At 28.8% G+C, this 140,219-nt stretch overlaps 17 protein-coding genes, 1 non-coding gene and 3 pseudogenes across 37 annotated transcripts in view; 13 read left to right on the top strand and 8 right to left on the bottom strand.

Moving 5' to 3' along the window:
- The window catches only part of LOC145189639 (polyglutamylase complex subunit TTLL1-like), a 17,788-nt gene extending 5,110 nt beyond the window's left edge, over positions 1–12,678 (top strand). For 3 of the 9 annotated variants that reach the window (XM_090089500.1, XM_090089498.1, XM_090089499.1), the window contains 14 exons: positions 3,038–3,176; positions 3,310–3,375; positions 3,499–3,641; positions 3,802–3,906; positions 4,088–4,163; positions 4,327–4,464; positions 7,246–7,354; positions 10,410–10,490; positions 10,612–10,674; positions 10,892–10,932; positions 11,214–11,259; positions 11,453–11,562; positions 11,781–11,834; positions 12,170–12,678. In XM_090089500.1, coding sequence (XP_089945626.1) covers positions 3,064–3,176; positions 3,310–3,375; positions 3,499–3,641; positions 3,802–3,906; positions 4,088–4,163; positions 4,327–4,464; positions 7,246–7,354; positions 10,410–10,490; positions 10,612–10,674; positions 10,892–10,932; positions 11,214–11,259; positions 11,453–11,562; positions 11,781–11,834; positions 12,170–12,263 — 1,239 coding nt within the window. In that variant the 5' untranslated portion in view covers positions 3,038–3,063 and the 3' untranslated portion in view covers positions 12,264–12,678. Of the gene's footprint in view, positions 1–3,006; positions 3,177–3,309; positions 3,376–3,498; positions 3,688–3,801; positions 3,907–4,087; positions 4,164–4,326; positions 4,465–7,245; positions 7,355–10,381; positions 10,491–10,611; positions 10,675–10,891; positions 10,933–11,213; positions 11,260–11,452; positions 11,563–11,780; positions 11,835–12,169 lie in introns of those variants that run through there. The other 6 variants (XM_090089502.1, XM_090089503.1, XM_090089505.1 and 3 more) reach the window with 4 other exon arrangements.
- Positions 1,326–1,944, top strand: LOC149886759 (uncharacterized). The gene is made up of 2 exons (XM_090089507.1): positions 1,326–1,514; positions 1,672–1,944. Exons 1-2 carry the CDS (start codon positions 1,326–1,328, stop codon positions 1,918–1,920), a joined length of 438 nt encoding a protein of 145 aa, XP_089945633.1. The 3' UTR covers positions 1,921–1,944.
- Positions 12,679–13,631: 953 nt separating the features above from the next.
- On the top strand, positions 13,632–16,024 carry LOC145189229 (E3 SUMO-protein ligase ZBED1-like; annotated as a pseudogene).
- A 6,301-nt stretch (positions 16,025–22,325) lies between these two features.
- Positions 22,326–42,451, bottom strand: LOC145189833 (uncharacterized). 3 transcript variants are annotated; one of them, XM_090090457.1, is made up of 22 exons: positions 42,327–42,451; positions 39,446–39,545; positions 38,273–38,343; positions 37,340–37,407; positions 36,965–37,145; positions 36,550–36,734; positions 30,620–30,755; positions 30,158–30,278; positions 29,887–29,983; positions 29,170–29,313; positions 28,757–28,838; positions 28,396–28,538; positions 28,216–28,262; positions 27,676–27,772; positions 27,298–27,376; positions 27,160–27,205; positions 27,008–27,067; positions 25,868–26,883; positions 25,694–25,734; positions 25,520–25,582; positions 23,689–24,309; positions 22,326–23,602 (listed from the first exon to the last, which is right to left on the bottom strand). In XM_090090457.1, exons 5-22 carry the CDS (start codon positions 37,131–37,133, stop codon positions 22,913–22,915), a joined length of 3,837 nt encoding a protein of 1,278 aa, XP_089946583.1. In that variant the 5' UTR covers positions 37,134–37,145; positions 37,340–37,407; positions 38,273–38,343; positions 39,446–39,545; positions 42,327–42,451; the 3' UTR covers positions 22,326–22,912. The 3 variants fall into 3 exon arrangements, with proteins under 3 accessions (XP_089946583.1, XP_089946582.1, XP_089946584.1); XM_090090456.1 differs by having other exon boundaries at positions 39,457–39,545; positions 42,327–42,447; XM_090090458.1 differs by lacking the exons at positions 39,446–39,545; positions 42,327–42,451 and adding an exon at positions 39,192–39,209.
- LOC149886758 (large subunit ribosomal RNA) lies at positions 24,523–25,447 on the bottom strand (annotated as a pseudogene; the record flags this gene model as incomplete).
- Positions 42,452–44,262: 1,811 nt separating the features above from the next.
- Positions 44,263–48,176, top strand: LOC145190422 (uncharacterized). 4 transcript variants are annotated; one of them, XM_090090795.1, is made up of 6 exons: positions 44,266–44,583; positions 45,013–45,130; positions 45,872–46,086; positions 46,498–46,896; positions 47,174–47,745; positions 47,850–48,176. In XM_090090795.1, the coding sequence occupies exons 1-6, from the start codon at positions 44,402–44,404 to the stop codon at positions 48,062–48,064; spliced, it is 1,701 nt and encodes a 566-aa protein (XP_089946921.1). In that variant the 5' UTR covers positions 44,266–44,401; the 3' UTR covers positions 48,065–48,176. The 4 variants fall into 4 exon arrangements, with proteins under 4 accessions (XP_089946923.1, XP_089946921.1, XP_089946922.1 ...); XM_090090796.1 differs by having other exon boundaries at positions 44,379–44,640; XM_090090797.1 differs by lacking the exon at positions 46,498–46,896 and having other exon boundaries at positions 44,263–44,583.
- Positions 48,177–50,637: 2,461 nt separating this feature from the next.
- LOC145190166 (uncharacterized) lies at positions 50,638–52,391 on the top strand. The gene is made up of 2 exons (XM_080066953.2): positions 50,638–51,258; positions 51,544–52,391. The coding sequence occupies exons 1-2, from the start codon at positions 50,694–50,696 to the stop codon at positions 52,179–52,181; spliced, it is 1,203 nt and encodes a 400-aa protein (XP_079923079.2). The 5' UTR covers positions 50,638–50,693; the 3' UTR covers positions 52,182–52,391.
- A 4,718-nt stretch (positions 52,392–57,109) lies between these two features.
- Positions 57,110–59,970, bottom strand: LOC145189846 (protein saal1-like). The gene has a single exon (XM_080066530.2). It carries the CDS (start codon positions 59,621–59,623, stop codon positions 58,244–58,246), a length of 1,380 nt encoding a protein of 459 aa, XP_079922656.2. The 5' UTR covers positions 59,624–59,970; the 3' UTR covers positions 57,110–58,243.
- Positions 59,971–60,006: 36 nt separating this feature from the next.
- On the top strand, positions 60,007–62,837 carry LOC145189848 (uncharacterized). The gene is made up of 4 exons (XM_080066531.2): positions 60,007–60,181; positions 61,202–61,264; positions 61,954–62,059; positions 62,599–62,837. Exons 1-4 carry the CDS (start codon positions 60,137–60,139, stop codon positions 62,766–62,768), a joined length of 384 nt encoding a protein of 127 aa, XP_079922657.2. The 5' UTR covers positions 60,007–60,136; the 3' UTR covers positions 62,769–62,837.
- An 8,401-nt stretch (positions 62,838–71,238) lies between these two features.
- Positions 71,239–76,902, top strand: LOC145190469 (disks large-associated protein 1-like; annotated as a pseudogene). The gene is made up of 6 exons (XR_016453633.1): positions 71,239–71,393; positions 74,018–74,253; positions 74,839–74,930; positions 75,179–75,250; positions 75,373–75,468; positions 75,839–76,902. The product of XR_016453633.1 is annotated as a disks large-associated protein 1-like (transcript).
- A 3,288-nt stretch (positions 76,903–80,190) lies between these two features.
- LOC145190136 (aprataxin-like) lies at positions 80,191–81,247 on the top strand. Its single transcript, XM_080066914.2, has one exon. It carries the CDS (start codon positions 80,466–80,468, stop codon positions 81,081–81,083), a length of 618 nt encoding a protein of 205 aa, XP_079923040.2. The 5' UTR covers positions 80,191–80,465; the 3' UTR covers positions 81,084–81,247.
- Positions 81,248–81,770: 523 nt separating this feature from the next.
- LOC145190328 (vacuolar protein sorting-associated protein 16 homolog) lies at positions 81,771–95,225 on the top strand. The gene is made up of 21 exons (XM_090091881.1): positions 81,771–81,925; positions 82,082–82,170; positions 86,495–86,589; positions 86,845–86,973; positions 87,580–87,724; positions 88,030–88,148; positions 88,436–88,555; positions 88,712–88,842; positions 89,267–89,361; positions 89,438–89,514; positions 89,587–89,712; positions 90,148–90,275; positions 90,518–90,553; positions 90,901–91,009; positions 91,095–91,229; positions 91,686–91,794; positions 93,058–93,155; positions 93,357–93,539; positions 93,687–93,953; positions 94,563–94,669; positions 94,818–95,225. Exons 1-21 carry the CDS (start codon positions 81,846–81,848, stop codon positions 94,957–94,959), a joined length of 2,520 nt encoding a protein of 839 aa, XP_089948007.1. The 5' UTR covers positions 81,771–81,845; the 3' UTR covers positions 94,960–95,225.
- On the top strand, positions 95,111–100,809 carry LOC145190324 (non-homologous end-joining factor 1-like). 3 transcript variants are annotated; one of them, XM_090091882.1, is made up of 9 exons: positions 95,111–95,183; positions 95,604–95,827; positions 96,090–96,185; positions 98,312–98,416; positions 98,835–98,973; positions 99,074–99,132; positions 99,365–99,467; positions 100,020–100,117; positions 100,443–100,809. In XM_090091882.1, exons 2-9 carry the CDS (start codon positions 95,618–95,620, stop codon positions 100,533–100,535), a joined length of 903 nt encoding a protein of 300 aa, XP_089948008.1. In that variant the 5' UTR covers positions 95,111–95,183; positions 95,604–95,617; the 3' UTR covers positions 100,536–100,809. The 3 variants fall into 3 exon arrangements, with proteins under 3 accessions (XP_089948008.1, XP_089948009.1, XP_089948010.1); XM_090091884.1 differs by lacking the exon at positions 95,111–95,183 and having other exon boundaries at positions 95,649–95,822; XM_090091883.1 differs by lacking the exons at positions 95,111–95,183; positions 98,312–98,416 and having other exon boundaries at positions 95,464–95,827.
- LOC145190409 (INO80 complex subunit C-like) lies at positions 100,794–104,038 on the top strand. Of its 2 annotated transcripts, none has more exons than XM_090091885.1 (5): positions 100,794–101,092; positions 101,273–101,326; positions 101,457–101,556; positions 101,760–101,827; positions 103,822–104,038. In XM_090091885.1, the coding sequence occupies exons 1-5, from the start codon at positions 101,021–101,023 to the stop codon at positions 103,948–103,950; spliced, it is 423 nt and encodes a 140-aa protein (XP_089948011.1). In that variant the 5' UTR covers positions 100,794–101,020; the 3' UTR covers positions 103,951–104,038. The 2 variants fall into 2 exon arrangements, 1 of the variants encoding a protein (XP_089948011.1); XR_016453786.1 differs by having other exon boundaries at positions 100,944–101,092; positions 101,760–102,398; positions 102,526–104,038.
- A 344-nt stretch (positions 104,039–104,382) lies between these two features.
- LOC145190408 (uncharacterized) lies at positions 104,383–106,685 on the top strand. Its single transcript, XM_080067259.2, has 3 exons — positions 104,383–104,606; positions 105,102–105,227; positions 105,555–106,685. Exons 1-3 carry the CDS (start codon positions 104,474–104,476, stop codon positions 106,619–106,621), a joined length of 1,326 nt encoding a protein of 441 aa, XP_079923385.2. The 5' UTR covers positions 104,383–104,473; the 3' UTR covers positions 106,622–106,685.
- Positions 106,686–107,246: 561 nt separating this feature from the next.
- LOC145189675 (sorting nexin-13-like) lies at positions 107,247–116,369 on the top strand. 2 transcript variants are annotated; one of them, XR_016453785.1, is made up of 30 exons: positions 107,247–107,372; positions 107,597–107,712; positions 108,025–108,223; positions 108,322–108,443; positions 108,761–108,873; positions 109,211–109,515; positions 109,726–109,775; positions 109,974–110,065; positions 110,193–110,317; positions 110,537–110,645; positions 110,768–110,823; positions 111,099–111,179; positions 111,278–111,349; positions 111,445–111,549; positions 111,715–111,779; positions 111,974–112,008; positions 112,116–112,240; positions 113,328–113,362; positions 113,449–113,539; positions 113,813–113,952; positions 114,046–114,150; positions 114,259–114,369; positions 114,502–114,606; positions 114,700–114,753; positions 115,085–115,152; positions 115,431–115,508; positions 115,590–115,658; positions 115,732–115,844; positions 115,976–116,027; positions 116,116–116,369. XR_016453785.1 is itself a non-coding variant. In XM_090091880.1 (30 exons), the coding sequence occupies exons 1-30, from the start codon at positions 107,334–107,336 to the stop codon at positions 116,258–116,260; spliced, it is 2,877 nt and encodes a 958-aa protein (XP_089948006.1). In that variant the 5' UTR covers positions 107,247–107,333; the 3' UTR covers positions 116,261–116,369. The 2 variants fall into 2 exon arrangements, 1 of the variants encoding a protein (XP_089948006.1); XM_090091880.1 differs by having other exon boundaries at positions 112,116–112,142.
- Trnav-aac (transfer RNA valine (anticodon AAC)) lies at positions 113,116–113,188 on the bottom strand. The gene has a single exon. It is a non-coding gene; the product is annotated as a tRNA-Val (tRNA).
- A 2,476-nt stretch (positions 116,370–118,845) lies between the features above and the next one.
- LOC145190066 (E3 ubiquitin-protein ligase TRIM45-like) lies at positions 118,846–124,817 on the bottom strand. Of its 2 annotated transcripts, none has more exons than XM_080066821.2 (11): positions 124,267–124,817; positions 123,854–124,063; positions 123,655–123,749; positions 121,705–122,105; positions 121,268–121,541; positions 121,056–121,143; positions 120,907–120,972; positions 120,107–120,817; positions 119,636–119,777; positions 119,288–119,409; positions 118,846–119,164 (listed from the first exon to the last, which is right to left on the bottom strand). In XM_080066821.2, exons 1-11 carry the CDS (start codon positions 124,621–124,623, stop codon positions 118,865–118,867), a joined length of 2,766 nt encoding a protein of 921 aa, XP_079922947.2. In that variant the 5' UTR covers positions 124,624–124,817; the 3' UTR covers positions 118,846–118,864. The 2 variants fall into 2 exon arrangements, with proteins under 2 accessions (XP_079922947.2, XP_079922948.2); XM_080066822.2 differs by having other exon boundaries at positions 119,655–119,777.
- A 4,000-nt stretch (positions 124,818–128,817) lies between these two features.
- On the bottom strand, positions 128,818–130,107 carry LOC145189687 (CDGSH iron-sulfur domain-containing protein 3, mitochondrial-like). The gene is made up of 3 exons (XM_090091940.1): positions 129,983–130,107; positions 129,754–129,894; positions 128,818–129,300 (listed from the first exon to the last, which is right to left on the bottom strand). Exons 1-3 carry the CDS (start codon positions 130,034–130,036, stop codon positions 129,124–129,126), a joined length of 372 nt encoding a protein of 123 aa, XP_089948066.1. The 5' UTR covers positions 130,037–130,107; the 3' UTR covers positions 128,818–129,123.
- Positions 130,108–130,312: 205 nt separating this feature from the next.
- On the bottom strand, positions 130,313–130,658 carry LOC145189688 (SOSS complex subunit C-like). Its single transcript, XM_080066340.2, has one exon. It carries the CDS (start codon positions 130,586–130,588, stop codon positions 130,313–130,315), a length of 276 nt encoding a protein of 91 aa, XP_079922466.2. The 5' UTR covers positions 130,589–130,658.
- A 3,437-nt stretch (positions 130,659–134,095) lies between these two features.
- On the bottom strand, positions 134,096–138,947 carry LOC145189993 (ankyrin repeat domain-containing protein 16-like). The gene is made up of 4 exons (XM_080066735.2): positions 138,691–138,947; positions 136,239–136,403; positions 135,363–135,879; positions 134,096–135,177 (listed from the first exon to the last, which is right to left on the bottom strand). The coding sequence occupies exons 1-4, from the start codon at positions 138,692–138,694 to the stop codon at positions 134,439–134,441; spliced, it is 1,425 nt and encodes a 474-aa protein (XP_079922861.2). The 5' UTR covers positions 138,695–138,947; the 3' UTR covers positions 134,096–134,438.
- Between the last annotated feature and the right edge of the window lie 1,272 nt (positions 138,948–140,219).

Raw genomic sequence — 140,219 nt, 5'->3', positions numbered from 1 at the left:
ATGTTGAACACATTAAAAGAAACTTGTTTGCTTTGCAAAGATAGTGACCTTGCTAATCAAACGATTAATGTTGGAAGGAAAGGTATTAATACCTTAATTCATTATTCACAAGTACGCAACGATAAAAACCTTGAAGAAGAACTTAAGGAAAGGGACACGGTTGCTGTTCATGTGGCATGCAGGCGTGATTTTACAAATCCGAAAAGAAAAGTATTAAAATGTCAAATGGAAAGCCCTAACATTAAAAAATTGCGTTCAGTAAGATCTTGAATAATGAATCGAATATGAATTAACACCGGAGCCCACATCTCTCTTCAAAGATGGATTAATGAGGAAACCAAACAAAGCAGAGCTTGGTAGAGAACTCATTAAGGATTCAACAATTTTACCAGTGAATAATGACACAACCTATATTCTTGACGGCGGAGCTTTGCTGCATCGAGTTTTTTGGAGTCTCCCAGCTACATATTCAGACATTATTGAACAATATTGTACATATATTACAAAAAAGTATGGTAATCATACTTTAATTATTTTTGATGGTTACAAATCATCCATCAAAGATCAAGAACATCAAAGGAGAGCAAGAAAGTCTATCAACATTGTATTCCAACCAAAAAACCAAGTGAACTGCAAACAATCTGAATTTCTGTCAAACAGCAATAACAAAACTGCTTTGATCAAAGCATTGGTAATAAAGCTAAGAGAAAAAGGTCATATAGTAGCGGAATGCGAAGGAGACGCTGACAGAACCATTGCTACAAAAGGAATTGAGCTTTTACAAAATGGAAAATGTGTTACTATCATAGCTGATGATACAGACACTCTTGTTATGTTGGTTCACATGTGGGATCAAACCATGTGTGAAATTTTTTTGCGCCGCAAAGCTAAAAAAAGTATGAAAAAAAATACGGAAACAATCAGCATAAAGAATCTTACATTAAGTTTATCATATCACGTGAAAAAATGTTTGTTGTTTATCCATGCATGGAGTGGATGTGATACTACCTCTGCGTTTTTTGGTCAAGGAAAGATAGCTGTACTGAAGTTTATTGAATCGAATAGTGAGTTTGCTCAATCTTTATGTGCAGTATTCCAAGATCCCTTTGCAACACAAGATCAGGTAGCTAATGTTGGAATACAAGTGGTTTTGAACATGTATGGTATGCAAGACAATGATCATATTTTTTTTATTGATTTACAATATTGTTTATTTTATAATTATACGTCCATATTGATTTGCAGAGGTTTGATTTAGCTCAACTATTACTATTGGTGAAAAAAATAAACAAGTCTCGCTAGCACAACTTAGGAAACAAAAATATATGAGAATGGTGGCAACTTCCAAAAAAGGAATTCAGCCAGAACGACTACCACCAACTGAAAGCGCGATCAAGTACCACTCATTTCGAGTGTATTTACAAATTCAGCAATGGTTGGGAGTCAATATGGATGAAACAAAGTGGGGATGGAGAAGGGAAAATGACGTTTTAGTACCTATAAAGACAGACAAAGTACGTATACTGGAGCAGCAAAATAAACCACAAAAGCTGATTTACTTTCAAAACGGATTTCTTGAAAATACTCATTTTTCAATAAACAATCTAAGTTTAAACCAGCTCCCAACTAAAATTTTAATTAACTTTTCAACTTAAGTATTTTTTTATTCAGGATCCTGCACCAATTCACATTCTTAATATCATAAGATGCAACTGCGGCACTAATACTAAAACACCATGTGGAAAACAGTGCCAATGTCGACGTCATGGAATAAATTGCATGACAGCCTGCGGACAGTGTCAAGGTTTGGAGTGCACAAATGCACCAAAAAATAACGTCAATATTGATGACAGCGAAAATGAATATGAAAGTAGTGAAGATGGAGATGGAAACATTTTTGAAAAAATGTTTGATTTTTGATATTATTTCTAATTATATTGGTCGAGTGTAAAAAGCACTAATATTTAAACCTTAAATGAAAAATTATTCAAAAGTAGTTAAAAATATATTTATTATGAAAGAAAAAATTTCAAAAAAATATTGTAAAAAAACTGCTGACATCAGCATTTAAAAGATTTCTGAAGCACATTTCATTTTTTTAAATTTTTACACATTAGGCTATATCTGCGCAAAATTTCATAAAGGCTAAGCAACTTTATAATAAGTTATTACAACTTATTGATAGTAGACACAACGGTTTTTTTTTGTATTTTCAATAAATTTGAATAAAAATGAGGTGAGCTAAAATAATCATAACTTTTTTTGCCCAATATGGACTTTGGTGGATTTTGGATATGTTAAAGTAGATAAAATTACGCTTCGAATGATACCAAATTCATCTTTATCCAAATTTTGTCCAGGTTGGACCCTAATTTGACTAGACTAACTATGTTGAAACGAAAATCAAATGCGAACTTTATTTAGAATTTTGAATAGTGCAACAACGAGAAACAAAACATTACAACGGGCTTTAGAGAGACCAACTTTTCTGCATCTCTTTTTTTCAAGTACTAAATCACATTTGTAGAAAGAAAAAGAGCTAAAGGCCTAGAGAACATGGACAAACAAAGGAAAATCGAATGCGTTTTCTTTGAGTGTTTGGATTTTTCATTTTTATACCAAGTCTTTTAATACACATTTAGATATATAAAATTGTATTTTTATTTCATTTTCTAACTTATACGGTTAACAACAGGCATAGACGTTTTTCGCACCCCTTCTTCAGTTGGCGCCAATAACACCTGGCATATCTGCCGTACCTAAGTTATGACAACAGACGATTAAATTGAATGTCAAACTGAGTTTACTTATCAGAAAACTTGCATTTGTTAATATTATAGTTTAAGTTTAGATATTTTTAAGTTAGTGTAGTTTGTTTGCTTAAAAAAATGTCTTGACAATAGCTAGTCATTCCTTTCTGCCCTCTCCAGTTTTTTAATATCCGACAGAAAATTCGTAAAATAAACAGCAAAATCGCAAAATCTCCAAGCTAATCGGTTTACGGACGGGTATATGTTGTGAATTCTTTGTTCGTTAGGTATTGCTCTGATTTGCGATTTCTTAATGAATCCAAGTATCATATATGCAACTGACTTTGAAAAGTCAGTATTGATAGACAATTTTAAAAAAAGAGGATGGGTTAAAAGTTCTTCTGAAGTTACATGGAACTTTTACTGGCAAGTAAAGTCTTACGTTCCCTACGTGGTTTTTTAAAATATATTTTAAGATAAAACACCAATTTCCAAATCTAAGCTTTAATTTTCGATTTTGTTAAAATATATTTGATTATTACTAGTTGGTTTTTTCTAGGGCATGTGTTTCCAACGTGCATAAAATATTTAGTGTTGATTCAGGTTACCGTCTCAATGATGACCAGTAAGTTGCCAAAGATTTTCCTTTAAATATATGTAATTCTTTATCAAACTCTAATTTGGTTGTAAGCATATTTTCACAATGTTTTCTAAATGCAATTTCTAACATTTTTGGTTGCTTTTATAGATTAATTAATCATTTTCCAAACCATTATGAGCTGACACGTAAAGATATGATGTTAAAAAATGTCAAACGTTATCGAAAGGATTTGGAAAAAGAAGGCAGTATATTTGCAGAGAAAGATGGGACTGGCAAATATCTTTACCTCGGCAAGTTTCACTAAACTCTTACCTTGCAATTATGCTGAACAAAGTGGTTATAATAATTTGAGTGATATGGATATTTAATTTTTAAAAAAGTTGTTTACATTCAATAAACCTTTAACAATGACAATAATCATAGTATTGTTTTGTTAAATGATTTTTGTAGAGTTTGTTCCAACAACCTTTTTGCTGCCTGCTGATTATAATTTGTTTGTTGAGGAATTTCGAAAAAATCCATCTTCTCCATGGATTATGAAACCAGCTGGTCGATGTATGTGTAACTTTAAATACAGACTCAAAATTTTTAAAATTAAATTAAGCTTCAAATTTTTCCTTTATATTACAATTTTATCTTTCACTTAGAGTTTTGGTATATTTTAACCTTTTTGATATGTTCTTAAATCATTTTGGCAAAAATTTGATATAAACATTACCATTTTTATTTGTTCAAGCTCAAGGAGTTGGAATATTTCTAATTAACAGACTTTCACAACTGAAAAAATGGTCTCGGGATGGAAGCTATACACTGTAATTTCAAGTTATAGAATTTTGCTAGTTTATTAGTCAAAATTTTTTTTTTTTTGCTTTACTTTTTTTTTTTTTGTTTAAAAAGAAACTAATGCTGCATGAAATATTAAATTTGTTATATTTATCCTAATATTTTTTCTTAAAATTATATTTTTTTAATTAGATTAAACAATCAATCAGCCAGCAAAGAGACGTATGTAATATCTCGTTACATTGAGAATCCTCTTTTGATTGGTGGCAAAAAGTTTGATTTGCGTCTCTATGTATTGGTAACATCATTCAAACCATTAAAGTGTTACATGTGTGATTTATTTTACTTTGATATTATTAGTTTATTAAGTCCTAAGTTAATTGCACAACCTAGACATTAACTCCTGTTAAAGAAAAATAAATTAAAGATTGAATTCAACTGATTAAGATCTGCTTAGTAAAAAAAGTAATTTAAAATAAAATAATTTCAGGTGTTTAAAAAATAACTTGCAGTGTAGTTAAGTGTCTAATTGCATTTATTATGCTATTACTTATTGACTATTATTTATTGACTGTTAGCTAGAAGTTTTATTATTCAAAATAAAATTTCTAGTAAAGAGTCAAAATCCTTCACATGAGGTAAAATGAGCCAGCAGGTCATCTTACCCTTACTTACCATCTTATCCTTAGCTGGTCATCTTATCTTATCATCATGCTATTTACCTGTTTTGCTCCACAACAATTTTTGCTTGGTTAAATAATTCATAGTAATTATTTTTAAAACTAATTTTAATTTTTGGGTTAACAAATTTTTACTATGTATGGTATATTTTTTTAGGTCTACATAAATTTGATTTAATATAATTCATTTTATACCCAACATGTGGAATTTTACTTTAACAAGTTAAAAAATTTTACCCATTAGCTTATTTTAACTCAGTTTTCCCTCTTATAAAACTGACTTGAAAAAAGCAGCAATGCATTTATGTGGTGAGACATTATTGCTTGCATTGGTTGTATTTGGCTTGATCTAATCCTACTAATTCTTCACTTAGGTACCAAAGGAAAACTTTGTGATTGCTACTTTTGACAGCGTCAGATTTTCTATTTCATATTCAACTAAAATCTTTATTAGAATTAGCTCATTCATTGAACAATTCATGGGAAATAGTGCTGTAAACCACCTCTTAACATATACTCAAGCAATATAAGTGCAGATATCACAGAGTCCTTTTTCCTCTCAGTTTGTAAGCCTAAACTGTTCATGGAACATTCATGTTTTGAAACTGTAAATAGCTTAAATCACAAGATAGATTTGTGTTAAACACAAGATAGATTTGTGTGATGCATGTTGCACCTGGTTTTTTAAATTTCAATCCTCTTGATAGAAACCTCCCAAGAAAGATTACTACTAATTTGAGAAATCCCATGTAATTAGCCCTGGTTGGGATCTTAAAACAAGTCTGGCAAAATTGATATCATCTTCTACATGCTTCAGTGCATTAATAACTGCTTCATGTGACATACCAGTATCATACTTAGTCAACTCAAACAATGTTGCTGGAAGCATTTCAAGGTTTAAACACATTGCATTCACTCAATCTACAAGATCCAAATTTGTAGTATATTTGCAACAGCTATTGCCTGAGCCTCCCCTGTGCTTGCTGATATCTTTGGGACACCTAAAAGTTGATTTACTTCTGCCCGAGACATAATTACTAGCAATCAGTTGAATAGTTCTGTGCTAGCTATATCTGGAAGAAATTTTCTGTTTCTATGCACAACAAGAGATACATTAACAGAAAAATCTTCCTTCAATTTGTTAGCAATTTCTTTGCATAGGCATTTTCTCTCTCTCTCTGAATTGTTCTTTGAAATGCAGCAGATAATGCATAAATGGCTCTTTTATCACTCAATTGCATCCTGTCTACTGCAGCAACAACATCATGTGTTACCAATTTCTTTCTTAGTGTTTTTTGATGTTTTAAAGGTTGTGAATAGTCTTTACCTACTCAGTGGTATTGTTGTTGCTGCTTGAAGACTCTGTACAAATAATTGAAGTTTTAGCAATCACCTTGTCTGATCAAGAGCAATCTAGGTTGTCAAAAAATGGTTTTTTTTCTTTTAGTAATCCTTCCTTCTTTCTGAATTAGAACATTATTAATGCAAATGTGATGACCTGGTTCATGTTGGGCAATCATGAAGTCTTGATCTTTTTGAATTGTAATTAGCTTCAAAATCATCCTGATTTGTTTAGTTGATGTCAAACAAATTTGTCGAGATTGTCAAAAAATCTCATGTCTATCTCTTGTCTCTGAGTGTTTACCTTAACTTTTTTTCTAAGTGCGTTTATAAAATTTTTTAAACTTTTTTATGACATTTTGTTCTTGATGAATCAGTATTCTAGCCTTCGCCCAAAACACATTTGCCTCTCTGCAGTTATATCAGTATGCAGTTATATCATATATATGCAGCAATATCTTTGCAGTTGTCACGCTGTCTTTTTCACAGATTTGTGGTGTTTGAAGAAAACACTAAGTATTTATCTATTGGAAGATAAAGTTTGCTACAAAGTTCAAGCACAAGTTCAATCAATTATTAGCTGTTGAGCTAAGGAAACACACTTGATACTGAACTTTGCAATTTCAAAGGCCAAAAGTTGTTTAAATAAATATTAGTGCAAGTGTAGCTGAGCATTTAAATGTCATTCAATATTCAATATTTGTATTGTTTGGGAAATAAATGTAAATAACACTTTAATTAGTGATATTGGTCTGTAAAAAAAAAAAAATATGTATTTAATAAAACTTGTAAAGTTGACGAGCCACTCCTAATTATTAAAGCAATAGTCATGAATTATACATAGTTATATGTATGTATGTATGTATGTATGTATGTATGTATGTATGTATGTATGTATGTATGTATGTATGTATGTATGTATGTATGTATGTATGTATGTATGTATGTATGTATGTATGTATGTATTTATGTAGCATATATAGGATGCACAATTTAAGCAATATTTGTACACTGTTTAGTTCCCTTTTAATTAAGTTTGATTTTTATTAAGAATGGATGTGATATCTTTTTCAAAATCCTTTTTTTTTAGTTATAAACTTGGATTTTGTCGCTTCTGTACAGTGAAGTATAATGCTGATGTCAGGGAACTAGATAACATGTTTGTTCATCTAACAAATGTTTCAATACAAAAGCAAGGAGTAAGTTTTAGAATTATTTGTTTTTGGTATTTTAATATTTATACTATAAGTTAAATTTGGTTTAATGAAATATAAATATAAGTTACCATTTTCAAAGTGTTTTATATTTTCAATTCACTAGTAGTTAGGAAACAACTTTTTTCGGAGTTAATTTTGTTTCTTTAATTGTTTTTTTTTTTTTGCCGTTCTTTGTTTTGTCATTAGTTAAAAATGTGATAATAAATTCTTGATTGTGTACAATAAGTTTTTCAAAAAAAATTAATACGTTATTGTATACACTTAAGAGTTTTAGAAATCTTCTCTAAATATAATGCATAATATTTCCCATTTGATATCATATTTCCAATTGAAAATTTTAGTGCTAAAAGTACTTAAGTCAAATTTTTGTAAAAATCAAATCAAACAGTCATTGCAACTTTTACAGTTAAGCTGTATTACTGTATAAATATGGAATCTTAAAAACCGAAGTCCCCATTCTAAACAAACCAAAAAATAGAAACACTAACTTTTGTTAACAAAAAGTAATTAAGTCCAGATTAACTTTGCTAATCTAATCATTTTGCTCAATTTGGTCACCTGTTTTTATCTTCTAAACCTAAAATAATGACAGTAGGTAAAATGTACAAATTGATGAAAATCAACCTTAGGCAAAAAAAAAAGAAGGCTAACACCAACAAAATGGAAAAGAAATGAAGGCAATTTGGCTTAAGTTAGAGGTAATATTTTCATTAATAATTTTAGTTTTAAACACTATTTAAGTTCAGAAAAAATCACAAGTGTGATCAGAAGAAGAATTAAATTTTGACATCATTGGTGCTTGGGCTATTAGATCAGTTAGGTAGTTACTGTAAGACTGCTATTAGACTGTTAGTAACAATGTTATGTATTTTAAGATTTAGATCTTTAGATCTTGCTACTTAATTAGTATTAAGCCTCTTGTTAATTACAAGTATTTAAGTGGTATATTAGATCTAGTTATAGATAGATCTAGTGGTAATAATGTTAAATTTAATCAAATCAAAATCTTATCACAGCTATCCTAACTCAACATGACTAACAATATTATGATTTTATATTATAATATTGCACTTTTGTCTTGTTTTTATTGGTTATTTTTTATTATTTTGTATTAACATTTTTTAACACCTAGTTCAATATAATAAAATTAATAGTAACAAAAAATTATATCTTTTCAGGAGAAGCACACACATCTCATGGTAACAAGCTCAAGCCATCAAAGGACCCTTTAATTGTGGAATGTTGTTGTAAATGCTTGACAAAACTTGCTGATGATGAGAAACAAAGAGTTTTTACAGCCTTTACTTCTCTAAAGGACCATGAGGCTCAAAATGTGTACCTTTGTTGATGCATAAGTGTAAAACCTGACACTGGCATAATTTGAAGGCCAAGAAAAGGTGCGAAGGAGCAAAACAGTTTTTCTTATTTTGTAACCACTCAGAAACAAACTGTTTTCATATGCAAAGCAGTATTTCTTAATACAAGTGGTATAAAAGAATCAAGACTAAAAAGAAAAGTACTTAATTTTTCTGTTAGCCTTGCAGATGGGCGATGAAAATAATTCAACCATAAAAAGATTATCAAATATAACCAAAAATGTTTGTAACCACATAAGAATGTGAAGGTCACTACAAAAGATCAAAGAATCTACATAAGAAATACCTTGATGCCTCTCTGACTGTTACTGTAATGCATTGTTTATTTATACATGATAGTCCTGATCTGCAAGAGACATTAATACTGGCTATACCATAAGATTTTTAACTTTGAGTTCACTATTTAATTTGATTTCCTTGCTCTGACATTTACGATAGATCTGAGAGATTTATAGCCAAAGTTTATTTCTGACAACAGTGTATGTCAACTATCCACTTTGAGGATATAGCAGAATGCCATATGATTAGGATTTTGGATATATCAAAAACTACAGACAAAAAAAAGACTGAGTCATCTGTTTGCAGTGGGTTTCCCTTATTAAGAGGACTAATCTATCAAGCTCTTTTGATGTTGTGCATGTTTAACATCCCCTTCCAGTAAAACATGATGGACAATGGGGCTTCTGCTGATAAAGTCTTTGTCTTTAAAAAGGGATTTGATATACTCTTAAACCTCATCACTACTAGTGATGGCTAGCTAAACCTGAACAGTCATATTTCATCAAGTTTCTCAGCAAAAATTTGATGACATCTGACAGTTCAGGTTTAATGCCTACATTTAAATTGGGGGAAAAACTATCTATCCTTTTTATCCATCAAGCCAAATAGGGAATATGCCAATTTCCTGCCTGTAAAGACTGTAAAAGTTAGTGACATAAGGGAACTTGTAAATTATGTAATTATTCCAGCTAAAGCCAAATTTTATGGTAACATCAGAGAGAAAGACATATATGAGGATAGCAGTGACACAGAAATTGTTGAGTAGTTGTTTTTTATTTATCTGTATTCAGAATTTTAATAAAGTAATATAAAAATTCAGTGTTTTGTTTTATTTTTAATGTTTTTGTGATACTAATTTATAATAAAACATTAAAGATTATAAAACATGTTGTTAGTAACCTCATCCTGTAAAAGAAAAACAAACTAATCATACCTAAAAGAAAAATAAATTAATCACTACCAACATGTCAAAGAATAAAAATGTTATTGAAAATGTACTGAAATCCAGTGTTAAATTTTGGTGCAAAAATTACTTAAGTCTGAATTAGGACAAAAAGTACTAAAGTCAAAAAACAAAATAGTTATTATTTTAAAATAATTCATGGCTTTATAGTTAAAATATGCTCATATATATTTATTAGGCTTCTGTATGTAAAACTAAGTCACCAGAAATGGCTTCATCTTTATTGCCTGATTTCTGTTTCAGTTTGAAATTTCAAACTCCATTTTCTCAAAATAGGTATTTTGTGACTTAAGTACTTTTAGCACTGAGGTCTTCAATTGCTTCTTGGAATTATTAATCTTAACTTACATTTAATAATCATGTGATAAACTTATTTTTGAACCTTAATAGTTATTGCGGTTGAATGGTTTTATTAAAGGCAGAATACAATCCTGTACATGGAGGGAAATGGACGATTAATAATTTAAGGCTATACTTGGAAGGAACAAGAGGAAAAGAGGTAAGTGCTTCTTATTTTGTTTTGTGAAAAGTTTTGTCTTGTATCCTTTGTGCTAATGATTTAATTTGCATCATGGTTCAATTTTTTTTCTCATTACAAAATTATATATTAAAATTTGTAGGTTGCAGACAAACTCTTTGGCGACATTAATTGGCTGATAGTCCATTCACTAAAAGCTGTCCAAGTATAAATTGCCTTATATGTTGCTTTTTCTTTGTTTATTTACATTATCTATCCTTTCATAGCGGTAATTTTGGTAACTATGGAAGTTATGTATATGAGGAAGTTATCAATAACCTGGTTTGAAAGTGTTATATTTTCTTTGTAATTTTTTAATATATTGGGTTCATACTCTGAAATTTAAAATGTTAGGGTATTTGAAATGTTGTACTCACTTTTAGAATGTTATTCATAATGACCGACATTGCTTTGAATGCTATGGGTGAGAACTTTTTCCTCAACATTCATATTCTCTTTCATTTCGTTGAGTTAAAGAGAAAAAAAATCTTCTTTGAGTGATCATTGTGCTATCGTGATGTTTTTTTAAGATTGTGATTGTGTTTCATGATCTGTTGACATACTGTTACTTGGTTATAAATAACAAATTGGTTACAGAAAAATGGTATTCAAGATTATTAGTTATGGCAGTGATTATAAGTAGAATAATTTTCAGACAATATTATATAACTTTCTTTTTTTCTTGTTCATGCTTTACTTTCCCAGCTATGACGTTATAATTGATAGCGAACTAAAGCCGTGGCTTATCGAGGTAATTGCTTTTAAAAGTGTTTTTAGTTTGAAATTAATTTATAAACTTCGTTTACTAAACTCAAATGACGAAGTTGGTTGACATAAGTCAATGATGGGAAAGAAAACTTGTTCAATATTCAGAATTTGTTTGTCTTTTTAAAACTCAATATCGTTGTTTTTTTATGAGGGTTATTCCTCTCATTTATCCTTAGATCAATGCATCACCTTCTTTATCGGCGACAACTTATTCCGATCGCATATTAAAGTTTTCGCTAATAAACGATATAATCAATATTGTTGTTCCCTGTGGTGAAATGCCAGAGTAAATCTTTTTTTTTTTTTTTGCACTTTGTAGCTTTGTTTCTTAAAAAATGATGTCTTGAATTAAATTTTTAGTTTGTACTGTGGATATTATTTTTCTCTTTCCTTTAAAATGTGCAGAACTTATCATCTATTAAAGAATAACACTAAATCACGTTTTTTAAAGAAAAATTCCAATTAGTTTGTTTAAAACAACAAAAAATGCTAATTTTGTTTTAGCGCAAAACGCGAGAAATCGGCGACTAAAGAATTACGAGGAAACTTCGACTTACTGTAAGTGTTTTGTCACGCGTTCTTTATTATCATTTTAACTCTTATTACCAAGTTAAAATTTTTCGCTCTTTAGTGTGTAACAAATTAAAAAAGCTGGAAACATTTCTTTTGTAGATAAATACAGAGATACCTAGAGATAATTAGTTGATATTTTGGTTCTTTGAAAGCTTTTACACATTCCTGTTTAAAACTATTTTTTTTTTTTCTGCGCTTCAAATTTTTGGAGTTATATATAAATACGTAAATTTTAAGAAGTTTGGCTCGAAGAGGTTTATTGTGAAAAGTTATGAGCTATTCTGTTTTATATTAACTTTTTTTTTTTTTTTCTTTTTAAGGTATGACGAAAAAGTTTCCACCCAAATTAATCTATCAACTGCTCCAACAAAAAGAACTTCATCTAGAAAATCACACCGTGCAATTTGGAAGTGAAATCCAAAAAATTCTAATACTGCAAACTTCATATCCGCGATTTGGGACACTTCAAAATAAAATCTTGCTTGCGTTAGATAAAAAGCAATTGCATAGTTAGAGAACACCTAAGTACTTCGTTGCTAAGGTGACGTATGCAAATTAGTAGCCGCGTTTTGTTAAAATACAGAAAACCAAAATGTTTTATACATTCAACTTTATTATTAATTTATCAAGTCGTTTTGATGTCAACAACATCTCGATTCCTTTACTCATGCAGCTTTATTATTTATAAAAACATAAAGACAAGTTTCGTCAGGTTCGGATGAAAATTCGGTCTTCGATTCACTTAAGTTTACATAAGTGATATTTTTTATGTTTTGTTTAAAGTTGTACAAATGATAAAAACTTAATTCAAAAAAGTGAACTAAATAAAGTTAAACTGTTTTTGGGTGACTTTATACAGTTTTTTCCGTTTTTACTGAATATTTAAGCAGTGAGTGATTGAAATACTTCCAAACTGACACAAATTTTCCTTATGGTACATGGAAATAGTCAACTTTAAAAAAAGAAATAAAACATTAAATAATAATAATTTTTTTTTGTTTACCGTTTTAAAACTGCAAAGTTACATAGTTATTTTACATTTAAAATAAACAAGATATAAACACATTTTGGTATGGAAAAAGTTCGTTTAGGACAATTTTTTTACTTATACAAGTATTAAAAATATTCTAATAATTGTTATTATTTGTATATTTTATCATGTCTTTATTTTAGTGTTGAAAACGTTTTCATTTTGTTTTTTTTTTTTTTGTTTTTTTTTTTCGTTTTTTTCGGACATCAGCATCACTTGAAACTAAAAAAATCTTTTAGACCAAGATTACACCATGAGTCCCACATGTTCTGCCTTAAGCAATATTTATAAAGGTAATACTTTTTCTATGGCAGTTCCAGTGATATTTTCATTAACGTGAAGTAAAATTAGAAGTAAAAATAATTGATTTCGTTAATGTGAATAAAAATTTAAAATTAGGATATATCTGAAGAACGAAAACTGAAATAGAATTGAATATAAGCATCAAAAAACGAAAATAGGAATAGAATTAGGAATTATTACCGAACGAAAATTATTGAATATTAAAAGAAATTTCGATACACTAATTAGTTTTTTTTGACAATTAATTTACAAATTTTGCATACTTGCTTTAAAATTGGCGCACATGTTTGACCATAACGATGATATTTGGAATGATTATAGAATGTATCAATGAACCACAAAACGTGCTTGTCATTACGTTAAGTATAAATTCAATACGTTCAATCTTTTGTTGTAAAATAAAATAAACATCTAAAGATTCTTAAGAGTTGCAAATTACTAATAGAATAATGAGTTTATCAAGGTTGTTGGCTGGTAGGAAGCGTGACAGTCCTGTATGGAAATTCTTCGTTTACGATGAAAAAAATGACAAATCCACGTGTCTAGTACAGGACATAAATAATGAGAGCGTATGTGGCGCATCTCTTGCCGGAAAAAATTCCATTAACTTGGTGGCGCACATTCAGAGAATACATAAAGACACACACAAATGTTACGCGGATGAAAAGAAAAAACGAAATGCAGAAAAAATATTTTTGAAACGTAAAATTGATGACACCAATTCTATATCTTCCCGAAATAGTGGAAAGAAAAAACTCAGACAATAAGAGAGTGCTTTGAACACCGAATCACCGCGTGGCCAACGGAATCAAGTGAATATCAATTGCGTCAGGATAGCGTGATTGAAATGATTGTTAATACCAGCTATCCTATGGTATTGCTAGATCAGCCGTCGTTTTGAAAGATGATAAAAACGCTTGACCCAAAATTTAAATTGCCAGGTTATAATTAACACAACTAAATTTTTAAATTATTGTTTTAAATTCATTCAATGCTAAACAATTTTAATGTTTGCCTGTAAATATAGTATCATTAATGTAACACTATAGTAACTAAAAACACAAACTGATGTGCATTAAATTTTAACTGATTTAAATTTTATATTGCAGGGTCTGCAACACTGAACAAGCGGATAAACGAGCGTTTTCTTCTACAATCTGCACAACTGAAAGACTTGATAAAACGTACACGCAAAGTAACAATTTGTCTTGATGGTTGGACGAAGAAGCGTCTCACAGCATCGTTCCTTGGAATATCTGCTTGTTTCTATGGCACCACCATTGATAAACCACGACATGCTTTCCTAAATTTGATGGAACTCCAACATCCCCACACAGGTGAGATGCTTGCTGAATGTTTAAAGAAATGTCTTAACCAGTGGGGTATTAGAGAAAATCAAGTTATGTTGATTGTTTTAGACAACGGGTCTAATATGATTAAAGCCATCAGGCTCTTACAGGAAGTGCATGCAGCTAAAAAATCTGACGAATCTGAATCTTATGAGTTTAAATCTGACGAGTCTGAACATGAAACTGATGAGGAAGAGACCCAGTCTCAGTCAGAACAAACTGATTTATTTCTGCCAGATCATATTCCATATCGTCGAATGCCCTGTATGGCTCACACTCCAGCTTCTCATAAAACCAGTTTATGAACATTATAGTGCAACCATCTTAGAAACGAGACAAGTTGAATCAAGAATTAGGAAATCAAGTGTGGCAATTGAGAAACTTATTGACAAGTGTGGGAAGTCTGTGATAACTGACTGCACCTCAAGATAGAACAGTACATATCAGATGGTTGACCGGCTGTTTAAAATAAAGACATGGGTGAATGAATTTCTTACAAAAATTGGTACATATTATTTTATTATTTATGTTATTAGTGTGTATAAATTATTTTCGGAATTTTATTAAGTCTACAAAATTGCGTCTTACCTTATTTAAACTAAAAAAACGAAAATAGTAATAAATTGTAAGAAGTTCATTAGTCATTATCATTAAAAAACAAGACAGGGTATATAGTCTTTAAATTAGGTTTACTAATAACACGGAAATACTTTACCCTGCCTTTTAAATCACATTACAACAGTATGGAAAAAAGAGACGTATATCAATGATAATTATTAGTTGTTACAATTGTTATTAGTAAACTTTAATTTCAGACGGTTTACTTAAATTTAGGAATCGACACATTCAAAGCAAGTGAATGGGTTCGTCTTCAAAACATTTCTTCACTTTTGGAACCCTTTGCAGTACAAACAGATATACTTCAGACCGATGCCCAGTCTCTTTCACAGGTTCTACCATCTATGCTCAATTTGGAATGCCATTTACAAGAATATCCTACCAACAAGTCTTTGACAACGAATCTTCTTGGAGATCTACGTCAACGGTTTCAATCAATTCTGCAGCCGGACTCAGATTCGTTTAATCCTCTTCCGTCTGCTGCATGTTTGTTAGATCCAACCGTTGCTGTCTTTATCCTCACACCGGAAATGGGCACCTTGCTCCATGCAGCAAAGATGTATATAATAAATGTTTGTGGAGTAGAACAAGAATTACAAGCTGCTGCTGAGTCAAATGGATCTGAATGTGAATTTGCTGCCATAAAACGCTTTAAGTTCTTGTCAAATAAAATCTTTACAAAAGAAAGAAAAATTTATAACCAAGACAACCTCACTGTTGCAAGTCAGCTGTCAAGGTATTTGGTAGACATAAGCGGTGATGAAGCGCTGCCAAGTAACGGCCTGCTCTTTTGGAAACAAAACAAAAGCAAGTATAGCAAGATTGAAATTTTGGCTGAAGTTTACTGTCCGCCCCAGCATCACAGGCGTTTGTAGAAAGGATATTTTCACTTTAAGGAATTTTAACTGTTGGTCGCCGCAATCGAATGAAAAAATCACTAAGGTGGTTGCTATGGTTACTAAGTTAAAAAGTTGTTTAAATATTTTTCTTGAAATTTATGTATTACATTATTTCTTGAAATAATGATAGGGGAGACCGGGACTAGTTGTCAGCAGGAGTAAGTTGACGAATTGCGTTTTTCTGCAGAGTTTTTTTATCAAAAAGTATCAGAAATCTCAGGGAACTTTCCTAATTGACCATTTCATCTTGGGTCCTATGAATAAAACTGCTATAAACCTTCCAGTCACAATTGATTTACTATTATCAGTCAGGCTGTTTTAGTAGTTGTCGTTTTTCAGGATCTTTAGGCAGTTTATTGAAAAGCTTTTGGGGTTTATTGGCAAAATTTTCACAGGGGAAGCTGGAAAACAAAAAATATCTTTACAAAATTAATTTTTTTTTAAATTTTTATTTCTAACAATATTGAAAAAATTTATTTTTACAAAAAAAATATTTTTGAATTTTTTTACAAAAAAATTTTTTTAGGGGATTTTGTTACCAGGAACAAAGGTGGGGTGTTGTTTTGTTACCAGGAATAAAGGTGGGGTGTTGTTTTGTTACCAGGAACAAAGGTGGGATGTTGTTTTGGCTTCATATTCAAACTACTAACTGCTACTAGCTCATAGAAATAATAAATAATTTTTATACATTTTTACTCACTAATACGTTAATAATCTTTTTTATAGTTTGCGCCAACTTACCCCGGGGTGGGGCAAGTTTTTCTTTTTTTAAGGCCCAGGAAGGAGCCATAAGATTTTTTTTTTAAATGAATGTAACTAGTACAAGTTACCCAAATTCATAGACTTCAAGACTACACTTTAATTTTTTCAAAGAAATATGTCGTTAGCAGTGTTATTCTCGTTAACGAAAACGAAAACGAAAATGTGTCGTTAACGAACTGTTTTTCTAAAACTAAAACTAAAACGAAAAAAAAATTTTTTAATTAAAACTAAACTAAAACTAAAACGAAAATAAATTTGAAAACTAAAACTAAACTAAAACTAAAAAAATTTTATAAAAAACGAAATAAAAACTAAAACGAAAGAATTTCAATCAATTTCAAAGAAAATCAAAAGAAACTTATGAAAACGAGAATCATAAAAGTGCGGTTTTCATTTCCAGCCGTCAATGGTCAAATCACGCACCGTTTACGATTCCAGGGACCTTACGTATATGCTAAATACTCGATCAGAATTCCAATTTTTTTTTTTTTTTTAACAACGTCAAAAAAAACTTTCCGTTCTAAAAATTTATCGAATCTCATCTTAAAAACTCGAATATTTTTTTTCATTACTGTTACCATTGACAACAACAAAAAAACAACCTAATTATTTTATATTTCCATTATTATTACATTAGATAATTATCATTTTATTATATTTCCGTGATTTTTTGCAGTATTTAAAAAACTTCCTTAAGTTTTAACAAACATCAAATATTCGCAAAAAATACTTTGTTAAGTATATCTAAACTGTTACACTAACTTACACACATTACAAAATATAGGCTAGCTTATATAAAATTACATTGATCAAAAAAGAACGAACAAAATGTTTAAAAAAACAATACTGAAAAGTTTTAAAAACGAAAACTGAAGCAAAATTGGTTTTTTAAAACTAAAACTAAACTAAAACTAAAAAATTTCAATAAAAACGAAAACTAAAACTAAAATGATTTTAAAAACTAAAACTAAAACTGGAACTAAAAAGAATAAACAAAACGAAATAAAAACTAATACTAAAATGAGTTCTAAAACGAAAACTAAAACTGAAACTAAAAAATTAAATAAAAACGAAATAAAAACTAAAACTAAAAAGATTTTTAAAACTAGAATAACACTGGTCGTTAGGACAACTAATTGCTGTAAAATTTGATAGAAGTAAAATATGAACTGATTTAGTAACTGAAATAAGAATTAAAATGATTAAAATCATAAGAACTGAACTGAAATTAATTTCATCAGAACTGATTCAAAAGAAGTAAAATTAAAATTAGAAATTAAATCAATGCTACAAGAACGAAGTAAAAATGGAAATTGAAATTATATTTAGAACTTAAATATCACTGGGCAGTTCCTGCAAATATAACGGATGTTGAGCTTTTCTGTCTGATTCATGATCTACTCAGGATGTTTTATGCCTTTTTTAAATAGCAATTTTACCTGGAACATCAGAAAATATTGCCTTATCGTAATTTATGTATGTCAGCAAGTCTAATAATACTTTCTTTAAAATTATCAAAATTTATGTTAATTTAATCGAAATGCTTTGCTTGCTTTAACATTCTGTTCTTGTTTAACTGATAAATTTTCTATTTGTGTTTTCAAAAATCTTATAACCCTATTTAAACCAGGAAGATTCTCCATAAAACAGTTCGTCCTTTTTCATTTAAGATTCGTTTTGCTATCATTCTAATGTTTTGATAATGGACAAATCCAGTCTCCACATGTATCAATTTTATGAGAGATCTTTCCTGCAATACAGTAACATTGCCCACCATATGTAGAAACAGTTGTTTTCAGCTCTTTTTTTTGAACTTTGCTAAATGGAACACCATGCTTTTCTTCACATTTTCTAAGATATAATTACAATAAAATTTTCCTCCCTGTAATCATGGTATCTCTGAGCTCCCCATCTTCTTGGGATGTTTAGCCTAATATATAAAATCCTAATTTATAAATGTGTCTTAAAAGTATTCACGTGGTACATACATTTCTTTTTTGTTTAATACACATAAAAATTTACCATTATTGTTAAATACATATTACATATGCATTTCAAAATACCACAAAAGTGAAATATATTATACAACAAAATACTCCAAAAGTAATCATTTTTCTCATGTTGTTGTGTAAACTAACACCCGCACTTCGAGGTTTTTTCAAAAATAACCAAAAAAACGCACCAAACATTCCATATAAAATAATTTGGAAAGCCAAGATAATGGTTAATAAGATTTGGCTATTGCATTGTTGAAAAATATACTTACAGTATGAGAGTCATAAAGAAGTTTAACAGCATGTCGACAAATCTCTTTTTTAGGCTCTTGAAATCGTCTGTCTACTTGGTATTTAAATATTGTAGTAAGTATACAGTGGTGGAAAAGATAATAAATGCATGACCTACACATTCAAAAAAATACATTTTATTCTCAGCAATTGATAATAATTTGTATTTGTTTTTTATTTTTATGATGTTTAGTGTCAATAGACGATATATCTTTAAAAAAATTACTAAGCTCTCTTTAATTTTTCTTATGTGACTAACAATTATGTTTAAAGCAGCTGAAAATTTAGTGCAAAAAAATAAATACAGAACTAGTCAATTGCTATTTTTCTTTAATCTTCTACTTTTATTACTTTTAGAATATTTGTTTGACTCCGTAATATCATAGGCATTGGAGAACGGAGCGGAGGGGGTGATAACCCTAATATTTAGTCAAAATGAAGAGTCACTGATACCTCTCCCCATCAAAACCCCTCGCCCTCCGATGATGAGAACTATGACTTTCCAACACCACTGAGTAATATTATGAATAGTATTTTATAATATTATGAAACGAAGCATGTTCAATAAGTGTTCTGTATCATTCAGAGAACAAGTTTGTCATAAATATTATGCATGGACAAATAAGATATGGGACTTAGTTTAGTGGACAGACGAATCTAAAATTAACATTTTTGGATCAGATGTAAGCAGTTTGTCCGCAGACCACTAAATAAAAAGTTTGACCAAATTACACTAAAAAAACAGTAAAATTTGGTCGTGGAAACATTATGGTGTGGGGATGTTTCTAGTCATCTGGTATTGGTCCAATATATTTAATAACAGACACAATGACAGCTGACATTTATGTTAACACGCTTCAAGAAATAATACTTCCATCTTATTTGTTATCTTCTTGAAACATTCAAGGAGAGGATAACATGTTGTTGTTTTGAATGTTTCAAGAAGATAACGATCCAGAACATATGGCTTCAATCGCAAAGAGATGGTTCTAAAATAATGGTATAAAACAATTGGATTGGCCAACATAATTGCCGGATTTAAATCCAAAAGAAATTTTATGGAAAATTGTAAGATACGGTAGTAAAACAAGTCTATAAACAATCATGAATTGCTGAGAATAAAAATTATTTTTTTTCTAAATGTGTAGGTTATGTAATAAATGTGTAGGTTATTATTTTTTTCGCCACTATATGCATACTTTTTTATTTCAGATAAATAAATGATAACCAAAATGTAAAAAAACTTCAAAAAAGTTACTACGAAAGCACCATACATTTCTGGGAAAACCCCATCGCTGTGTAAAGCCACCCCAAATCATGTTACTACTAAAAAAATGGAGGTTAGAATAAATGGGGTATTACCCATATATACCATTTATTTTAAAAAGAAAGCATTATTGCTCTTAAAATTTTCATCCATATATTTTATGATCTTCGGACCAACAAATTCTGTGAAGTGAACTTATGATATGCACAGTGAACGATGATGTTGATAAATATAACCTAATAATAACCCCGTTTTGTGTAGAGAAAATGTATGCTGTAAATTAAGGTAATAGTTGAGGAGACGCAGTTAATCTCAGATTTAAAAAGAAAGCAATCAAAGCATGAGAAAACAACTTCGAGTTTACTGTTGTGCAGCGTAGTGACATTTTTATTATCATCCAACCTAAATATTAATTGCGTTCTTTATATTAAAAAAAATGTTAAAAACAGAATTCCAAAAAACAAATTCATTGGAAGAGCTGCACATTGCACACACAAAATATTCTCATTTTAAACGAACCGGGATACCGCTGCATACCAAGGCACGCTTGAAGAATTATCAAAGGTGTAGTGCATCTTTTCTGTTAATTCCTCTTTGTTTTACCTTCTGCAACACAACTTTTGTCATTTAAAGCCAGTAATATCTACTTGATAAATCATATCCAATGATACATTCTTTCACTGCAGCATCTTCTGTTATACGCATAAAAAACCGGAACTACACTTAGTTTCTGTGTTTTCATAGAAGGATATGGTATAACTTGGTTTTCCAATATTATTGAACAAACGTTGTGAGGCTCACTTTTCTTATACTTTCTTTTGCTTGAACTCCATGATTCTAGTCTCGAAAAGCACGCTTAGTTTATATAAGATGGGTTAAAAAAAAAATCAGTAAATAAGCCACTCAATTATTCTGATTCTTCTATTTTAAAATTTGAATGTAAAGTAACCAACAATGCATGATTTTGTATACTTAGCTTTTATTTTGTAGCGTTAAAATAAAACCATCAAACAGCTGACATTTAGTTCTAGAACTTGCTTGTGGGATTTTTTTCCCCCGTTTATTTTATGGCCATGAAACAGCAGTCTAAAGTTTCAAGATATACTTTTATACGAGTTATTAAATATGACTTACGAAACTCGCTTTCTTTTCGATTGTAATTGAGGAAACTTACTGTTGTGAATATATATTATATAATATTCATAAATTTTCTGAAAGTCGTTTATCTTTTTTGAAAAGAAAAAAAAAATCTCTTTTTAATTATATAAAACAATCTTAAATTTACAAAAATTTTTATAAAATAAACAATAGTCTTGTTGTGACTTTCCGGAACAACTTTTTTGTTTCTGATGATGAAACATCACGTAACCTTTTTTTTGTTTGTTTTTTTATTTTCTGATTCGTGTCGTTCACACGTCTTTTATCCCTGGCATTAAACCTGATAATGGTTTCACGTTTGATTTTTTACGCTGTTTGTGCAGAATATTCTTTTTCTATACAGATCTATCTTTAGTTTATTAGTTCTGTTAGATGAAAACTACAAGGATGAAATTCAGACTCTCATAAAGAATTACACTTATATAGAATGCAGAATGTCTCCTAAAATCCATATCCTCTATGCTCAACTTATTAAATTCAAGAAGAACAAGAAGATTAACTCAGAAGGACTAGACGAGCGATTTACTGGAATTTGAAAATCGTTACCAAAGACAGTATAATGAAAACATTACGTAAGACTGTTGAAAGCTTTTCGAAGTGGCGATTGCAGTATGGCTAAAAATTCTGACTCCTACTGAGTGGTGACTTTGTATAAATGAAAAAGATACTTTTGGAGGTTTTGTTCACAAAACCCAAACTTTTTGTTAACATGGCTATTTTTCCATGAAATAGGCACTTAAAATGTATAACACTCAGTAACCAAAAACAAAAATTGTGTTTTATATGTAATTTTTAATACACGTTGTTAATTCCATAATACTAATGATTTAATCTTAGTAATAATTTTCATACACCAGGTATATAATTCATTTTTACAAAAACACACCATACCTTACATTTAAACTATTTATATGCTTTACACATATGCGTCATTTCTCCTTAACATATCACATAAATCATATTTTATTTACAAAGTGATCAAGAAGTAAAGGTGTCTTTGGTAAATGCACTTAACTTTGAGCTGCAATACAAATTTGATGGATGCCATCAGAGTAATTTTTCTTAAAAATTTTAAAGCAATTTATAAGGTTCTTTTATGAATGTTTGATTGATTGATACGATTCTTATAAAAATTGCAAATGGTAAATCCACCAAAGGTTTTATATTAACAAAAATACAAATTCTTCACACCGCTACAAAATTCCTGTTTGCAACCAGCATGGCATTCAGTTTACATTCAACTACTGCAAAACATCATGGTTAAAAAAAAAAAAAAAAAAACACTTACAAAATTATTAACCAATCAAAGCAAAGATACGCAAGTAAAAAAGTTTAACGATAACAGCAACGCTGAAAATTTTATAGAAGAGAAATAAAGATACGATTTAAGAATCATTTGTTTTTGGCCATCATTTTACCACGAAATGTTGCAGCCACTTTATGCGTGGCGCGAGAGAACGAGTTTCGTTTATTTTCGCCTCGACTAATTTGAGAGGGCAAGTCTTTAGACTTATTCTTTAAAGAAGAGTCAGAGCTTTTATTTTCCATAGCTTTGTTTTGAGTTAAAAGTACAACCGGATAAATTGATTCTTGAAGTTTTTGCGGCGCTATTTGCGTATTTTTTATGCTCGTTGACGCAACACTACGAGTTAATCGTGGAGGAGGTTTGATTGTTTTTGCAGGTTCGACAGAAATCTCAAAAGACATGGATTGAGGATGAGGTTTTTCTAATAGTTTATCTGCAAATGTATTTGATGTTTTTTCTGATTTATTTGTCATGCGAGCATTGGTGCAAACATTGGATTCAGATTTAACTGCACGAGTAAAATTTGAAAGATCAGTGCTGCTTAACAACTGTTGCTCTGTCTTCCATTTCTTGTATGTAGCACGTGGTGCATCCTCTTCAATGTCATTTTTTCGTTTACCTAATGTTTTCATTTGTTCGTCTTGATCATTCGCTCCCTTTACACTTAGCTCGATAGGATAAGACGATTTTAAATGAGGCAAGCATAGTGTATTGCGTCTATGCAATTCTTCAAGGCGAGTTTTCTCTTCAGCGTCACTAAATGTCTCTTTTGATACCTAAAGTAGCAGAATTAATATTTACTTAGCATTACAGAAGGAAGCCTTTAGAAATGAATTTCAGATAACATATACGAAAAAATTACATCTTTTAATTTTGCAATTCTTCCCCATTCCATATCATCCATTACTTCAGGTTCTTGCTCCACATCAACACTAAAATTACACATTTGTGCCTGAGCAGGCACACCCATTAACGTTCTCCGACTAGGAGGAGTCCGCCCCCCTAAATACCTACGTGGTTGAAGAGAGCGACGACGCTCCGCAGTCCGCCTTAATGAATAACTTCCTATTGTAACATTTTCGTCAGTCTCCGATACATCCTCCTCGTGTGTAACAGATAAAAGTGTTTGGCGACGAGCTACGCGTTTAGAACGAGATCTCTGAAAGATTTCATCAGCACGATTACTTCTTGACTCGATCTCTAAGTCACTTATTTTCAACACATCGTCACTTCCTGAACTACTTTCGTCACCGTAAACATCCCTTGACCGTTTTTTTTGCACTTCCGCCGAGCAACTTTTTGAAGAACTCAACGCTTGAATTTCTTTTTTAAGATTTTGTATGATATTTTCAGCGCTAGCAAGTTGAGTTTCTAGAGAACGATTATTGGATGTTAAGTTACGGCAAGCGATATCTTGTTCAACACAGCGATTTTCTAAGCGATTTATACTCTCTTGTTTCAATTCCACTTCACTCGCCAATTCCTGAGTAAAAGGATACAGGATTACTATGCTATTTATATATTAAGATTCAATTTATATTTTAAAACGCAAATAAAATGGAATAAAAAATTTAAAGTAAAAATTCTATTACAGTTTTGGATTATGATACTTTAAGATAATAGATTATTTTGAAAATTGGTTAAATGTAAAACGTAAATTACATTTTAACCCTCTGAGGCCCACTGGGTCACCCGTGACCCATCACAAAAAATCCGTTTAAGAAAAGTCTAATGACACACACACACACACACACACACACACGATAATTCGGTCTTTCAAGTTCTCATTTGAATATTTGCTACTACCACCAAGATCTGCAATAGAGGCCGTTTCACTCAGGCTCACGCAAAAGGCTACGTCTCAACCCTCACGCCCTCCTATTCGTCAAAGCTTCGCCATTTGCTTTGACGGCCGAGTATAGGCACGACGCTTGAGTGCCATCCATTTTCAGGGCTATTTGATTTGGCAGGTGTGTTGCTACACACTCCTTAGCGGTTTCCAACTTCCATGGCCACCGCCCTGCTGTCTGGATCGATCAACACCTTTTGTGGGGTCTGATGAGCGTCGATTTAAGCGACTTAACTCAGCGTTCGGTTCATTCAACATCGCCAGTTTTGCTTACCGAAATTGGCCCACTAAGAACTCTCATTCTGTGCCCTACTTCAATCAAGCAAGTCGGGCTTCTTACCAATTAAAAGTTTGAGAATAGGTTAAGGTTGATTCAACCATAAGGCCTCTAATCATTTGCTTTACCTGATAAAACTGTTCCGAGTTCCAGCTTTCCTAAGGGAAACTTCGGAGGAAACCAGCTACTAGATGGTTCAATTAGTCTTTCATCCCTATACTCAAGTTTAACAATCGATTTGCACGTCAGAATCGCTACGAGCCCCCACCAGAGTTTCCGCTGGCTTCGCCCTACTCAAGAATATTTAACCATCTATTCGGGTCCCAACAGATATGCTCTTACTCAAACCTTTTGTAAGAGTAGAATAGGTCGGTCAATGATGCGCTCTCCCCGCAAAGGGGAAAGATCTCACTTCAGCTCTTGCGAGCCTTTACTTTCATTGTGTCCGAGGGTTTCAGCCACCCGAAGAATCGCACACATGTTAGACTCCTTGGTCCGTGTTTCAGAGGGTTAAGACTTTAAAGTTTAGGATTTTGATGAAAATTGATTAGAAAAAACTGAACTTACCTTGCATTTTTCTTCTAAATTTAAGATAGACTTCTTTTTTGCATCAACTTCTCTGCAAAGTTTCTAAAAAAGTAACTGTAATGAATGGAAAAGAGAAAACATAATAAAAACAAAAAAGCAATCCCGCAAATAAAAGTAACCAAACGAAACAAAAACTGATGATAAAGTGCTGACCTTATTATCAGACCTTAACTTTAAAAAATTCGCTTTTTCATCTGGAAGGAAAGTTAATATGAAAATTAATAATGATAAATCAAGTAGGAAAAAAAACAAAAAAAAACAACAACAAAAAAAAAAAACATGAAACATAATAAAAAGTTACATATTGAATAATTAGTGCCGACTTACTTTCGAATGTCAAAACGTTGTCTTGATATTCTAAAATTGCATTATCAACATGTTCATTGACCTCATTTCTTTCTATATCAAACAGCTCACACTGGCGTTTTATTTCCTTTTCTAACGAATCTTTCTCATGAAGAATGGCATCACATTTTTTCTCCATCAGCATCTCGCTTCTTTTCATCGAAACATTCAGTTGTTTTTCGCATTCAAGCAAGGAAAGCAAATCTGATTTTTCTTTCAATAAGTCATTCACTCTCATTTTTAAATCTGCCACTTCACTGACGTTGTTTTTGCAACCATTCAAGCTTTTTTGTAGCTCGTTTAGCTTATTTTGTTGATTTTCTTGAGTGATGCGAGCAAGTTCAGAACTGCTTGCCGAGAATTGGGAGGTCATTTGAAGCAACTCTGCTTTCAATTTTAGATTTTCTTCTTCCAACTTCGGACATGCGTTAACAAACACTTGCAAACTAAGATTTTCTGCTTGCAATTTTTCGTTGGCACTTTCAATGGCAACAAATTGACTTTTAAACTCTTCCAATTCCTTATTTTTAACTTTGAGAATTGAATTCTGTTCCTGATACGATTTTATTTCCACTTCACTATTATTTTTAACCGAGAGTAACTCATCATAGAGTAATCTGGAGGATTTTAATTCTTTTTCAAAATTCATTTCTTTTAAACGAATATCTTCATTTAAGCTCATCAGTTTTTCATCTAAAACAATGCACTTTTGTTCGTACTGTTTACTAAGTTGGACGTTTTCTTTTAGCTCGCTGCATCTTTCAACGCTGGACTTCAACTCTAATTCTAGACGCACAGTTTTCTCTCTAAGAACTCTGCATTCTTCTTCGAGAGATTTTAGTTTTTCCATTTCAGTTTTTAATAGTTCATACTTTTCTTGTGTGTGTTTAAGATGTAAGTTTTCTACAAGTAGGCTTTGGTATTGTTTTTCAGTCTCAATTCGATTTTGCTTTTCAAATTTGAGTACCTCCAGTTTGGCTTCTAATTGGGCATTTAACCTAATCAAATAAACTTGTCAGTCAAACGAAAAAAATTTGTCATTTTGCAAGTACTTAATAGCAAAAACATAAAAATAAAAAGTTGAAAAAAAAGTAACTCCAAATGCACTTAAAGAAAACATACATATTCTGCTGCATTAGTTTTGCTTTTGTATCATCTAACTCATGCTGCAATGCCGTTACCCTAGGATGAAGGTAACATTATCAAGTACCTTAAAATTTACTTTGAATTTTTTTTTTTTTTTTCATCTTAACTAGGATTATCTGAAAACTTACCCAAAGGTTTTAGCTTTCAAATCGCTTCCCTGGAGCTGGATTTGTTCTAAAGAAAAGGCAAGACACTTTTTTCTTTTTATCAGCTCAAAAGTAAGCATGTTTCTGAAACAATGAAAAATTTTTTAATCTTAAAAATACCGTTTATCTTCTTTTCATTTTGTTCATAACTCTCAATTTGTCTTTCTAGCAGCTTACTTCTCTCTTCAGCGCTTTGTATCTAAATGTATGTGACAATACAACTCACCTTTTGAACCAGAAAAAAAATAGTAAAAAATATTGTACTTATGTTATAATCATAAAATAAATGGAAAAATTCAGTGATTTTTCAACAAATAGTTATAATTACTTTTTTGATTGAAAATTCAATAGATACTGCAAAGTGTAATGTTTTTTTTTTTGGATTAATTTATTAGAAAAAAAGAGATTTTTGAGAAAATTTTAACCAAAACAAAAACCAAACACCCAGAACAAACAAAGAGATGCACAAAAATTTAAGACAAAAGATTTATATCTGACCTTCACAGTGAGTTGTTCATGGTTGAATTTCTGCTCTTCTGTTTGTTTCAATAAACTACTTATTTGATCCATAAACTGACTGCTTTGCTTCTTAAAACTAAATATAAAGTATTGGTAAACACCAGAACTCAAAAAAAAAAAAAAAAAAAAAAAAAAAGGGAAATTTCTTTGCTATTTATTTTATGATTTTAATTTAGTTAGCATCCCCTTATAGGAAATTTATAATAAAGAAGAATGATTGCAAGACATTAAGTGAAATGTTTTTAACCAGATTATTTCAACTGAGTTTTAGTTAAATAAATTAATTTGTAAAAAAAAATTTTTTTGAAAAAATTTTCTAAAACATTTTCTCATTTAACTGAGTTGTCAGTCAAGATGTCTACCACTCAATATAAAACTATAAAGAATTACAAACACAAGTTGAGTGTTTCAGTTGACAACAGAAAAACTACAATTCCAAGTAATAACAACCAATGTAATATAAATTCCATTCTTATATTAATAAAAAGTTGGCAGTAGAACAGTTTAGCTCCATATTACCTTTCACTTTCCTCATCATACTTCTGGCGAATTGTTTCCAGTTCAGTCTTAAGGAAGAAAATTGTTTACTATATTGCCATTTTGTTTAAAACATCAAAAACAGTTTTAGAAACAAATTCCTTTAAAAATATTTTTCATCAAGCATGCAAACTTCAGATTTTAAGAAAAGAAATTTACTACCATCAAATCGTTTAACTTAGCATCTTTTCTTTGCGAGTCGATTCCCATGTTAACGATTGTGTGCTCTTGAATGTTTAACGAGTTTCTCAACTTTGTGATTTCGCTCTCTCTTTTCAAAGTTTCTCCCAGACTTTCCTGACATGCTATAGAAGAAAAAAAAAACTCTTTACTAAATATTTATTTATTTTTGTATTTATAGCATCAGTGTCAGTTTACAATATTAAGTTATTGGATAAAAAATAATGAAGCATAATGAAAGTATAAACTATAAAAAAAGGTGAAGAGAACACAGTTACTAATTTATCTCAACATGAATACTCGATTTAATGTTATTTTCAACAGTTAATACCAAGCATCATACCTTGGCTGTTTGATAGTTCATTTTCTAACCGCTTCACTTCATTTTCTAGATGCTTAGTTTGATCAACATAATCAGCTTGTTTCTAGGTGAAAGAATAATTTTTACAACTGCTTCTTATTTTTCATACAAATTGATAATTAGTAGTAATTATTTATAATTTGTAATAATTAATTCGTAGTAATTCAATTTCAATAAAAACTTTTTGGATTGTTTACCTTAAATATCCAACAAATAAAAATAACTGCTTTAAATTTAAACATTTATAAAATGCAATTACTGCAATTTTTTAAATCTAAGGTATGATTTTAGGGTTGACACTTCAAAAATAGGGACTCAACAACAACAACAAAATTACGGTTTGACTATACAAAAGAAAAAATTAATGCTTCATGCATGTTATCTATAATGGTTACCTTAAACAAGTCACTTGTTAATTTATTAACAGTCTCTTTAGCTTTTAACAGCTCTGATTTAAGGGTACATTTCTCTTCTTCCAATTGATTAATTTTTAATGAGAGGTTGGTATTTTTTGACACCTGTTCTGCATTAACTGATTGCTACAACAAATAAAGAAAAATAAAATTTGTTTAACACTTTCTTATGTATATTTATGGACCAAGTGTTTTCTATTTATACAAAAACCATGTTGAAAATTGTGACCATAACAAAAACTACTAAACTTGTTTCTTTTTTTTTTTTCTCTTTCAAAAAATTGTTTGAACTTTTACAAAAACTTTTACACATTAAGTAAATTTACATTCAAACTTTCACAACTTAAGAGCTTAAAGTCAGCTGCAAAAAAATAACTAAAAGTATAAGTGTTTCCAAAACAAAGACCAACCAAGGGATTGAAATAACAGATTTTTATAAAAATCTACTTCAATTTATTTTACTTGTGCATGAACTTTATTATTTTTACTATAAATATTTTTAACACAAACTTATATCTAATAAAATAATAATAACAACAATAATAATAACAATAATAATAATAACAATAATTATAATAATAACCTATAAATAGAACATATAGCATATGTGATAATAGAAATATAACCTATAAATAGAGCATATAACGAAAAAAGGTTTCAGAAACTTTATACCTGGAAAACAAAATCATTTGCAAATACCTGCAGTTGTAATTTTGCATCTATGTCCGAGTAATGCTCTAAGCTTTCTTGCAAAGATTTGACTACTTCCTTTAACTCTTTTGCTATTGCAGTTTGCCTAAACATAAGCTGAAAGATTTCTGCCTTGCTAACAACAAAGAAATAAACTTTCCTTTATTTTCGTTTTTTTATTTTTATTCTCATTTTTATTCTCATTTTTATTCTCATTTTTATTCTCTTTTCTCCTTTTTTATTCTTCAAATAATAATCAATTTAAACATAAATCAATTACTCTATGACTTCTTTCTCTTTAGAATGCACTTCAAGTTGCAAGAACTCAATTTCTTCTTTGATCTTTGATAAAGAAGATTCAGAGTCATAAAACTTCTGTAATAATGCATCATGTTCTTTTACTAAAAAAAAATGCAGATGTTAATTTTTATTGAAAGAAATAAAAGCATAAATACTTTGATGCATTCTTAGTCATGAACTATAACTTGGCTTTTTTAATCTATAATTTGTTTCTTAGAAAATTTAATCTATTACATTCGCATGATTAAAAATTTTGCAGAAAGATCAAAAATATGTCTTACTAGTAGTTTTAAAATGTACTTATAAAGTAGCACAACTTAATTATTCTACAATTTTTATATTAGAACCCCCGCCCCCCCACGTACAGCAAAAAATTAAACTAAACTTTATCAAACTTATCATAAATTAAAAATAGTAAAAATGTAACAATTTTTACAAAGACCTAATTTCATATGTTGGTTAAATAATTCTTTTTTCTCTGCCTCAGCATCAACATCCAGCTGCTCAATAAATTGTGACTGTTGTTTCAAGAACAACTCAGAGTGGCGGACTTTTTGCTTTAATTTCTTGTTTTCAACCTGTATTTCAATCATTAAGAATAGTTAACTATTGTAAATAATGCTTTACTTATAAATGCAATCACCTAAATAAGATAAATAATGTTCAAAAATAACATAAAAAACATAAACATCTTTAAAAAAAAAAAAAAAAACACAAATATTTGATAAAATTTAGCATAAAATAGACTTTTAAAAGAGATCAGAGCGCCAATGAATAAAGGACAAGGGAATTAATTTTTGCATATATGTAAATTAATTTACATGCATACAAAAATCTTTAAGTGAAAAAAAGTTTTCTACTTTCTATTTAAGAAGATTCAAAGTGATGAAGACTTCCCCATTAAAAATGAGATGGGTAGACCGTACATGAGGAAGTAAAAGGAAAGTAGATGCTTTTCTAGATTTCTATTAAAGCGATATCGAGCATGAATTTACAGCATGTTTATCCTTTGCCTTAAATTCTAATAGTACCAGTAATTCCATTTGCAAGAAAGTCAGTGACTTTGGTGATTATCCAAGTAACACAACTTCACATTCGTATCAAATAATGTGATAAACAAAAGATTGTAACTGTCAACAATTTAGAATTTTTGCCACACAATTAAAAAATTTATATTTTACATCTTTAAATCATAATTGAATTGCTTTATTTTGAAGTGAAATGATTTTAGAAGAATAAGTTGAGTGATATACCCAAATAATTTTTCAAAGTTAAACTTTAGCTAACATTTGATTGAACAGCTTAGTTTATAAGTAAGGTCTTTTATGTGTTTCTTTGAATGAAAGTTTCTCATCTACCACAGCAAAACAGAATTAATAGCACAAGATAGGCAGTTCAAATTAGGAAGATTATTAACAGTTCTCCTAGAATTGTTAGTACCTTGGGTCTTAACACTATTTCTATTTTTTAGCATTCAACAGGATTTTATTTGCTTAAAGACTGGGCATATCCTGATTAATATATTTATTTAGTTTTTTGAAAGTGTATGTTGATAATTAAAGATTAGTATCATCAGCAAAATGATATGTACTTGAATGTTAAGATTTAGATCATTAATATAGAAAACAAAGGGAAGAGGACATAATATAGATCCTTGAGGGATAAACAAACACTTTTAATTTGTAAGTGGTGTTTAAAGCAAAAAACTTTTGATGATCATTATGATTTAAACAACTGTAAGAGAAAATTGTGTATACCATAATAATCAAACTTTGGAGAATGTTAAGGTGTAGATTGTCAAAAGCTTTTTCAAAATAAATTAAGACTCTGCAAGCAAAATGTCCATGATTAAGTATCAAAGTATCTACTACTCTCATACTTTCTGTTATATTACAAGAACCAAACTTATGTTTAGATGAACATTATATTTAGGCAGTTCTAGAGCATTATGCCTAATATTTTGAAAGATTAGAAAGAAAAGAAATTAGACAATACATGGTTCAGTCAGTCTATGGATCCTTTCTTGCGGACTGGGATAACTTAGGCCAGCTGAAAGACATAAGGAAATTTTTCCTTCAGAAAGTGGATTATTTAAAACTTGTGATTTACAAAGGTTTGAGTAATTCCACGTGAAAACATCTCGGGAATGCAACCCAAAGTCTCAGATTTTGCTGACTTTTACAACATTGTAGGATTGCAATAAAACATGAATATCCAAGCAGTTTCAAAGATATGAATATTTTAATTTTATCTGGATTTTTACAGCACCATTTTCTACCACTTTCAATGATTGTTTACTCCTGGTTGCTTTTCAGTAGACAATAGAAAGTTGAATATTGGTACTCTTATAGATTTTGGGACAAGGAATCCAATGAAACTAGTAACTTATTTCATATATGTGTGATATATAAATATTGATGAAGAAGAGATTCAATTAAATCAAAGTACTGAAATGTCCCAGTAATTACTCATTATGCACCCTCCTGGTCCATCTCAAAAGATCTTATAGCCACCCAGAGATAACATCTGTTGGATACTATTGGTAAATGTGATCACAACAGTAAATATGCTAACAAGAAGATCAGGACAGATTTAAAACATTGAGATTGATTATTTAAACACTATAATCAGTAAATTTTAATGTCTTGAGTTTTACAAGGAGACAAGAAATAATGGAGACTCACTTTTTTTAACATTTTACAACAGAAAAAGGTATCAGTGAAAGAAAAACAAAACAAAAAATTAAAGTTTTACACATGCAGAAATTCCTCACAAAAGGTGTTTAAAATGTACACCTTTAGATTTGATACAGAGCTTCAAACAATTACAGAAATGAAGGGCTGCAGGCCAAAGTACTTCTTCCCTATTTTATCCCACTGACGCAACAAAGATTGCTTTAAGGACTCCAAATTTTGATGGGGTTTAGAACGACAGTTCTTTTCTAAAATTGACAAGATTGAATAGTCAAGGGGGTTAAGATCAGCTTTTATAAGGTTCATTTATTAAGAATCTCATCCATTGAATTTGTAGCCAAGAGACAGATTCGCCCGCGGTATTTTTACTCTTCTAGTTATTGATTCTTTTAGTGATTGCGTTGAAATAAAATCCGACTGTGACATTCATTTTATTGAAAATCTATTTCTTCTTCTGCACTTTTCTATTAATTCATAATAATGCTCAGGGTTGTATAATTAATTTTTTTTTTTATTTTCATTTCTAACAACCCAAAATCACAGTCATTCGGTAGAAAGGAATGACCCAATACCAAAAATTTGTGGTCTACAGTTTCAATACTATTATTTAATGACTGAGCAATTTTCATCTACGTTAATGCTACTTTAATGTTCCGATTTTGGCCTGAACAAGCATCACTGTAAGCTATTACATGTTTTTGAGCAGTTATGTCCTGCATATGCGCTAAAATGCATGATGCTACTTCCTGTGCACCTCTTGAAGCTGTAGTTTCATCCCATATGTACATCTTCACATTATCATCATGGAAATTATAGAAACCCAAGTTGTATATATACATATTTCGCTTATAATAGGCTAACGAAACAGACAGTTTAGGGTATGGAAGAGCCTTTTGCAAATCAAATGAGAATCCATAATATTCCCTGGAATTTTCTTTTGCTTTTTTCTGGTTCTCTGCAAGACAGTTCCTATCTCATTTGGCATTTTGTAAATGTATATCATGACTTTCTCTAAGGTGGTATTTCTCTTCCTCATTGCATGCTCCGATTTTTTCCTTCAGTAAATCGCATTTTTAGCATGTGTCTTTTTGATGAGCATGGAAATTTAAGTTAAATTCTGTATTAAATATTTTCCTGTAGATCCATTCCTTAACAAAGGGTTGGTTATTTTCCTTGCATTTCTCTAGATATAGACTATACATTTTACAAATATCCAAATCAGGACTCAAATATTTTTGACTAGGAGCATGATGAGCTCTGGTGTAGTGGCTCTCACATGCTTGAAAGCTTAAAATATGTTCTTATACAGCTTTTATCTTAATTTCATCAGCTTTTCGCGAAGATCCAGGCATTTTCCCACAACAATCAGTTTCATGTGTTTCAGCATTCAGAGCACCAGATAACCGCCCTACAGAAATTTTATAGGTGTTTAAAAAAAAGTTCCTGCAAACCGACACGCCTGACTTGTTATTTTTTGACAGAAAATACTTGTAGCTGCATTTTCTCATAGGTCTTTCAAACGTTCTGGGCCGCCTTTGTTTTATTAATTGTTGGTGAACTGTAGTACACAGATACAGATTCTATGTTTCAAAATCTTTTAGTTTCCAGAAAGTATCAAAATTAAATTTTCTTTCATTAAATTCTACGCGATCTAAACATTTTTTTGAGCAAAAGCAATCCTTATTTTCAAAAATTTTAGCACTCACAAGTTTTGATTTTTTTATTGTGTATTCTTCGCCACTATTTCTCTTAATGTTTCTAATATTTTGTGCGTAACTGCCTTCATTTCTTGCCCGTTTTCTTGTCTTATCTTTTTCTCTCTGCACCATTTCTGGGGTTTCTAAATTTACAAACAAAACTTCATAATATGGTTCATTTGAAAATGATAACTGCCTCACTCTTTTCCATTTCTTGGAAGTATTACATGGTCGTATATCTGCAGATCACATCGTATTCGAATAATAATTAACATATTCACATAGTAAGTACGTTATTATTAACTTACCTGAACCGCTATCTGACGACATAGTGTTAAAATATATAAACTATTTGCCACCAGTAATTTTATTAATTCCAAAGCGCTAAACTGAATTATATTTTATGGTTAGATAAGCCAGAATGAAATTGTCATTATTATTAAAATTTGATTGTCATTTGTTTTATTATGCAGTACAGAAACACGTCAAAGAAGGCCCCATGCCATTTTCAAGTTGTTTATATAATTTCTTTAGATTTTTGACTTAGACCACTTTTATAATTAACACTAAATGAATTCCGTATAAAATTGTAGTTACAACTACTTTTTAAAGGTTCATTTTTGACGATATTGTAAAAATTACATTGAATATATTTAGTTTAAAATCATGTCGTGTGAATAATTGTGATAAATTCATTTTTTTTTTAAATTTTGACTTAGACCACTTTCATAATTATGGGCACATTTAAGCTCAAGAAAGGATCCGCTCTTTTAAATGCTCCTGAAATTCATTTGATTCAGTTTAATCCCTTGATCAACAAAAACAAGAGGAGTTTTCCCAGTGGCACAAATTCCACCCCAAACAAGAGTGATGATGTATTTTGGCGGTGTTCAACCTGTTTCCACCTTCTGAGGGACTTCAGACCAAATCCAGCCCTGTTCAAGAGCATCTGACATCTTTCCTTCCTTACAGCTTTGTTAGCATTCCTCAGCAGCTGCATTTTACACATTTTTTCAAGGTTTTAATCCCACATCTACCTTAGTAATCAATCGTACCATTTCAAGATTCACACAGATGTCACAAGCAATCTTTCTCATTGATCTCTTCAGATTCTGTAGAACTCTCTTTTTGATGATTTTCCATAAATGAGATGTACAGATGGAGGGTTTGCTACCTCTTCTTGGTCTGTCACCTTCATAACCCAATTCCTTGTATCACTGAATTGTTTTCGATTGGTTTTTTTCAAATTGTTTGCTTGGCAATCTTCAAAGCTCTAACAATATCACTTTAATGCTTGCCTGCCTTATAAAAAGAAATTATGAAATGTCTGTTTTAATATAATCCTAACTAAATAACTTGAATATTGAAGTAGTTTAATTAGATTCCTTGCCCCAAAATATAAAAGGGTACCAATATTCAGCTTTCTATTGCACACTGAACCTTTTGGAATCATCCAGAGGTAAAAAACTCACCATAAAGTGAGACTTTTGGTTGCTTTTTTTTCAAAAAAAAATTGCAAGCTTTTACATGGAATTACCTGTTTAAGAAATTTTGTTTGATAATTGTGAACCAGTTGAATGGGACAGGTTTCTTTTATTAGTTTAATATAATGCCATTAATATTATGACAAAAACAAAATTTGTGAGATATTTCTAAGCTTTAGGAGATTATTCTGACAACTTTATTTAAAATTTTTAAAATTCTACAGCTTGTTGATTTAACTTTTTTTTACAAAGTTTATTTTTAATTGTTATTGATTTAGAGAATGGTAAGTGAAAGTGTTTGTCTAAATCAACATTAGTTACAGACACATCTTTATCAAGTAGATTAGATTCACTAAAAATGGCTATGAATGATAATAAGAGTATGGTAAATAGTAAGAAGAGAAATATCAGAGAAATGAAAACAATAAATAACATAACAAATGAACAAAACACAAATAACAAAAACTTTTTACAATTTTAGCATCAAAAACAAAATACCATCACTCTTCTGTACAGAGCCTGTGGAGATGCAGAGAAAACCTGTAATGGTGATGAATTCCCTGACAAATCTCCAATAGTGGAGTGCAATTTTGGAGATTCAAATATTGTTGATGACGCAATGGGGATAACGGCTGTAGATACAATAGGAGACATACCACTACTTGTAGATATATCTTCAAAAGCTATTTTATACAGAAAAAAAAAGTAATACAATTCACTTTTTAAAACAGAAATATTTAGAAAATGCAGCCAATGAAACTTAGCTGCTGCATCAAAAAAACTATTTTAAAGCAAAAAAACTGCAGATGTAATCATTCAAATATCTGGATTTAAATATTCAACCAGTAATCTCCTACAATATGTATAACTTTTCACCATGCACACAGATAAATGTTAAAAAGGAGTAACAAACCATTTTGAATCAACCAATTGTTTAGTATCTGTGATAAATTTGAACTCTGACTATTTTCACCAACCAAATTTGTCACAGCCATTATACCAGTTTGAACAGACTTTGGAAGATTTTGCACTTTTTCTATAGTTTCCATGTTGTTTTCTGACGTCAACGTCAGCTCCAACATTAAGCAAAGTAACTTTAAATTAAAAATATTTTTATTAGATAGGCATGAAACCTAAGAAAACTTTTTCAAATAAGAAAATTTTATGTATTGAAAAATGTATTGAAAAAACAAATCAAAAAAAAAAAATTAGGTTGACAAAGCAAAAGATTAAATTTTTTTAATTTTAGTTAAAAATATGTTTAAAAATAACGTAATAAAATTTTAACCTTTCCTATTTCTAACTCATTTCCAAGTAAAATTTCTTTCTCATCAACAATATCAATACTGAAAAATCCTGAATATAAACATATAAATAAAATAAACATTACTTTTTTCACTTGCTGTTGCTATTACTACTATTAATAAACCTTGTTTAACTATAAAAAAAAAAAAAAAAAAAAAATAATTAAAAAAAAAAAAGATAAACTATCAAACAATTAAAAAAAAAAAAGATTATTAAAAACCTAAAAACAACTTTTTTTTAAATTAAAATTTTTTTGTAATAGTAATAGGTTAGTTAACCAATTTAGTGTATGTTAATAAAATGGCTAATGGAGCAACAGCTCACTGCTATCAGATATTTGAGAATGAAAATCTTAATTTTCACTAAGAAAATGCAGAATCATGAACATTATGAACAATCTAATATCTTAGCTAAAAAAAAAGAGTTCAAAAAAATATGATATATCTATGAGAGCTTAAATGTATTAGGTGTGTAACTTTGCTTCTGTTATTTTTCAATTACAAAACACTTTAAAATATTAGTGCAATTTTTTGCCAAAATCTTAAAGTTAAACAGGTCATTGTATAGTTCTTTTGGTTTAATAAGGAATTACAGACTTAATGCTGACCATTAATACATGGTATTAAGTCAAATTGATAAAATGTGCCAGTTTTTTAATTCTCAACTTTCTTTTTGTTTTGATTAAATATACTTTTAAATATACAAACATGGTTCTCAATAATATTACAAAATTAAATAAAAGTTTGATGCACAAACTTCATCTAAGTCTTGAGCTTTTTTTTTTTTTTTTCTTTTTCAATCTGAAATTATGAAAAAATTTTTAATATGATATCATGGCTGAAATTATGGCTGTAGTAGGAAATTTTTTAACATGTTACAGGATACTATTTAAAGTAATGAAATTTTCAAAGCTAACCTTTAATATGACAAACAATGAAGGAAACACACTCGCTGTTACCAACATTTGGGACTACAACATCTGGATCTCTACATCAGAAAAAGAAGGTATAAAACTTCCAATAAATACATTCTCTCTAATTTCATACATAGATAATACATAGATAATACATAGATATATAATATAATAGATAATAACAGATACATAGATACATAGATACATTACATTACATTAAATACATACATACATACATACATACATACATACATACATACATACATACATACATACATACATACATACATACATACATACATACATACATACATACATACATACATACTTACATACATACATACATACATACATACATACATACATACATACATACATACATACATACATACATACATACATACATACATACATACATACATACATACATGCATACATACATAACCCAGCATGCATTGAATTCAAAAAAATATATCAAAATATATTTAAAACTCTATGATTTCTTATGGCTAAATCCAGTGTGTGGATTTTGAAAACATCATAAACACTATCATTGGACTTATTTCCAAAAACATTTTTAACTGTTGTACTTTTTAAATAAATGGTCTCGATTTTAGAGTTCATCATTTTTAACCAGAGAATTTTTTTTTTTTTTTGATAGATGCAAATTCTGAGTTGTTGCTAGGTAAGGAAAAGATTTTACCTAAAAAAATACTATGCTAAACAGTAGAATAAACCTGTTATTTACATGAAGTAAAATATTGACACCAAAGGTTTTTTGCAAACTTTCTAAACCATTTTGTTGGGAGTAAATAGTTTGTAAATAAATTACCTGACAAGATAAACATCAAAAAATTAAATAAAATAATTATTTAAATTAAAAGTTAGAAAACCATTAAAATTGTTTGAAAGAAAAAATCACCAGTTAAAATTTTAACATGATCTGACTACATCATATATAAGGTAAGTATGGGTATTAAGGCCCACCTTTGTCGAATGCGCGGTAAAGAAATGCTGATTTTTTTTTGCTGCCAGTGATAAAACCAGATAACTCTAATATTTTAATGTCGAAAAAAAGTTTCACAATTTATTTTTTCCCTAACTTTGGATTAGTGGGCCTTATTTTCGCCGGGCCTTAATACCCATACTTACCTTACTCTTTTAGTAAATATATACATTAACTGTACATGTTATTCAGTAGCTTTGTAAGTAATTTAGCTGAATTTTTTAGTTCTTGCAAACTTGATATTGAGGCTTCATCAATAACACAATTTATCTAAACAAAATCATAAATCAAGCACTAATTTTAAAATAAATCAAAATCATAAATACTAAACTTTATTTAAAAAATATAAAAAATAAAAACCGTTCAACATAAGTATATGAAATTCAAAATAAGTGATATTAGAGAATATGATGTTAAAAAGAATAAAATTTTTTTTTTTTGATCCTTAATCTAAAAAACAATCTGAACTTTAGCAAATAGTAAAATTGTATTTATTAAGATATCTCAAAAAAGTCATTTCAAAATTTTGACATCCCCTTTCATAAGGTGTTGCACGTCATATATAACAATTCAAATTTTTTTTTTTGGACTGGAGCATGCTTTTAGTCCCCTTATATGACCTAAAATCCAACTTTAGGATCAATTTTTTCCATTTTTCAGGCCACTTGAAAGGATAATCCAAGCACTAATTTTGAAAAGACATTTCTCTTTAAAGTCTAAGGAATGAAATATATAATGGTGTCAATTTGAATTTGAATTTTGTTAGTCAGAAAATTTAATTGAAAAAAGTTCTAGATTTCATACAGATTACATGGGTATATAATTACATGAGTTGGTCAGTTACTTGTGGAGGATGATATAGGATACACAGCCTTTCATTAGGTAGCTTCCTCTTTTGGTACAGTCTTCAAAGTAAAAATAGAGCTAAGAATGATTTATACAATTAAATAAATAAAAAGTAACATTTTTGCTTTGCATTCTCTATATATCATATTTCTAGAATACTCTATTGGTAGAATGGAATTCAGATGAGAAAAAACAGAAAAGAGAGGAGATATTTCTTGTTAAGAGAATTATAGTCTTTCTTGCAACACATCAAATAAAACTCAACTCACAAGCTAAGGAAAAAACTAATCAAGCAATTATTACGTATTGAAGTAGAAAAATCAAGAAACATATATCTAGCATTAGCATCTTCTTCCCTTTTTTGAAAGCTGAAGCCAGTACAGAACTCTGTTAATCAAGAAATAAATGATATCAGTGCTGGAGTTTATGTTTTTGTAGTTTTTACAAAGCATTCTAGAGATGGCATATCATTAGCAAAATATCAAATATTGCTTTCCTATTAACAAAATTTTCAAAATTTTTGTTTATTGTGATATTTTCAGTGTTTTATTCTAATTTTGGGACTCAGGATTTAAGATTTGAAAATGTTATTGGTTTTTCTCTATCATTAACTGTTATGAAGTTAACTTTGTTATTCTCATTTTAAGAACATGTTTAGTTATTTACATTATTTTGAGTAGGCTATTCACTTGTACAGTTTAAAACATAGTTTTACAAGTCTAAAATCACATTTTCCTTAATTTCTAGCATAATAACTTTTTAGAATGTGAATAAACAGTAGAAAAAATTAATCAGATAATTTTGATATGTTAATGGATTTTGTCAGACTGAAGTAGATAGCACATAAAATTGTGACAGGTTCCAAATATGAGATGTTGTTATGATGGTAGGCTAAATATGATCCCTGGTTAGAAAAGATAAAAGTAGTCACTTAAGAAAAATGCAATATTTAAAGCAAATTTAATTTTTTACATTTTCCCGTATTTTCTGAGGTTAGTAAATATATTAGTTTATCAATTATATTTATTTGGAGAACTTTGAGCAAACAAAATATTTGATTAATTTTTTTCTTAACCTAAGTAAATAAATTAAACCCAAAATCTGAGCCTCACCATAAAGATTTGATATTAAGTGAAATTAAAAACAAAGATTATTTTGAAAAATATTAACTATATGCAAAAGTTAGGGTCATTTTTAAATTCATGACAAATGGAGTATGTTAAGATGTTCCTCACATTGGATGAGATTTCAACCTAAAAGCTGCTGAGGTTGTATTCTTATCCAAAAGGAGGAACAACTTAAAACCTATGGTAACTAAATGTCATTTTTTACAGCATTGAGTAGTTTCTAAGAGCTGAAATTCTAGTCACTGCTAAATCTTAGGTGGTTTTCAAGATAAATATGTTATTTATAATATGATATTACAATATTATAGGAAAAGAGGATAAGGTATTTAAGATTTTTTTTCTAGGACATGAAAAATTTAGATAATTGGACCACTTTCTCAATTCTCTCAAATGGTCATTTTAGGGAGAAGGGGGGAGGGAGCAGTACTATAAATTGAATAGATTATCAAAAACTTTTATTCAATCCCAAAGCCAGAAAAGTTATAATAAGAAAGGGGGTAGACTTACCCAGTTGTGCTAAAAAACTTCTCCAATGATGCTTTTCTGATTACAGTTTCTTTAATCACTAATCAGAGGTGGTTTATTCTAGTTTTTCTTGTAACTGATCAGAGGTATTTTATCAACTGAAACTGAATTACTCCTTAATGGGAATTTTTTTACTCAAATTTTTTATCTTAAATTCAACGTTTTTCTAAATGATATAAAATTCTCATTGATTTATTTCATTTTTAAATTGTAACAAAAAAGAAAACTATTTGTGGCCAGGAAAATCCCCTGAAATGACCTAAAAAAAGTCAAAAATTGACCTTAAAATTGGACTGTAGGCCATTTTAGAGGCTTGAAAATGTGGTCCAATATGAAAAAAAAAGAAAAAAAAAGTATAGTAATGTATGGGTTGAGCACCTTATGAAAAGGGGGTCAATTAAAACTTTTAAACATTTTTTTTTTTTTATATACCATTGAATATATAAATATTCTTATATATAGTTTTTATATTGGAAAAACAACCCATAATAGAATCTAAAAATAAAGTGTTTTTTCTTTAATCAATATTTTTAAAATTGCATAATGAACTTACCCATTCTATCAGGACTTTCTTTTTTTCAAAATTTATCTCCATGGTACATATATATATAAATATATACTTCAATGCTCCATTTCTATTTATACATATTGTAAAACCTAAAAAACATTCACAAAAATCTATACTCATTTGTATGCATGCATACATGCATGTATGCATGTATGTATGTATGTATGTATGTATGTATGTATGTATGTATGTATGTATGTATGTATGTATGTATGTATGTATGTATGTATGTATGTATGTATGTATGTATGTATGTATGTATGTGTTATTTTTCATTCTAGAGAATTTTATATATAATATTTATATATAATATTACAAAAATTATTATATATATAATATTACAAAAACTCCTAAATATGTAATTAACCTATTTAAGAACAGGTAAATTCATCTATATAGATGAATTTACTTTTTTTAGCTATCTTTAATTAGTTATTTGTAATATTTTAAAATAGTTTTGGTTATTTATAAAATTCCCGCTCAAGAATGTTTATCTGTCATGCGCATTGAATAAGTTGAAGACAAAGTTTACTTTTGCGAGGGACTTCGCTATCCATAAAGCTTTAGTTTTTAATATAGTATTGTTCAAAAGTATTTTTATTACTAGCTTCTGTTTAAAAAGATAACAATATTGACAGTAGGCGAAGATCATTCATTTATCTTAGTAGTATTCTTGTGTATGTTAGTGGTATTCTAGTACAGTATAAGAACTTTATAAGACTTTGCATTAATATATTTTAAATAATTAGCTTTCGATTTTGTTCAAAAGCATTTTTAATTTCAACTTTATTTCAAAAAAAGAAAAATACAAGAAATGAGAATATAACTATCAAAGTTCATGAAATTCAAAATTATATGTTAATCAAAATTTATTGGCATAGCCTTTTAAAGCAATCGCAGCGGTACATCTTTTAGAGATCGAGTTGACAAGCAAAGTTTTTCTATAGCTATATTGTTCCATTTTTGGTGTAAAACTGCAAATAAATTTTTTTTAGTACAATTTTATTCTTTAACTTAGGTCAGAACTTTGCCTAGGCCAGCCTTATTACTTGTTTGGGGGTGGGTGGGTGGGGGTAATATTTTACTTTGTTTTTCTTCACATCTAGTATACTTAATACCATGAGATGAAAACAAATTATATTTAACTTTATCACTCCACAACATTTTGCTATTATCTTGTTTATTCAACGGTTTTCGACAAGTTCGTCTTCCAAATAAATTATTGTCACGTAAACGTCTTTTCACAGTGCAGCATGGCAAACATCACATTTGACATTTGACATAGTGGACGATCGTCCCTTTCAGTAGCCTCTCTTAGTCAACCGAATTTGAAATTTGTTTCTAAAGTTCCCTACGTGCTGTTATCTTTATTCATGCATACGCAGGCTGTTTCGATATTCTAAATTGACAAGCAATTTTTCGCTTTTGTAAATCCACAAGTATTAACAATATTTGGTACTGAATTACATAAAGATCTTTACTCCTTGTGCATTCCCATTTTTGAATGTGATTATAAAAATTTTCAATCAAATTTGCTGGAAAAGTAGATACAAGAATTTTTAAAAAATATATATTGAAAAATTAAAAATAAAAATACTTTTCTCTTTATTTTCCCAGCATTTTTTTTTTTTATCGTTGTTATTATGTGACAATAACATAATAATAAAAAAAAAGCGCTGGAAGACTTCCAGTGGAAGTTCTTTTTATGTGGATTCCATTTCCAGATCTTGAAGCTAGAAAAATAAGTTTTTCTCTTTTTTACTCTACAAGAGCATTTTTTGTTTTTCTTTTTTTTTTTTCCATTTTCATTTTTATTTTATTTGAAACAACCTCGAACGTAAAAACTTTTTTATTTATTTTAGAATGCCTTATTATAAGTTTTTAATAAGTTTAGTATTTTTGAAACAAAAATGAGGTTTAATATTCATTACATTTCATGAAAGAATGGTAAATCAAAAACGTTTCTAGATTTTTCATAATATTTGATGACGTCAAATTTATCTTTTAATCTTGATGTGTTACGAATGCTATACTTTTATATATAATTTATCATTTTATACATGGTTGAACTATTATACTACGCTGCTCTTGGTCGAAATAAAAAAGTGAAGAAATGTTTAAACGATGGGGTTTTCGTTGACGCGATGAACTTTAGTCATGAAACTGCTTTATTTTGGGCAGCAAAGCACAATCACACTTCAACTGTGAAAATTCTTCTGCGTCATGGAGCTGATCCGAACAAGTTAGGGCTCACTCAATTGTAATTTACAAGATGAAACCTATTTAAAATCTGTTTCTAGTAACAACGTTTGATTTTAGATAGAACTTCATATACATACTAAATAAAATAATTAATGGCAAATTAAACTCTATTAACATTTTTCTAACATTCTCGTTTTCTTTTCTGATGGTAAGGTTGGAAGTTAAGGGGTTATTTAAAAACAATAGGACGCAAATTATGAGTAAAATTGAACGTCATATTTCGACTGTTTTGCTAAACCTGCATCAAGTTGTAAACATTCGTGTTAAAAAAAGTACTCAAATGTTCTTGTCAAAAACGTTGTTTGCTTGTCAAAATGTTTACCTAGTAGACCATGTTGTTTTGTGTTTAAAGTTTTTTTTATCTTTTAGAAGTAAAATTTCACTTCAAAACTTCTTTCGAATTTATTAGATTAACCATTAATCGACAAACACCAGTTACTGTAGCAGCAATGAAAAACAGTGCTTCTAGTTTAAAAGCACTTCTTAAAGGAGGAGGAATTGTAAAAGTAGCGCAGCAAAAAATATGTGTAAGCCTACAACTAATATATATATATATATATGTATGTATGTATGTATGTATGTATGTATGTATGTATGTATGTATGTATGTATGTATGTATGTATGTATGTATGTATGTATGTATGTATGTATGTATATATGTATGTATGTATGTATGTATGTATGTATGTATGTATGTATGTATGTATGTATGTATGTATGTATGTATGTATGTATGTATGTATGTATGTATGTATGTATGTATGTATGTATGTATGTATGTATGTATGTATGTATGTATGTATGTATGTATGTATGTATGTAATGTATGTATGTATGTATGTATGTATGTATACAACTATTTATCATGTTTGTTTGATTTAACAACGGCAGATATTAAGATCTTAGTCTTTTAACGAATCTATACTTTTAATATCGGAATTAGGCTCTGATCTTTAGCTAGATTTTCCTGAGTGCATACTTTTGTTGATATTGTTCAAGATAAGACCAAGTGCGTGATAATTTTGTTAGCAAGATGAATTGAGAGGAACCTCTGATTATCTGTGTTCAGGGGGACCGCTAAAAAATTGAGATAAAATGTTTATTAGTTTTACAAATAAATTTTTTTTTTAAAACTGATATATATTTTGCTTACTCATTTTTATTTTGTATTTCAAAGAAAAGTCTAAATTATCATTGAGCCATTGAGTCAAACCAATTTATGGAAGTTTAACAAATTAATTATATTATTTTGGTTTACTTATTTTAGACTGATACAATCAATTGCTTTGGAATTGGGAAAACTGTCCTAAATGAAGAAATATCACCTGATGATGTTTATCAGAATGATAATAGCGACATTTCTTATGATATTCTTGACCTATTTCAAATCAAAAACTGTTATGTAAACCATATTGATTACTCGGTCAAAGTTATTCAAAATAGCTGCTATAACTATTCGTTTCTTGAATTTCAGAAACTCAGGTATTTAGTAAGTTTTTCATATGCAATTTAATACTAAAAATCTCATTTTATGAGAAACGAGATTTTACCGAGTAAAATTTCTTATGTGCAAAGTTTATGCAATCAAGTAATTATCTTTTGTTACCATTATTTACCTTTAATTGCCATTTATAACTAGCTAAATATTACATTCTCTATAAAGCTAAAAAAACATTTGGCAATATGGCATTTTACGTGTTTGCATATCACACAAAAAATGTTATATACTAGGAATTTTATTTTTCTTTCTTTGTAACCTATTCTATAATAAGCTATGAACCCAGGTTAAATGCACCGTGAACATTCATACCAAACTTGATAAAAATATAATTATCAAAATTGTGTTAAAAATTCATTTTAAACTTTAGTTCTTCAAACTCATCTATCTCATAGAAATTTGCGTCATCCTAATGTTCTACAAGCTATGCACTACTCGAACAAGCCACCAAAAAACATGTTAATAATGGAGTCTGTTTTAAATGGGAACTTATACCATTTAATAAATATACGGCGTATGAAGATATCTATTCCAGTCAGCAAAATATTTTTGATGGATTTAGCACAAGCATGCTCATTTTTGCATAGTAAAAATATCACCCATAATTTTCTCAACTCAACGAGTCTCTTTTTCAATTATTATTGGAATTTAAAGCTTGGAAACTTCGAGTATGCTGAAATGCCAACGTTTTCTTCCCCGCCGATGCATAAAATGATTTACGATTTTCATTCACATTACATGGCACCGGAAGCAATTACTAATTTTGTAAAATCACCTCAAAGTGATGTATATAGGTAGATTACTTTATATGAATGTAAACGAATAAGCTAGTAGTGTATCTTAACAAAATTTAAGTTGTTTTTGATACACTCTGCTGAATAAACAGGTGAGTGGAGTAACAAGCATTAATTAGAAATCGATTAATTGCTTGTGAGTTCTTGAAAGAGCGTAAAAAAAATTTCCATTATTAAATATACAGTGTTATAGTTGTTACATTAAGTATAATACTAATATAGCAGTTTGAAAGTTTTACGGATAAAAGTATTCATTTTATAAAGTATTTTCATTTAGTTTTGGTTGCATAACTTGGGAAATTTATGGGCGCAGAGTTCCTTGGGGTTGGTTAAAAGAAGTGAAAATTGAAAAATTTGTTTCATTAAATTTTGACATCAATCTTCCTAGACACAAATTCTGGCCATCATTTGTTCATGATATTATAGAAAACTGTACAAAAAAAGAGCCAACGGGCCGTTTTACATTTATTGAAATTATCAACAAAATTCAAAATATCTTAGATACAGTAATAGAAGATTGTTCCGAAAGTTTGCAATGCCGTTCTCCTCCATTTTTGCGCAATGACTTAACAAAACAGAAGTTTTTTCCAAGAATTTTTAAAGATTTTCAATCGAAAAAGTGCAAAAAGCCAAGATTGGAAATTTCAGACACAGCTGCAATCGATAAAAAGATGCTGCAAACTATTTATGTGAATTCCAATTATTTGCAACTCAAAAAGATATCCGTTAGAAATTTGCATTGTGAAGAGATTAATTTGTGTGCTGTTCCTAAGAATACTTATGAAAATCAGCGTCAGGTTTCGCTGCTTCCGCAAAATCAAAAAGATCAATTATGGAGCATCCAAAAAGGTCTCAACAAATATTTGATTGATAAAATATGATAATGAAGTATTAAGATTTGATTATATGAGAAAAAATTTAATTGGGTAGAATATTATTTTTTATTTTTTTAGAAACGTTAAATCAGTGTAAAGGAATTGATTTACAGAAAAACCAAAAGCTTTCAACAGAGTCTCCTATCATTAATGAGCAACTATATATCTCAAAATCAGCTCCGGAAAGTGAAATTAAAAATCAGTCGTTTGTAAAAAAAAGAATAAAGAAAAAATGGGCAATATATGCCCATTTTGAAAGAGATATTCGAGGTCGTCGCTTGAAAAAGGAATAAAAAAGCACTAGTTATCAACCTCCAATGTCAATGTGTTATTTTTGTTTTTGTTTTTTTTATAATTACAAATTGTCAAAATTGAAGGTATTTACCCTGAGCCTTCTTCATTAAACATTCAGTTTGAAATTTACAGTAGGGTGGGGGTGAAAACTACATTTTTTAGAAACTCAATTATTCTCTCTGATTTCCATGGTGATTATAGAAAAATTTAAAAAGTAAGACTAAAATGAGCAAAATTGGACAAGAGTTACCCCCTGCAGCAGTTTTTGACTAATATTACCAACTATTATGACGACAATTTTACATTTTTTTAAATATTTTTCAGAAGAAGCTTTAACGTGATAACATATCAGGCATCATTTTATTTTATCCATAAGTATTATGACCAAAATAATTATAGTGACGTACATAACTTCAGGTTATCTACTCTTGTTAGATTGATTCTGTTTGAATTTAGCCAATAAAACTTTTCTGAAAAGAACTTGTTTTTTAAGTATTGTAAGTATTAAATTACTGTATTTCTTATAACATTTTTTATGTAATAAAATTGTTAAAACTATGAACCGTAGTAATGGAGGAGCACATATTTTTGATTCCGTAACCAGGAGGAGGCTACTTGGGACAATGCACTCTTCTTAGTAGCACAGCTGAAGCATTAAAATTTGCAATACTTCAGTATTCTAAAGAATACAACATCATTTTGGATGATTTGCAAGTGCTGGGCTGTGATGGAACTAATGTAAACACCGGAAACAAGGATGGTGTTTTTAGATTAAGTTAAAGCATAAACAACAAATTACAATGGATAATTTGTTTGCTACATGCAAATGAGCTTCCACTACGTCGTTTGTTTGAGGAGTTGGATGGACCAATATTTGGTCTTTGATGTCATTCAGACTCTATTGGAAAGTCTCTTGAAGCTAGTTAAATCTTGAAGGTTGTTGATTTTCAATATATAAACCATATGTAGAAATGCCAGAAGTGGACAGAAAAGTTCTTAGCACAGATCTGCTTTACCTTTTTAACATATACCAAGCTGTACTATGTGACACTTGTTCCATCAATCTGGAGAACCGCAGCCCTGGAAAATTAGCTCATTCTAGGTAGCTCACCACTGCCAACAGGATCCTCAGAATATATGTTTTTACCAGCAATCCCTCATCAAATTTGGTCACTATAACTACATTCATTATGCAGGTTTATATGGTTCGTTATCAAGAAGAAGACTTCTATCCTTCATGGCAGCAGGTATCTGTGCAGCACAATAGTCAAATCATAGTATTTGCCAGCTGCATGACGTAAGCTAGTAGACAAAGTTATTTAAACAAATGCATTCTTTGGTCATCAAGAAAATATCCTTCTGGCAATGATATCAGATGAGCAGTCAGAAATCTGAAAGCTAGGTGTTAGGCGTGTTACAGTTAGCAAGAGAAGAAAGAAGTATGAAAACTAGTTAAACCAGTGTACAACATTTCAAAGTTCCTACTCTCAATTTTATGGCAAAGTAGAGTTGAGAGTTTATTGATTAATTAGTAATTCTTGCTCATTAAATGTTTCAAAAGCTCTTTTGATTCTTCTGTCACTTCTTCTAACAAATGAACTTCCATGTGAAGCAAATCGTAATGTAGGGACATATTTTAGGAATTGACGTGATTTACCAATAGAATTTAAAGATCTTTACTGATGTCTCATACTTCGTCTTTGAATAGCATCATAATTAAAACTTTACAATAACTCATTAGATTTTTTACTATTTTGAGATTTATCCACTTCTAGTGGTAAAACCTCTTCTTTATCTATTTTTCTGTCAGCAATTTTAATGAAATTTCTATTAACACTTTTTACATCTTCATCTTAATGAGAAGTATTAATGGAATGTCTGGCATTAACCAATTTTTTGCTTAATACACAGTGATTTAGGAAAAATATGCATTTTTCTGGAATTCACAGCAGATGCAGCCACCACTGACAATGTAGCACTGATGAGCAACTGGAAGAGGCAAGGAAGAGTATACTAATATTTAACACCAAGGCACATTACAACACTACTTAATACAACCTATGAATGTTAAAATTATTTAGTGAATGCACTTGTTTAATTCTAAAACTCCTTTAAAATAACCTGTTAATAGACTAATAATAATGCATTCAAATGGAAGGATACAACAAATCATTATTTGGAATAAAAAAATTTCAAGTAAGGAAAATTTATTTCAAATTTGACCAAAAAATTGCTGCTGGTGGTAATTTTTGGCCAACTTGGCTCATCTTAGTCTCGTTTTTTTAATTTCACTCCACCCTAATACATAGTAATAAAATGTAACACATTAAGATTATCGAGAATTATATACCATGCATTGGTTTAATAGTTTTATTGTTTAAATTACAAAATAATTGTTAACATTTAAGGAAAAGATGTTCGGGCTAACACAATATACAAAAACCACGTTTTCTTGAACGCTTGCTTGTCTTTTTAACAGATTTTAATAGTTCTGTATAAAGTTTTTTTTTTATGTCAAAATGTTGATTCAAATCATGTTTAACTAACTGAGTAAACTTTTATAAAGTAAACTGCATTTAAAGTTTTTTGGTTTTTGATAACTCCTAAACTTGTGCGTGAATAAATAAAATGAGGTTGGTCTTAATATTGCTACTAACATTTTATAATTTTTTTCATGGATCATTCGGCGTGAACGTTTTAGTTTTCGGAGGCAATGGATTTATAGGGAGTCATGTTTTTGAAAAGTTGAAATACCTTGACTACCGCATAACGTTCGTAAACCGTGGAAACCTTTACTATAACACAAAAAACACGATGGAATCTTTCAGAACAATTTTGTGTGATAGAAACACGTTGCTTCGGAAAAGTTGCATGGACCTATTGTCTGACGAAATATACGATTTCGTTCTCGATTTCAGTTCTTATCAGGAGCAACAAATTGAACAAGTAATTGAAATTTTAAGAAATAGAGTTGGTCTATATGTATTTGTAAGTACAGATGCAGTTTATGACACAAAAACAAGAAAACATGACGGACCGGCGAGAGAGGTTGATGTTAGTGCTGATAGTGTCAACCAACCGAGGGATTTGAGCAAATATGCTTCTAATAAACTGGATTGTGAAAGAGCATTAATAAAACAAAGAAAGTTTTCCGGTTTTCCATACGTTATACTCCGCTTAGCGACTGTAATAGGTAAGTAGTTAAGAGAGTTACTAAGTCTAAAATAGCAATACCTGGGATGTATAAAGGTGTAATTGTGGGGAGGAGGGTCGTCAAATAGTTTAACTTCTCCTGTAAAAAGAGTTCACTTGAACTACTCCAAGTTAAATAAGTAAATTCGAATTATTATCTCAAAACTTTCTCTTCTACATTAACTCTATGTTTCTTAACGATATCAATACAATAGTAATGATACAATAGTAATGATTGCTATCGATATGCTATCGATACAATAGTAATAATTCAATTTTAATTTAGGTGAGCGTGACACAACATTACGTTGGTGGATTTACCAAGTACTTATGAAAGTGCACAGGGATATTAATGTTAAAGTTCCTTTGCCAAATGCAGTTAAGAAGATAAATCACAGCATGGTTTACGCCGGAGATGTTGCTAGCGCTATTATGAAAATTCTGGAAAGACCTGCTGTTTTTCATGATCAAGTAATAAACCTAGCTTTTAAAGAGCCAGAAAACTTAGAAAGTTTACTCGGCTCAATAGCTGATTGCTTAAAGCTGGTTAATGTTACTTATGATTACAACATTGATACTGCTTGGTTTAAATATCCAGCCGTTCAAATGGGACCGATTGATACAGCCAAAGCTGAATTGATTCTAGGGTGGTCACCCATCAAATTTTTGGATGCGTCAGAAAGAGTATGTAGGTTTTTTGAAAAGGCAATGATTGATTCTCGTTACATCAAGGATAAAGAGCTTATGCTTGCCGAACTATTAGAAGAAGGACTTCCAGAAGACTTTATAGATGAACTGCATTTTTTTGATGTTTTGAAAAAAGAATATGGAGCAGAGGTAATGAAAGGAATAGATTTAGGGTTTGACGAAATAGAAAACTTAATTGAAGCACAAAAAAAAGATGAAATAAAAAATGAATTGTAAAAGATGAAAAAAAGTTGTTACTTAGTTATCACCCAAGATGTCAAATTTGGATATTTTTGAAGTACTTTACTCCATTAATGGCTCATACAAGCATATTAGATATTTTTAATGGGTCATGCAAGCGTATTAGATATTTTTATAATGTTGGTAACTTTTAGAATTTTTGTAAATTGTTGAAAAAGCACAACAATACTTTCTGTTTTTGTTTCATGATATTGAACTTAGTTACTTGATGAGCGTTACAGAATAATCTAAACCCAAATGATTTTTTAGACATACGAAGTTCTAAAGAATTGCACTAATAAAACAGCTGATGGGAATGATTTAGTATGATGATGATGATGATGATGATGATGATGATGATGATGATGATGATGATGATGATGATGATGATGATGATGATGATGATGATGATGATGATGATGATCATCATCATCATCATCATCATCATCATCATCATCATCATCATCAAATTTTTTGCATTTGACTTGTTATGTGAGTTGAGATCCCTGTTTCAAAACTTTGTGAAATGAAAAATTCTTGTAATAACAAAATGCCGAACAATATTTTTTTCTAAATTATGTGCATGTTCTTTATGCAGATCATACAAAAACTGAAAGTGACAGGATTCTTTAACTTTATTGATGAGAATCATGTCCAGTCCCTTTCTTTCAAGAAATTCGTTTATGAACCTCATAAAAATTGTTTTCATTTCACAAACTAGTGACATAAAAACTGATGGATTGTCAGTTGAACTGAAAAAGAGTGTATCTTCACACCTACCACATAACTTAACTTTTTGAACAAGCCACCCAGCCATGTGTGAAAGGGCTTGTTTAATTGGTCATATTGAAATTTCTCCAGTAAACCTATAAACTAATCCTGGTAGAAAAAAACAGATTTTTTTAGGTCTTTCTACTTCTTCTACTTCTACTACAATCTGAGATTTTTTGATTGCAACACTTCATAAATTCATTTAGATTGAAAGGTGTGACAAAATCTGAGCCTTTATAAAGTTGCTATTAGATTTTCTTTTCTTTACAGATAAAAGTAGTAAGGTATTTCGGTATGCAGCTTGAAGTTGTCGTACATTAGGATGGTCATTCCATCCACCTTTGCTTCGAAGAATGGAAAAAAAAATTCTTAATTCAATCCTGATTGAAACAAGAAGTATAAACAAACTCAAGACCTTCAGAAAATAGCTCTCTACTTAAGGTTAGCACGCTATCTGTTGTGACACTTAAACCCTTGTAAGATTATATACTTGCTTGACTTTTAACAAGGCAAAAATTAAATTTCTCAATCCAATACTTTAACTCTTCCAGTTGAGAAATACTGTCTCCTTTTAAAGTTGGAGCACAACGAGCTGGTTTATCTGCGCACAACTTACAGTTATGGACAAAATAATAGTAGTGTGATTAAAATTAGCAAATTAATATTATTATCTTTAAACAGTTACTGAAAATGAAATTGTAATACTGGGTTATTAATTAAATAGGTGTGAGATGATAAACTAATTAGTAGAAAATTTAAAATTTTTGCTTTTATTTATAATAATTATATAAGTATAAAAAACAGGTTGGACTAATAATAGTAGTATTAATTTATTTAATGTTATATTGCAAATAATTTAATATAATAATAGTATATAATAATAATAGTATATAATAATAATAGTATATAATAATAAAATAGTATAAATATTACCAAAAAAATGATATAAATTTAATTAAACAATAGCAAAAAATTAATATTTAATTGCATGCCCTCGGTTTTTTATCACAGCTTTGCATCTATTCGGCATTGAGTTAATCAAATTTTGACAACTTTCTAAAGGAATGTTATTCCAAGCATTCTGGACAACTTGCCATAACTCCTGCTGATTTTTTTAGTTTTTGACTATAAACTGCCTCTTTTACATCCGTCCAAAGGTTTTTGATCGGATTGAGATCCGGTGACTGTGCAGGCAAATCCATAACTGCAACCCTATTCTCGATGAACCAACTTTTTACCCTGCAACTGGTATGCTTTGGATCGTTGTCCTGCATATAAACCCATCTTAGGGGCATATCTTCTTCTGCATAGGGCAACATGGTATTTTGTAATATTTGAAGGCATATGTCTTAGTCCATAATACCATCAATCTTACAGATTGGCCTTACGCCATAATAAGAAAAACAACCCCAAATATTTATTTTTGCTCCGCCATGTTTTGCAGTTTTTATGGTGTATTGCGGTTTGTATGCAGAGTTAGGTGGCCTCCTTACATACATCCTGCGTCCACTTGACCCAAATAAAACAATTTTACTTTAATCAGACCACAAAATATTACCCCATTTTGAAACAGGCCAATCTGCATGCGTTTTTGCAAAATGTAATCTTGCTACCACATGCCTTTTTTCAAAAGGGGAACTTTTCTTGGGCTTCTGGCGACTAACTTACTTTGTACTAACCGCCTACGTACTGTTCTCGAAGAAACACTTAAATTTAAATCTTCTGTAATATGGTGGGAAGTTACAAAAGGATCGGCAATAGCAGCACGTTTTATCAATCTGTCTTCATGTTCAGTCGTTTTTTGTTTTCGGTCCCTTGTTTCGCCTACATTTTTCCATTTTAGAGCGTTTCTAACCATCATAGGAGAACAACTTAATGTCTCTTGAATAAATTTGTATGTTTTCCCTTCTTGCTTTAATTTAATAATTAGTTGTCTCTTTTCTGCACTACAATGCTTTGCACGACCCATAATTTCTATTTATAAAATAAATTTATACAATTATTTTATATATTTCATTAAATTAACACTAAAATTAATCTTACCTTTAATTAGTCTTACTAAAGCCAAATAAACAAAAAGCTAATATAAATAAATTGATAGGAAACAACAGATTGGGGAAAACCTCAATGAATGGGACAGTTTTTGCAAAATGCTTTTTAAACGTAGATAAAATTGTTTAATATATATATTTAAATATGTTTGATAACCACCGACTCTTGATCAATGATATAGTAAAAAAAAAAATTGGATTTGCATTTGGCTATTGGAAAAAAGAGAGTTTTATTGGAGCATGACATTTGTCCCATTCATTAAGGATGTCTCATTGAATGGGACAAACATAAAAGAATTAAAAATAAACGTATTTAATTCAATCATTTTTCAAATTAGTTTATTAATTGTAAATGTAGTTAAATTTATAGATACATACATAAAGACCACACAAAAAATATTTTTAACTTTAAACATTTTAACACTAAATAAATTTCAATCAAAGCAGAACTTTCTCATTTTAGAATATTATATTTAGTTATTTTTATTTAAATAAAATATTGCAGTATAAAAGTGTGTAAATAATACCCATTACCCATGGGGATAAAAGTAAGGGACTGCAGCATCCCTCTGCTGAGCTGTAAATAATACTTTATTAAATTCATTCAATAGGTAGTACTTTGTCCCATTCAATATGCGCATCACTTTACCCAAAAATGATTAGTCACACCAAAAACACCATTAATTAAGCTTGAATGTTTTACTCACTGTAGTACTAGAGACTGCTATCTATTTAAGCGTGTAATTTTATTTTCCATAACTTCAAAAATTGCTGCAAAATCAGAAAAACAAAAACACTTTAAAAAATTACTTTTTACATTCGAAAACACAATAACATCAATTGTCATTACGGTCATAGAGCAATAGGATGGATAAGTCGGTCAGTTGAGTTCTTGTTTCTATCACTCTTTGTTACAGGAATTTGAATATCCTTACATCGATGCTTGTATAAGAATCTGAGTCTTTCCCATTCATTAAGGTTCTCCCCTATGTTATTTTAACCTACAATTCTAGATATGTTCGTATATAAAATTCGGGACTTCCCTAAAGTAATTTGAACAGTGTTACCAACATTTTTTACTCCCATTTTATTATTTAGTGTTTGTATTACTGTTATGCCTAAATTTATTAATTTATATTTAAATTTACATAAAATTATTATCAAAAATCATTGTTTTACTAGTCACTACTATTATTTTGTCCACAACTGTATATGAATTCAATATGTCGATGAAGTATCCATACGTTCAACAAATCTCGCTGTTGGTACGACACTCAAAGGAAGTAAATTATTAGAATAGCAATATAATACAGAAGCAACCTGATAACTGAAAGCTTGAGTTGCATGTTTTACTTTCATAGATAAAAGAGGCCCAGGGTCTAAGTACCTGTCAGTTAGTTTTGGTACGAGATGCACAGAGTTTATTTTTTACAAAGTGTATCTTTTTGTCTGTCTTGTTTTACAGAGTTTTTAAATGGAAAATCTTTCATAACAATTATAAAAATAGGAAACTTTATTGACTCGGAGAGAGAACTGCGATCAAAAGCTTGATTGTGTATACTTTCCATTACCGAACAAAATCAAATTCACAAAAGTACCAGATAAATTCCATTTTTAATTTTTAAAAATTCACGAAGAAAAATTTTAAACATGCAAAAAAGTAAAAGTAAAATATAGCTAAGTCATTTTTCGAAAAATAATTCTTTAAAGAGTTCTTAAAAATAAATTTTCCTTCACAAATAACTAAAACCCTTACGGTGCAATACCGATCATACACCTGATAAATCATGACAATTTTTCAAAGATAGTTGTTTAACAAATCTTTTAACTAAAATATGTCTTTATTTTAAAGGAATGCAAACTCATTGCATGAAAATATTGCCTATAATAAACTAATTTACTTTAAATTGATAAAAGAACTAAATATACGAAATATCGAAATCACAACTTTTCGTTAAGTCGACAGTTTTATGTTATATATGTATGTATGTATGTATATATGTATGTATGTATGTATGTATGTATGTATGTATGTATGTATGTATGTATGTATGTATGTATGTATGTATGTATGTATGTATGTATGTATGTATGTATGTATGTATGTATGTATGTATGTATGTATGTAGCCCAGTCTCATCTTATACTAAAAACACTCTTGGATTTAAACTGATTCTTAAATAGAAGTTAAATGCAATAATGCAAAAACGAATAAGATGGCAATTTCATAAAGTATAAAACCATGTAAGCGAACTTTTGTTAAAGATTCAAGTAAAATCATTAATCATTAAGGAGAGTACTTATTTCCTTAGAAATAAAAACTAGGGAGTACTTTTGACTGGACCGAAATAAATCATCGGGGAATCCGTGGTTTTTTCTTTACAAACTTTTTGTCTGTTCCATTTTAAAGCTGAATGGAGTAACCTTTCTGACAAAAATTCATAAAACCCATTATGCAATTAAAAGTTGTTAACAAAATCGTGAGTGTCGGCAAAAAGTCAACTGCTCTAAGATGTTGAGCATTTCACGTAAAGACATCAGTAGAGTACATTAAAAGAGTCAAAATAGGTTTCATCAAATGCAGTAAATGCCCATGTTGTCTTTTTGTACTCATTACAATTTTATATGTTATTACATTTATGTAACCTCTTTAAAAACCAATTAGATTACTCACCACATCTTGAAATCATTTTTAATTGTCAATTAGTTACAATTTTAAAGATAACTTTGAAAATCTTTTGCGGTTGAACAACTTTTTAATAACTTGAGGCATTAATGTATGCTTTAAGAAATTCGGTGAACCTTAGCAAACATGAAAAGCAACAAGGTTTATGGGTTTGTGCTTGTTTGGGCTTGAATTTAAGAACAAATAAAATACTATGTTTTAATTTCACCTAAAAATGATCAGGATATAATTGTATATGAACTATTTCTAAAAAATTATCATTAATTTCAACTCATATAAAAATGGGTTAGTTTTTAATTAGTATTGCATTACTTAGAACTAGATTGGAATATTTAACACTTAATTAAATAAACAATATTCATTTTGTAAAATATATCAGGAAGTCAGATGCAAAACAAGTACCCTATATAAAGTTCTCATTTGAAATAGACAAGAATTTCTCAAGGTATAAAGGACTTAAAAGATATAAAAAAGTAAACATGGTACTTTCTTTAAAAGAAAGTGTTTTTTTTATTGATAACTAGTTTAACAATGTTATGAAAACAATTATGCTATAAATTGAGGTTTTCACTAAAATTTGCCAAATTTTCTGAGAAGTGTGCAAAGTCCTCTGAGTGCACTCCAATAACAGAACACAAATCAATAATGCTTTTAACCAACAATTTCTTGTCTTTTAAAACCGCAAAAAGGTTTTCAAAGCTACCTTCACATACAGTCAAATTATAAAAAATGTCGTGAAATGGTTCAAGATATACCATTAGATATATGTGGTTAAGTTCTGCCTCTTCGTTAGTGTCATACTCACTTAGTTTTTCATTTAAAATATCAATAAGAAATACTAAAAGGTTATAGCTTCCATTTATCATAGTTAAAACTGTTTTGGTATTCCCTGATAACAAACAACTTAAAACAGAATAAAATGATTGTAAAGATTGATCCTTAACTCTTGGATTGTTACCAGCAAGAAGGTGACTAAAAGTAGAACACAAAAACTCCACTAATGATTCACGTTTTAAAAGCTCACAAACACAAGGAATAGTAGTTGTAAATGATTGTAGTATATGTAACAAGTTTGACATAGGTTCTTGCTTGTTGTGTTCTTTTAAAAGAGAATATACCTCAAGCAAGCAATCTAAAATTTCTTTGCAATATAACTCCATAAGCTTATCAGAATTATCAAACAATATATCTAAAATTTCAACAATATTCATCACAATATTGACATTCAAAGAATTTCGTAGTATTCTTATTAACTGGTCAACTGGATGTGGATCTAAGCTTGATGTTTCAAATGTATTAATCCATTTTTCTAAAACACTTTCATGCGACAATAAAACACAAAGTAATCGTGTTAGTTCAACTAAACTCAATGAATCAGTAAGATTGAGATATTCCAGTAAAGTTTCACAAAAATTTTCATTAGATGTCATCCCCAAAGCAACTTTTTCAACACATGACATGTTACCTAGAATCCCAAAGCAGATTTCTAATAAACGTGGAGATTGAGTTTTATCTAATACATGCATTAATATGTCTTGACTGTCATTCTCATAGAGAAACACAGAAACATCACAATTTGCACTAATGTCCCAAAGTTCACATATCTCTTCTTCAAATGCATTAAGTAGTTCTTTTATATTATCATTATTACATTCATTAAAAGTTTGAGATTCATTTTCACTTTTGTCCAAATTAGATTTTAGTAAATTTTGTTTTGGTTTTATTTGAATGTCATAGATTTCTTCTTCCTTTTGGGAAAACAGCTTCAGAATGACAGAAAGTACCCACTTTTTACTGAATAGTGATTCTCCAATGTAATCAGCTTTTAACTTTGTTTTTTCTTCATGAGTCAAAGGAGGGGGTGAAGGGTTACGTAATGGCTGAGACATTGAACTGAAGCACTCTATACTAAATTTATCAAAATACTTCATTTTAAAAAATCAACTTTGTTACCAAGTTTAAAAAGCCATATTTTATAAAATACTTAAACTATATAAGGATAAATAATACAAATTTGTGATATTTTGCAAGGGTGTTGACTTTAAATTAAAAAAAAAGGAACTTAAAATATATATTAACAATTACTAATATAATCAGTTAAATAAACTATCTGTTGTTATGTTTTACATGTTAAATAAATAATATTAATAGGCATATATTACACTTTTTAAATTGTTTTAGAAAATAAAATGTTACTAAGTATATTTGTTTATTGGTGAATCACATTTCATTATTTGGTAAGCACCATTATAAATAATAATTAATCGGTAACCGGATAATTTGTGCTAAAGACTAGGCACAAAGGTTTAAAGATTACCTCTTCGTTCCAGCGCATGCGCCTTATTCGCCATATTTGTGTCAGCTTTTCTTTGGTCTTCTGAGCAAGCGAGCGGACTGTTGAAGGGTGTAGGTTGTGACTTAAGTATTCTTCACATTGCTAAACCATGTTTTCCTATTCCAAATACGCTTTACCCGCATTAAGAAATGTGGTAGGTTTTATTTTATATCAGCAAGTTTTTTTTGTGTAATAAACAATAAGATTTTATCTGATATTACTAATAATTAAAATTGGTCCTAATTAAAATTTGAGCGAACTGAATATGTAAGGAAGCATTAGTAGTATGAGAAAATCACTTAAAGCGTAAAAAATAAAATATTAAATGGCTCTTACATTTTCTTTCCCATTAATAATTTTTGTGAATAATTTACATTTGTCAGGTCCCTATTTTAATAAAGCTTTAGAACGGTTATTTTTGACTGCACGTGTGCTCTCTTATTCCTGTTTGCTGAAAAAGTATGAAAAATTCACTGTTGTAGGCTCTTTTAATACTTCATGCTACAAAGATTTCAATATGGGGCAGTAAATTCGAAAAGTTTAACTGTTCATTTCAAGACACCTGAATATAATTCTTCGTAGTTATCTTAATATATCTATCCACAGGAATTTAAGTAACTTGTTAAAAGATGTTTGTCATTATAAACTTAAACTTTGTGTAACCATTTGTAAATAACTTGATGAAAAAATGTTAACTTTTTTTTCTTTTCTAACTCCTTTTTCTTTGTTTCTTGCATGTCTTTATGTCACTCATCAAAGAGTTTGATCATATTACCACATCTAATTTTTCCATAATGCACATTTCTATTTTTAACATCAAAGTGATCAAATATTTATGTAAGCTTGGCCTATTTAGGAATATTATTAAAAACTATTTAGTAGTTGTAAAACGAGTAACAGTTGTTATACCATACATTAGACTGAAAATGATTTCATTAAATAAATTTTTTAAATCCAAAGAATTATGTTAGTAGGCTAAAAAACTGAATAGTATTTAACAGGTTCTTCAAGTTTTATCCATCTAATGTGCCCAGTTACTTTATGCACTTAAAGATCAATGTATTTCTCATAACTCTTTCAGACGGTTGTTTTGTTTACAATATTAAATTTAATTTGTTACCTCAATAACCAATACTTTATGTTAACTAGATATTTACTCTATTTATTCTTATAGGCTCGTGCAGCACTAAAGCCACAAAGCAGTATACTTGCAAGAGCTCCAATGGTGCAATCACAGGTTGAGTTTTGCTTTTCTTTATAAGATTTTAAAATACTATAATATTTTTTCCTTACTTTCGATAATAAATCAGTTTAAATCCAAGAGTGTTTTGAGTTAAATTCTTGCAGAAATCTTTTAAAGAATTTGTACATTTTTTTTTTTAAATGGGTAATTGAATATTATTTCTGGCCATGTTCCTCTGCCCTGAGTTTTAACTAGGAGTTAATTCTTAGTGGAAAGAGTATTTATGGACATGAATTTTTTTAATAAACAATAAAATTTAACTGACCATTCTGTTAAATAATCAAATTCTATACTTTTCAAACTTTAATCTATACTTATTATAATATATGAAATTTGTAGCAATATTTTTTGAATGTTGTTATTTCTGCTAAAAATAATTAATAGAATATGTGGTCTTAAGCTAATACATAAAATCTTTACAATAAGTATCATAAAATGTTTGCTATTTAACTCTTATGGTTGCTATTTAACTCTTTGAAGGAAATACTTTGGTTTAAAGAAAATTTTTGAATAATTTTTTCTACATTATATGCAGACTTTCTAGGATTTTAGCTTTAAAGCATTCTAAGTAAAAATGATTTTAAAATTTCTCTTTTAAGAATAGTTCTCTTGGTTTTTTTATAGCATTTTAATTATATATTCAGTACCATACTTGAGCAACTTTTTTATAAATTTTCATTTAGGCTTTAGTTCCTCTAACTCAGTCTATTCACACCACATCTGTTTCACGCGATATTGAACAAGCTGCAAAATTTATTGGAGCTGGTGCTGCTACTGTAGGTTGTGCAGGTAACTATTTTGAATAATATTATTAATATATTATAAATGAACAAATAATGTGGCTGGAAAGTTGTATACTTTTCTGCAATAACAGTTGAGTCTCTTAAGTATGTAAGTAAATTAAGATCTCTCCTCCTCAATGGCATTTTTGAGAATTTCCCCCTATCCCCCCAAGACAGAAGTAGTTTTTTTTTTCCACACACTATATAGACACATCTATTAATGTTGGGTAATTTCTAGTCACCTGGTTTTCTTTTCTTACAGCTTTAATTGGCTTAAATTTGATACGAATGAGTTGTTTTTTGTTTTAAAAAAAATTACATTGACACAAAAATGCTTTGTAATTTTTTTTTTAAATTACAAAGGATTTTTAATCATTAAAATGGTTCCAAGTATTTTTTAATTTAAATCACTTTCTATTAAGTAGTTTTAAATAGGTGAAGATCGGTTAATTATTAGTTTAAGGACTTTAAGGTTTTATTGGTGTTAACTCAATGTTCATAATTTAAAGTTTTTCATAATTTATTTTCACTTTCTGCTATCTTTAGGATCTGGAGCAGGTATTGGAACAGTATTTGGAAGCTTGATTATTGGTTATGCCAGAAACCCATCACTTAAACCTCAACTGTTTTCCTACGCTATTTTGGGATTTGCTTTATCCGAAGCTATGGGACTTTTTTCCCTTATGATGTCCTTTTTAATCCTTTTTGGACTGTAGGCGCCGTAAATATATCAGAATAATTGTAGTCATGTTGTGATAGTGGAAATGTTTTAATACCTTTCTTTATGCTGTTTTGTTTAATACCTGACATTTTTTCCTCCTTTTAGATGCTCGAAATGTTCATCAAAACTTTTATTTTTTTTTATACTTTTTAAATTTACTGAATGTAATTGCAACATCCAAAAATCTATCGATTTTATTTCCGCACCTATTTTACTTGTGGTGTTAACCCAACAGGATTTTTCTAAAACTTATGGTCTGCCTCTGCGTAGTTAAAACGTAGTACTCCCTGTCACAAAATACTGTTCTGATTTTGTAAAAGACTTAAAAGAAATCGGAGCAGTATTTTGGGATAAAGGGAGTATAAGTTCTAATCAAGTACCATTGGTTTTTCAATTTTTCTATTTTTCCTACTGAATTAAAATGTTCCTTTTGAATATTCTGCTTTTACCAGCACGAACGCAGAGGTACATTTTGATGACCATGGAGTTTTACCAGCGCGAAGGCAGAGGTACATTTTGATGACCATGGAGTTTTCTTATAGAAGAGAAACTTGGAGTTTGTTGCAAGATCTGAAAAATCGATCAATTTGCATGAGTTGAGTCTAAAAGGTCATCCAACCCTAATTTTAAAGGCGTAATGATGGTACTGTTTTAATTCTATAAAAACTTAATGTAGGACCAACAATTGAGCTTTTGTCGCACTGTGGTAAGAAAGAAATGTGCAATAGTTAAATACACATTTTATTTGTGAAGTGTGAATGGGTTAAACTTTGCGAAAGGTCGTGAATAATTAAAAACAAAAGAATTTCAGTTTTTACAAAACATTTAAGAAAATGTTTGGGATCTGAGTGAAGATTGAGATGAATGAAGATTGAGATGGAATTAAATATTGACTTTATATTAATCATTTTTTATCAAAGGAAGTCAGACTAAATTACTCATCTTTTTTAAATCAAAGAACTAAAAGTTCAAGTTTTTTTTGTGGAGAAATACAGCAGCTTTTCCTAAGGCCAAATTTTAAAAAATACCTGAAAAAAGCCGAAGACAACTTTGTAAATTTCAGTTGAGGAAAATCAAGCACGAGTTTAGATGATTATACATTTAGAAATTTACCTCACCATGTTAAGTGTAAAATTTGGCTCAGAAATGTTTTGATCGCAACACAACGATTAAAAACATCGTCAATGACATTTACAAAATAAAAAAGCTGTTCATGACTTTTGCGAAAATAAGTATTATAGTGAAATGTCTAAAAGGGCAAATCTTAAGTAGCTTCAAAATATGTGACTTAACCATTCAATTTTTTAGGCTACAATAACTTGTTAGCAAGGAATTGAATGTCGAATGAATCCCATCTTGTTGAAACCCGCTCCCATGACACTCCATATGTCTATAACTTGTAATAATAACTAATATTTTAATTGTTTATGAGCAAATTTTCCAAAGCTCGTTTCTCAAGATCCGCATTGATTCATAAGAATTTCCATTTTTTATTCTTCTTTACATAAAATTCCTTTAAAAATGAGTTGTTTTTTTTAACGATTATCAAATACAAATACCTTTTTTGATCAACTGAGCGAAGGATATTTCGTATATATTTTGAGTGATTCGTTGTTCTGATGACGGTCAGTAACTCTGTCGTCAAAGGTTGTCAAAGTCACTAGTTTCTCATACTGTTACAACAGTCTTGAAAGGAAACTCTTAATGTTAACCTGAAATTGTAGGATGGGTATGTAGATATTGAATAAATTATGTTAAAATTGAACAACAAGAACAAAAAGAGGAGTAATTGGTGTTAAAATTGAACAAGTAAAGAGGAGTAATTGGTGTTAAAATTGAACAAGTAAAGAGGAGTGATTGGTGTTAAAATTGAACAACAAGAACAAAAAGAGGAGTAAATCAAGCCTTTAGATATAGGCGAGCACAAATTTTCGATATACCTTATTGCTGGATTCATTTTGAAATCTCTGTTTATTGACAGAGCTCAATATTTATATCACTTGAATGTCAGTAATTTTGATCCTGAGCACTTTCAGAAAAATTTTTTCATAGGTAATTACCGAGTCAAAGGTGTGAAAAGTAATGTAGGTTACTCTGTAACTGTAGCTCTAACAGCACAACATTTTATAACTATTATATATATTTATAACTATCCATATAATTTACGTATGAAAATATCCCCTACTAATAAAAAATAAAAATCTCTAATTCTTTCTCTGACAACTACATTATGTATTAACTTCAATTATTATATATATTTCAAAACATGTAATACTTTATGTTTAATATTTATACTTTATATATATATATATATATATATATATATATATATATATATATATATATATATATATATATATATATATATATATATATATATATATATATACATATACTTATATCACAAAATAATAAATGGATGTCTCCGGTTTTTCCATCAAGTTGTATGAGCTGGGAATCATTTATTTCCCATAAAGATAGCAAAAGGTCATTAATCAAAATGAAAAATATATTAATAAACAAAGTCTTCCTCTCGTTATAGAATATTTTTTACTAACAAGCTACTTGTTAATATTTAAAAACTAAACTTGCTAAATATTTAAAAATTAAATCTTCTGCAAATGAAAAAAATATATAAAAATTATAATAATTTATTTGAAAAAAATTGGAAAAATATAAAAAAAAAATTATTATACTAATCTGATCAATAAGTTTAAAAACAACTCAACGCGCACCTGGCAAATAATAAAAGAGATAACAGGAAAATCAAAAAATCACTTAAGTTCTTTACCACAAATTATAAAATTTGAAGATGTAAGTATATGTGAACCGAGCAAAATTGCAAACATATTTAATAAATTTTTTACTGATATTGGAACCAATCTCTCTAAAAAAATTCCCATGACCGAAAGTTCGTTTAAAGACTACTTGAAAATCTCATTATAACAATGAGTACTCTTCTGAATTATCCCACGACGAGCTCGATATAGCCTTTAAATATTTAAAAAGAAATAAAGCTATTGGTGCTGATGAAGTAAATGGTAACATAGTTGCAGAATGTTATGAAAGTCTGAAAGATATTCTTTATAAAGTGTTTAATGCATCTATAAAACAAGGAGTTTTCCCGGATCAATTGAAAATTGCGAAAAATCATACCAATTTACAAACAAGGCGATAAAACAAATATCAACAACTATCACCCGATTTCGGTTCTTTCAACTTTTTCAAAATTATTGGAAAGAATAATATATAATAGAGTATTTAAATATTTTGACCAAAATAATATACTATATTCAAAACAGTTTGGCTTTTAAAAAATATTTCAACTGAGCACGCAATTATTCAATTTGTTAGGGAAATCTCAGAATCTTTCGAAAAAAAAAAATATACCCTAGGAGTTTATTGATCTTTCGAAAGCTTTCGATACCGTTGACCATAAAATATTGCTTAAAAAGCTCGAATACTATTGAATCAAAAACAACATGCTAAAATGGTTTCATAGTTACTTCTCAAATAGAAAGCAATTTCTTACCTATAATGATGGCCTTCAAAGTGACTATACTGAAATAACCTGCGGTGTTCCACAAGGCTCTATTCTAGGTCCTCTTATGTTTGTAATTTACATTAATGATTTAAGCAAAGCAGCTAATCTTCGGAGTATTATGTTTGCTGATGATACAAATTTGTTCTTATCAAACAGTAATATTAATGAGCTGTTTTCTGATATGAACAAAGAACTTAAATGTGTATCTAAGTGGTTTAAATGCAACAAATTGACCTTAAACCTTGATAAAACAAAATACATTCTATTTCACCCTATATCTAAAAAACGTTTTTTACCAACAACTATGCCAAAAATTCTTATTGATGAACTAGAAATAAAAATGGAAACTTTTACTAGTTTTCTTGGCATTTATCTTGATGACAATGTTACATGGAAACCACATATTGACTACATTTGTACAAAGGTTTCTAAAAATATAGGAGCCCTCTATAAGTCAAGAAATTATTTAAACAAAATCATTTTAATCCAACTCTACTACTCATTTATTCATAGTTATATTAACTATGCAAATATTGCTTGGGGAAGTACAAGCAAAAGTAAGTTGCGTACTCTTTACCATCGTCAGAAACACGCAATACGCTTAGTTTGTTTTGAAAATCGACTTACGCATTCAAAGTTTTTATTCAAAAATATAAAAGTACTTAACATTTATGAAGTGAATGTATATAAAATATTATGCTTTATGTTTCAATGTAAAATCAATCCGTCCTTACACGTTTCTAAAGATTTTATTACCTTAAAAACAAAAAATAAGTATACACTACGAAATGATAACTCACTCTTTGAACCCTTTTGTCGAACAAAATTCAATCAGTTCTGTATAGCTTATCGTGCACCCAATCTCTGGAACAAAATTGTTTTACCTAATTTTGATTTATCAATTACCTTCCCAGTCTTTAAAAAGAAATTAAAAAAATTCATTCTCTTTAATGACAATATGTTTAAATACTTTTAAAATTAAGAAATTTGTATAAACACGCTCTATTGTTTTTTGTATTTTGTCATTTTTATTTGTCTTTATCTATTAATGGCTTAAGTTATATTCTATTATAACTTTTTATGGTTCTGGCGACAAGATCATTAGATCTTCTATCAGATACCAAGTTTTTATTTAAATTAGTCTATATATCACGGATTTAATTGCATCACGAAAGCATATATCACGGACTTTATTGTATTACGACTAATTAAATGTAAAACTGAAAGAAAAAAAAAAAAAAAAATTGTTTATTTGAGTTTTTTTCCCTTCATTAAATTTTTTGCTGAAGTAGATTTTAATCACTACAAAGTTTTAACAGAATCAATACATTAATTACTAAATCATAGGCCTTTATCTTTTAAAAAGATTTTTTAACACAGTATATCACAAAAAAAAAATTAATAAGATTGAAAGGCGCGGTTTTGTTTAAAACTTTGTTTATTTGTAGCTCTAAATACTGTCGTCCCATGTCGTCGTTATATTAAATACTGTCGTCCCATGTCGTCGTTATATTAAATACTGTCGTCCCATGTCGTCGTTATATTAAAGATTTTTTTTGAATAGTATAATCATCTTTAAACGTACAAAAAAAATATCTTTGGCAAATATTGACAGGTTTAATTTTGGATTTTTCATACTCAGCTGCATGCATTTTTTTATGAATTTTCTTTTCTTACGGTGGTAAATGTGACTCAATCAAAGATATGGATGCCAGTGTTTTAATGTGAATTATGCTACTTTGACGTAATTATGCTACTTTGACGTAGTTATGCTACTTTGAAGTAATTACAAAACACTTTTTCTGTTTCACATAACTTTTTTTTATGCAACGTTTCATTCATTTATTCAAAACAGTTCAGTTGATAAAAGAAAATGAATTTCAAAAAGAATAACATGATCAAAATAAATTTTTTGATCATGTCAAGGTTCAAGAAATTCCAGAAGAAAAAGATGAAATGAATGAAGTTGATTCAGACTGAAATCAATGGTTGTTGTGGTTTTTTTGATAAAATTTGTGACAAGCAAAGAACTGCCTTATATTGTATTTTATAAAAATGTTCAGTTATGGTAAACATTAACATTTTCTTTATTTATTCTTTATTTTTTTGAATTTAATGTATTTATAATTGATTTTTCAGAATTATTTAATTTAATAAATGTTAAGATCATTGATTTAAGGAATTAGAACTATTTAGCCCACTCTGTTCTTTCTGCCCAAGTGTATTGTTCTCTTTACAAAAGTCCACATACAGACGGAACATTTTAGAAATCAACGGGTTGACAGATCGAGAGTCAACAGGATGACAGATCGAGATCAATAGGATGAAAAATTGAGAGTAGTGAGAATCATTAGCAGAGAACTTTTCAATATGATCAATTACCTTTCTTTCGTCTCTAGAAACTTTAGGCTGGTTCTCACACTTTCACCACTTTGGGAGGTGTGTGTGTGTGTGGGGGGGGGGGGGGGGGAGGAGGATAAGACGAGTATAAAATTCCACCTACTCTCAATTCCCTCCAATTTTTAATTTTTTGTATTTTTTTCAGTTTCACTGAATTTTTCAAAGCACTTTAGTCTACTTTTGCAAGGTGCTATAAGAGCTTTGGCTTAGAGTACGTTACCTTTTATTGTTCAGTATTCTTTTCCTTCATTTATTTCTTTCTTCTTTATTTCTCTCACCCACAAGTTTGGGTTCCTCTTTCTTTTTTTGGAATCATTCAAAACTGAAACATTTAAAACCTTCAAACTTTTTTTTGTCCACGTTTCTTTTTGATTGATGCGTCAAGTCCATGAAAAATCCATTTACTTCATTAAATTTAGTCAACTTATTTAGATTGTTGACTTCTTTCATGCCATTTAATTCATTTACTTTGTTCAATCTATTAAGTTCATTCGCTTCACCGCCGTATCACTTGAGTTACCTTTAGAAGGGAAGTACTTATTAGCAGATGGGTTATTTTGATACTTCAAGATCAAGTGGTGAGCTGGTGACTTTAACCACATTATCAAAGTCTAGAAAATCTTCATCAGCCATGCATAAAAGTGACTTTTGCTGAGGCTCTTAAGAAGGTCCTGGAAAAAAAAATTCATAACTAGGCTATTTTAAGTAAAACTTAACTACAATATGATGAGTATGATAGAATCTATTATTACCACCATTTAAATCAACCGAAACTAGTGCCTTCTGAGAGTATTATAGATTAATTTTGAATAAAATGTAAGGGGATAAAAGAGCCAAAAATGACTGTCTTTACCACTAAGCTTATAAGGTACTTGTAGTAATACTGCCATGCTGAGGTACCAAAGGAGTTTAAAACTTTCGCTGTTTTAAATTCAAATTATCTTAAAAGAATGTTAAAAGTAAATATTAAAAATGAACTAAAAGATGCAATGAAAGAAATCCCGCTACCATCATTTTTAAATTTTCATTTTAAACTGGTGTATGGATTGTAATTTGGGGGTTATAGAGTATTAGAGCTCATGAGAAGCAGTTACAATCTTTCTTTTTTAAGTTTCTAATTTAATCGCAAACCAAAACTAATTGTAAAAAGAAATTTAAAAATATATTTCTTTTTAGAATAAGAAGACCTTTGACCGTCTGATTTTATAGATAACTGTCAAAGAGAATCAACGAATAAGTTGGCGGCACCGCTCTAGTGACATTTTAGAACTCTCTCTCTCTGTTTCAATCTATCTCTCTGTCTTTCTTTATATGTATGGGTATATATATATAATATATATATATATATATATATATATATATATATATATATATATATATATATATATATATATATATATATATATATATATATATATATACATGGCCGCCGAGAGGGGGTTAGACGGGGAAAACTCCCGGGGCCCCGTGTTGGTGCAAATATTTTTTTAAAGTAATTTTTAAAAGATTTCAATAGTTTTGACTTTTAAAAGATTTAATTAACTTTTATTTTTAATTTTTAATGAACAGAGCACACTTCTTTTGGTCCTGGGTATATAATTATTCATAATGAGGGGCCCTTAAGAAAACTTCCCCGGGGGCCCGAAATTTCTCTCGGCTGCTATATATATACATATATATATATATATATATATATATATATATATATATATATATATATATATATATATATATATATATATATATATATATATATATATATATATATATATATATATATATATATATATATATATATATATATATATATACATATAAATGTATATATTAATGTATATACATAAGGAGTTTTATTATATCTGTTGTAATAATATTTTGGAATGGAAAGTGACGATTTGGTTCATACATTATTTTAGCCGAGAATATTTCAGATATCCTTCCTAAAATTAACAATGTTCCAGATCGGATAGAGTAGTAAGTTAAAATGCAACTCGCTCATCCAAATCGTTTAATTAAACATTAAAATGCAGTGTAAGAATAATGCATTCTTTCATACGAAATATGCCGTAATCTCAGAACATCTGCTATTCAATTTAACATAGTGTGGTAAGTTGGCTGATACTGTGTTATAAATAAGAAATAAAATGTTATTTTGTCTGTAAAGACTGCAATACAAACCGGATGCTTTTTGGAATTTGAATTATTAAATGGGTTTTATTAAATAATTTTTTAAAATTAACTTGGTTTTACAACTACAATAGAAGCTTTAAAATCCTTGGTTTTTTAAAAAGTTTTAGCGTGAGACAACTTCACCTTTTCTCCCGCTACCATTACCTTAATAAAACTTGAAAAAGCGATGGTGTGTCTTTTTTTAATCATAGTTGAACATGTAACGTTACGTAATTTCTTTTTTTAAATTACTTATCTGTTCTTAGTATCCCAGATAATATTACTATGAAACAACTGGACGGAATTTAAATTGGGTAAGTGAGCTCTTTTCTTTTGCTCGAGTATCTAAAAGACGCCAGCTTCTCAAATTTGTATCGTTATCCCAAAATTTCCGGAGTAATAGTTACTTTAAATTTTAGAATGCTAGATTTTGTCTATTTACATTTGTAAAAAAAAAAAGAAAAAATGTTCAACTCTTTGTACTGATTTTAAGACGAATTAAAAAAGGTAAGTACAACTTAATGTCTATACATAACTAAAGTTATGAATAAAGTTTAGTACGCGTCATGAAAAACTTTAGAAAACGAAAGAAACATAGGTTTTAAATACCTAAGCATTAAATATCTAATATTTAAATATAGGTACTTATTTCCGTAACTGTTGTGATTATTATAAAATGGCATGTTTTTGATCATTTTTGAATGATAATCATGACGGTGTTAACAACAGCACTATCAAATGCAACAACAAATAAAAATTTTTATTAACAAAACAGATCTCGTGTGAATAAGTCTGTTAATTTGCAAATCAGTTACCATAAAAATATTTTTAGTTTAGTAATAATTAGTGTATTCTTTTGTGTGTGTGCAAATATTAGAAGATGTAATATCCAATATAAAAAAAAGAATATTATCAATAATAAAATGTGGTTTATTCTAATCATGAAGATTTAGCCATTGAATTTACTTTTGCTAAAGTTCAAGGTAATTAAAAGACAGATGTATTTATTTATTTAAAAAGACAGTTTACCACACTAGGCATATTTTCTTCTGACAAAAGCTGCAAATAAAAGTGTAGAAAATTTTTTTATGGTAATATAAACAACTATTTTTAAATTGATACCTACTTTAAATTTTTGAAAGTATTAACCATACAAGATTTCTTCATGCCTGATTTGGAAAACAAGCTGGCATTTAATAAAAGTTCAGTTTAAAAATTAGATAAAAAGAAATCTGCAAGTGTTGAAGCAAGTCAATAAAAATAGAAAGAAAAAAAATCAATCAATGTATTTCATCTTTATAAGAATATTACAAAGCATATTGAAATAGTAATCACTAATAAAATCCAATGACCTAAGTATGATAGGAAATCGTTAAAAAATATCCTTAAAAAGAAATGAATTATATAATAAAAAAAGAATTTAAAAAAAAAGGCTTTTTAAAGAGAATTTTGGGGTTGAGCTCAGGTAGATGAAGATCTAAGTATATGTAGCATATAAAGGTATAAGTATATATCTAAGTTTATATAGTATATAAAAGTATAAGCATACATCTAAGTATATATAGTATGAAAAGATATAAGTATATATCTAAGTATAAGTACACAATTGATTTTAGCTTCACCACATATTCTATTTTTAAAGTAGTAATAAAAGATGGTTAGAAGGAAGCTGTGTCGTTATTCTAAACAAATAAACAATTTAAATGAATTACTTGTATTTGTCCGTTTTGAAGTGAAACAATTTTTGAAAGTGATTTAAATATTTAAGGTTGTTTTGGTTGTTTTAGAACTTGACATACATATTGCAAATGTAACTTGAAAATTAAGCAATATATGCATAGCAATTTTTCCACTCTCCAACACTCCCCTGTAACAGCATAATAGAAAAACAACCAAAGAAAAAGGAAATGCTAGTTTACTTTAACATTTATTAAAAATTCAAGTTTTTCTCAATGTTAATTTTATACATTTAATTATTGCACTATGAATTGTACATTTTTTATAGCTTGAATGTTATAAATCATTCAAAAATAATTCTAAAGTGCAATGGACAAAGACCTCCATCACTGCAACCTAATCAAAAAAATTATTGAAGATTTTCAGTTGAATAATTGATTATATCTAGTGATGTTTTTACAATGCTATTGTCTCTAAAATAACCCAACAGTTTTTCTATTTTATCAAATAAATTTTCCTATTGCAGATAATTATGTTTCACATTTTCGGAATAATCTTAAGCAGTAATTAGTTGTTACTGATAATGCATTAATAATAGATTAGTTACAATTGTTAAAAACATCTACCAGAAAATCAAAAATTTTAATTAGAAAAAATTAGTTTAAAAAGTATTGCTTATAAAAATATTAGCTAGTGAATACAAAAACAAACAATTTTTATTTTGATACTTTGTAGCTAAAACTTTTGTTATTTTCATAAGCATAAAATTTTTTGTTTACTTAAACAAAATATTTTAAAGCTCACAAATGGTTTGAATTTAATTGCACATTATACATATTAATTTTTTTTTAACTAGAATTTACTATATTTGTTTATTGCTGGTTAACTAGAATTTACTATATTTGTTTATTGCTGGCTTATAAATAATTTGGTTGTTATTAGATAAGTTAAACAACCTCTTTAAACCATGATTTTTGCACACTAAAGCCTCTGTACAGAAATGTTGTGAAGGAGCATTAATTGGAGTATAGGAAGGAATTACTTTACAAAATTTAACTAAATTAATGTCATTACTAAGCAAATTTTTGCATTGATCTTAAGATTCTTTTTATTGCTTTGTTATTTTATGCAAATAAAATCAAAATAAAGCTAAACAAGGGTTTTATGCTTTTATTATGTTTTGTAAAGATGCTGTTTGATTTGGATTATTTTGTTGACTTTTAATTGAGCCTGAGTTTTTTTAATAAAATTGTAAATGTTGGTTTTTAATACACAGTTGAAAAAACTCTCTGTAAAATATTTTAATTGATTGTGAAAACAAAAATCTTTTTTTTGTGATTAGTAAATTTCATATATATATATATATATATATATATATATATATATATATATATATATATATATATATATATATATATATATATATATATGCTTTTCTTTCTTTTTTTTTTCAGTTAAGTTCTATATGATTATCCACTAAATAAGATGGAAGGTTCACTTGTAAAGTTGCGTATTTCAGAAAGCGAAAAAAAAATCAAAAGTTCTTTTGAAAATGAAGTTGTTAAGCCTGCTGTCAGTGGGAAAGATGGAAAATATTATTTAGTTCGTTTAGAAATGGAAAGAGAAAATTTAAAGGCATTAAGTGACAATGCAGAAAAAGATGCTAGGCTTTGTCAACTTACTGAGGATGGTAAATGAAATATAATATATTCATATAGTAAACTTTGTATTATATATTGATGGATAAAATTGTTCACACATGTACCCAAGGCTCTGAGTTTTGGGTTTGGGTAAATCACTGCCTAATAAAGGGGATGACTCTGGTTTCTATTCAATCAGATCTGTTAAACTATTCAATCAGAACTGTCAGTTTGAAAACCATATTTTAAGCTCTATTATACATACATACATACATACATACATACATACATACATACATACATACATACATACATACATACATACATACATACATACATACATACATACATACATACATACATACATACATACACACATACACACATATACATACAAAATATTGAGCACTCTTATACAAGTACAAGATTTTGTGTGTGTGTATATATATATATATATATATATATATATATATATATATATATATATATATATATATATATATATATGGCCGCAGAACTATATGATGGGTAATTATATTTTACTTGTTTACAATATTTGTGTTGTAGAGTAACAAAGATTGATTTTGTTTAATAATTTATTTGATTAATGAACTTTATTGCCTAAAAATTATTAGTTAGTGGAAAGATTCGAAATGCAGTTGGGAAAGCCCATCTATTGACATCAAAGAGGTTCAAACAGTTTGCTGAGTTGTGCCATGATAATATTGTATGGAATCAATTTTTAATTTTTTTCTAAACCATTTCTCCTCGTAACATTGTGAAATTTTTTTCTTTTGAATGTTTGCATTATTATTTAAAATACTTGAGAATTATTTTGTTTAGGCTTTATATTTATGTTAACTAATTTGTAGTAAACATAAAATTAAAGTTTTTATAGAAAATATATAGAAAAAAGCTTAATCAAAACACGTGTAACAAAACAAAAAACTCTTTAGTTCCTAAATTTTGTTTTAGGAGCAAGATCCTGAGAAAAAAGAGACTAAGTCTTCAGATCTACAAGGATACTGGGAAATGATGAGCATACAGGTATATTCTGCTTTTCTCTTGTAACAACAAAAAAAATTTGCATTTATTTTTTTTCTTGCAGGGAATATTTTAGTTTTTTTTTTAACTTTAAGCTTATTTCATTTATCTTACATTCTTTTTAGATAGATGATGTGAAAGCACTTTTTAAAGACATTGAAACTTTAAAAGAAAATGGATGGATTGTACCTGTACCTGATGATACTGCAGATGGCCTAAAGGTTGACTATTTAAAGATCTATTTAAATATCAAGCATGTTTTAAGTTCTTTGTATTATTTGTTACTTGTATTATTAAAAGCCAATAAAAATGCAATAAGTTTAACATTTTAAAAACTTCCTCAAAAATATATAATTAATAAATTGATAAAAACAAATTTCTATCAGTTTATTTTTTTTATAATTTTGAAAATTGTAGAAGTTGCAGAAATATTCAAATTCATCTCATGAAATATTCAAATTCATCTCCTGAAATATTCAAATTTATCTCCTGAAATGGCCTTTAACAATAATCATGTTTATATCATGTTAATAATCTTAATAGGTTAAAAGTATTAATATGTTAAAACTAATAACATTTTTTTGTTTTTAGTCAAATTCTGCACCAAAAACTAACCGTGTATCCCCAAACAAGTCGCCAAAAAATAAAATAGTTGACGATGAAAAAGTGAAAAGGGAAGCACGTAACCGGTTTGCCGCTGCTAAAAAGCAAGCAAGATTAAAACAACAAGAAGAACTCTCCAAAACTAATAGTTCTCTTAATTCATCGTCAGAATTACTCGATGATAACTTAAATTCAATGCATACTGAAATTTCTGCAACCGAAACATTCGATGTTCAGTTGTCAGTTGCCTGATCATGTTGCTCCATTACATTACAAAAAAATTGTTCTGCCAGAAGGAGAGGAGCAAATACCATTCTTCCAAAATGGCATAAATTCTAACAGCAAAATTATCAATAATGCAATTGTACAAGAAGAATGCTCATAGTGAATTCTATTAAGTTTCATAGTTCACAAACGTTAAAAGGTGGTACGGTATAAATAAATTTAATGTACGAGGATAGGAACTTAAATGAATGTCTTTAGGAGGATTCTTATTATATCAAGTAGTTCCTTAGATTTAATGCATTTAAATAATTCAATTCAAATAGAGAATATAAACAATAACAAAAATGAGATAATTTATGAGACGAAAATCTGGGAAAGTAACGTTTTGACCGGAGTAATCGGAAAGTAACGTTTCGACCGGAGCAATCGGAAAGTAACGTTTTGACCGGAGCAATCCTGTTATTTGTTAAAAATCTTTAATATTATCTTTTTTGTTTTTGTCTTATTAGCTTTTCGTTTTTTAAAAAAAACTTCGCGTTAGAATAAATGTTGTCCATTCTTTTTAGTTAATCGGGGATTACGATATGCATTAAGGTTTTTACTGTGTTGTTAGTTCCTTCTCTAATTAAGTTATATTTGTTAAGTCTGTACATAATACATTTTTAAATAAGAATGCTATATGTTAGCATTTTAATTTCAATTTAGTTTTTACAATAATAAATAATTTTTTAATGACACTTGGCATTTTTCGTGTTTTGAATTCTCTTTAACTTTTGTTTGTTTGTAACAACGTGTCATTTCTCTTAACAACGTTCGGTGGTCCGCCAGATGGAATATTTATTTTAGAACTACTTCTTGTTATTAGGGCTATAGAGTCGGAGTCGTGGAGTCGGAGTCGGAGTTCATTTTGGTTGGAGTCGGAGTCAGAAAAATTGTACCGACTCCGGTTTTAAAAAAAACTTTCAAAGTTTTATAATTTTCATAAGCATCTTATAGATGTTATTCGTTAAAATATTTTATGTTCTATCAGTCTAAAGCACAATTATCAAACTCTAGCCCTCCAGTTGTTACAACACCACAAGTCCCATGATGCTCTGAAAGCTGTAGGATATCCAGACACAATGGTAATTGTAGTTTGCAACAACTTGAGGACAAGGAGTCTGACATGTTATTTTAAGGCCTTTAAAACAGTGATAAGCAATAGGGTATTCACTGGGAATATCACTGAGAATCATAAATCACCTCCATTGCGCTCTCCTCTACCATCCCTTAAAGTAGATAACTTCATGATCCCCCAACTCCCGACTTAAATTGTCTGGCACTGTGCTACATATTCTTAGTAGAAAGCTAAGCGTGCCACTACCTAGCACCAAAGAGCTGCTCCACAAACAGAAAGACTGTAAGTATTCGATTAACTTTGCATTAGAAAGACTGTAAGTATTCAATTAACTTTGTTTCTCTGGAGAGAGAGAAAGTATAAGAAAATTAGATATACAATCATGCATGCATGCATGTATGTATGTATGTATGTATGTATGTATGTATGTATGTATGTATGTATGTATGTATGTATGTATGTATGTATGTATGTATTATGTATGTATGTATGTATGTATTATGTATGTATGTATGTATGTATGTATGTATGTATGTATGTATGTATGTATGTATGTATGTATGTATGTATGTATGTATGTATGTATGTATGTATGTATGTATGTATGTATGTATGTATGTATGTATATGTGATAAAAGTAGCAGGTTGTTGCTTCCTTTTCTATTTTTTATCAGTGACAGATAAACTTGTTCTGTTATTGTAGAACTCTTGCATTGTTGCATTTACTCTAAAAAATTAACTTGCTAGAATTGTACTTTTAATTTGCAATTAAATCTTTATTCTTGTGGTACAATTTTTATTTTTCTTATAAAACTAAACACCGCTTTAAACTTATTTCACTCTGTTTTCTGAATAAATAGGAATGTAAAAATTTCTTTTCCATTTTTAAAATCATTTCTTAAATTATTCATCACCTTTTAGGGACTATTTTCAAAATGAATTTTTCTAAAATCCCTACTTTCTGAATCTTAGTCAAAGGGGCTTCATTTAAAAAAATTGCTCTAAATACAAAATGAGTTCTTGGATTTGTTTAAAGTATTATTAAATTTCTTCTTTTTTTTCCAATTGTTACATTTCCCAATTATCAAATTCCATTGTTTGTGGCATTAAATTACATTTGTTTGTGGCATTTTCCCGTACTGTTGTTTTTCCGTTTTGACATTTTTCCGTATTGAACTCTTGCTACACTTAAAGTTAGAAACTTCTGTTCTGACATCAGTTCCGTTCTGAATGTTTTTTTCTGACATTTTATTTTACTGACATCTTTCAGCCCACGAACTTTCTATTATTTCATAATAAGTCTTTGAAAAAAATTTGTTAATGATCTGTCACATTTACATACTTTAGTATTGCTAAGCCTTTGAATGGCACCAACAAAATGTAATTTAAAAAAATTTTTTAGTTTCTAAAAAATGTCAATTGTAATAGGCTTCAGAATGAGGAGTATTCACTGCAAATATAAGTTCATAATCATAAATTAAAAACGCTCTTGTTTTTAATCTAGGAAAATCCATTTCTTCAAAATATTTCCCGGTGCTTTTCTTGAGGTAACCTAAAAATGTCCTAAAAAAAACCCGATGGGGTGGGGGGAGGGAGGAGGGGGTTGCTACATCCATTCAAAAATACGCATCCTTTACTTTTGTAATATTTTTGTAGACCATCAAGCCCAATGATTTCCAAGCTTTTTGCCATGTTCCATCTAAACCTTTCTATAATTCTTACTCCCCTTATGTAACAGATAATTTTCCAAGCTTTTTGCCATGTTCCATTTAAACCTTTCTATAATTCTTACTCCCCTTATGTAACAGATAATTTTCCAAGCTTTTTGCCATGCTCCATCTAAACCTTTCTATAATTCTTACTCCCCTTATGTAACAGATAATTTTCCAAGCTTTTTGCCATGTTCCATCTAAACCTTTCTATAATTCTTACTCCCCTTATATAACAGATAAAATTTTTGATATTCAAAAATTGAATTGTTTACTGAAGAAACTGAGAATCGCTAAAAGATCAATTTAATTTGACCCAGCCTCCTTGTGAGGCGTGAGTGCCACGTTGTGAAACACTGTTCTAAACTATGATTGCGAATTCATTTTACCAAAACCCATTTTGTATCAAGCTGGCAACGTTTGATTAGGAATTGAACCATTTTAATTAAGAATAATTAAAATCCATGATGATAGTTTCCAGTGAAGCAAAAACCAGCCATTCCTTCGCAGATGATTTGAAAGTAGTAAGAACTGATATTTAACATTTTAAAAAAATAAATCACAAATTTGTAAAAAATTGATTTTGTACCATAAACACCTGCCTACGAAGTGCTACACAAAGAAATAATTAGGTAATAGCTTTTTAAAAAAGACTTTTCTTTTAAAAATGGATTTTCAATTTCTTTTTTAAATGGTATTTTTTTTTTTACTACAGAAAATGTCACCTTTGTTGTTAAATAGCAATAGGTGCTATTTTAGATTTTTGATGTTTGCTAAGCATTAACAAGTTTATTTATACTGCAATAACATAAACTAGAGGTAATAATGCCTCCCGGCGGCAATTTAACATTATATCAAAAGCCCAACTTTTTTAGGAGGCGTAAATAATTTGCGATACAATGTTTTAGGTTCCATCATTTACAGTTTCCTTCTGCTGATTGGTGATTCCCGCTGAAATCCTTTTTGGAGGCAGAATGATTTGAAAACAACCATCAGAAGAAGTTTTGGAGGCAAAAAGATTTGGAGGCCATCACTAGTTGTACCGACTCCCAACTGGCGGCGGAATTTTTAACTCCCGCCGCCAGAAGAAATGAAAAGAACGGCGAAATTTCAATTTTAAAATAAAAGTATTCTAGACGATTGTTTTTAAATTAACAAGCAATAAGTTTGCGCTTTGTCTTTATTTCTCCTAGCGGCGGAGAGAAAAAATTCCACAGTTCCACAAAACCACTGTAAATACCAATAGGTACAGCCTTTAACTTCCGAAAAAAGATTCTGGTGGCGGCTGCGGTTAGCAGGCGGAAGATAATGGAACCCGAACATTTTCCCGCTAAAATATTTTTTGGGTAGTGTCAGCCAACGATTAACGAAGAAAAGTGGAGGCTAGAAGATTCCCTCATTATCAACTGTTATATGCAAAAAGAAATTAAGTCCTCTTTCTCGGAATTTTCGTTACCGGTCAAATTTTAGTGTTTATAAATTCCAAAATAAATAGCACACATCGAAAAGTTGTAGGTCAGCTTAAACAATATCTAATAATCGTCCTGTGTTTCAAAAACGCCATATGTCTACTGATAGCAGTACTTCACCGTCCATTCCTAAAAAAAAAAGTAAAACTAAGGATTGCAACTCCCATTGGAATCAAGGGTTAAAGAATTCAATAGCTGATAAAAACTTTGTTGTTGAGGAAACTGACTCTGTAACTGTTATTAAAGATAAATATCCAAAAGCTAAGCATCATTACTTAGTTGTATCGAAGTATGAATTATCTGGCATTGAAACTTTAAGCTCAGAGCATATAGATCTTGTCACACATATGATATCAGTTGCGGAAACTTTTATCAAAAAAATTAAAGCTGAATGTGGCATAGTTGCAGAGTTTCAAATGGGTTTTCATGCTATACCAAGCATGGCTATGCTACACATGCACGTTATAAGTTGTGATTTTGAATCAATACATATGAAAAATAAGAAGCATTGGAATTCATTTACAACGACGTTTTTTAGACCAGCTAGTAAAATTCTAAATGAACTGGCCACAGTCGGCAAAATTAAAATTGATGAGCTGCACTATAAAAGTCTATTATCTTCTCCCTTAAAGTGCCACAAGTGTAAAGAAATGCCAAAAAATATTCCAAAACTAAAGGAGCACATTAAATGTCATGCAGTAATAGAGTGCTAAGTTATTTTTACTACTAGCATAAATACTGTTTCTATTATTGTACATAAATATGTAAAAACTAAAACTAGTATTTTGCTTATGGAATAAGTATAAGCTGTGTATTTTGACAGAAATCATATAGTAAAAAATTCTGCAAATTTTGTGTGTGTGTGTGTGTGTGTGTGTGTGTGTGTGTGTGTGTGTGTGTGTATATATATATATATGTATATATATATATATATATATATATATATATATATATATATATATATATATATATATATATATATATATATATATATAAATATATATATATATATATATAAATATATATATATACATATATATAAATATAAATATAAATATATATATGTATATATATATATATATATATATATATATATATATATATATATATATATATATATATATATATATATATATATACATGCACACACACACATACAAATGTGTATATAGTGTGTGTGTGTATATCTATATATATATATATATATATATATATATATATATATATATATATATATATATGTATATATATATATACACACATACACACACATACATACACTTATATACATACATACACATACATACATACATACATACACATACATACATACATACATACATACATACATACATACATACATACATACATACATACATACATACATACATACATACATACATACATACATACATGCATGTAAACTTATATTTTCCTTAAAAATTTTTTAAATTTATATACAGAGTTAAATAAAAATGGACATAGAACTATCAACCTTTTATGATGATACACCAGCTACCATTGATTGGAATCCATTAGGAGAGGTTTATTACAGGTATAATTTTACAGGTATACAGGATTATTACAGATATAATTTTTAGGTCAATATATGTTGGTTCTACAATGGTCAGATCATTTAAATTGTCTTAAAGTTTTTTCATTATGATCTTTTTTCTATTTCTTTTTTTTTTTTTTTTTTTTTTTTTGACAGAAAAGTTGAAATTTATGATATGGCTTGGGTTAATCGCTTTGATCTTAGTAAATATATAATTGTTGGATGTAATTTTGGAGGACCTATAGGTAAGCTAAAATTTTCCAAAAAGTTTTCAGTATTTTTGTATTGAATGTGTAGGTTGTTTGTTTTAGGCTTTAATCGAATTATTATTGATTAAAAATATGCGAAATATTGTTCTACCTGGAATTTCAAACAACAATCATGATCTTACATAATTTTAATTTAACATAAGTTTAAGAAAAGTTTAACAAATATGAAATTAGAGCAAAAAATCATGAATCCAATTTAAATATAAGGAGCTGCAGAAACTTAAACAGTCAGCTTTTAAGTAATAAACAATATAACTTAATTATTATTAAGTTTTTAAAAGTTAATAAATAATAATTTAATTAGTGAGATCAATTTCACAATATCCAAAAAATACAACTTTAACTTTAAACTTTAACAAATTTATCATTAAATTATTGAATTATAACAACTCTTCGCTCAGCAAAATAATTGATACAAACCATTTGCTGCAACAATCAAAGATAATGCTTCAAACCAAGCATCTTATAGAACATGAAAACTGATGTCATTATTTAAAGTCTTAAAGAATGTGTAAGAGGCAACCAAATTTTGGATACTACAAAGAGGTTTTTTTCTTCAGCTGTCAGCATCAATCAAAAAAATATAGTAGTTGCTAGCTCAAATACCAAGAATTCCTCATCATCTTCAATCTCATCATTAGTTTAGTATAATAGTTATACAGTTATGCTCAAAGTATTGTAATGATCCCATTTTCTTGAAAAACTCTGCATTGAATCAAGCTAAGTTCTTAAAATTTTTGTAAAATATTTGTTATGTTATTATTATGAGAGAGTTAAAACACTTTAATTGCTTACATAACAAAGCTCAAATCTCAAAAACATGTTGATGTCAAAGTTTAAACAAATATGACAACAAAAAAATACAATTCTATTTTAATGGATGTGTATAAAAAAGAGAGTTATTCTATTTATAAAGACTTATTGTCATGTTGCATAGCATTTCACATCAATTACTGCCTAACAACAAGCTGGTATTGAATCAACAATCTTTAATTATGACATCAAGTTTTATGTTTTTCAAGCATCTTAAATAATACTGAAAAGTTGTTGCCTGTTTGAAGGTTTTTATTTACCATGAATTTGTCTATTAATGTGTTTCCATAAATGTATGATAAGATCTAAGTCTGGACATTAAGATGGCCATTCAAGAGCTCAGTTTTTTTTTAATTGAAAAAAATTTCTTAGCAACTTTTGATGCATGTTTTAGATTATTATTTTGTTGGAAAATCCATGTGTAAGCATCATATCTTTAATAATGTTTTTGTACCCATTTTCCATCCATTATGCCTTTAATTTGATGAATTGGACCGGAACCATCATGAGAAAAATATCCACAAACCATTACATTTCCTAAACCAAGCTGAGCAGTTGGAAGTTGATAATTTGGATGCTATTAGGATGTCTTATGTACTTAATTCCATCAGAGCCAAATATTATAAACTTAGATTAACCCTTTGCACTCTGTTGTTGCCATATTTGCAACATTAAAATGCTAACATTAAATCTACTGTCACAAATCTGGTGACATGGTTGTTTTTCTGACTCTGTGCTCTTAACAGTTAGGTAAGCGAAATAGTCTGTGTTTATCTTATAGTATTTATGATATGTTTATTATGTTTAAATTATTATGATAAGTGCTTATTTAACTTTTTTTTTGTTACAATTATAATATTATAACCCTTTGTGTAGTGAAGATGGAAGGTAAAAATTTTGACGATAGTTGTGAAATAAGTGTTATGTGAAGATGATCTCAATTTTGCGTTGCTTGGCGACAATTTAACTGAAATATTATTAGAAGATCATTTAGGGACAGATAGTGACGATAGTGGCGTAATAGTAGTTATAAAAAAAAGAAGAATTGCAATTATTGAATCTGATTCAGAGTATGAAGATACACCACCTGTAGACAACAATGAATGGAGTGATATTACAGGAAGTGAATTCCCTTACAAAAAATCAACTGGTCAACAGAATATATGTACAATATTCTCCCATATTATGGTAAGTATTACCTCCGATAATTTTGTAAAACCACAATTGCCTGTCCGTACTAGAATTCCATTGCAAATGAAATTCACAATAAAGAATTACTGCAAATGAAATGCCATCTAACAGGTACAATAAAAATCAATTGCTTACAAAAAGGGAAGAACGATGATATTGTCCTGGAAAGATAAAAGGGTGGTTATGCTGTTAAGCACCAGTGATAGCACTAGATTCATTACAAAAACAAGATTTGTAAGAGGAGATAAACAGCAAAATGTGGAAAAGCCAAAAATTGTTGTTAACTACATGGCATTAATGGGTGGTGTTGATCACACGGATCAATATGCATCATCATACTGTTTTTTTTTAAATCTCTTAAGTGGTGGAGAAAAGAGATTCTTTTGGGGAATATAGATGTCTGCCATAAATGCATACATTTTTATATAAGTGTGTAAAAAAAACAAGAACGAAAAACCACTGTCCCATTTGAAGGTCATCAAGAAATTAGTTGATCAACTCATAGGTGAATTCCATGAAGATTGATCAAGACCTTCCACTTCAACACATGAAACAAGACTGAACAAAAGATTGCACTTATTGCAAAAAGGCAACAAAAGAGATTGTGTTGTGTGTTCCAATAGACAGGAAAATGACAAAGATGTGAAACTTCAGAATACTATCATATTTGCCCTGGTAAACCGTGAATGTATATGGGCAATTGTTTCGAAAGATATCACACTTTAAGAAATTTTATGTCCTAAAATTTATGTTTTTCTTTTATAATATAAGTTAGAATATGTTTCTTTATAAAATAGCTAAGAAATAAATGTTTTGTTTTGTTGCAATGAATCCATTTTTCTTCTACATCACAGGTATGTACTTGTAACTAATTTTGTGCTGGAGTTATTGGTATACTCTATGAGTTACTAGGCTGGAAATGCAAAGGGTTAATTGCTCCAGAATACTTTTGACCATTGTTGTGAGTTCCACAATAAATGCTTTCTTACAAACTTAACTCTTGCTTGATTATGTCTAATATCAAAAGTTTCTTAATATACAATTGCTGATTCAAGTATTACAATTTACACCATAATTAGTTTTTAAATAAGCATTTAAAAAGAATGCATTCAATCATGGATTAGCTTTTGATAAATAAATGAGCAATTTGTTTATTCTTTGATGTTTTTGGTCGGCCACATTTGTTTGCTCTGAGGACAGATCTAGTAGAACAAAAATGCTTCAAAACTCAATAAATTGTTTGCTTTTTCAGACCAAAAGTTTTTCCAATTTTTACTCTCAATCTTTTCATAAATTTTTGTACAGATGTTGTTACAATATTTTTGATGGCACCTGAAATCATAATGGTATTTGATTCAGTTCTGATCACTACTCTCTAGAGCTCTTAAAGAATACTATTTCTGATCCAGTGGATGGCCCTAAACATTTATTAAACACATTAGCTATCAATACTTTATTTGTGAGGTCTGCAAGTCATTCATAAAAGATTTTCTCAATAGAGTACAATGCCAAATAGAGTACAAAGCTAAATAGAGTACAAAGCTAAATAGAGTACAATGCCAAATAGAGTACATTGCCAAATAGAGTACAATGCCAAATAGAGTACAATGCCAAATAAAGTACAAGCACAATTAAATTTTCCAATATTGAAAGTAGTGTTGTCTAACACATTACAATTATCACAAGAGTACAAATCCTGCATTTCAGATGCTGATATACTGCATCAGCTTCTGCATATCCAGATCCTGATTCTAACTTTGGAATTCCATGGAGCTTTGTGGTGACATCAAAAATGGATGATAGTAAAACAGATAATTGATGCACATTTCGATTACTTACTCCAGTGATGCCTGTAACCAGCTTCCCAACCCAGTGAATAACTGATTTAGAAGGTTTGCAGTCTTTCTTTTCATGTTCCACAACTTGTTTACAACAAAATATTCTATATTGTTGAACGGTGCTTTTAGAAATGCAAAAGCCATAATCACACTAGATTTACAAATACCTGTGTTTATTGTGCCTAAAATATAAAATTAATTAGAATTAAAGAATATCATTATTGTTACTTATTTGTTTGTTAAGTACAGGAATTAACCAGTTTATAAGTATAGCTTTATTTATTTTTATCTTAAAGAAACATTTTTTTATAAAACTTAAAAGATAAAAGTTTTGGTTTGTATAAAGTTTGCTCTTACAAATGTTTTTAGTTGATTAGAGATGCAGTTATAACCTAAGAATGTTATTAAATACTGAAAATGTAAATGAAAAATTAATAGTTAATCTGTTGTTTTTTCAGCCATTACAAAAGAGGATAGTACAAGTGTAAGCAGTAATACAAAAAGTACCATCAATATATTCTCAGCATCTGGCATTGAGCAAGCTACTATCAAAGTAAACTTATATTGATGCTTTCATATTTAAAAAAAATTTTGCAACATAAAAAAGTAAAGATTGGAGTTTCACTACTTAACGAGTGAAGCAGAAAACAAAAAATTTGCAAATAAAAGCTAAAAATAATGTGTTGAGCTCATCATGTGAAATTTCAAGTCTCAACACTGCTCACAAGTTGAACACTGCTCACAAGTTGTTTTAATAAGAATAAAGTTGTTAACATTAAAAAAGAATTGTTCTGTGTTATTATTTTAGTGGGATGGTGGAAAGTTAATAAAAATGGGGTGGTCTAACAAGGAAGATTTACTATGCGTATCTGAAGATGGTGTTATGTACATTTATGACATGTTTGGTGAATATAAAAAGGAATCATCTTTTTTTGTGGTAAGCTTTTTCATAGAATTTGAAAATCTCTGCCTAATATGTCTGATCACTTAAATTTTTTTCAAAAAGTTTTAAAGGAGTAGTTTTTAATACCACACCCTGATAAGTATGGTATTTATCAAAGTAAAATTAGATGCATTTTTTGAATCACTATACCACAGCATATATGAATTCCTACTTGCTACTTACCTGTTTGCATTTGAAACTTCTTGTGCAGTCAAATGTTTGTCTTTTCTGTCATGATTTTGACAATTTTTGATTGGAAGCAATAAAATTTTTAAGTAGCTCACCTCGTTAAAATTGCATAATTATTGTTAAATAATGTTTATTATATACATGTCATTATTGAGCAGCAAAGTGGTTAAAACAAAAGATTTCTATTTAGTTACCCATTTATTCAGGAACCATCCAGGCGTTAAACTAGTTGAGCCTAAAATAAAAAGTAAATAGTGTAACCTTATTATACTTAGTGGCTTCTTGCTACAAAATGTTTTCAAGAAACTTATATATTCTTAAGAAATTGATTTTGCAACTAAGTTTGATAAAAAAATTCAAACAAATTTTAATTTACAAAGCAAACTTATAAAATTATTATGACCTGTTTAGGAACCTCAAAGAGCTTTGATTTTGGAAGTAGAGATCTTTACCAGCAATTATGGAACTGGGATATGTTTGCTGACTAGTGAATACCAGTTCTTTGTGGCACAAAATATTTATGATATAAAGCTAAACCGTTTGCAATCTCCATTTGGTAAGTATTTTTGCAAATTAGTTTTTCCAAATCATTCTTTAATGAAAACAGACTATACAGTAGGGTGCTACTTATACTGGCAAAAAAAATATTTTTAAAAGCATCCTACAAGAAGTACAAGAAAAATTTGGTAGTATAAAAAAAATTATTTTTTCATAGTAATTAGAGCCAAATGAAGCCTATGGTGCACATTTGACACCAAATTTAAATATTTCAAAAATATATATTGATAAAATGCATTTTATATTCTTATTTTAAAAACTCATACAGAGAAATTTCCTATTGTTGTTTCTTTTAACTTTCAGCTCTTGAATCCCCTCCTAGCAGTTGGGCTGTTTTAAATTTACCAGATAAGCAATCTACAGTATTAATGGCCATTGATAGTGCTCTTTACGAGCTTGACACTTTTCAGCACAAATCAAAGGTAACAAAAAATTTGTTTTCTTTCTTATAAACATAGATGTTATTTTTTTATATAGATGTTATTTTTACACATATGTTATTTACACCGCATATATTTGAAAAGAAATTTAAGCTTAATGGAATATAATTTTAACTAACAGACATTGTTTTACAAATAATTTCTTATTTCATTTTAAGAATAGTATAAGTTTTAATATATTTTATATAGTTTTTTAAAGTTTTTTAATTTTTACTTTTGTTATCATTTTTTTTTAAGCTTAAGATACTTATTGGTTTACTCATATTTAGAATCCACTCATTAGCCACCCTGTGACTTCATTCATTAAAATTTCAGTTTCATTTAACCAAAAGTATGTTGCTATGTTTGCTGATACAGGACTGCTCTGGATTGGGTCCTCTGACCTATCAGTAAAATTTTGTTTTATGTTTTAAAAATCATTGTTGAATTTTAGTTTGTTTTCCTTGATTGCTTTGATTGATTGCATCAACTCAAAGATAATAATAGTTTTATTATCAACAGTATGTTTCTCTATTATTTTTATTGTTGCTTTTTCTGTCTTGTAGGGTGTTTATTGTCAATATAACTCTCATTTACAAATATGCCCCTTGCAGCTTGTTTGGTGTGGGTCTGGGGCTGTGGTTGGACATTGGGATAACTATCTGTTAGTGGTAGGACCAAAACAAGACACTTTAAAGTAATTTTTCTTTTTGCTCTTAAACTTTCTAAAATGCAATATGCATTATAGCAAAATATAGTAATAGATTTTATGCAATCAAACCAAAGGAGTTTTTGACCAAAACAAATGATTTTTACATTTTGAATGTTTTTTTTATTTTTAAATATTTTTTGGACGCCTAAATAGAGGTTGGTATTCATTTGCCAAACAAAAGTATAGAAGCAATAATAAAATTGTCTGGTCATTTTCTTGATGCTGTTTAGAAAAAGACTTAACATATTTTAACATTCTGGAAAATATGCAGTTTTCTTTGGTTGTTTTGTTTTAAAAATTTATATTTTGTTTTTGCTACATAATTAAACTTATTGATAAACTATTGAGATAATAAATTTTTTTTTATTTTAACATTTCCTCTGAATTAAAGGGCTTTTATGTTTGAAAGGTATTTTGTAGACACTAATGTGCACTTGGTCCAGGAACTGGATGGAGTAAGGCTAGTGGGGAACAAGATTACAGAGTTTCTTCAAAAAGTACCTGGTAAATATTAATTTTAATGATTTAAGTAATTTCTGTTGGGTTATTTCCATTGAGGAAGCTATAAATCTAATTCTAGAGGAAGTTGAAGATATACATAAATTGGGATCCGTAAAACCAGGTGCCATGCTACTTGATGCTTCTAAAGAGTATGAGGTAATGCTCTAGATTTTTTCAGTAATTTTTTGAAGCCATTCATTCTTTAAATATTTCTATCTATTTTCCCAGAAAAAAACTGTTCGAGTTGATGAATACATGAAAACAATTAAAGATCACTTATTAGAAGCAGTTCAGGAATGCATTAAAGCTGCAGGATATGAGTTTGAACCCAAGAAACAAAGGCGCTTAATAAAGGTTTTTTTTGAACCAATTTTTAAGTAATATTTAGTAAGCAATATTTTCTTTTGATCTTTGATGACATATGATGAATGGTGAAATGATGGAAATTTGAACAATGAAATGATGAATAATAAATAAAAGTTCAATTTAACAAATTTTGATATCATTATTTAAAAACTAAATAAATTAAAAAAAAAAAATTGTGTTATATTGGATTATCTACGATGTACTGGTAGAAATAAAAATGATTTCCAATATTGATAACTCCAACAAGACTAGAATTGCTATCAATATTGTTATTAATGTAAAAGTATTTGCAAAAAAAAGACTGCACCTTCCTTTTTAAAAATCATGAAACTTTTTTTTGTACACATTAGCTTAAAAAATCTTTACACTAATTTGTTTTTGTTTTTGCTTATTTCTATTGTGGTTATCACCAAACTCATTTAGGCTGCTTTATTTGGAAAAAGATTTTTGCAAGATATGCGTCCTCAAGCTTTTGTTGACATGTGTCAGACAATTAGAGTTTTAAACAACATTCGTGACTTCAAAATTGGGATTCCAATCACTTATGATCAGTATCTTTTGTTTTAAAGAATGTTTTACATAAATGCTTTCCATTTTTTAAGTTTTTTTTTTTTTTTATTTGAACATTGGCACATTTCATTTGGTATAAGATAAACTTAAATGTTATAGTTTCTATTTCAACTTAAGTTTTAATAAAATAATCTCAGTGAAAAAAATGGAGATTTGCTAAAATCTTTTAAAATGTAAGTTATAAATAATGTTAAATGAAAAATATCTTTAACACATAACACAGGCTACAGAGGCTGACTACTCCTGTTCTAATAGACAGGTAAGCTTTGTTTTTTTTTTTTTTTTGCTATTCTTTTAGATCAAGTGAGTTACTAAACATAGAAAGATGGACCTGATCAGATATGTTTTTTTTTTAAATGTTTACCTAAGGTGCTTTTATTTGTTAAGAAGATAAAAAGATTTTTTTTGTTCTAGAAGTTATATTACATAATGTAATATAACTTCTAGAGCTGTTTTTGTTTTCATTTTAAGGACACAGTTGCTATAAAATACTTTTTAAGTTTAATTTAAAGGATAAAGAAAAAAATATCTAATTTTCTTCATATATTGCCTGTTTTATCATGTCCAAAATCTTTTTAACAAAATATGGAATTATCATTTGACTAGGTTGATAGCAAGGCGTTTGTACCTCTTAGCTATCAAAATTTGTGACTATCTTCATGTTCCAAAAAGGGAGGGAGCTAGCAGAATTCTTGCGCACTGGGCATGTTACAAGGTTACTTATTACAAGTTTGGACATTTTTATAATGAATTGCATCTTCTATGGGTTTTTTTCATCTTAAATTTTTTGGTTAAAATAGGTTTTACAAGACAATAATGCAGATGAGCTGGTAGCTAAAAGTATTGCAGAAAAACTAGGGGATACCCCAGGGATCTCCTACACAGAAATAGCATTAAAAGCATTTGAGAAAGGAAGAACTGCACTTGCAATGAAGGTATTTTTATTGGAATTTTTTTTCTTAAAATTCACTGTTTTAATGGTCTTTTTTTTTTTTTTTTTTTTTTCTTTGTATCTTTTTAACTGCTCAACTGTAACAAGTGTAGTTTATTAAATTTTATTTTCTTAAAGAATAATTTGCTAATTTTTATTTATTTGCTTCAATTTGTAAAATGGTATGTTGTTTTGTATAGTAAATGTATTATTTTATCTTATGTATGTTGCTACAAGCATTTAACAATTATTTGATTAGGAAACTTTCTGAAAGCATAGCAAAAGTATAAATATAGCTGGTAGAATTGGTTTGGGTTTCTGCTTCACAGAAACCTAAAACTTTTTTAACAATCCCTTTAAAAATATTTATAAGATTCTTGAGGTCTTACTAAAACTATGTTTTATTATTTCTATTGTATTTTTAAAAATATCTGATATTTATATTTAGACAATGTTTTAGCTTTTAGATTATGAAGCCAAGGCCGCTGATCAAGTTCCTTTGCTAATGAAGATGAAAAGCAATGAACAAGCTTTACAGAAGGCTGTACAAAGTGGTGATACTGACCTTGGTATAAATATCTATAGCCTTTTCAGAATTGACATTTTTGATTGACTGTGTATTATGCTGCTACAAAAAACTGCATAAAATTTTTTCTTTGGATTTAATGTTCCGTGTAACTTTTTAACACTTGGAGCCTAATGGTATTTATTAGAAAATAATATGAGAATGTTAACAAATGCTTGTCAAGTCTATCAAAATAACACTTCAAATCATTTTTAAATATAAGTACTAAGTATATGTTGCATCACATTAGTAAATACTAAACATTTATTAGGCCATTCCAAATGCACAATAAAGTCCGAGTAAGTGAACACATAACATATATATCATCACTATTACATCATAAACATTACATCATTAACATTACATATCAACATTAGATTAAAATTTCATCATCTACATGACATCATCAGCATTATGTCATTAATATACATTATCAGTATTAAATCATTAACATTAAAGCTAATAAATAAGAGTTGCAATAAATCGAGCCATGAATTTTAACTAAAAGTTTTTGCATTGCTTTGGACTAAACTTTGGCAACTGAACACCCAATACCCAATAACCCATCCAAAACCCACTTGAAAATAAAAAAAACACAAAGCTTCTGATTTTAGCTTTTCTATACTTTTAACCAAAAGTAAAAAACGAGATTTAATATAAGAAAAACTAGATTAAAGTTTAACACAAAAAGTTGATTACAAGAGTAATGGCTAATGCATCTGATGATCAGAGTAAGTTTTACAATATAAATTTCTTAATAGGGTGGAGTGAAATCTTTCTTTACTCAAAATCAAAAGTGGCTTTTATGCTAAAAGATGTCATTGGAAGTAACTACATAGTAACTACATATTAACTAAAATTTGAAACAAAATTGTTAATTCTTTAGATTTTTTGATTTATGTAGTTTTGTTCTAGCATATAGAAATAGCTTCAGACTTCAGGTGAGTTTAACACTCAAGTTATAGTATTTTTATCAGTTAATGAATTCATTATTTTCTAAAAAATATATAGAAAACATGCTGATTAAAAAAAAAAACCTGCATGCAATCCAATTATTTTTTTGGACCAAAATTATTTTTGCAACATGAAGTGGACTTTAAAATTTTTGCTTTCATTGGTGTTGAAAACATGACCTTTTCACTAAAAACTCAAATCCTAGTTATGTTTTTTAGAGAAAAACCTGGATTTTATTCAAGCCTACTTAATATACAGTAAGTAGAATTTTTGTAAATAAACCAATTATGTTTTTTTTATTTGCCCTGTTTAGTGAATATGGTTACTGAAGATATGCGAAAAAGCATGACAACTGGTGAGTTTTTAATGAAGATCAGGACATTCCCTTTAGCATTGAGCTTGTTCATAAAGGTAAAACATGTTTCTGTATAAATTTATAATTTGCTATGCATAAATTCCCTAAATTGAAAATTTAATATTTGCTTAGTATAAAATCTTCATGTATACACTCTGTATTTAAAACCATTTTTTCAGTAAGCTAGGTAGTAATAACTAAACAGTTTTCAAAAAAGGAAATGTTTTCCTGTTTCATAACTATTCTATGTTTTCCAGTACTGCAAGAATGAAGAGCATCGCCTACTTATTGATATATACTACCAAGAAGATATGTTTAGTTGCAGTGGAAATGTATTTGTGCAAGACAGTTTTGCTGAGAAAATGTTGGATTCAAGAATAAAGATGCTATGGAAAGCAAAGGAATCATTTGATAAAGGCTGTGTGTTATTTTCCTCACAGGCTAGTTAATGGTGTTGCTTGCATTTACTTTTAAATTACACTACTAATTTTTTTACTTTGTTTTCAGAATTTGTATACTTTCATGCCAAAGTCTTTATTAAAAAAACATTTGTTCAGGCTTCTGATTAAAATATAAAATATTTTTAGGTCACTGATGAAAACATAAAACTACTAGAGTTTCAAAGTAAATTGCAGGTCCAACTTGGAAAACAATTCTTAAATCTTTCAGTTACTGATACACTATACCAACTGCTTTACCAAGGTATTAATAAGCAGGCAGAACAACTGCGTAAAGACTTCCTGATTCCTGAATCACGATACTGGTGGACAAAGATACAGGCACTTAGTGCTAACCGAGATTGGGTTGAACTTGAAAAGTTTTCCAAGTCAAAAAAATCACCTATAGGCTATGAGGTTGGTATTTAATAATAAAAAGATGATAATAAAATAAGAAAAGATTATGCTGAAAAATATTAGTGAAAGTAATGAAATCCTAAATATAATTTTCAGACAGTTCTTATTAAAATTAACATCCTAAATTTACCATTTTTTAAACTAAAAATAGTGGCTCAATGATTTAAGGTATTAGTTAAACAAAAAGTCAAAAAGTTGGTAATTTATTTATATTTGTAAAATATGTAATATTTTCCCTACAAATTGAGAGCGATGAATAAAGAATATTTAAACTAGTCATACAGTTTGGCACAGATTTTTTGCTTCATATTCATTTAAAATAAAATTAAAATGCTTGTATATGATAGTTTGTTTTCAAGACTAAATGTTTACTTAAGGTTCTTTTTTAAATATGAAAAATAAATTTAAAGAACTTCAGTTATTTTACCAGAAAATCTTTGATTTGAACTAAATGGTGTTATATTGTTTATATGTATTTTTGTGAAAATAAAGTTCATGATTTACTCTATATGTTCACTTTTTTAACCACTTTGGAAGATCATAAAATTTTGATTACACTTGTAATCTACTTTCAATACTTGTTGAATTATAATTTCTCTAATTTTTAAGCCATTTGCAGAAGTCTGTATAAAATATGGAAATAACCTAGTTGAAGCTGAAAAGTACATTATGAAAGTCCCTCTTGAGAAAAAAGTTAAGCTTTACCTGAAATTAGGGTAAATACTTTTCTATTTATTTTTTTATTTTTTTTTTTTAATTGTTAAAAGTATATAGATTTTTTTCTTCTATTTTTTAAATATCTTTTTAAATTTTTTAGTTTAAAAGAATAAAAGTATATAAAATTTTTAAAAAAAATTATTTTAGAAGTCTTGAACATGCAGCAGAAGCAGCATTTCAGACAAAAAGTCTTGACAATCTCAACCTGGTGAGTTTGAAATGTACAAATAACAGAAAGATTGCAGAAAAAATTATGGTCTACCGTTCGCAGCTCTCACAAAAGCAATAGCTTATTTGTAAAGAAAGGTTATTAAATCATAAATTATATATTTTTAAAAAGATGTTAAAGCTAAAATCTGCAATGAAGATCATTGATCATTGATATATACTACCAAGAAGGCTTCTTTAATTGCAGCACAAATCAATTTGTGCAGTTGACATGCTGACAGTTTTGCTGAGAGAGTTCAAGAATAAAGTTGCTACAAATAGCAAAAGAATCATTTGATATAGGCTGTGTGTACTACAGATTTATTTATAAAAAAATATTTCATTTTCTAATTTTTTTAACTTTTTAACAATTTCAGTTTTTCAGCCTTTCTATAAGTTTTTAAAATAAAAAGAAAAGAAGCATTTAAAATGGTTGTTTGAACAAATATTTTTAACTTCTTTTTAAAAGACTTTTTCTCTCATACAAGATTGCTTTAATAATCACAGAAAATTATTTAGTGTTGAAATGTATATATTTTGTGAATGAATGATAATAGTTTTTTATAATCTTTTTTTCTTCTATAATTGTTACATGTATAGAATTTTATGCAATGGCTCTGCAATTGAATTTGTCTTAAATAGTGGTGTGAGGTTTCTGTCTCTGATATTTAGAAGTTAATAGATATTCAGATATATTTAAATTTGTATAAAATTTATTTTTGTAAGGGAATGCTGTAAAAATGTCAGAAAACTTTCAAGTTTCCATGAATACAAAGGAAAGTATAAATACTCAACCATGGTTTAAAGTTCTTTGTAGTGGGGGTGAACAATTGCTCTTAAAAACATGTTTTACAATCAAAGAAGCATTAAACTACTCAGTAATGTGCTTCTTCAATGGTGTGGTATGGGAAGAAGTAAAAAATGGAAATGACTTTCTAAAAAAATGTAAGGTCGGTTACTTTTAGCTTTCTTGATGCCTTTCTCTAAAAATATATGGGAATGGTCTAATTTAAATTTTTTTACATTTCAAATAAAGTTTTCTAATTTTTTTTTTTTAGTAGTAAAAATAAGATTTAAAAACAAAATACTTAAAGGTGAAAGTAATAAAATTTACAAAAATAATAAAAATAGCTTATGATTTTTTTTTAACAGAATTCTCTTAAAACTTAAGTTTCTTAAATTTGTTTACCAATTCTGTTTTTTCTTCTTAAGGACCTTAATCCAAACATCGAAGCACCATTAGAGAAATTCCTAAGTTATTTGGATAACTGTTATAACAATTTTGTAGCTTCTTCTTCACAGTTTAAGGTAAAATGATTAATTTGGTTTTTTGCTTTATAATGCATATACGTATGTATATACAAGTTTATAAAACAGGTACAGAAAAAGTTCTTATACAAAAATGTAATATAAAAAGCTTTTCAGTTTTTTAGTTTTCTTTGTATTCTTTTTGAAATGAAATTCCCTTTCCATTTCATTCCTATTTCCATGTTGTCGTAGTAAAATATGATTTTGAAAAATTGTTTTTGACTGCGATGCATGTAACTTAATAGAAATCAAGTTTCCTAAAATTCATTTTCAGTTTAATTTGTGGAGCAATAAAATTTTTTGCTTTAAATAAAAGTTAAGTTGTATGAATACATACATACATACATACATACATACATACATACATACATACATACATACATACATACATACATACATACATACATACATACATACATACATACATACATACATACATACATACATACATACATACATACATACATACATACATACATACATACATACATACATACATATATATATATTAGTTCAAGATATTCATCATGATGCAACCAAGCAAAGTAAGTGGAATTGCTAAAGTTAAAGTCTTACATACATACATACATACATACATACATACATACATACATACATACATACATACATACATACATACATACATACATACATACATACATACATACATACATATGACCTAGTGTCAGCAAAATAAAATCAATAAAATGTTTGGAACTTTCGAAAGAAACTTTACGTAAAAACAGTTAGCAAATGAAGAGAATAAATAGTTATAACTGACGAGAGTTGTACTTTTATAGGTTGAATACTGAGATTTAAAAGATTAGTTCTTGTTTGTGGTTTGATGAAGCTTTTCTAGTTTGTTATTTGCGCTCTCTAAAAGCAGGATGAAGAAGAATTTTTGTTTTATAAACTTTGATACAAGTTAAAGAGAATAAATTTGCACAAAATTTATTGTACATTCTGGTAGAAAACACATATCTGAAGTTATTACTTCGAAACTTGTTGACTGTTTGCCAGTTATTTTGACATCATTGTATGATAGTGCAACAAGCTGTTAGGATTGTTGATATTAAATTCTGGCTTAGTTAAACATCAAGTAGATTGAATTGAGAATGTATAACTCTTGGAGGGTTCCTGAAATACATTTTTTGTGCATGATTTGCATGATGTATTGCTTTCCTTTAATGTCATCACCTGCATCAGATCATCTAAAAAATCAAACATTTTTCTAGCATTCACAGTTGTTAATGTTTTGAACCTTCTCAGCTCTTATTATTGTAATACCACAAATTTTGATTGAATTGACTGCAAAAATTGATCCATTTGAGATACAGTTATCTTGAGCAACCCTATATACAGTTAGTAAAATGTTTGAGAGCATTTGAGAGATGCATGTAAATATAATTATTTGGTATTATTTTATTAAAAGTAAAAATTTTTTTGGTGATAACAATGTTCTTACTGCATAAGATATTGACAAAATATGCAAAAATCAAAATCATCATGTGAACACTAGGTGTTATCTCTGCTTCCTTGTGGTTCTTTGGCTGCTTAAACTAATTTCATGCAAAACTTTAATTATTTTTATCTAGAAGATTGAGAGCAGAAACCAATCATTTAGTTATAGCCACAATAGGTTTAAATGCATGATTGGAAACAAAACTTGCACACTTATGAAGAAGAGTCTAAAGAAGAAACATGTTTGAATTTCCTGTTTTCACTTCTAACAAAGTCAGGAGATTCTAAACTTATGAGAAATCACATATATATTGCACCAGTTTCTTTTGAATTTTTTTTTTTTTTTTTTAATAATAATTCAATAATAATAATCCAATAGTAATATACAGCAATAATGTAATAGTTACTAAATATTACCGATATTGATAATTTAACTTGTGATAATTGCTACTATGATAATGTAAATTAAATTGAGTTGTGATAATTGAAATTAGATTCAGTTCATTTACTTTTTGAATTACGAACAAGTCTAAAATCTTTCACTTTCAATTTGATCACTTTTATTTATTTATTCATTTTTTTATTATTGATATTATAAATGTAAGATTTAAAAAATGCATCCTACAGTATAATTTGAAGTAATCATTTTTTGTTCCATTTTTAAGATTCTGCTGCAAAATGATCTGCTGGAACTATCTTTCAAATCTAAACTCCAAGTCGGCGTTCCGTTTAATTGGACTTTTTTGATGAATAAATCTAGCAGTGAAAAAGTAAATATTTTGCTTTTTAACAACTACATAATGAAATTTCACAGAAGAGATGACTCTTTTTTTTAAATTTATGTTTATTAAAATCTTTTTAAACTTAATTAAAAAATAAAAATAAAAGACATCTTAAAATTATGTAATGATCTAAAAATTGGCGTTTTAATTTTCTATTAACAACCAATAATAAATTAACAACAAATACAATCTTATAACGTTATTTATAAGGTTATATTTGTTATTAATTTGTTATTGGTTATTAACAGAAATTTTAATAAACTCCAGATAGTTTGATTTATTTTAAGACTGATAAAGAAATTTCTACTTTACTTGTTGTCCATTACTAATGAAAGTCTACATGACTTTATTTTTTTTCTACTAAATTTTCACTAAGCTTTAAGAAGTTCTGTTTTACAAACTTTAGACAAGCAATCAGGTAATCATGCCACTTTTTATAATGGTATCAGAACTTTCTCGAAGGCAACAAGAACTTGTAGAACTTTTATTAAAGAAAGACAGAGAAATTCAAGAGTATAAGTTGCAAGGTTGCCAAGTATCAAGAAGTAAGTATTGCTATGGCTCTGAAATTTTTGTATTTTTTATGTAACAGATGTAGATGCTGTAAAATGAAGGATTAGATCATGTTGAAGAATTTTTTTTTAGAACATTTAGAGACAGTCCCATTTGATGAAGCATCTTTCAATAAGATTTGGAATGGTGATGTAAGTTAAAATAAGTTTGCCAACATTAACTATTAAACTTCATTATTTAAATTGTGGAAAAAAATGTTGCATAAATGTTAAATCCAAAACCCATTTTTCTCATATGCAGTAAAAATATTTTTTGCATTACATTTTCCAATTTGGCATTCAACTTGCATGTATATTTTTTTTACATTAATTGAAATGAAAATGTATTGTACTTGATTATTTTAGTTGTTTTTATATCATTTAGATATCAAAACAATGTTATCCTTTTTCAATTTTCGACACACCCTATCTCAAAGAGCTATACAGTAATGTGATGATAAACAAATCATTTACAGAGTCTTATCTAGGTAGTTTATTATTTATTTTTTCCTGATTTTAATTTTTTGTACTTTTTTGCAACTAAAAGAAAATTTTAAATAAATATTTCAAAATTGGGGAAAATTTTAGGTTAAAAATGTTTTCATTAAAATGCTTTTATAAATGGATTGTTGTTTTTGTTTTGTTTTTTGTTTTTTTTTTTTCATTTTTTGAATTCTTTTGTCATTTTTTATATAAATCGTTTTTGTCATTTTAATTTGGTGCATTAATTTTACAACAACAATAAGGCAATGCACAGTGAATTCTTTAGTGTGTTTTGAATAGTAACTTAATGTTTCATATATAAAGCAACTATGATGATTTTAAGCATAGCAACAGTACACTTCATACATAAGACACTGTTGTGTTGTTGACATACTATGCAGTCTTTACTTAATATACAGTACTACACTTACTATACAGTGCTTTACTTACTATACAGTACTTTAATTACTATACAGTCTTTTTTAAGCTCTTTTTAGTATTAAGTTATTGTTATTTTTTGTAGTATAGTTTCTAGTTCTTTCTTCTGATTGGTTTAGTTAAAGAAACTGTTGAAACAAAAGCATCCAACGATCAAATACCAGATTGTTCAGGTTCATCAAATTCCCTGCATTCTTTGGCAGTAGATAAAGAAAATGTATGGCTTATTGAGTTTTGTTGAAATTTTGATCCATTGAACCTAGCAGTTAAAATAAGAACAAATTATTTTTTATTTTAATTGATAATTTAATTTAAAAGAGATTGCACATAGTTTAAAGTTGTTTTTTAAACCGTTTTACTGAGAACAAAAAAAAAAATGCTGCACAAATAATCAGTTGATATGTACCAGTAGAAACTAGTTCGAGTTAACTGTGAAACTTATTGTTGCATAAGTTATTTTTTGTTGTTATAAAGCAAATCCATAAAATCATCACTTTTTTGATGGTATTTTTTTTTTTTAAAAGAAGGCTGGTTTTTTGTAGGATATCGAAAAAGAGAGGAGAGAAGCTCTGAAAAAACGCTTGCAAGATGAAGTTGATCGAAAAGGCAAGAAGAAACGAAAGATTAAAATTTAGAAATTATAATAGTTTTAGCTGAAAATGAAAAAACTTTTTATTTGTTTGTATCAGTTTTTAGTTGTTTGTATTGGTGTAAGGTTTTGTAGCTAAATATTTTTTTTGTTAAAAGTTTTTATTGATGTTGGTTTTAGTTTTTTGGTAATTAATATTTGTTAATAATAACTTTTTAGTAATTTAAAAATTATTTAAATACTGGCTGTTGTTACTGACTATTTTATTTTATTTTTGTAAATTGAGAAAATCCAATTAATGATAGAATCTGATTTCAAAAGCTGTTCTATGTTGCTTTATCATTTTGCGCATTAGAATATTTTTACTAAAAACTCTTACTTCATTTATTCTTATTTTCATTTATTCTTATTTTTCTTAATTTATTATGTATTAATTTTTGATTTTTTTTTTCTTTTAAGTTTGCTTTCACTGAAAATCTTTATCTACACTTAGAAAGTATATATTTCTTTTTGTAAATGTAATTATACTTTATGAAAATGACAAAAAGGAACAGCCTTTTAAACAATGAATCTGCTCCTTCTAAAGTCAAAAGGAAAAATGAAGTAAGTATAATTAACAAAGTTGTAAGTTTTTTGATATTTTTTAATATATATTTTGATGTGAAATAAAATTTTTGAAGATTTTTTTTTTTTTATATGAAACAAGGTTTTGATGTTTTTTTCTATCATTAATGAAGCAGTTAAAAAATTTAGTAAAATTTTTGTTTTTGTTTTTTTGTAAAGGATGTCGGAGATTTCCCCAAGATAAAATTTCCTTTTAAAAACCCACATTATCAGGTGAAGGAGTAGAAAAACATTTTTAATTTAAAAGTTTTTTTTTTTTTTTTTACCAAAAAAGTAAATCTTATCTTAATTTGTCATTAACTTTTTAAGTTTTATTTTTGTTTTCTTTTTAACAACTGATTAGACATCAAATGCCTCAAAGTTGGCTAAGAAAAAAACATGGAAAAGTGTTCGTCAAGTCGCTCAAACTGAAAGACTTCAGCTTCCTCCAAATGCAGTATCATGTAAATTGTTCACTGAAAAATTATTTTATGTCTATTTTTCTAAAATTACCTGTATTTTTAGTTGCTGCCACAAAGCTGTTGAAATTAATTGCTTTTATTCGGTTGTTTATCATTTCTAAAAGAATAAACAAAATTTAAGAATTGAATAAGCTTTGACAATATCTTTTATTAGTTTTTCATTTTCAGTTGTTTTTTTTTTTTAGATTTGAGTATAGAAACACCTCCACCAGTGAAACCTGTAAAAAAGTATTCTGATTTATCTGGACAGCTGGTATGTATTGTTATCTATTGTTATTAGTGTTATATGATTTTTAGGTAGAAAGTTTGGGCTAAAACATTTTTACAAGCTAATGTTCCTGCTTAGTTTGAACTTTTGCATAAGAAAAATGAAATGTTATTTCAATATCTTTTTACAAAAAGTCACCTCAAAAACAAGAAATACATTTTCCATATGTTGTATGTATTACATAACATGTATGTATCAAACAGCAACAATAGAGCTCGTAAATATTCTAATCCATGTACAGTATGCGCTGTACAATTTTTATCACTTAGAATAAATCTAAGCTGCAGTTTTTCTTATTTTTGCAGACAGTATAAAGATTCTGCAGCACTTTGTTTGCACATTCAGTACACTGATTGCTTCTTGGTATCTTGATTGTAGATGGTTCCTGCCTCTAGTAGTTCTTCAATAACAACAATATTTCTGACAAGTTCTTGAAGTCATTTTCATTTCACATTTGCTTTTCGGTTGTTGATGCTAAAGTTGCTTGTCTTTAGTAGAACCATTTCACATTTCACATTTGCTTTTCAGTTGTTGATGCTAAAGTTGCTTGTCTTTAGTAGAACCATTTCACATTTCACATTTGGTTTTCAGTTGTTGATGCTAAAGTTACTTGTCTTTAGTAGAACAATTTCATATTTCACATTTGCTTTTCAGTTGTTGATGCTAAAGTTACTTGTCTTTAGTAGAACCATTTCACATTTCACATTTCACATTTGCTTTTCAGTTGTTGATGCTAAAGTTACTTGTCTTTAGATTGAACCATTGAACCTTAACTTGTGTAATATCAAAAGGTACATTCAGAGCATCTTCCAATAATTTGAAACTGGAGTGAGATATTGAAGAGTTCTGCATTTTTCTTCTAGTGATGATTCTTCTAAAGGCATATTTCCTATTCTCCTGTGTGACTGCTGAAGTCGAACCAGATTTTTGTTGCAGATCTTTTTGGTCCTTTTTCTTTTTCATATTAAAAAAAAAATTCATTTTGTGTAATATTATATACTAATATCTTAAGCAACACAGAAAGTAACTTCACTTATTTGATAACAATGCCTTATATAAACAGTTACACAGATATCAGATATGTATCTAGCTATTGATTGTTCTGGAAAATTAAAAAGTTGCAGGAATTCCAGAAAGTTCTACAATGTTTTGGAAAGTACTTGAATGTTGTCAAAAGTTTTAAACAGCTGTTGAAAGTTCAAAAAAGGTCTGGAAAGTTTTAGTCATAAAAAGTTTTAAACAGCTGTTGAAAGTTCAAGAAAGGTCTGGAAAGTTTTAGTCATAAAAAGTTTTAGGAAGTATTACCAGTAATTACCAGTTATAAGAGTAATAAATTATTATTTCAAATAATTAAGAGTAATAAAGCACTCGTGTTAGATATCATTATTCCATAAATTAATTTGAGGGACCTTTTTTTTTTTAATTAAGAAAAATTAGGATTTATGTTATTGTTTTTAGGCAAAAGTTTTTGATTTTTTCAGAAAAAAATTTAAAAAATTTTAATCCCTATTTTACATATAATTATTCAGATTCCATTTGTTGTTATACAATTTTCAGCTAGAAAGATTGTACATACCATTCAGTTAGAAAGTTTGTACATACCATTGTTCAGATTCCTTTTTTTTTTTTTTTGCTAATTTTTTTTTAAGTTTGTAGTAATTATTATTGAACTTTAACAAAATTTGCATGCAATAAAGTGGGCCTAGCATTAAGTTGTTTGTCAGTGTGAATTAAAGATCACAAAAGACACCTTTTTGCTTTTGGGTTCAGTAATATTTGTTTACTTTTTGTTTATTAATTAGTTTCTTGTTGTAAATATTTTTTGTTGTAAATATTTCTTGCTGTAAATATTTCTTGCTGTGAATATTTCTCGCTGTGAATATTATGTTTATATTAAAAAGATATTCTTGATCCAAAAAAAAATTAAAATGATTGTCCACCATTTTAATTTCTTTTGTTTTGGGCTTTTTGTTTCATAGGCATGTTACACTGATCCAAATTCTGGGTTGTATTATGCAAGTGTAGAGGAGTATAAAAAGATAAGAAGACTCACACCAGATGTTGTACAGGGATACTTAGCGTTGCGTGGTGCAAACCGAGTGTTATAATGAATATTTATAAAAAGTTTAAAAAAAAGTGTTAATAAAAAAAAAAAGAATTAAATGATATTTGTTGTAATAAATATTTATAGTGATCTATATTAATATCCTTAATATCTTTAAAATATTTATTTTAATAATTATAAAAAAAAAATTTGGAGAAAATAGCATAAAAATTGATCATAGGCATTACTGGACCTTAAATTGTTTTCATTCTCCACTCTATTGCAAATGGGAAAGCATAATTATTTTTTGGTATAAATATAAATTAAAAGCAGATTGTGAAGGCTGTTTTATATTGTCCATGAAATCATTTTAAATTATTACTGAGGTATCAACCTTTAATCAAATAATATTTAATATTTTAAATACCTTTTTTTTTCTTAATATTTTTTTGTAGATTAAAAATTAAAAAATTTAGAGTGTTAAATTTTCTTAAAAAATAAAATTTAAAGAATAAAAGTTTGATTATTTTAGGTCATAGATATAATTGAAAAATATTTTTAAATATTGAAAAATTGTTAAGAATACAATGTTGCAAGAAAATGTCAATACATTACCGGATGACTTTGAAGATAACAATAAATTGAACCCTCAGAATGAGAAACAGCAATGGCCCTTTTTGCTATGGTTTTATCTTAAATCATTAGGCTTATATCATAGTGGTATGTATTTCATTTTAAGATTATATTTTTTATAAGATAACTTTAAATGTATGTATTAAGTTATTTCAGCAAATTAAGAAAGTTTATATTCTGAAGGAAGACTTACACAGTATAGAAGTCAATGAGTCTTTAATTTACTCTGGATATTTGTCCAAATATACTTTTACTACTCCTAATCTTAAAGCTTATGCTATTCAAGGCATTCACTGCTCAGTCTTGACCAAATTTTACTTTAATGCTTGCACATTTGAGAAAATCTGTTATTGAAAGTCTGTTCTCACACAATATATTCATAGTTACAATAGAAGATATTGGAATATTGCAATACTATTGACAACTTTTGGCTTATATTATGAGTTAAATTTTATGCATTTTTTTTTTTTTTGGGATAAGTTTATTTAAATATCTAATTTTTATCATTCAGTATATAATTATATTTTAATTATATTATAATTATAAAATATAATTGTAAATAACTTTTTACATGTATTCCAGGCCCATTTGTGACTGTTCGTAGATGTTCAAAATGTAAAGGTATTGGCCATGAAGATTTTACTTCATCTGGTTCGTTCAAATTGTACCACTGTGAAGTTTGTGAAAGTTTTCTTTGGGATCATGATGGTATGTTAAAATTATTGATTTCTATATTGAAACTTTTTTATATTAAAAGTATTTTGCCACTTATTTACAAGAAACCAAACTGGTAATTTAATACAAATGAAAAATTGTATGGAGTTTTTAAATATTAATCTCCTCATTATTTATTAAGAGAAGAAGTTATTATATTGGCTTTTGCTCTTGTTGCAACTGTAGATTTTTACTTATTGTTTTTAAGATTATGAAATATTATGATTATTTTTATGTTATGAAATTTGTATCTTAAAGAGATTTTGAATTATTTAATTGTGAAAATCAGTTAAAATATGTTTAACTTTAACATCTTTTTAGGAAATATTAAATTTATCACTGATGAAACTATTGGAGCCAAGCGTCTAAATCATCCAGGAAGTTTTTTACTCTCAAGTATTTGGCTGGTTTTAATTATCACTGCTACAATAACTCTGATTATTGTTGACCTAATTCATTATAAACAAAATAGTAGTGACATTGTAGAGGTGCTTTCATCTATATGCATAAAAGCATTGTTAAGTATTCCTACATTGATTGTGGTAGTGTGTAATTTTTTTACAACTTTTCACGCCTTTGCCCCAGGAGTTTGGGCTTCAGCAGTATGTCCAGTGTTCATAGTTCAGCGTTTACGTTGGATAAATATGAGAAAAACACGTACGGCTGGGTATGCATTATTTTTTGGAAGCTTGTTTTTTATAACTATTCAATGCAGCAGAGTCACACAGGATTTATATGCATATGGATGGACTGTGACTTATTTTACCCCACTGGAGTATTTTACAATTATGGTAGGAATTTTCAACTTTAGTGGGATTAGTTATGTAGCTTATTTACTGCGAAAAAGTTTTGAAAAAGAGGTTCGGTTAGTTTGTAAGTTTAGCAACTTTTATATATCTAATGTCGATTTGTGTCGTTTGAGACTAGCTGCAACATTTGATACCTTCCATATCTTTCGAGAATTTACATCTGGCTGGATGTCAATGAATGTTGTATTTGCAATAGTTTCAACTCTACTTGAAGTTCACGTCTGGATTGTTGCAACTGAGAAAATGCCATTGTTTCGATACGAACGATTGGTTTTCCTTTTCTCTTGCTTTCTTATTCCCATACTAGTTATTGGTAATGTAAGCGTTGATTATTTGTGGAATCGATTAGTGCGCCAGATAAGCAGATTGCGAAATTCCCATCAAGAGCAGAATTGGGATAAGTTGATGCAGTTCTTAAATGAGCAAAAGCCTGGAAGTCGACCATGGCAGTCAGTGATGGCATTTATTTTATCCATTATTGCAGTATTCTCCGCTATTCAGTTCCGACTTTTGAATAGCAAAGCTGTTAATAATGCAATTAGTTTTCAAGGTATTAATGTAACAGAGGTTTTTGGTTAAAAATTAAATGTTTATAAATAGTTAAAAATATTTGATAATTTAATACTAAATAATTTTGAAGTTGATTGTTTTAAATAAAAAAATAAAAAGATTTTTTTTTTAAATATATATTTTTAATTGTTTTGTTTGTTTTTTTTATTTTTTTTTTAACTGATTTTAAATTTATGTGTTTATTTTATAAATTGTTTTACTTTTGTTATATACTGGTGTTATAATTTTCACTATATACTGTTTTTTTATACCACTCCTCAAAACTATTATTTAGCATGTAACTGTTTGAACTTAATGTTATTTGATCTAAAGTATACTTTTTTTATTCAAAAAGTTTTTAAATTTTTTAGAAAAGTTTGTGAAATCATAAAAAAAAGTCGTTTTTCTTTGCAAGAAGTTCAAAGAAACTCATTTAATAATGCTTTTATCAGCCATCACAAATATTTTTAGTAAATATAATTATGATAATTATGATAACACATTTATAATAATGTTTGTTACATCCGATTCTTGTTTGAAGAAGTATTTTATTAATCTGCTTTGATTCATGAACCCTGAGTATTGCAACATCAAACTCTTTAAGTTTTAATCTTTTTTTTTTTATTATGTCATTATTTTTTCATGGTTATTGTAATTAGTTCACTTTTTTTCAGAATGGTATTTTTATGCACACACATGACAGTATATATCCTTAAACAAACAATAATAAATAAACAATAATATGGTAGAGACAATAAATAGTTCTACAAAGAATGTACAGGTAATGGTTTCTTAGATGACTTTATGATCATACTAAATTTTTTATATTTTGTATATTAATTTGAGTATTACTGTAAATATATATATATATATATATATATATATATATATATATATATATATATATATATATATATATATATATATATATATATATATATATATATATATATATATATATATATATATATATATGTATATGTATATATATATATATAATTTTAGATTGTTTTGCCTTCAAACCTGTTGTGGATTTTATTAGCATTTTTCTTGTATTTTGTTACATTTGGAGTGATTGGTGCTCTGTTTTCAGTTATATATGTTCTGCTCTTTATTGCTGGGTAAGAAATCAAAGTGATTAATTAGCTATTTATAGTATATGATAATCCATATTTATTTCATCCGTATTTATTTTTCACTAGACTAATCAGTTGAACCTGATAAATCATAGAATTATTTTTAAAAAAATATTTTTATTAGCTTAAAGTTTATTTTCAAAATAGTTTTTAAAATAAGAGCTTTATATGTATAAATGTAAATAAAGAGCTCTTATTTTAAAGTATGTGCTGTAGTTTTTAATCTAAATTGTTTATATATGTGGTTAATTTTTAGATTCATTGTAGTCATTTTTTATATGTGTGGTTAACTTTTAGATTCATTGTAGTCATTGGCAAATGGAACATTAAGAGATCACAGGATATCCTATTATCAGATGATATAGAGTTACTAGCATTTGAAGATAAATTTTGCGGTATACCTGCCATCTTCAAAAAAATCAATGAAGCTCCACATGGCTACAAATATGATAAACGGATGACAGGTTCTAGCTGTATAGATGATGTCATTCAAGAGGTTGTTATATGATTTGTTAATGTACCTCATTAATCTTCAAGCTTAGTATAAAGTTTGTAGTTATCATCTTCATGTAAAGTATCCTCCAAATCTTTTAGATACTGCAATTTTTTTTACGGGATTACATACATAATTGGTATTTATCAATAACAGATGATGAAAGATTTTTGTATGAATTGCGCCAAACTATTCAGCACATAATTATTTTGTTTTCATCAAGGTGAAAAATATCTTTTAATTTGTGTTTTTAAGTTGTAAATTAAAAATTTGAGTGAATAAAATTGTGAAATAGACATTTATAAAATCTAAAGACCTGATTCTCAGTTTCCTATTGACTATAATGATGAATAATAACGTAATCTAAATAAATAGTATAAGAATATATTGTTTGTCATCATAATCTTATTCTCAGAATGAGTAAAATTAATAATCTAGTGGTATAATTCTGCCAAAAACAATTAATTAAAAGTTGTTTTAAAAGATAGTATCGTTATAATACTATTTTTTTCTATTGAACTATTTTTGCCTGACGTTTAGGTCAAAAGAGGTACAATGGGTGCCATTTCTGACTACCCGCTTGGTTGATATTTTTGCCACACATTTGCGTATTTTTCGAATAACTAAAGAACGGCTTGAGAGAAAAAATAATGGTTTTTAAATTATATTTTTTTCTTTTTTTTTTAATATTGTTTTTTTAATTTTATTATTTAGCAACAAAATTGACTGTTAAAAAAAATATTTTTAAGCAAAAACTTTAAAATATGGTAAAGAAGTTTTTATAAATCAGACTTAAAAACCAATATGTGCAGGGTAGAGCAACAATAAGACTCTCTTAAGTTCTGAGATTTGATCTTATTTCAAATCTTTTATACAATTAAACTTCAATGTGAAACAGTGTAAGCTCCTAGAGGATAAATTATTTTGCAGGCTGTTTATAAATCACAGGTTTTTTTTTTATAAATCACAGGTTTTGTTTTTTATCTTTAGTGAGTAGTTTATCAAAAGAAGAAACACAAGCTCAAGCTGAAATTGATCTTGAAGAAATGTTTTTTGCTGTTGAAGCGGAAGTTGAAGGAGTCAGTAGGCAGCCAGTATGTCTTGATGATGAAGTTGAGCAGAAGTATTTGCAAGATGTTACTGAATTGCTTCTTTATCTGCTACTGCCACCAGAGCAGTTTCAAGACAAACTTGTTCGATCTTTTCTGCTTGAAATTATAGCTACAAGTGTATTTTTGCCTACCATTAAAATGGTGTGTGATCCAGATTATGTAAACCAAAATATATCATGGATGGTATTTCAGATATATATTTATATATCTTTTTAAAGTTTTTATATCGCTTTTTTTTTAAATATTTATTTTCTTATTGTATATATCGATGTATAGCTTAAGATGTTTGTGTTTATATCTAAAAATTTAATCTGTATTTAGATAATTTTACTTTTAATAGTCTTTTAACAAGTGGATTTATGACTAATTATTTTTAAAAAATTTTTATTTTAGTGCAATAAAGATACTACTTTTACTGTTGAGGCTTTTTTGACAACAATTAGGTAAGCAAGTAACAATTAGGCAAGCAAGTCATTAATAATAATAATAATAATATAGTCAGCTATAGTCAGTCAATTCAATATTAAAGCAGATAGAAGATATCAATTTAATTCAGCAATCAAGGGCTTTATAAGTATTTTGAAATGCCATCATGATGAGCGTTTATCCAATTTTTTTAAAACCTACCTGATTTTATTTAGATACAGTACTGATGTTGATGATATAGAAGAGACAAAAAAGAAAGTAGATTTAGAAATAGCAAAGCTTCGTTCTCAAGATTCACATGTTCTTGGTAAGAAAACTATATTAAGATTTGACTGTTGAAGTTTTGCAGATGATTAATACTTACTTTTTTTTTTTTTTTTTTTTTTTTTTTACAAATGCTCTCTACCAAGTTTCAATATAGTTTTTATATATAGAATCAAACGATTCAGAGATGAGTGTAAAACAGCAGCTCAATAGTTTGATGTATGTTCGCAAACTCTGTGTGACTACAATAAAGCGTTTAAAGAATGGTCGAGCAGAAGAAGCTACACTTACTTTAGTATTGTTAAAAAAGTTTTTTAAGTTATAACCAGCTTGCCTCAAAATGGGAAATTTAATAATGCTCTTTACAGCGCCTTTAATCATATAAAAAGTTAACTTTTAATGATAAGAACTAGAACAAAGATCAATACAAAGTGTCTTTTCTGCTTACAATATTCTACATAGTTTACTTTAATTTTTTTAAGTGAAAATTTGCTGAAAATGATTTGATTTACAGGAAGATCCCGAGCAAGACCTTATGGAAATGTTCCCTTCGACTCAAAATCTGCCCAAGTTATCGCTTAAAGAAATTTTTGAAGATAATACAGCATTATCTTATTTTATTGGTATTTTTTTGATTTTTTACGTTTAAAAAAACTTTCGATGTATTTCGATATTTTCAGATCACACTTTAATAGAACTCTGACAAAATATAAAAGGCATATGATATGTTAGAAATTTATTTTAGAATTCATGGGTACATACAACGCGGAACATTATGTATTCTTCCATTTAACTATTGAGGCAAGTTCTTTTTTAGTAAACGAATTTGATTTTATAACACTGTATTTAATAAATATTTATGTGAAATTGAGTTTAAAAATACATGGTATATATATATAAACGTAAATTATTGTTGTTTTTTTTAACTTTCGGTTCCCCTTAATAGTAACCATAACTTTTTCTGTAATTTTATGTAACTCGAGTTGGTTGAATTTATATTCTATCGTTCGTTTTTGTCAACTACTTCATCATTTTTTGATGCTTCGCAGTATATTTCTATGTTAAGAACTTATTAGGGCTTCCGTGCAACAGCCATTCAACAGCTGTGCATTCTTGCTGAGGAGACAACAAAAGCCCACAATAAAAAACTTGCTGTGGTATAATTTTTAATTTTTTTAAGTAAAAATAATATTTGTTTTTATCATTCTTTCAATTAAAAACTTTTTTTTTATTTTGTTTTTGTTTTTTGTTACAGCCTTCATCTGAGAATTTTGAACAGCTTCGACAAGCTGCTCTTAATATTTATGAGGAATACCTTTCTCAGAGGGTGAATTGATAAGTTATCATTTTTTAAGATCTGATTGTTTTTATCTTCAATTTAAAAATTGAACATTAAATAACTGGCATTTCTGCAATTCTCAGGCGAGTCCTCGAATTGTACTCGATGATCAACTAGTCCGAAAGATTTTTAAAGATATTAAAAGTAACGAACCAAGTGGAGCCTATTTTGACAACGCACATATGGCTGTATGAATTTTATTGTTTTAGCGAAATACGAATGTAAGCTGAAGATTAGCTTTACATTTATTATACGTTATTGAGCATTGTCAATTATGTACATTAGTTATTGATAAATGGTGTATAATGATTTCTTGGTAAAAAGAATATATTTGCGATTATCTACGGACGTAGGTTTACAAGATTCTAGCCAGTCAAAAGTATTATGGAACGTTTTTAAACAGCACAGCTTATGTGAAGTAAGAGAACTTTTCAATTCTGCTTTTATTATTATTAATGCAAGCGAATTCTAAATATATTTTTTTGACACATGAAAACGAAAGATCCAAATTTATGCTTTGTAAAAAAGAAATGTTGTTTGATTGGCTGAATATAAATAAATTTATTCGAATGTGAATTTATCAAGTTCTATCTTCTTTTTCTTTAATTCCAGGTGTTTGTATGAGTTGGATTTGCTAAACAAATCTGGTATGAAAATTTTTTTATTCAAATAATTATTTTATGCATTTGTTGTTGTTGTTGTTGGCATGTATTTGTGCGCTTCTTATTTGTTTACTTGGAACTTTTTTTTTTAGAAGATGATCAGTCTTTTCATCCGACAGGTGAAGCATCTTTCTTTACAACCCTTTTTGAGGAGACCAATTTGATTCGGCACTTAGAGATCTGACCGACTTTAATGTCAGTAATCGTAGTCTTGATCGTTAGTGCACCGATCGTTAACGTAAAAGTAGTAGCTTTGGTGATCGTTACCATAGATATTATAGTTGCAGTGATCATTAATGCAAAGATATATTCAGGGCTTTGAGACAAAAAGTGAAGTAACAATTTTAAGGCCTCTAAAAATTTTAAAGAAAAACACGGATGAAATTGATTAATTTGTTAATCAATTTAAATAAATATTTTTTAGGGCACACGTATGTTATTAATGCTGAGTGTTTATTTAGTCGCCACGATGCTAAAAATACTTCTGTAAAATTAAATATATTGAATATAAATACAATTCAACTTCCAAAATGGCCAATAAAGCATATTTTAGCAACATTGAGTTAAATATTGATGCCTTTCGAAATGATTGGACCGTACCAGGAGGTCTTCTTTTCCTTATCCCCTAAAAATATTGGATTATGTTTTATAAATACTTGTCTTATAATTATTTTATCTAATAATTCAGAAATGAAAAGCACCGAATTAAATTGGTCTTGCCCTAAAACTTTAAAAAAAATTAAAAAAAAAAAAATTTGTTAAAAAATAATATGAGAATAACCTGAATTTGAAATCTAAGTATAGTGATATATAAAGGTTCAAAAATGGAATTAAAAAAACTTGCGATTACTTAAGATGAACCGGAAATTTGTTTATGTACGATTAAATAATATTTTTTTGTTTCAGTAAAGTTTTTTCTGTTCAATTCATGAAATCTAAATCTTGACTTTCGAGTTATTTTTAAATTCGGAATAGTTAAGATTTCTAACTGAAGACTATGACTGTCTTTCATTAACGAGTATTTTACTTAAAAGATAAAGATTTGTTTTAATTATATACAAATAGTTCTTTTTTGTTGTTGAAATAAAAGTTTAGTTCCGCCCGGGCTTGAACCGGGGACCTTTCGCGTGTTAGGCGAACGTGATAACCACTACACTACGGAACTGTTATACAACATATGGTTTTGAATCAATAAATTAAATGAAATCTATTTAATTATGAATTTAAAATAAAATGTGTTTATTTTAATTTGATTATTATATTATGAAATGAAAATTTTTTATATTATTTTTTGTATATTTTAGATGATCGACCCAGGTCAATGTCTTCTATGTCTACTGTATGTAGTTGATAAAGTTTACCTTAATTCTGGTTGAATTTACTAAAACATTTTAATATATTTTCTTTTTTATTTGTAATAATTAGCGTTCAAAGTTATCTCACGAAGAGTCCTCTCTGGTGCAACCATGGACGCCAGACAATGACTTGAGATTTTCTGCTCTTATAGGTCAAGCTAGTAAGTTTTTTTTGCTATCCTTAAGAGAGGTTCTCATTTTTACTCAGCACATAAATTATTGAATTCTTGGTTAATAATTTCTAATTCCAAAATGTGATAATAATTGGGGAAAGCAGCTCTTATGGGTGATGGTAATCCCCAAAAATGCAGGAGCAAAGTAAAATATTTAATTTTTTTTACCTGTCTATGTTCCTTTTTTTGGTAATTTTGATTTCTTTCTTACAAAAAGTGGAATTAAAAAAAAGAAGAATGAAAAAGAGCCGTTTATTTTAGACATAATAAATAATGGCAGCAAATCCTACGCAATATACACCATTCATGTTTGTCGGACTACAAGCGAAGGGTCTAGAAACTGGACTGTGATACGGCGTTACTCGGATTTTCACGATTTTCATATGCAGATTAGAGAAAAGGTGACAGTTTGTAGTTTTATTTTAGACTGTTAGTATATTCTTTTATAATTACTTTTACTTTATACTTTAATATTATAAATTTTCTTTTTCTAGTACGAATCACTGCATTGGCTGCACTTACCTGAGAAAAAAACGTTCGGTAATATGGACCAAGATTTCATTGATAAAAGAAAGAATGCCCTTGAAAATTATTTACAGGTAAGAGGTTTTTATATGGAGCAAAATGCAAAATTGTTTTTTTCATATTATTTGCCGCAGTTTGCGTTTAAATTACTTTGAAAGTTTTAATTAGACGCTTGTTTTTAGCCATTACTTGAAACAACTCTGCTGTCAGAGAACCCCGGTTTGTTTGAGTTGGTTGCCGGTTTTCTTGAACAAGGAGAATACTACCCAGGAAAGTCAGCAATGGCCAGAAAGGTTTAATTTATTTGTTCTAACGAATTATTTTTCATTTAATGATAATTGTATAAAATGTTTTTCTAATTATAACTGTATAAAATTATTTACCAAAGTTGGTCTTTGTAAATTACTACAGATTTTTTTTTTTAGATTGATCACATTGTTAATCCCATTCAGAGTTCACTCTCCAACGTTTCTAGAGTTGTCAAATTGAAAACTGACTTTCGTACCATTAAAAAAAATAACTCAGCGGCGGTGTGCATCTTATTGTTGGTTTCATACTTTTTCAGATCGTTCTCTTTATTTGTCACAATAATTCTGACCCCAAGTTATACTTTTTCTTCTTAGAATATGGAGAAAGATACGAATGTCGGAAAACTGTCCGATGCAATAGATAGTGAGGTAACATTTTTTTGTAAGGTGCATCCGTCCGACCTGTCATGTTATTTTGTTGTTTTGTCCGACCTGTCATGTTATTTTGTTGTTTTAATTATTCCATTGTTCTGTAGGTTGTTGTTTTAATTATTCCATTGTTCTGTAGGTTGTTGTTTTAATTATTCCATTGTTCTGTAGGTTGTTGTTTTAATTATTCCATTGTTCTGTAGGTTGTTGTTTTAATTATTCCATTGTTCTGTAGGTTGTTGTTTTAATTATTCCATTGTTCTGTAGGTTGTTGTTTTAATTATTCCATTGTTCTGTAGGTTGTTGTTTTAATTATTCCATTGTTCTGTAGGTTGTTGATAATATTCCTTTGAGAATTTTGTTACTGTTGATGGACGAAGTGTTTGATTTGAAAGAAAGGTAAACTGATTTGGCAACAAATTATCTGAAAAGCAAATCATTTTTGAAACAAAATAATAATAAATGCAACGAATGCTTACAAAAAAAAAAAACGCTCAAGTTTGCTTAACGTTTTTTAACATTTGTTTTTAATCGAATGATTTTCATTAAAAAAAGAATTTTATTATTCAAATTAGATAAAGTTTCCTTACAAAAAAAAACAATTGAAAAATAATGTTGATATGGTATGTAAAAATGACCTTGACTGAATGTTCATTCGAGTACGTTTCTTTGTTTAGAAACCAGTGGTTGCGCAGGCGCATTGTAGCAATTTTACGACAAATAATCAAAGCAACGTTTGGGGATCGAATTAACAGGTAAGTTGTGGTAATAATCATCGCATGTTTATGTATCTAGTATTCATCAAGTTGTTAAGTAAACGAATATATTTTTTAAAGAAAAATTGTTGAATACGTGGATTTCGCAACAAACTCGCAACAAATTGCTGAATATTTGAAGCAGTTCAGGTACGAAAAACATCTATTTCGGAATTTTTTTTATACACGGGGCGTTTTTTTCCATTAATGTTGTTCTATTTAGGGATGCGTATTGGCCGGGCGGCACGCTGGCTGAAGCTACACCTGAAAGAGACTTGGACACTAAGAGGAAAATGAGAATGGTAACAAAGGCCAAGATGCTGGGTAGCATCCCTGGTGCGAGATTTTGTTCTTGCTCTGCCCTTTTTTTTTTTTTTTTTTTTTTAAATCTACTTGATTTATTCGCTTACATTTATTTAGTTTTCTTTTTCTTAAAAATCTTCATAATGGCGTTTTTTTAATCTTAGACGAACTCCGGCGATTTCTTGGATCTGAAGCGATTCGTGATGGTACCACCAGGTTGGCTTTTTTTCTATTTGGCGGTTTTAGTTTTTATTTGAATTTTATTATAAAAAGACATTTTTTTTTTTTTTTTTTTTTTTTTTAGAGTGTTTGACATGTTTCAACATTCCAATCTAAATAAACGATTGTTTTACGTCTGCTTCGAAGCTTTGATCGAAGAGATGTTTCCTGATAATAAATTTAGAGAAATTTTCAAAAAAATTCATCAAAAAAAGAAGCCTGCTTCGTGAATTTATATAAAAGAACTTTTTAAATTCATTTTAGTGCTGGATTTTAGACACTGGATATCAAAATTTTATAGTGTTTTTTTTATTTCTATTAAAATTATATTTATAGCCAGTTTTTTATTCTAAACTAGTCGCCAGAATTACGTGGAGCAGTTACTAGCAGGACTGACTATGTTTGCGATTGCGAACAATTAGCAATTAAGTGCACATACGTAAACCAATCTTGCCAACAATTTATTATCGAATTAAAAAATTCATTAAACAGTTCAGCTGTACAACGTCAAAACACAGTATCTGTATTTTTTATAATTGGATATGAAAATGATTTTGTAAAGTACGTTGGGCTGCCTCCTTAACTTCATACTTATCACTTGAAGCTTCATAGTATGAGGTTTCAAGTGATAAGTATGAAGTTAAGTTGGCGGCCCAACGTACTTTACAAAATCATTTTCATATCCAATTATGAAAAATACAGATACTGTGTTTTGACGTTGTACAGCTGAGTTGTAACCAGTAACTGCCTAAGAATCATTCGCTGCGTTTTATAAAAACGCAAATGAACTGTTCTAAGGAAACTGGGCTCCTAAGATGAAGCAATATGTTTCCCAAGATGGAATAGTGTTGATTTTATGTTGTTTTGTTTTGTTTTTTTTTGTTGTCGTTTTTAACATGCTCAACGGATATTATATCTGCAATTAATTTGACTATTTATAAATTTATGAACCAAATTTACCATTTTAAGTCAAATTCATATCAATTACAGTTAATTCAAGTAAAAATTTTGGGGACAAACTTTTTGCGTATAAATATGACTTAAATGAACACTTTTAGACTTTAAACACCTTTTTAAAAATTCTTAATATTTTTAATTGTTAATACAAAAAACGACGACGACAAAAGCAGAAACTTTATATGTTGAACTTTTTATTTTCTCAAGAGGCTTTGAAATGTTGGCGACAACATCGAAATTCTTAACATCAAATAATTTAACAATGTTTCGTGCAATCTAATTAAGGTTACTAGAATTTTTTTTTTTTTTTTTTTTTTTTTTTTTTCAAATGATTTCTCGGGTGTTTTATCAGGTATTAAAAATACCCAAGAAGTCAAATGTAGAGAAGTCAAATGAAGCCAAAGAAAACAAATCAACCAAAATAAAAAACAATAAAATTAAAGACTAAATGCGCTCTGTTTTAGAAAACTGCATGTCGTTTCATCTCAGAAAGCTCTTAAGCGAGAGATTACTTACCAGATATCGCTCATTCAATAGCAGTTTGTAGCATGAAAAACTAAACTACCGTGTTGTGACTTTGGTACATGAATCTGAAAAAAAAAAAATTTTTTTATTAATCGTATGTATGGAAACCCTTCATTACTTTAGTCTAGAAATTCTGAATATTGTAACAAGGAGTGATATCCGACTACAAAGTAAATGAAAAAGCTTAACCCTATCAATGATTTCATTGGTCAAGGAGATTTTTTAGTACGGTGAATTAGACCAATTATTTTGCGATTGAAGTCCCAGTCCCAGATAGTTAACATCAACAGTCTTAAGTTGATACTTGGAATTAAATCTTTAACCGATAGACTGTTGAATTTACTTTATTTCATCAAATCCACACATAAACTTACTCTTCACTACAAAGAATATTAGCCCAATCTTTTGATGTCCAGTCAAGATGGCGTTTGACAAACTCAATTTGGCAATTAATTTGCAATAGGAAAATAATGATTTCTTGACGGGAGATCTTCTGAACAATCGCAGATGCTATTTTACAGTTCCCACACAGTTGCTTCTGTATTTTTTACATTTCTACAACCAATTTTCGCAATTCTCCAACCAATTGAACTGATTTTCTTGGATCGTCTTACGAACGCTTCGCTCAGTGGGCATTGATGTCATCTCACGTCGGCTTTAGGGTGGCATCAAAAAATCAATATCGCCGTTACATTGCATGCTAACATCGATTAAACATTCCATTATCTAACCGCTGATATCTAACCGTTCATTTAAAAAACTAAATAGAATTATGATTGTTTTCGTCGATTTCTTAATATTCAGAAACGTTCAAAATTGAAAACTTTATTATCTTTCATACCGCCTTTTATCTAGGTATATTATCGAGTTAAACGCTAAAACAAGGAGTAAACAAGACTTAAATAATATCGTTTCTGAAAAAAATGTATATACACTATTGAATATAATAATGGCCAGCTGCGTCATTATAACAGAGCAAGCACCTGACACTGATTATAACTTTTTTCGTTACTTTTATTAAAATGTCTTAGTTGTCAATGACATTTAAAATGAAGGCTACAGGGGAAGACTCGCAGTTGATAACTTTTTCAACTTTTGAGAAGATTAGAGTTTTGTGTTTGACTTCAGAAAACCTCAGTAGTCTTTAATGATAAATGTTAATGATTATAGATGACCGTGGTTTTTCACTTGTATATTGTCAGATGCAATAGGTAAGCACACATTCAGAAGTAATAGGTAAGTACTTGATTAAAAGGATGAAAATTAGAAAATTTGTGAAATTGGACCTCTGTGGTTTTTCCCGTGTAGTTTTCAAAATGATTAAAAAATCAACTTTTTACAAATGAATTTTTTCAATCTAATAAAAATATTTGCAACTTGTTGTTCTTCAAATCGGCCGCGGCGATGCTTCCGTCGGAAAGAACACAAAGTCCGTGAATATCATTCAAGTCTTCATCATTTCCGACTTTTGATCCAAAAGATGAATAAACCTCACCGTCATTTTGAATGATCTGAATTCTGTGATTATCTCGATCTGCGACAATAAGTCTTCCTTTTATGTCAACAGCAATTCCTGTTGGATGTAGAAAATCACCCTCTTTGTTACCTTTTGAACCAATACTTTTGAGAAATATTCCTTCTGAATCATATTTCTGTAAAAAGATGAAATAAACAAAATGATAAATCAAACTGTTGTTCCTCTTAATCCCTTCTCATACAGACACCCTTCTCCCTTCTACCACTCCCCTAAGGTATATCAAAGCAAGTTTCCAAACCTGTATCTTGTTGCTGTTCATATCAGAGACGTAGATATTTCCTTTTAAATCTGTGGTAACGTAACAAGGGTATTGTAATTCTCCTTCATTTTGTCCAAATTGCCCGAACTTTGACCAGCGCTCTGAAATGGAAAAGTTTAAAAAAATCCAACGTTTTTGAAGTTATTTACTTAGACAAAGTTCAAAAAGTGTTTGTTTTTTTTTTTTTGCAACCATATCAACCTTAGAATAACATTTATAAACAAGATGTTATCCTATCAATCTTACAATTTTAATTTACAGATATAAAATGAGGTTTTTTTAGAGATATTTAAGATATTTTAAAAATTAGACTGGTTCTTAAACAACCTAAAATCGGATCTAATACATATATGCAGCAGTTAGTGTAATCAGCAATGATGATACGTCCAGAAATATCCACGCACAAAGTTGACGCCTTCATTTCGTTGAGTATGAAGCGCCTTTGAAAGACGCCTTCGCTATTAAACATCTAAAAAGAAAAAAACATTTAGGGCTATAATTCAGGGACTCCTTCATTCAAACTAACAATGATTTTCATAAATTCGCAAAAATTAAAAGACGAACATAATGAGTTCAGAAAATAAATGTGAAACACAACTAGAGATTTAATGGAGATTTAATGTTAATTATTAACTTCAACCCAGATGCAAGACACTGCTTCGACTACAACAAATACTTGTTCTTACATATTATTTGATTAAACCAATAGCATTCATTTTCTACCTAAAAAAGTACCCCAGAAAAATTGGATAGAAATTGGTAACTGTCCCAAGAAAATTTTGTTAAACAAGTGTTTACCTGTATTTTATCTTTAAGCCTTTCGCAAATGACAATCTCGCCGTTTGGGCCAACACCAACACCCGTTGGACTTTGAAATTGTCCATCGTCAGAACCTCTTTTCCCAAATGTAAACAGAAAATTCAGTTCTTCATCGAATACTTGTACTCGATGGTTATGACAATCCGTTGCTATAATTCTTTTATTTAAATGATCACCTGCAACACCGAACAAGCCATGAAATTCACCATTTAGCTTGCCTCGACTCCCAACAGAACGAACAAGCTTCCCAATTCTTTTCTCCTTCATTTGGAAATCTTCTAAAGAACGTTCAATAACAACGACTTGGTTTGGTGTTTGCTGATATCCTTCCTCTTCTTTTTCTTCCGATATTGGGCTGGGTATTGCGGGAGTGATAAATTCGACTTGAACTCTTTTTTCGCCACCGCTTTTTTCACCCCTGATAAATACGTTAAGTTTGCTGCTCGTTTGAGATTTTGCAACTGTAATGTTGCCATTCTGTGCTTTGTTTAAGTTGTTAGAATGGGAACTCGGAAAGTACGATTCGTCATCAATATCTGTGGCATTAAGTTTCATTTTGGAATCGCTAACTTCAAGTTGATTAAAAAGTGGCTCTTTACTTGGCGTATCAAAATCATTTTCATTTTTGCTAATACTTTGTATCGAGAACGGACTACCTGCTACGTGCTTCTTTTGAAATTTTATTGTAAGCTGAAAAGTTTTTTTGATTTGTTAATCTCTGAGTCTGGCGTGCAATTTAAAAAAAAAAAAAAGTAACAAATTAAAAAAAAAATTTTTACCTTGTGAAGTCCCACATGGTATGTTCGGAATGTAAGCAAAAACGAGCCGTGCGTCTTTTCACGAAGCTGAAAAATAAATATTTTTTCTGAGGGAATATTTCGCGCGTTTCCTTACGTAATACGTTTATTGTTCAATCATATTTTTTTACCTCTGGTATGAGAATTCCAAGTGCAGGAGTTTGTACTTCACACTCGATATCATCCATCTTGCAAGTGGTTTCGATGTCAAATTGATTTCTGAAATATATTGCGAATGATTATATCAATTACCATTATTTGAATATGGAGAATTGCGCTGATTTAAAGCATTTTGCTGCTTTTTCTTTTTATCCAAATTAAAAGTGTTCAGAAAGAAGCATACTTAATTAGCAGAGTTACTCGCGCAACTTGTCCTTTTATGACCGTAGACACGTCTCCTATGACAAAGCATTTTAAAAGTTCCTCTTCTTCAACTGAAAACCTTCCGAAATTATTTATAGCTGAGATGATAGCGTCAATATTGATGTCGCAGTGGATTCGGTTGCTAACATCAGATAGGAGAGGGTACTGTGCTTTAGTTAGTTCATCAAGTTTGTCGCATACGGCTGACTTTAAAGAAAGAATCTCAGCATTGGTTCCACTTTTTAAGACATGCTCTTTAAAAAATAACGTATTTTATAAGTTGACGCTTAAACTCTAACATAACATTTGAAACAAACACGAAGTTCAATTAACATATCGAATATATTCTTGCATTACTTTTTGTAATATAAGCCAACTTGAGCCAGAAATTAATAATCAAGGAACTATGAAAATTACCCGTAAAAGTGTGTATGTTTTCTACTCTTTTCAACTCATTGTTTAACTGCTGAAGTTGCTTGTCTAGTATCATCTTTTTGTCTCTCACAATATCCGAGAGTTCTTCATACATTTGTGCTTCTTTTTCCTTTATCGCTTTTATGAGCCTGGGTATGAGAATCTCTATCTCCGTTATAATATTCTCCGACCTCGACTCTAGTTCTCTCTTAACTTCATTTAGTTTGCTTGTTGCCTCCCTCAACGCAGGAAGCTTTTGTTCAATAGTTTCTTTTAATGATACTATATCCCTTTTTTGTGATTCGATGGTCTGATCAATAAGTATGAACTCATGCTGATTTTGGTGATGTGACGAAATGATACATTCACGACAGATACTTTGCTGGCACGTAATACAGTAATATCTGAAAAAATCATTTTAAAAAAATCGTTAGAAAACTACCACGAATGTATTGATAATTTATTCGCAAGTTTAATGAAAAACTCTTAGCTTCAAAAATGTTCTTTCATAGAAGTGACAACTTTAACTGGGGTGTGGGTAAGTTGTAAATAATAGTTATATATCATTTTATTTATCTCCTACGCTTTATGTATCAGTATATCAGAAAATACACAATATGTACTGTATACTGCAATTACATATAAACTTATAGTTTGATGAAAGCTGTACTTAGTTCTATGCGGTTTAGTCTATATTTACCTCTATTGTATTTGTAGTAACTATACATACGCCGAGTATGTAAAATGTATTTTTTATTAAAGGTATTCCTCGAGCCTTATAAATTGAAAGATCTGTAACTTTACATTAAGTTTGAAAAATTAACCATTACAATTTTAAAGAAGTACTAAATTGGTCCTAAAAGTAAAAAATATTCTTCAAGAGCGGTTTTTCACGAAGTTCTCAATCATGTAACAAATGCAACGATAATTTGACAGTCTTGAATACCTTATTTTAACCGCATAAGAAACGTTTATCAACAAGCATTTTTAACCCCATTTTTATTGCTGGGGCACCAAATCCCAATTTTTCCCAGGGCACCACAGACCGTAGTTCGACTCTGGCTACGGAAAGAGTTTGGAAAATATTGATGAAGCGTCATATTGCGTATATTTTAGTGATTTTACCAAAAAACGCCACTAGTCAAACTGGCCGTATTTTCTAATACAATAAATTTTCTAATTTAAATCGTTCGTTGTGCAAATTATAGAGATAAATAAAATAGACAAAAAGGGCAATGAAATTTATTATCGCTTTAATCTGCGAAATAAATATGGCATCATTAAAAAACATCTGACTTAAAATCACAAAGCTAGAATGAATATATAAAGAACAAATATAATGAAATATAAATAGAATGAACAAATATAGAATGATTAAATATAGAATAGATAAATATATAATGAAGAAATATAGAATTAATAAAGAATGAATAAATATAAAATGAAAATAGAATGAATAATTATATAATGAATATAGAATGAATAATTATAGAATGAATATAGAATGAATAATTATAGAATGAATATAGAATGAATAATTATAGAATGAATATCTAAATCTTATGCTTAATGTGCAAAATCAGTATGTTTAATGGACTTAGAGACTGATGACATCACTAATGGACTGGGTTTAATGATCTAATTATTTAAAATATATATTGGAGATTTTTTTTATTTCTGAATTACAAAACATTTTTCAATTATTTAACTGAAGTTTTTTACGTTGTAGATAGTTGAACGGTTTTGTTTATTAAAATAAAAACGTTCAGTAAAGGTGCAACTTGCAAAATTTGACATTTTCATGTGTACCGGTAGGATAAAGCGGGGTTTAACGCGCTATCATTTAGACCTTTTAATAAATAGTTTACCCTTTTTAATAAATGTCTCTATTTTGTGAGTAACACTACTTAAATATTAAACTTTCTTTCAAATAAGATTTCTATTGATGCTTACGTTACTTTCTCTCCATTATGTACTTGACAAAATACCGGACGGTGAAGTAAAGATGCAATATTGTCACTTCTTTTTAATTGTTCCAATGTCAAAATCTGAACGTATTAAAAATGAATTAGCTGTTTATACTATAATTTGGATTCCAAAAGGAAAATAATTGAGTTAATTAAATATATAAGAATAATAAAGTTTTATTTACCTGATGATCTTTGGTTACTTTTACTCTACCATGAGCGTTGTGGCATGCTGGGCAAAGAAAGTCCATGCAGTCTAAGCATCTTGAATTTGCTGGTTGTTTTTCGTTGCAACTAGTGCACAACACGGGACTTACGGCGCTGTTTCGGACTGCTTCAACATCCAATATGTTGTTAACCACAAAGTTTGGAGGAAAATTCAAAACCCCATTTTGCTATGATGACGGAAATGATGATAGATGTCATTAAAAAAAACTATAATACACTTTCTGCTTAAACTTAAAACTCAACTTTCTGCGAAAAAAATATGAAAAAGAAATCCTAAAAAATTTAGCTAAGAGAGTTCGCTCATAGTTACTATATTTTCTCGATCAAAACCTTGGTCACACTAATTTAAGTTTTTTTTAATGAAACTTACGTTTAAATTTGTTTCCTTTCTACAAAGATGACATGTCAATGTAGTTGACCGTGGGTTTATTGTATACTCAATACATCTTCTACAAAAAGAATGTAAACATGGTAGTATTCTAGGATCATTAAAGATTTCCCCACACAACGGACAAATTAAGCCTTCTTCAGGTATTGAGTTCGGAGATATGCGATTTATATTCCCGTTTTTATGGGTAAAATCTTTTATTGTTAAAAGTGTTTGATCGACTTGAGACTCACTAGAAGCCTCAAATGGTTCTTGTTTATGTTGATCAGCTACGTGATTTGCTTGATTTGCTTGATTACGTATGACATAGGGAACATTTCTAAACCAATCCATATGCATAAATTTTGCCGAATTTTAACTTCGATTCAACACAAGTGAAATGGGAAAGCAAGTTATAAATTCGAAGAAAAGTCACGCATAGTTTAATAAATTTATTTTACATATCCCCATGAGTATTGAAGACAGTAACTTGTCTTCAATCGTAAATTAGCTCTATGGTTTTATTCCTTCAGCCGAACAATACAAACCTGCGATCGCATAAGAAGCACTGTTTTCTGTTTTTATTTTAATTTTTCGTTAAATTATTCATGATTCTTATACACGATGTTTTTTCCTACTCCTGTTCTGCCAGCTGTTTGTTTTTATAATTTTTTCCCCTTAACTTTTTTTCTATTCTTTTTACGATGTACCAAGAGGCTTTAAAGGCTTGTTGTTTGCGCGTTTGAAAAAAATGTTCATTTAAAAGAATTTATTTCTATTAACTTTATATAAACCAAGAAAAAAAGAAAAAGAAAAGAAAAGAAATGAAAATAAGATAAAAGAATGGAACTTTTATTATTTGAGAAACAATAAAATTTCTCTTTTAGAAAAAAAAGTAAAGCTTTTCCTTTATAGAGCATTTCTTTCTTGAAGAAATAGCTTTAAGTTTTGTCTACAATTCGGACAGTCTATTAAACTGTCTGTTGTGATACCTAAGGATTATCATGAAATTATTACTGTGAAAGCTTTGTACATGTATCAAATCATTTTACAAATGAACTTATTTTTCAAAAATGTGATTAAAACTGGTAGCAACACAACACTTCGTATAAAAGTTGATAAAAACATAAACGAACATTTAAAATAAGCTTCATTTCGGCAAATTAACTGGGGATTTTGTTTCGTCTTCAAATAAGATTAGAACGGGGGACGGTAAAATTAACTACGCGTTGAATTTAATTGATGAATGTTTTAAAATGTTTTAAAAATATAACAAACGTTTAGGATTTCTTTTCCAATTCGTAAGTTTAAAAATTTCATAAAACAAAATGATTAAATTGTTAAATTAAAGAACGCTTTTTCTTTTCCGCTATTTATTTTTCTTCGTCTAGTCTTTTCGATTTTTATTGGTTCCTAAGTGAATTGTAATTTTTTGAGAAAAACGAAACGTGTTATAGTTTTTGCTGACTTTATATATATTATATATAAAAAATATATATATATAATATATGTAATAAAAGATAAAATCAGAAAAAACAATAGCACATTTATATGTGTATACTTTATTTATATATTTAACATCTGTAAGACACACACGATGGTTATGTTTGGTTGGCTCTTTAAGTAGTTGATAATACAAAAATATAAATGGTCCTTCAAATCACTATAATTTAATATTACTTAAATTAAAATGTTCAAATTTTTTACTTTTAAACTTTTTGTATAGGTTGTAAGTTTCAAACTCATAAAGGAAAGCAATTAAAATTCGTATGAGAGAATGCGCTAATTAAAATTCGTATGAGGGAATGCGCCAATTATCAAATTCGAGAAAAAAGGATGGTAAAACAGAACAAAGAAACAAGATCACGTAAAAAAGATTAAAGAAGATAATTTGCATAAACTAGATTTTTCTCTCTCAAAACTCTTCTTTTCGTAAAGCAGAGATTTACACATAAAACTTTAATTTGTTTTTAACTGCAAGAACTGGATTTTTCTTTCTTAAAACTCATCTTTACCGGTCGTAAAGCAGAGATTCGCACATAAAATTTTAATTTGTTTTTGACAAAATCAAAGTTCCCTTATACAACAAACTTTTCTTACACAAATTTGTTAAAGCTTCTTGTTCTTATTCAACGTTCTTTTCCGTTTGGTTTTTGAATCAAGATTTTGGAGTTATATATCTATTTGTAAATAGATATATTTACATATCTCTTAATAAATAGAAAAATAGTTGTCTATTTATTGATAACGTATGACAAACTTAAGGCGTTAGTTTTGATTGTGTCATCGTTCGTTGTTGCCTGTAGCTTAACCCTACTCACTTTCATTTTCAACAGAGAATTGTTCTCATTTGAGCTGGATAATACCAAAAACTTAAGGGTTAAATTTGATTGTGTCATCATTTGTTGTTCCCTGTAGTTTAACCCTACTCACTTTCATTTTCAGTAGAAATTACTCTTATTTAAGCTGGAACAGATTAAAACTTCGATTCTTGCTTCATTACATAAAAAGTCTGTTTTACATAGGTTTGCCTAATTAAGACCATAAATCAAATACAAGTTGAGACAATTTAACGGAAAGCACTGATTTATAAAAATTGAGTTTAAATACAGCAAATTTACATAAACTTTTAAACATTTTTCAGCAGCCATCACGTGTCATTGATCGATGGTAAAAATGCGATTCACTCTGCAAGAGTAAGGTTCCAGAACTTAACTTTTCATTAGCAAAAATGTAAAGGTGATTTCTAATACCTCCAGAGCTTCTCATGTTTGACAGCTACATATTGAATGTAGATCTGCTCCTCAATGCTCCAGTATAAGGCAATATTTTACTGATGTCATTAACTTCTGGAAAAGAACTGGTTATATAACTGGTATATAACTGGTTATTTTCTTACCGGTATTCTTTTCAAACCAAATCGGGCCAACCTTTCCCACAGACAGAATTAGGAAAGCAATCGTCACCTGTATAAAATCTCAAAGTACAAATTTATTTTGGTGAGTACAAATTCTGTTATATGATATTTTTCTTTTCATCTTACATGTCGCATATACTCGGGCGTACATACAACGCACTTTTATTTTCATGACATGCTGTTCTTTGACTTTGGAGAAATACTGTTCTTTTACTTTAGGGAGATTTTTTCAAACTTATCATAAACGACTCATTAAACAAAATTAATTTTTTTAAATCAATGAAAGTGAGAACAGAAGAAAACTTTTTTTATTCTCATTTTCAAGGATTTAAAAAAATCTCTCAATTTAACTTTTCGACTTAAATTCATGTATGGTTTATATTAAATACATGCAGGCCCCTCGAGAGGATGAACACACACACACACACACACACACGCCTCCCCTCTCTAGACGCTTCTGAATGTTGTTTTTACAGTATGATTTCGTAAAATTATTTTTCACGTGTCTTATCATTATTTATAAATATATTTATTTATGATAAGTCATTATTTTTGAGATAATTATTAAAAATTTATGTAAAAACGTAAGTGGTATACACTAAAATCAAAAAAAAAAAAAAAACTATTTTATTGGAACCTTAAAAATTTTATTGGATGATTCTTGGTTCTAAAAATGCAACGGTTTGATAGGGTCGTATTTTTATTAACTTGATGTTAGTCCTGTAAGGGTGTGAAGCCATTGAGGGACTATATCTGGACTTTTGGTCCGTAGTCATGAATCCACTCACAAGACTATCCGGTGTACATTTCTGAACATATAAAAGTAATTTGCAGCTATATGTAAATTTACCAGCATTAAAAGACCAGTATTTAAATTCAATTTAAGTGTTAATTGTCATTATTCCCATAAAAACATCAATATATATATCAATATAAGTATACGAATTAAAATATGTATTCTTATTTTCTAACTGGCGGCATCAGCTAGAGCATAGTATGTATCGATTATATCTACAATAGTTACATAACTTGAATTATACAACGTATATTATATATGGAGCTTTGTTTGAGGCACTCAATTTTATTTGTAGTTTACTGGAAACTAATTGAAATAACAACTGAGGCCTAAAAAAGATGACGATAGCAGAAAAAAAAAGTTTTAAACTGGTCATTGTTGATCGTGCAAAACATTGGATGCTGAATGAAGCTTGAGCGACGAGCTTATTGAAAATTCAAAGAAGCTCGGAAAATGTGTCCATGCGAGTATTCGAAGTTCGACACGAGCCTATTCGATCTTAAGCTTTGAGTGCTTATTCTCTAGATATTTTCTCGATATTAGCGAACCAAAAAATTAATTGACTTTAGTTTAACAATCCTTAATTCTGTTTTAAAAAATGTCATCAAAGGTTTTGTATTACAGTATCATAAATGACTAGTAATTTTTACTAGTGCATTACTAATTTGTAAACAAAAAACAAAAAAAACCTTTGTCAAAAGTTTCAGCGTCCAACAATTTGGATTGTGACCTGGATATGAACAATGACATAATAAAATATCCAGAGAACATGAATATACGATGAAAAGAAGAGTGAAAATATTATTAAAAAAATAGATTAAAAAGAAAAGAAACTGCAAAGTAAATTTTAATTAAACTATATAAAAAATGATTTTATCCACCTCAACAAGCTGTTTATTATTTTACACATTCCAACACATGCAACTCAATACTTGAAAAAAACATTCTGCAAACTTGCCCAAGGTAAAAAACACAAGTATTGACAATTAAAGAAGATTACAACAAAATGATTTAAAAATTTAAAAATTTCATGCAACTTTCAGAAATTGTTTGTTCAAATATATATGAAGAAATCATTCAAATAAACCAATATGACTTTTTTAGTAATAGCAAACTCGGCAGGAAACATGAATCTTTTTATGGTCATTTAAGAAACACTTGAACCCAATGCACATTTTTGAACATTTTCTTCAAGGTGTGAGCCATCACAGAAAGGTGGAGATTTTGTTTGTTTACAGCCACAAAACCATGCTTCATATTCTTTTTCAGCTGTCATTTTATGGGGACGCATTTCTGTTTTCTTATGACTTCCATCACAAAATGGCTATATATGCAAAATAAACATTCATTAACATCTATGCAAATATTTAGGAATAATTGCATACTTTCTTTTTTATTTCATTAACTACTTGATAGGTTAAAGTTCATTAATAAAATTAATTTCTAAAAAAATATTATATTTAAAAAAAAATTAATTTAATTTCTAAAAAAATATTATAATCTTATTTTAAAATATTATATTAGATAGTTAATAGATAATTAGATATGTTAAATATAACATAGATGTCGGATAAGTATTAAAGGATAATTTACACATAAAATGGTTAATGATTTAACATGTGCCTAATGGCAACAAGAAATTAAAAACAGAAGCATATTAATAAACTAAATATGCAAGTCAAGTATTTTGATTTATCAGATATACTTAGAAATACAAAATTTATTCAAAAATATGATAAATATATTTATATCAACAATATATACATATGTTACATACTTGCTTCTGGCTAAGACCACATGAGCACCAAGAATACTTCTTACCAGCTTCTATCTTAACCATAAAAGGCTCTTTAGCACTAACTACTGACTTATTTTGAAAACTGAATGGGGACGTCTTCAGATAAACTTGAGAAAATTTCTAAATAAAAATCCCTTTAAAAAGTTGTTTTTAAACACTTCACTTTCACTTCAAGTTTTCTTTAAACAGTTATAATGCATAAACTAACCATCAATGTCTTCCTTCCATTTAACAGCCTTCTTCCTAATTGATATAATGACATTATTTGGCTAAAAGAAATTGAAATATCAGGTAAAATACTTCAAAAATCTTATCTGATTATATATATATATATATATATATATATATATATATATATATATATATATATATATATATATATATATATATATATATATATATATATATATATATATATATATATATATATATATATATATATATATATATAAAGGATTATCCAGAAAATATTAAAACTCATAATAATTATTTTACACAATTTTTTTTCATCAATATTGGATACAAACAATCCTAGTATTCAATTATCTTCAAGTCTTGGAATAACAGGTAGAATATGATTCCCATATTGGGAGTCTTGAGTGATATAATAACCTGAGGAATGTGCTGAGGCATATTCAAGAGCAGATCTTCTTGTTAGTGGAGACTGGTAATTATTTTCTAAACGTATATCTGATTTAGGCACTCTGGAATACACAGTTTGATTATTTACAGCATTCTGCTGTAAAAGTTGTTGTTTTCGTTGATTTAAATCATGTAAGATATTTTGACGAGTATTTAATTCTTCTTTAGACATTCTCACATTTGTATTTGATTCTATTTTACCTAAAAAAACTGAATAAGTAAAATAAATTTAAAATTTATTTTTGAATACTTTTATTATTCATTATTAAAAAGTAACCATTTATTTATTAAAACTTTTAACACACACACACACACACACACACACACACACACACACACACACACACACAAATGCATATTTAATAACTATGATATAAGTTAAGCTTTCTTCTAAAAAAAAAAAGAATAATTTAACTCCTTAAGTGAAGATTGTATATTTTTTTACTTTTAGTCAAATACAATACAAAGTATAATTGTTATACAACATAATTTTAACATAATGATAATTAGTCCTGTACTAGTTAGGTTTATACAGTAAAATACTTAAGTATTGTTAGCCAGCTACATGATATACAATTAGTATTTTCTTTTTAAACTTATTTTCTTGTATCTTTTTTTACTTATAACATTTACATAAAGAATTTAACTGTTAATGGATCAAAGATTTACTTATAAATATCAAGAAAGACAAAATATTACACATTTTACAACAGACCAGTTTATTGGCCAGGCCATAAAGTTGGTTTCATATTCTTCACCTTAGCCTTTTGAACCAATCTTTTAGACTTAGTTCACGGTTTTCTGACTGCATAAACACCAATATTTTACTTAAATAAAATATCGCTTATATAAAAGTATATGCTTACATAATATATTTATAATAGTAGTTGTAGAAATTGACTTTTTTTACTGTCATCATTTTAAGGAGTTTTATAAATCAATTTAAATTGATGTTAAAAAAGAAAAAAAAAAGTATTAAAAAAAAACAAAATAAGTATTAAAATAAAAACAAAATAAGTATTAAAATAAAAACAAAATAAGTTTTAAAAAAACAAAATAACTATAAAAGTAGTTTGTTTGAGAACGGCAATCGATTTTGAAAAACTTTATGGTCCGAATGCTAAAATCCGAAATCTAAATCCGAACTTAAGATTTTAAATCGTCAAACTTCATTTAAAAATAAAATAAATTGGTGAAATTGTTGTCTCTGAACAGGAACTGCATTCCTGTTAAGTATTCCAAGTTAGAGGAAGGTTTCCTCATAGAATCCTATCGGTGAGATAACCAGTGAGAATGTTAGTGAAGAGAATAATTTATGTAAATTGGATTGGCTAAGGGATGATATAAAGATTAGCTGTGTTTTTCACACATTTGCAGTAAAAGCGAAGAGGTTTTTTACAAATATAACTACTGCTATGATATTTCCAAGGAATTATTATGGAATAGTCTATTAGCTAGCCTCCTTCTACCTTGATGCTGAAATGCTAGATTTCAAGCTACATCCGCCTGATGCCAGCTGTAAGAAAAGATTTTTAGCAGATGCTACTTACTTCCTTACTCTCTATATGACCAAAGATATCAGTAATGTCATGAAAGAAAAGGAGATACTGCAGCTAAAAGATGCAAGTCTGTTGATTTTAATTTGCTATATTCTGTGGTTCTTGAAAAGTTTTTTATAATGATTTGAAAGCTATTCAAACCGCCTATGCTTAGAGAAAGGTCAATAAGGAGATCAGAATCGCTTCTGAGCATGGAACACCATACCTGGTACTTAACTCCCCAATTTTGTGTGTTATCCTTGGGAAAATAAAAGGTCTCAGTTGAAACAAAGCTACAAATGGTGCTAGGTCTGGTTGAGTTCGAAGAGACAAAGGAAGTTCAGCAAAAAATCAAATAAACAAATTGGAGAGACCAAAGAGCTACCTAAGATGATTTCTGAGCTAATAGTCTCAGCACTGTAGATGCTCTCGACCACCCTCAACTGCAGAAGTTTATTGTATAGATCAAAAACATATCTGCTGTTAATGATACTGTAGAAAGGAGCATAAATCTCATTCAAGATTTTATAGCAGCTGTCAGACATCAAGATCACCTTCAAAATATCCTTTTGTGGAATTTTTTTGAAAAAAAGGAAAACGAAAAAAATGTAAACATCATTCTTAAATTTTACTTCATTCAAACATTTATTGTATTCAATCGATGAAAAGAGCGAGACAGCCAAAACACCAGGTGGACACAAATGTACAATTGGAAGAAAAACAAATCAGTCTTACCATTAAAGTTTAAAATTGTTTTTGCAATAATGACCGTGAATTAATTGTAACTACACTGTAATTGAATCGGCTTAATAAAATTTACAAGTTTATCACTCCCAGTTATGATAGAGCTCTAGAACATTTTTAAAGGACTCATTTGGAGCCATGGAATGGGAAAGAACTTTTTTTGGTTTTAGTTTTGAACACCCTAATGTTTATTACCATGGTTACTTGCTTTTTTTCAGCAGTTAGTCCAATTGGAACTTTTGCTTTATCATCATTTGAATCAAACGTTATTTCACCGGGGCCAAGAATTGCAGTTTTCTAAAGAGCTAATTGTAGCCTGGGCAAATCTCTTTAATGGAAAGGACTCATGGTTTGAATTTTAAGCTTTGTAAAGCTTAACAGTAGCAGTTTTCATGTGGTTCAATGTGGTTTGTAGGCAACAAATAAAGGTACTCTGAGAAGAGTTTTAGCTTGAAATATTTGCGATTCAAAGTTTTTGTAAGTTGATCAAGTGCCTTAACCGTCCATATGACTTCGTTACAACGTCGTTCATAGGTAGCGGATGCTAAAATTGCGATTTGACGAATTGCTATTATCAATTATGACTTATTACACTTTTCAGAGCGGCCTAAATTAAAGATAGATTTTCCCATCAGTATTTTTACGAATAGTTTCCACAATACCTTCAAGTTTACGTTTTCTTTCATTCTGGAAGTTTAGGTGTGCTGTGAAACGTTTCTTTGTTACAGTCGGCTACTTTTTCAGCCGTTTCACTTCTGCCTGCCTACCTGAGATTTCTCTACGATCATTTTCATATGCTTATCCTAAGTCTCGTATCCGATAAAGTGGCTCTAGGACTTTAATCATTTTTAATCATTCAGGATCAATCAATCAATCAAACAATCAGAATTTTAATCATTTTAAATATTTCTTCCTGTTTTTGAGTTCGTTTTGGTTTTTGAACTGCATCAGTCGGTAAATTAATTTATTGAAAAGACGAAGAAGCTGCATTAAAAAATTAATAATGACTTGCTCATCGTCTAAAAATGTGCAGGGCAACTCTAGTAGAGAATTTTCTGAAAAATTACGGATATAGATCAGGCGGACAACCCCTACCCCGAAGTTTCCGAAACGGTTTATCACAAAAAAGACAAAAAACCCTTCAGCCCTTAGCCACAATATACTATTTGAACGATCGATTAAACCATCAAGATATAGGAGCAGCAAATTACCTAATAACTCCCAATGATTAAAAATAGGAGCAGCAAGTTACCTAATATTTCCCAATGATTAAAAATAGGAGCAGCAAATTACCTAATAACTTCCCATGATTAAAAATAGGAGCAGCAAATTACGTAATAACTTCCAATGATTAAAAATGGACAAAAATTGAAGTGCTCCGACAAAAAAAAGTTTCATAAAAAAATTTTTCTTAATAAAATTACCGTCATATAAAATTATACTTAATAATTTAAAAAAATGCAATTAAAAATGTAAAACTCCCATAATCATTATTACAGATATAAAGCTTATTTATGTATATAAAAAACTGAGTCTTTACAATGACAAATAAATAAAACAAATAAAGATTTTAATTAATTATCAATTTTAATAACACGAAAGAAGATGTATTCTGAAAAGTCCTTCTTCGAATACTTTAACTGCACTTAAATAACTTAAATAAAAACGAACGCCAGCCAAAAAATATACAAAGATTCGACAAATTCTTTAATTGTTCTTCTTGAAATCAAGAAACAGGTTTTAATTCACTGCTTTGTAATTCTTTTCAAGAGCTGAAATAATATCATTGTTAAGTGAGTTGACAGCCATGGTGTACGCACTTTTACCAGAAGGATTTTTCTTATAGCGATCTGCACCATAGCTGAGTAAAACAAATATTGCTCTGTGATTATTGTCTATTACAGCATTCATTAAAAGTGTGTTTCCAGAGGGGTCTGCGATATCAACAAGCTTCGGGCAAAACTTTAATATATCTTCCATTATAATTACATTCATGTTTGCATGGTGCAGGACGTTTTTGTGGTTTACGTCTTCGATTGTTGGATCTGCGTTATTTTTCAGCAAAAAGAGAAGCGCGTCACGGGAGCAATACTTTGCAGCGTATATTAATGGAGTTTCACCACTTTTATCAACCGGGTTCAAAGAAGCTTTGAACTTAAGAAACAAGGGTAGACATTTTACAATATTAAGTTGGGCTGTTAAATGCAGCAAGGTTTTTCCAGTCCCAGCCTCACTCTCATTAACATTTCCACCAACGGATACTAACGCTTCAGCATTTGTTATGTGGGTTGAAACAATTGCTACGTGAAGAGGAGTTTGATTTGACGAGTTCAAGGCATGGACATCAGAGCCACGACGAACTAGTTGTCGGATTTCATTTTGGTTATTTTCGAACATAGAGACAATATGCAGCGTGGTGTTTCCATTTTCATATCTCCTGTTAGCTAAGACAGCAGCCACAGTATCGTCACATTTTAAGCTTAAAGACGTAAGATAAACTTATTAAAGAAAAATATTTGGAAGCGTAGTTTGAATAGATGAGTTTGGTTACTTATTTTAAAGATGTGATTATTAATAATAAATTTAATTAAAATTTTTCCTTGAAGAGATCGTTATGGGTAGAAGTTTAAAAAGGGAGATCACTAAAGACATCATTACACTTACCATTTCTTAATTGAAACATAACGATTGAAATACAGGAAACAGTTTTGAACTTCGGTATTAGCTGCATCTTGCACTGGTGTTTTGCCGTTACGATTTTTAAAAGTTGCAGACGCTCCTTTGCACAGTAGAAATTGAACCGTTGAAAGGCACCCTTTTGACGACGCAATGTGAAGCAATGTGTCGCCATTATTGTTCGATTCGTTAATGGGAGTTTCATTTAGATTAACTAGGTACTTAAGTATATCCTCTCGTTTCCAAGCTGCAGCGTTGTGGCAAGCAAAATTACCGCTTTTGTTTTTTAGCTTCACATCTACTTTTTTACTCACGAGGTATTGTACAATATCAAAATGATCTTTGGCGGCTGCAATATGCAACAAGCTGTTTCCACTTTTATCCTGGGTATTAAGCAATTTAGGTTCCTTTTCTAACAAAATCTTTAAGCACTGCAAACGCCCGTATGTTGCAGCTACATGAGTTGGGTACAAACCTTTCTTGTTTTTTATCGTTGCTTCTGCACCTAAAATAGGGTGGGAGAATTTGACATTATGCTTTTATCATCATGCAAGTTTAACGGAAAAAAATATAAAGCGTTTTATTAAATGAAAAATAAATAATTTTGTAAAAAGAAAAAAGTGACATCTGCGTATTATTTTGCCGTCAAAAACTTTTATTTTTAGTGGTTTATCAATTCTTGCGTTTTTCGCTGCAGAAAACAAAAGTTAATTTGTCTAATAAGTCTATTATAAAAAAAAAAAGTTCTAATTCGAAATTAGGATTTATAATAAAGTTAACGCATTACAACACAAATTAGTTTAATTTTAGACGTCAAAACGAGAAACGGCAAAACCTGAATAATCCTCTTTAATCTGTAATTACCTGCATCTAATAGCAAGCGAACAGCCTCAGAATATCCTTTCCGCGTTGCTATGTGCAAAGGTGTATTTAAGAGATCACCAGTGCCTAAATTTACTGCAATACCATTGGTCTGCAATAACTTCTTTAGTTCAATTAGGTCTCCGTTACGAATGCATTCTTCAAAACCTGGATGACAAAGAAAATTTTGGCGATCATCCAAAAAATTGTTGAAAAGGAGTTGTTCAACATATCATAAAAACGAAAGAAATAAAAACAAAAAAGTTATCAGAGTGTAAACAAAAAAAAATTAGTTGTAAAAACTCAAAGTGAGCGATGGAGAAAAAATTAGTTGTAAAAACTCAAAGTGAGCAACGGAGAAAAAATTAGTTGTAAAAACAGACTCAAAGTGAGCAATGGAGAAAAAATTAGTTGTAAAAACTCAAAGTGAGCAATGGAGAAAAAATTAGTTGTAAAAACTCAAAGTGAGCAATGGAGAAAAAAGAAACCTTGAAAAAAAAAACTTGAAACGCGATCTTAAACCTGAATGAATGAGATTTTGTTGACAAAAAAAAATGCAGATGGTGAAAACGAAAATTTTGCAAAATATTAAAATAGAGTTCTTTTTGTTAAAAAATTGAAACTAATATTTACAATAGTTGTACTTATTAAATGCCATATTTAAAAAATTATAATTCTCACAGCTCACATACGAGTTAAATAAACTACAATTGATCAGTTGAAACGAAAAACTAAATTTTACAATTTTTTTTTCAAAATTTCATGAAGAAATTCCACACTGTGAGCGTAAGTAAACAAATATTGCTGGTATGCGAAATTTGGATAAACAATTACCATAGTTACAACAAATGAACAATTGATTTTAATTTATAGGCGTAGTTGCTATGCTATGCCATAGACGCACTTTTTTCTTTCGATTAACACTATCTCCTATCAATCTATTTTAATTTAACCTCCGCCTTTTTGTGGTATTTTCTTTGAAACTTAATATTGGAACATAATTGGATGCTAACATGGACAATATTAACCAGAAAAATCCTTTAGAATGAGGTTTAAAAATCGAATCAATTTTTTTAAAAGCCAAGCATCGAACGTGATCTGAAATACAATTGCACTTTGTAAAGAATTCGAAGCTCTCCAAAGTTTATACCAAAGGCGACATGCCCAGTGTAACTAAGACAACCAAAACTGAAAACCCATCTTAGTTAAAACTGGTAAAAAGAAGTTTTTTTGCCGCCTGGGAGGGTCACATGTATAAACCAATATTTGCAGGTCAGCTTTATTTAGTGATCAGAAAACAAGCTTATTTTTTCGTAAGGAAAAAATTTTTCTATCTTTCTTTGGATGCTGCCGAAGAATTAGAATTTAGTCTGCGAAATAAGATGAAGAAAAAACAGTACGCTAAAGGAATTAAGCTATAAAGTCAAAAACCCTAAAAAAAAAAAAAAAAGGAATCCTAAACTATTTAAATCATCTTTAGCTGACTCCCGTAAACAGGTTTTATCATAAATAACTGATAAATCTACAGCAAACAAAGCCATATTTTAATCTTACTTGATCTCTAAGGCAACTTGTTGTTTGCGAGTTTCACTGGATTGAGTTAAACTTTGGTAGCACTAAGTTTTATTAAAATTTACGGCTGATCGGTTTTTAAAGTTACGTAAAATTCTTATTATGGATGGAATTTGTTTAATCACTAGTGCCTTGTTTAACTTTTTTTTCTTCCATTTTTTATAGAACCTCACTTTCATTTAATACTATAAAATAACGTTTAATGTAAATTAATTTATGATCATGCACTCGCTATCTTTTAAATAAAGAAAACTTCCATTTTGAAAATAAAAAATTATTTGTTTTGAAGAAAAATCTTTATTTGCAAAACTAATTTATGATACCAGCTACCTTCAAAGTTAGGAAACGCATCAATTAATAAAAACAGCTAAATTTTTAAAGGTGTTAAAATCAACTTTGTATGTGAAACCATAAAAGTAAATGGTTATTTATTCTGCTTATAATTGTAACAATATGTTTTAGCATTTTGTTTGAATTATTTTCTTTTTTCTGACTTCCCCTCCTTTTGTAATTCCCCTCCTCAGCTAATTTATTAGGAGGTATTTTTTTAGGTGGTGTTAATAAATATTTATATCCTCTTAAACTCATTTGTTGAAAAATATTTTCCAAACCTTTATTTTATCAATTTGACAATTTTTATTTCAACTAGGGTTATTGAAAGTTTTAAGGTTATGTAATGGTGGTCATTAGTACTCTAAACCATCACGGGAAAAGATAAAAATAACGAAGAAAACAAAAAAAACAAAAAAAAAAACAATGAATTTCAACATTAAAATAAGGGGATAGAAAACTTTAAGATCTCTTTCTTATGTTTATTATACAGATCTAGAAATATAGATTTAAAAACAGTAAAAAATGGTATTAAGAAAGTATAAAAACTTACTCATCTTGGCTTACTGAAACGTCCGTTAAACGATTTGGATTTGTGTCAGTTTATTTGAGCAAATATATCGGAATTAAAAGCTAAATGGCGTTCTACAATTAAATGGATGTTTGGCAAAAATCCATTGTACTTTGTGACTAATATTGGTTATGTTTCCATTATGTGCAACATATTTGCTAATGTACTCGTAATAATGGGATTAATTTTTTTTGTCGAAATTTTTCGCAAGATTTAATTTTCACATCTTCTGTTTAAACGCGGTTTACCTTGTTTTTTTTGTTTCAAAATGCGTTGGTGCAGTTTGGCTTATGCTAAATCCTAATGTCATCCAAGTAAAGAAGCGTTTTGTTTTTGTTTGCAAACTTACGTATTATTTTCAAAGAGTCACTGCCCAAAAATATGACCCGGTTACTTGTTTCGACATCAAATTTCAATTTAATTAAGACTGTGATACACGTGTGCTTTTTGGTTTAATTGTTAGAGAAATGATCTTCAAAAAGCTGATCAGGCGCACGCACCTGAAAATGTTAATGGCTTACACTAATTTTTTAAATCGATCTTTTAAAAGAAACAATAAATTTAATGATTTTTATTAAACTTTGCTTGAGCCTCCAAAGTTTTATATCAATAATTTGTGACGGTTAAAAGTTTTTTGGTTTTAACTTAAGCTTTTTATTAATATAACTGGAACCACGTGATCAGTAAAAATATTTTAAGAGGAACAAATTTCTCTGACTTTACATCATATAAAGATACTTTGCTATTTTAGCATTAGTATAAATTTAAAATACAACAACTATGTAAAAGAAAAACGAAATTTAAATTGCAGCAACTTTGTAAAAAAAAAAAAAATTTGAAAATTCACTATAAAAATATATTAAACCGAAAAAAAAAAATATAGAGAGCAGAAATTATTTAATTGACTGGAGGTATGAAGGTGCCTTTTCGTTAAAATTTATTTTCACTAGCAAATTTAATAAATCTAAAATTACATTAAAACAACGAAAGTAAAAGTTGCATTTAGAAAGTTCAAAAAATTACCTCCAAAATCAATCCTTTAGCAATTATTAGATAAAAACAATGAAATTTATCTCTTGATCAATTGACTAAAAAGAAGCAATTTCATGTGAAAGTGGCATTAACATTTATTTTATCAATTTTAAAAAGATCGTACTGTCCACCGTTTGTTCACTTTTTGCCCACACAATTTGTTTTGCATCGGGGTGTTTTTATATTTGTTAAAAATATAAACTTAATTATTAAATAAATAAGTCTATTCTCGAAACAAATGCATTTTATGAGAAAGTTCAACAGGGGGAAAATACCAAACTTTATTTGGCAAAAACAAATCGAGGCGAAAGCTATCGAGGCGCTTATGACAAGGGAGTAAAATTTATAGCGTCACGCTTTTCTATAATAACTTTCAAGAATTTACAAATGTTAGCATTAGTTTAGAGTTGTATCAACATGAATGCTACCCTTTTTTTGAACATTGTTTTATTGCATGAAAAACACTAACTAGTGAATGA

The sequence above is a fragment of the Hydra viridissima genome, unplaced genomic scaffold (assembly GCF_058129835.1).
Source record: "Hydra viridissima isolate aposymbiotic clone 2 unplaced genomic scaffold, HvirCarnegie_v1 scaffold_6, whole genome shotgun sequence".
In the NCBI taxonomy this organism is placed as follows: Eukaryota; Metazoa; Cnidaria; class Hydrozoa; order Anthoathecata; family Hydridae; genus Hydra; species Hydra viridissima.
This window is presented reverse-complemented; position numbering and strand designations above follow the sequence as displayed.

Bases quoted from the DNA above. Each gene is read 5' to 3' on its own strand.
- LOC145189687 (XM_090091940.1), bottom strand. From the start codon at position 130,036: ATGTCATTATATCAATTAGGAAGAAGGCTGTTAAATGGAAGGAAGACA. The intron at 129,895-129,982 runs GTTAGTTTATGC...ATTTTTATTTAG, and splicing joins ATGGAAGGAAGACATTGATG to AAATTTTCTCAAGTTTATCT. The intron at 129,301-129,753 runs GTATGTAACATA...TTGCATATATAG, and splicing joins GTGGTCTTAGCCAGAAGCAA to CCATTTTGTGATGGAAGTCA.
- LOC145190328 (XM_090091881.1), top strand. From the start codon at position 81,846: ATGGACATAGAACTATCAACCTTTTATGATGATACACCAGCTACCATT. The intron at 81,926-82,081 runs GTATAATTTTAC...TTTTTTTGACAG, and splicing joins TTAGGAGAGGTTTATTACAG to AAAAGTTGAAATTTATGATA. The intron at 86,590-86,844 runs GTAAACTTATAT...TTATTATTTTAG, and splicing joins TTGAGCAAGCTACTATCAAA to TGGGATGGTGGAAAGTTAAT.
- LOC145189833 (XM_090090456.1), bottom strand. From the start codon at position 42,368: ATGGAGATAAATTTTGAAAAAAAGAAAGTCCTGATAGAATGG. The intron at 30,279-30,619 runs GTCTTTGTAAAA...ATTTTTTTTTAG, and splicing joins TAACCAACATATGAAATTAG to TAAAAGAACATGATGCATTA. The intron at 29,984-30,157 runs GTAATTGATTTA...GCTTATGTTTAG, and splicing joins AAAGAGAAAGAAGTCATAGA to GCAAACTGCAATAGCAAAAG.
- LOC145189675 (XM_090091880.1), top strand. From the start codon at position 107,334: ATGGTAGAGACAATAAATAGTTCTACAAAGAATGTACAG. The intron at 114,754-115,084 runs GTAACATTTTTT...ATTGTTCTGTAG, and splicing joins CCGATGCAATAGATAGTGAG to GTTGTTGATAATATTCCTTT. The intron at 116,028-116,115 runs GTTGGCTTTTTT...TTTTTTTTTTAG, and splicing joins ATTCGTGATGGTACCACCAG to AGTGTTTGACATGTTTCAAC.
- LOC145190166 (XM_080066953.2), top strand. From the start codon at position 50,694: ATGAGGTTGGTCTTAATATTGCTACTAACATTTTATAATTTTTTTCAT. The intron at 51,259-51,543 runs GTAAGTAGTTAA...ATTTTAATTTAG, and splicing joins CCGCTTAGCGACTGTAATAG to GTGAGCGTGACACAACATTA.
- LOC145189688 (XM_080066340.2), bottom strand. From the start codon at position 130,588: ATGTCTAAAGAAGAATTAAATACTCGTCAAAATATCTTACATGATTTA.
- LOC145190066 (XM_080066821.2), bottom strand. From the start codon at position 124,623: ATGCATATGGATTGGTTTAGAAATGTTCCCTATGTCATACGTAATCAA. The intron at 123,750-123,853 runs GTAAATAAAACT...TAATACGTTCAG, and splicing joins AAGTAACCAAAGATCATCAG to ATTTTGACATTGGAACAATT. The intron at 121,542-121,704 runs GTAATTTTCATA...TATTTTTTAAAG, and splicing joins AAACATACACACTTTTACGG to AGCATGTCTTAAAAAGTGGA.
- LOC145189993 (XM_080066735.2), bottom strand. The intron at 135,880-136,238 runs GTAATTACAGAT...ACCCTATTTTAG, and splicing joins TCGCTTGCTATTAGATGCAG to GTGCAGAAGCAACGATAAAA. The intron at 135,178-135,362 runs GTAAGTGTAATG...TACGTCTTTAAG, and splicing joins TATGTTTCAATTAAGAAATG to CTTAAAATGTGACGATACTG.
- LOC145190409 (XM_090091885.1), top strand. From the start codon at position 101,021: ATGAAAATGACAAAAAGGAACAGCCTTTTAAACAATGAATCTGCTCCT. The intron at 101,093-101,272 runs GTAAGTATAATT...TTTTTTGTAAAG, and splicing joins AAGTCAAAAGGAAAAATGAA to GATGTCGGAGATTTCCCCAA. The intron at 101,557-101,759 runs GTAAATTGTTCA...TTTTTTTTTTAG, and splicing joins TCCTCCAAATGCAGTATCAT to ATTTGAGTATAGAAACACCT.
- LOC145189846 (XM_080066530.2), bottom strand. From the start codon at position 59,623: ATGAAGTATTTTGATAAATTTAGTATAGAGTGCTTCAGTTCAATGTCT.
- LOC149886759 (XM_090089507.1), top strand. From the start codon at position 1,326: ATGAGAATGGTGGCAACTTCCAAAAAAGGAATTCAGCCAGAACGACTA. The intron at 1,515-1,671 runs GTACGTATACTG...TTTTTTATTCAG, and splicing joins TACCTATAAAGACAGACAAA to GATCCTGCACCAATTCACAT.
- LOC145190422 (XM_090090795.1), top strand. From the start codon at position 44,402: ATGGTTGAACTATTATACTACGCTGCTCTTGGTCGAAATAAAAAAGTG. The intron at 44,584-45,012 runs GTTAGGGCTCAC...CGAATTTATTAG, and splicing joins CATGGAGCTGATCCGAACAA to ATTAACCATTAATCGACAAA. The intron at 46,897-47,173 runs GTAGATTACTTT...ATTTTCATTTAG, and splicing joins CCTCAAAGTGATGTATATAG to TTTTGGTTGCATAACTTGGG.
- LOC145189848 (XM_080066531.2), top strand. From the start codon at position 60,137: ATGTTTTCCTATTCCAAATACGCTTTACCCGCATTAAGAAATGTG. The intron at 60,182-61,201 runs GTAGGTTTTATT...TTATTCTTATAG, and splicing joins TACCCGCATTAAGAAATGTG to GCTCGTGCAGCACTAAAGCC. The intron at 61,265-61,953 runs GTTGAGTTTTGC...ATTTTCATTTAG, and splicing joins CTCCAATGGTGCAATCACAG to GCTTTAGTTCCTCTAACTCA.
- LOC145190324 (XM_090091882.1), top strand. From the start codon at position 95,618: ATGTCAGAAAACTTTCAAGTTTCCATGAATACAAAGGAAAGTATAAAT. The intron at 96,186-98,311 runs GTAAAATGATTA...TCCATTTTTAAG, and splicing joins CTTCTTCTTCACAGTTTAAG to ATTCTGCTGCAAAATGATCT. The intron at 99,468-100,019 runs GTAGTTTATTAT...TGATTGGTTTAG, and splicing joins ATTTACAGAGTCTTATCTAG to TTAAAGAAACTGTTGAAACA.
- LOC145190408 (XM_080067259.2), top strand. From the start codon at position 104,474: ATGTTGCAAGAAAATGTCAATACATTACCGGATGACTTTGAAGATAAC. The intron at 104,607-105,101 runs GTATGTATTTCA...CATGTATTCCAG, and splicing joins ATTAGGCTTATATCATAGTG to GCCCATTTGTGACTGTTCGT. The intron at 105,228-105,554 runs GTATGTTAAAAT...ACATCTTTTTAG, and splicing joins TTTTCTTTGGGATCATGATG to GAAATATTAAATTTATCACT.
- LOC145190136 (XM_080066914.2), top strand. From the start codon at position 80,466: ATGTCTACTGATAGCAGTACTTCACCGTCCATTCCTAAAAAAAAAAGT.